The sequence below is a fragment of the Nicotiana tabacum genome, chromosome 1 (genome assembly GCF_000715075.1).
Source record: "Nicotiana tabacum cultivar K326 chromosome 1, ASM71507v2, whole genome shotgun sequence".
Taxonomy (NCBI): domain Eukaryota; kingdom Viridiplantae; phylum Streptophyta; class Magnoliopsida; order Solanales; family Solanaceae; genus Nicotiana; species Nicotiana tabacum.
This window is the reverse complement of record NC_134080.1, coordinates 101,093,963-101,238,141: the sequence shown is the minus strand read 5'-3', so window position 1 is coordinate 101,238,141 and position 144,179 is coordinate 101,093,963. Positions and strand designations below refer to the sequence as shown.

At 41.2% G+C, this 144,179-nt stretch overlaps 1 non-coding gene across 1 annotated transcript; it reads left to right on the top strand.

The window, feature by feature from the left end:
* The first annotated feature begins 51,254 nt into the window (after nucleotides 1-51,254).
* On the top strand, nucleotides 51,255-51,359 carry LOC142165217 (small nucleolar RNA R71). Its single transcript, XR_012696119.1, has one exon. It is a non-coding gene; the product is annotated as a small nucleolar RNA R71 (small nucleolar RNA).
* Nucleotides 51,360-144,179: the final 92,820 nt, after the last annotated feature.

Genomic DNA, 144,179 nt, shown 5'->3' with positions numbered 1-144,179 from the left:
TCCTTCTATGCGATCGCGACATAGGACTCGCGAATGCGATGCTTCAACTCTGCAACCTACGCGAACGCGGGACTCTGCATGCGAACACGAAGCACAAGGCCAGAGCCCTCCGCGAACGCGATTCCCCAAACGCGAACGCGAAGGCCAAACTTAGGCCAGCCTAAAATCCTTCTATGTGAACGCGACAGTACCCCTCGCGAACGCGATGCGCCAAGCTCACTCCCCTTCGCGAACGCATGGCCTTCCTCGCTAACGCGAAGGCCAATTTCACACCTTCCTCCTCTTACTCTTCACAAATGCGAGGACCCTTATGCGAACGCGAAGAGATAAATTGCTGCAACTACTGAGATCAATTTTCTGCAGCTTTCCAAACTCAAAAGTGGTCCGATTGAGCACCCAAAACTCACCCGAGGCCTCCGGGACCTCAACCAAAAGCACCAACACATCCTAAAACCTCATTCAAACTTGCTCCATTCATCAAAACACCTCAAACAACATCAAATTACCCAAAACGCATCGAATTCAAGCCTAAATTTTCTAAAAACTTCCAAAATACGTTTTCGATCAAAAACCCAACCAAAACACGTCCGAATGACCTGAAATTTTGTACACACATCCCAAATGACATAACGAAGCTACTGAAACTCTCGAAATTTCATTCCGACCCTCGAATCAAAATCTCACCTACCCACCGGAAATCGCCAAAATACTAACTTCGCCAATTCAAGCCTAATTCTACACCGGACATCCAAAATCAATTCCGATCAAACTCCTAAGTCATAAATCACCTCCCGAAGCTAACCGAACCACCGGACCTCACATCCGAGCCCTCTAACACATAAGTCAATATCCGGTTGACTTTTCCAACTTAAACCTTCTTAAAAGAAACTAAGTGTCTCATTTCTTAACAAATCCACCCCGAACGCAAACTAACCAACTCGATCACATAAAACGCAGATAACGAGGCATAAAGAAGCAGAAATGGGGGAAATGGAGAGGTAACTTATGAGACGACTGGCCGGGTCGTCACAGTATAAATCCCATGTAATGCATAGGTCTGTACGTACATAACATCACAAGGCCTCTGAGGGCATCCCATCATATCATCTCAGCCACTGTGGGCAAAATCATCATCGTATACCAGCTGATCATGTGGTAATGCATATATAACGCTGTAACCTTTTCCCATATCCCATATATACACACACACACACACACACATACATACGCGTATATAACGCCGTCTGAGTCATAGGTAAATGCATATATAGAATGCAATGCATGAGAAGTACGTTAATAAAATATTTCGGAATGTCATGAGACAATTATGCCTTTGATTAATATCAAGAAATAAACATTATCTACTTACGTATTTTCTGAGACCCATGAATATATGATAAAATAATAGGACACAGGGGAATTCAAGAACATAGGCACTTCTAATACTTCTATGAATAGCGTCATTTATGGAAGTTGTGCATTTTCTCATTTTATTTGTATTGTATGGATCATGCCAAAAGAAAGGAGGAATATCCTTAACATACCTGAACCGATTCTCTTGACAATGCCTTTAATATACATCAATTGCGACATTAAAGATATCAATTAGCAAATTCTCATATATGGACAGATTCATTCTGGAAGTAGAGTAACGATAACGAGACAACCCTTTCTTTATGGATAGCTATCAATATGATGTATAATTCACGTACCACTAGAGAAGAGAAAATAGACCACAGTAGAAGCTGCCGTTCATGATACCAATTTTTAGATAAAAATGAGAGCTTATCTTTTGACAAAGGCAAACATTTTACTTAAAACAATTGGGAAGAAAAGGACCAACGCATATACTAGTTGTATATGAAGTTAATGTGAGCCTACGGAGTAACATGTATCTCCACAGACAACAACCAATTGAAACTTACTGGAAAGTCAAGTGTACTCCAAAAGTGTAAACAAAAAATTGATCTACTAACATTGGAATGTGACACCTATTTGTCAAGAGCAATGAGTCATAGATAACTTAACTCCTAGCAGCCACGTTCTTTGGCTTAGTAATCTTATCCAAAAATATTAATTAATTAGGTATTAGGTAGTGTTCCGTTATCCGGTAATTAATTAGTTACCCGCACAATTAAAAATTATCTCAATTTACTTAAATTTTTACTTATTTTTAATTTACTTTATACATTGTACTATCATAGTCATGTGGTACCATATAAAATAAATACATACACTATTATTTCATTGAAACATCCATATAAAAATACATATATTTTCTCAATATTATAATTTTCCTAATCTCATATAAAGAGTACAATTTTTCGTACGCTTTATTTTTAAAATAATAAAAATATAACCTTCTTTTCTTATGAGAAATAATTTCTATCTTTACCATAAAGAAAATCTCATAAACTTTCTCATATTATATATGTGTAAAATTTAAAGCATATTCAAAAGTAATAATATTAATATTTATATAAAATCATATTTTTCAAACTTTTTTTTTTACAAAAATATTTCACTCAAATATCATATCAAATACCTCAAAATATCATATCTAAATATATATATACTTAGACATGCTTGACTATCACTTTACGCGAATAAATAACATAAATATCCTTAACTACTACGAGTAGAACCACTTATGGAATATAATTAAGTTTACGTATCGTTATTTGGATCATACTTTTGTATTTTCATTAGAAATCTGAAGAAAAAACAATATGTATCTAATGATTCTTTATTTTTTTAAACCAACTATGCAAGCATACCCTCACATAAAGCGTCAATAAAAGTTAACCAATCCACACCAAATACCAAGTAAAAGAATAAAAAGTTACCTAGGTGAACTTTGTGCAAATTGCCATTTCTTTTATTTCATTTTCTTTTCTTTTCCTTAACTAGATTAAGAAATAATTCAAAACCGAATTAGATCTTAATGGAAAATAACAATTCTTTATCCAACTTTTCTTAATCAAATACTCTATAGGTTTCAGTGGACTACACTGTATTCACAATTCTTCACTGCCAACCCTAGAACAAAGGAGAAAAAAAGCTGAGAAAGGATGGAATAACATGTTGTTAAACTTACGGGGTGTAAGATCCTTCCTCCTTTAGAATATTCGTCCTCGAATGTTAACTCTTAGAGATTTGTAAAATTTTTACTAGGGTTTCCTCCGTAAATTAAACTTAAACCCAACCTCTATCTGAAGTCTCGACTATTCACAATCTTTTGAACTAGAGTATCTCGTATCTTCTTTACCTTTAACTTACTTACCTTTCAACCTCGCATCATATCTTCTGTTTCTTTCATAACCTCTTTCGACATATGTGGAAATTACTCCTTAAAACTATAACGACCCGATTGGTCGTTTTGAGCAATTTCACCCATTCGGTAATTTGAGGTCTCGAGCAGCTTCACATTATTTATATCGACTTGTGTGCATGGTTGGATTCAGTTTCTGGATGAATCAGAGTTGAACTGGAAGAAGGAACCTAAGTTTGGAAGTTTAAATAGTGAAAATTTGACCGGAATTGGACTTTTGAGTAAACGGCCCCGGAATGGGTCGTGGGTGATCTCGACAGGTTTGTATGGTGGTTTTGGACTTAGGCGCGCGTCCGGATTCAGATTTGGAGGTCCGTAGTGTAAATTGAGGCATTTCGGCGAAAGTTAGAAAAGTTGAAGTTTGGAAAATGGAGAAGTTTGACCCATAGTTGACTTTTGTGATATCGGGGTCGAAATGCAATTTCAAGAGTTGGAGAAGATCCGTCATGACATTTTGGACTTGTCTGCAAAATTTGGCATCATTCCGGGTTATTTGATCAGTTTCGGTACAAGTTTTCGAATTTGGATGATTTGGAAGTTCATAGTTTGATTCATGGTGTGATTCATCTTTTCGGTATTGTTTGATGTGATTTGAGACCTCGAGCGAGTCCGTGTTAGATTATGAGACTTGTTTGTGAGTTTAGATGGGGTCACGTAGGCCTCATATGTGTTCCGGGTGGGCTACGGGTATTTTTTCCCATTTTTTGAACTGTTGTTTTGCTGCTTCTGGTATCTTTCTTCGCGATCGTGAACAGTCTCTCGCATTCGCGATGCCTTGTTGTTGACCATCTCGAAATCCTTCTTCACGTTCACTTCCCTCCCTTCGCGTTTGCGAAGCCCTGCATTTTCCTTCTTCGCGTTCGCGACATTCCCTACGCGTTCGCGTAGGTCCTTGTTCTTTTTCTCCGCGTTCGTTATCTCATCATCGCGTTCGCGATGAGAAACCTGCTGAGTATGAACCTTTCGGGGCTTGTTATTGATATTTCCTTACTGTTTTGACTTTATACTGGAACTCAGTCATGTTATTTTCTACTGATTTCATACTCAGCCACGTTTACTCAGTTTTAAGACTTAAATGATATTTTAAATAATGTTTGGTCTGAGAAAAACTGTTTTACTTTTGCCAGAGGGGCTTGTGAGGATTTTTGATTGAGTAAGGCCGACGGCCTAGTTTGTGAGGAAACATTTGATATTGATTATGAGGCTGAGGGCCTGAGATATGTATGCCACGAGGTGGCTTGATTGATATGAGGCTGATGGCCTAGTGATGATGCCACGAGGTGGATTGATATTGCTCTTGCGCCGTAAGGGGCCCTTCTAGAAGTCTGTACACCCCCAGTGAGCGCGGGTACCCATTGTGATGTGAGATTGAGCCCGAAGGGTTGGTATTGTTCTGATATGTTTCCTGAGGGGCGGATTTGTTGATACTGTACCCGGGGGAGAACCTCTATTTGTTTGCTTTACCTTAACTGCCTGTCAATTACCTGTTTACTTGTTGAAAAAGGATTTTTACTTAACTTTTCCCTGATTTACTGCTTCATTATATAATGCCTTGTGCCTTACATGTTTTCTTACTTTCATTTGTTAATTACATTTGTTACTCACTGAGTTGGAGTACTCACTTTACTCCCTGCACCCTGTGTGCAGATTCAGGCGTAGCTGGTTCCGCTCCCGAGTGCTGATCCCTCTAGCTTCAGGCGAACATTCGGAGTTCACGAGGTAGCTATTGATATCCGCAACCTTGTGTCTCTACTCCTTTATCACTTCTATCTCTTTTCAGACAGTTGTACTAGTTTATAGACTTCTCGAATTTGTATTATGACTTATAGATGCTCATGACTAGTGACACCCCAATTAGGGCCGTGTATGGGTGTTCTTTCGCGCATTTATGTTATTATTATTATTTCGGATTTATTTTATCATGTTTAGACCGTTTCTTAAATGCTTAACTGTTAATAATTGGAAAATGGCAAGTGTTGGCTGGCTTTATCTTCACGAGAGGCGCCATCACGACCGGGTCCGGGTTAGGGTCGTGACAAGTTGGTATTAGAGCCTAGGTTACACAGGTCTCACGAGTCATGAGCAGGTTTAGTAGAGTCTCGCGGATCGGTATAGAGACGTCTGTATTTATCCTCGAGAGGCTGCAGAACCTTTAGGAAAACTTCATATTCTTGGAATTCTTATCGTGCGAATTTGTTGATCCGAGTACTAAACTTCTATCATTTTATTATATCACAGATGGTGAGGACATGCGCTACTGGTCAGGATGGATGACCACCAGTACCACCGGCTGTGGCCACCATAGGTCGAGGACGCGGCCATGGTCATGGTAGGGGCAGAGCAGCTAGGGTAGCACCTGTAGATCCACCATCTGCCCTAGTTCAGGATCAGGTCCCAGTTATGGACGTTCCAGCAACACCAGCTTAGGCACCAGCTGTGCCCATTGTGATTCCGGGTCTTCAGGAGGCCTTGGCTCAAATTTTATAAGTTTGCACTGGCCTAGCTCAAGCGGTTTCAGCCACTAAAGCCGCAGCTACTTCTCAGGACGGCGGAGGCAATCAAACTCCCGCCGCTCACACACTTGAGCAGGTCATGCAATGACTTCAGAAGTCGGGGGCACACCCCGCACAACCGGTTGTAGCTGCTCAGGACTATGTAGTTCCTGCTATGCCAGAGGATGAGCAGCGTAGGTTGGAGAGGTTTGGTAGACTGTAGCCTCTGACCTTCAGTGGTGCAGAGGGCGAGGATGCCTAGGGTTTCTTCGATAAGTGTCAGAGGATGCTTCGTACAGCGGGTATTCTGGAGACCAGTGGGGTCGCTTTCACTACTTACCAGTTTTCTGGAGCTGCCTTCACTTGGTGGGAGGCTTTTGAGAGGCATAGGCCTGTTGGTGCAGCAACCCTTACTTGGCAGCAGTTCTCCGTTCTCTTTCTGGAGAAGTATGTGCTGCAGTCTCGCAGAGAGGAGCTGCATAGAGAGTTTGAGTGGTTGCATCAGGGAGAGATGATTGTGACGCAGTACGAGATGAGGTTCTCCGAGTTAGCTCGTCATGCTATTTGGATGGTTCCGACAGATAGAGAGAGGAGTAGGAGGTTTGTTGATGGCCTCACTTCTCAGCTTTGTATTCTTATGACCAGGGAGAGGGTGATTGAGGCTACGTTTGAGGAGGTTGTGGATATTGCCCGTGATATTGAGTCTGCTCGTCGCTAGGAGCACGAGGAGAAGGAGGCCAAGAGGCCTCGAGGATCTGGCAGTTACAGTGGTACTCCTTCGAGAGGTCAGTTTCAGCATGGCAGAGGCTGTCCACTCAGGCATGCTCAGCCAGCTCGCCCAGGTTATCGTGGGGCATTATTGGGTCATGGTTCTCACAGTTATCATCAGGGCCAGTCATCACTTAGTGCCCTTCTAGCTCAGAGTTCATCCCGTGCTCCATCAGTTCAGGGCTCTTCTATGCCGAGTGCATCTGCTAGTCACTTCGGTGCGAGGGGTTCCCTTTAGTCCCCTTCTCCAGCACCTGGGAGTTGTTATGAGTATGGTGAGATGGGTCATATGTGGAGGCAGTACCCTCGTCGTCTTGCGAGTTCATCTCAACAGAGGGGTCAGTTATCGGCTTCAGCGCCAGTTACTTCACCACCACCCGCCCAGCCAGTTAGGGGTGGAGGTCAGTCAACTAGGGGTCGCCCCAGAGGGGGAGGTCGATCAAGTGGTGGTCACTTTCAGGCAAACCCGACTATTGCTTCAGATGCTGTTATTACAAGTATTGTTTTAGTCTGCCACAGAGATGCCTCTATATTATTTGATCCCGGTTCCACCTTTTCTTATGTGTCATCATACTTTTCTCGTTATTTGGGTACGCCCCGTGAGTTTCTTGCTTCACCTGTTCATGTATCTACCAAGGTGGGTGATACTATTATTGTAGACTGTGTGTACCGGTCGTGTGTAGTGACTATTGGGGGTCTGAAGACCTGTGTGGATCTTTTATTATTGTGTATGGTGGATTTCGATGTCATTTTGGGCATGGATTGGCTATCTCTATGTCGTGCTATTCTAGACTGTCATGCTAAGACAATCACGTTGGCTATACCGGGTGTGCCACAGATTGAGTGGCGAGGTGTGACTGATTATGTTCCCAGTAGAGTGATCATTCTTGAAAGCCCATCGTATGGTTGGGAATGATTGTCTTTTGTATCTAGACTTTTTGAGGGATGTCGGAGCTGAGACTCCCAGTATTGATTCTGGTCCAGTTGTGAGGGATTTTCCCGATGTGTTTCCTGTAGACCTATCGGGCATGCCGCCGGACAGGGATATTGATTTTGGTATTGACCTGGTGCCGGGTAATCAACCCATTTCTATTCCGCCGTATCGTATGACACTAGTGGAGTTGAAGGAATTAAAAGAAAATCTTCAGGAACTCCTTGATAGAGGGTTCATTCAGCCTATTGTGTCACCTTGGGGTACGCCAGTTTCGTTAGTGAAGAAGAAGGATGGTACTATTAGGATGTGCATCGATTATAGGCAATTGAACAAAGTAATAATTAAGAACAAGTATCCTTTGCCTCGCATTGATGACTTATTCGACCAGCTTCAGGGAGCAAGAGTGTTCTCCAAGATTGATCTTCATTCATGTTATGACCAGTTGAAGATCAGGGACTCGGATATTGTTAAGACGGCTTTCAGGACCCGATATGGTCATTATGAGTTCTTGGTGATGTCTTTTGGGCTGACCAATGCCCCAACAACATTCATGCATTTGATGAACAATGTGTTTCGGCCTTATCTCGACTCGTTTGTCATAGTCTTCATTGATGATATTCTAGTGTATTCACGTAGTCAGGAGGAGCACGCAGAGCATTTGAGAGTTGTGTTGCAAAGATTGAGGGAGGAGAAACTTTATACAAAATTGTCCATGTGTGAGTTTTAGCTCAATTCAGTGGCTTTCTTGGGGCACGTGGTGTCCATTGAGGGTATTCAAGTTGACCCGAAGAAGATAGAGGCGGTTCAGAGTTGGCCCAGACCGTCCTCAACCACGGAGATTCGCAGCTTTCTTGGCTTGGAATGCTATTATCGTTGGTTTGTTCAGGGATTCTCATCTATCGCATCACCCTTGACCAAGTTGACTCAGAAGGGTGCTTCATTTGTATGGTCGGACGAGTGTGAGGAGAGCTTTAAGAAGCTCAAGACAGCTTTGACCACAGCTCCAGTGTTAGTTTTGCCCTCAGCTTAAGGTTCATATACCATGTATTGTGAGGCTTCGAGAGTTGGCATTGATTGTTTATTGATGTAGGAGAGTAGAGTTGCTTATGCTTCTCGTTAGTTGAAGCCACATGAGAAGAACTACCCCGTTCATGATTTGGAGTTGGCTGCCATAGTTCACGCATTGAATATTTGGAGGCATTACTTGTATGGTGTGTCTTGTGAGGTGTTTACTGATCATCGTAGCCTCCAACACTTGTTCAAACAGAAGGATCTTAATTTGAGGCAGCGGAGATGGTTGGAGTTGCTTACGGATTATGATATCACTATATTGTACCATCTGGGAAAGGCCAATGTGGTGGCCTATGCTTTGAGCCAAAAGGCAGTGAGTATGGGGAATTTGGCATATATTCCAGTTGGGGAGAGACCTCTTGCAGTTGACATTTAGGCTTTGGCCAATCGGTTCTTGAGGTTAGATATTTCAGAGCCTAGTCAGATATTGGCTTGTGTGGTTTCTCGGTCTTCCTTATATGATCACATCAGAGAGAGCCAGTATGATGATCTGTATTTGCTTGTCCTTAAGGATAGAATTCAACACGATAATTCCAGAGATGTGACCATTGGTGATGATGGGGTGTTGAGGATGCAGGGCCGGATTTGTATGCCCAATGTGGATGGGCTTTGGGAGTTGATTCTAGAGGAGGCCCATAGCTCGCGGTATTCTATTCATCCGGGTGCTGCGAAGATGTATCAGGATTTGAGGCAACACTATTGGTGGAGAAGAATAAAGAAAGATATTGTGGGATTTGTAGCTCGGTGTCTCAATTATCAGCAGGTGAAATATGAGCATCAAAGACCGGGTGGCTTGCTTCAGCAGATGGATATTCCAGAGTGGAAGTGAGAGCGGATCACCATGGACTTTGTAGTTGGGCTCCCACGGACTTTGAAGAAGTTCGATGCTATTTGGGTGATTGTGGATCGGCTGACCAAGTCCGCGCACTTCATTCCTGTGTGTACTACCTATTCTTCAGAGCGGTTGGCAGAGATCTATATCCGGGAGATTGTTCGTTTGCATGGTGTCCCAGTTTCCATCATTTCAGATAGGGGCACTCAGTTTACTTCGTAGTTTTGGAGGTCTATGCAGCGAGAGTTAGGTACTCAGGTTGAGTTGAGCACAACTTTTCACCCTCAGACGGACGGACAGTCCAAGCGCACTATTCGGATATTGGGGGACATGTTGCGTGCTTGTGTCATTGATTTTGGAGGGTCATGGGATCAGTTTCTACCGCTTGTAGAATTTTCTTATAACAACAGCTACCAGTCGAGTATTTAGATGGCTCTATATGAGGCTTTGTATGGTAGACGGTGTAGATCTCCAGTTGGTTGGTTCGAGCCCGGTGAGGCTAGGTTATTGGGGACAGACTTGGTGCAGGATGCTTTGGAGAAGGTGAAGGTGATTCAGGAGAGGCTTCGTACAGCACGGTCGAGACAAAAGAGTTATGCTGACAGGAAGGTTCGAGATGTGTCATACATGGTTGGTGAGAAGGTTCTGTTGAAGGTTTCACCCATGAAGGGAGTTTGAGATTCAGGAAGAAAGGGAAATTTATTCCGCGGTTCATTGGGACTTTTGAGGTGCTTTTGAGGATTGGGGAGGTGGCTTATGAGCTTGCTATGCCACCCCGCTTGATGAGTGTGCATCCGGTATTTTTATGTTTCTATGCTCCGGAAGTATATTGGGGATCTGTCTCATGTTCTAGATTTCAGCACGGTTTAGTTGGATGATGATTTGACCTATAATGTGGAGCCAGTAGCTATTTTGGGTCGTCAGGTTCGAAAGTTGAGGTCAAAGGATATAGCTTCAGTGAAAGTACAGTAGAGAGGTCGGCCCGTAGAGGAGGCTACCTGGGAGACCGAGCGGGAGATGCGGAGCAGACATCCTCACCTGTTTGAGGTTTCAGGTATGTTTCTTGACTCGTTCGAGGACGAACGTTTATTTAAGTTGGGGAGGATGTGACGACCCGGCCAGTCGTCTCTTGAGTTGCCGCTCTGTTCTCCCCATTTCTGCTTCTTTATGCTTTGTTATCCGTGTTATGTGGTATCGGGTTAGTCAGATCAAATCCAGAATGATTTTGGGTAAGGTTTGAGACACTTAGTCTCTTTTGAAGAAGCTTAAGTTGGAAAAGTCAACCGAATGTTTACTTATGTGTTAGACGGCTTGGATGTGAGTTCCGATAGTTCAGTTAGCTTCGGGAGGTGATTTGTGACTTAGGAGCGTGATCTGAATGAGTTTCGGATGTTCGGAGTAGATTTAGGCTTGAATTGGCGAGGTTGATATTTTGGCGATATCCGGTTGGTAAGTGAGATTTTGATATAGGGGTCGGAATGGAATTTCGAGAGTTACAGCAGTTTCGTTGTGTCATTTGGGATGTGTGTGCAAAATTTCAGGTCATTCAGACGTGGTTTGGTTAGGTTTTCGATCAAAAGCGGAATTCGGATGATTTTAGAAAGTTAGGCTTGAATCCGATGTATTTTGGTTGATTTGATGTTGTTTGAGGTGTTTTGAAGATTTGGAACAAGTTTGGATAAGGTATTGGGATATGTTTGTGCCTTTGGTTGAGGTCCCGGAGGCCTTGGGTGAGTTTCGGGTAGTCAACCGGATCACTTTGAAGTTAAGAAAGTTGCAGAAAATTGCAGGTTCAGCAGTTACAGGTATTTACTCTTCACGTTCGCGAGTGGACCCTCGCGTTCGCGAAGAGTCAGTTGAGGGAGGTGGAAATTTTGCCTTCGCGTTCGCGAGGCAAGTTACGCGTTCGCGAAGGGCTACGAGATTGTGCATCGCATTCGCAGGCATGTAGTCGCATTTGGATAGAAGGAATTAAGAAGCTGAGCTTCAATGGAATTAACCCATCTCGTTCGCGATGGATGGAACGCGTTCGCGAAGGTTCGTCTGGGTAAAGCATCGCATTCGCGAGGGTCTTGTCGCGTTCGCGTAAGAGGATTTTGGTCAAAGTTACTTTTGTGCTTCGCGAACGCGAGGCTTTGACCGCGTTCGCGAAGAAGGATTTTCAGGCCTGGGCATAAGTTTAAAAGGTCGTCTTGTCCGCGAATGTGGGGTTTATTTCCTCCATAGTTGGTCGTTTTTGGAGCTTTTTGAAGGAGATTGAAGAGGGATTCAAGGGGAATCACTTGGAGGTAAGATTCTTGGACTTAAAACTCGATTATTATGTGAATTCCACCTAGAAAATCATGGAAATTAAGCCAAAAATTGAAGAACTAGGGCTTGGAAATTTAGACCTTTAATTGAGGATTTGAATGACCATTTGGGGTCGGATTTGAGAACTTTTGATATGTATGAACTTGTGGGGAGAGAAGGAATCTATTGATGCAAAAACTATTGAATTCCGAGACGTGGGTCCGGGGGTCGGGTTTTGGTAATTTCGGGATTTGTGTAGTATTTTGATTATTTTTGCTTGGGCTTCGTTCCCTTAGACTATTTTAACATCATCGTTCTAATTTTGGATAGATTCGATGCGAGTGGAGGGCGATTCAAGGGGCAAAGGCGTCGCGAGCTAGAGATTTGACCGGTTCGAGGTGAGTACTGATAGTAAATGATATTATGAGGATTTGAAACCCCGAATTGCACATCATAGTGCTTTATTGAGGTGAGACACAGGCTCGATGACGAGTGTGGGGTCATACACTATTAGGGATTGTGACTTGGTCCATCCCGATTGATGATTTTACTGCGTATTTGATTGAAAACTATTTGCTATCATTATTATTTGGGCTGAATGCCATATTTGGGCTTACTGCCAACTATTTGAACTCTTTGGGGCTTTTTATTGATATTTCCTCATTGTTTTGATTTTATACTTGAACTCAGTCATGTTATTTTCCATTGTTTTCATACTTAGCCACGTTTACTCAGTTTTAAGACTTAAATGATATTTTAAATAATGTTTCGGCTGAGAAACACTGTTTTACTATTGTCCGAAGGGCTTGTGAGGATTTTTGACTGAGTAAGGTCGAGGGCCTAGGTTGTGAGGAAACATTTGATACTGATTATGAGGCCGAGGGCCTGAGATATGTACGCCATGAGGTGTCTTGATTGATATGAGGCCGAGGGCCTAGTGATGATGCCACGAGGTGGCTTGATATTGCGCTTGGGCCGTAAGGGGCCCCTCCAGGAGTCTGTACACCCCCAGTGAGCGCGGGTATCCATTGTGATGTGAGATTGAGCCCGGGGGGCTAGTATTGTTCTGAGATGTTGCCCGAGGGGCGGATCTTTTGATACTGTGCCCGAGGGGCGAAGATCTATTTGTTTACTTTACCTTAACTGCCTGTCAATTACCTATTTACTTGTTGAAAAAGGATTTTTACTTGACTTTTCATTGGTTTACTACTTTTAAATGGTTTTACTGCTTTATTATATAATGCCTTGTGCCTTACCTGTTTCCTTACTTTCAGTCATTAATTACATTTGTTACTCACTGAGTTGGAGTACTCAATTTACTCCCTTCAACCTGTGTGCAGATTCAGGCGTAGCTGGTTTCGCTCCCGAGTGCTGATACCTCTAGCTTCAGGCGGACATTCAGAGTTCACGAGGTAGCTGTTGGCATCCGCAGCCCCCTATCTCTACTCCTTTATCACTTCTATCTCTTTTCAGACATTTGTACTAGTTTATAGACTTCTCGGATTTGTATTATCACTTATAAATGCTTATGACTAGTGACACCCAGGTTAGGGCTATGTATGGGTGTTCTTCCGCGTATTTATGTTATCATTTTTATTTAGGATTTATTTTATCATGTTTAGACTATTTCTTAAATGCTTAACTTTTAATAATTGTATGGGAAGTGTCGGCTGGCCTTGTCTTCATGAGAGGTGCCATCACGGCGGGGTCCGGGTTAGGGTCGTGACAAAAGCACAAGCGGTATTGCTATTATTTACAAATCACATTCTCCAATTAAGCACCATACTTATGGATTTGGTTGGTACTAATAATTAGGCTCAAGTATGTGTATCTTTCCCGAATGACTTCCTCATTTAAAAACACCTTAAAGAATGTGCAAGGGAATTTCAAAATAATCAAGTGACAAGAATAAGCCTCAAGAAGTGACTCAAAAGCACTAGTCCACTACATATGCTCAACTTACTCAATTTCACCAATCCTTCCTAATTCATGTGCCCTCACAAGAAAGAAAGTCCCAAAAATCACTATATTTACAATACAACATAAGGGACAAATTTACAAAGACACCCGCTCTCACAAAGAATTTCAAGTGTTACAACATCTCATACCATAAGCTTGCCCTTATTTTAGTTCATCGCCTAATCAAGAATATTCGGTTGGAGGTCCCATAAGTACTTTTTAAGCTTGTAATATAGGTTAAGGGAAGGGTCGGATAAGCATTTGGATACAAAGTGACTTCATCCTCCTTGAACAATACTCACATTTGTCATTCTTTTTGCACTTTCTTTCTTTTTAAACCATATAGCCTCATTGGCATCTAGTTCCCAATATAGAACCACCTTAAATACCTCTCTAATTTTCTTCAAGGCTCCATTATTTATATACATACAAATATTTCTCGTTTTTTATACAAATTTGTCTTTTGGAGCTTGAATAATTTAATAAGAACACTTTGAGGTATATGTTCCTACACTCAATGTACAACCTTACCAATTTCCACTTTGACACCAGACCCCCAACTTAGGCTTTTAGCCTCATTCTTAAAGTTCAAGGAGGGACAGGTTCGTAAAAGAAAATTATTTTACAAAAGAGGAAAGAATTGTAATGAGGTGGCCAAAGAAAAGGTTAAAGGCTCAAATAGGGTACTAGTGATATCATTTATGCAATGGTAGGCTTGAAAGGCTAAAGAGGTTTTGCAAATAAAACAAAGAATGCCTAAGGTCATCCCTCCAACCAAACATACTATCATTAGCATTGAAAGACCAACCAGGCAAGTTCTAGATGATATAAGTAAATACAAGATTTATTTGTACAAACACTAACACACATGGCACATGTTTAATCAAGACGGATCAATCATTTTCTAATAAGAAAGTCTAGAGCAATATTATTCAAACTAGTGGGCAAAGAGTCACTAAAAGATCCAAATATTTATCACAAAATTATTCTTCACCCTGCAACTTACTTGTTCTAGTTCAAAATAAAATTCGGAGGGGTATTCTTAATTCACATTTCACATACAAGAGACTAATTTTATTAGTACCAAATAATCCAAAAGCCTACTCCTAGCAAAACAAGACTAATTCCCTTAAGAAAGTTGTCACGCCATCTATCATAGGGAAAAGTCACTCGGTTTACTTCAAAAATGTTCCTTAGGAAAGAACCGTAGCATGAAGAAAACCCAAGGAAATACTACTGAGGAAATAAAAATAAACGAACAAAACTACTAAAGAGGATACTAAAATAAAAGTGACTATTAAAGAAAATAAATAACAAAAGAAAGATAAAAATAGGCTAATCACACCAAGCTCAGCAAGAGCACCTGCTACACAAAATAGCCCGGCAAGGGCACATACTATCCATAACAATACAATAAGCACAACAAGGGCACACAGTATCCATAGTAACAAAATAAGCCCGACAACGACACACAATATCATAACATGAATACAATATACACTTACAGCCACCCCCAACTAAAAACATTGTAGTGTCCTCACTGCACAATATCAAAAATAAAGCATAAATAGTTTGTGGGTCTCCCTAAGGTCTGCATCAGACTAGCAGACTGTGGGAGGACGGCTGATCAATGCTGTGCTCAACTCGTGGCCTCATCACCATCAGTCTAATCATCACCACCATCACCAGCAACTTCTGACATGAAGGAATACTCCTCGCTATCATCTTTGTCCGCCACTGGTATCTTCTTCACACAATTTGGGTACTCAGATTTCCCACAAATTTGTTTCAACAATAGCAGCACACACACATGAATCTCTCAACCAATTTTCCTCACCCTATTTTCACACAAATCAGAGGGAATGGGGAAATAGGGGACACAGCCATGGAAGGCCTAACAATAGAAGAAGGAGAGAAGAGAAAACAAAGGGAGAGAGGAGTAGATTAGAACTAAGAGAAAATACCTGAGTCTCGTGTGAATGCAGTAGAATTCTCAAGAAATGGAGGTTTTGGAATATACTATAGATGGGGGAGTTTAGGGCTGGGGGAGCAAGTGCAGAAAATATCTATGAAAGTATGAGACTTCTATTTTCTTTAATTTAAGACCTGCTCGATTTCCGCATCTGTGGTTATTTTACCGCATCTGCATCACCGCTTATGCGGCTAACTGGATGATTCTGCGATATAGAGCACATCTGCGGTTGGAAACACGCTTCTGCGGGATCGCATCTGCGGTCACAAGTCCGCAGATGCGGTTACACCAAAAGATTGATGCACATATTTTGCAGCTACTAGTTTTGGCCCTCCGGATCATCCCAAACTCCTTAATTCAACTTCAAAAAATCTGAAACTTGGCAAATTAGTCAAAAATAATATACTAAGCTATTCTAAAAAATAAAAATTCAAAAATGACTAAATAATTTATGAAAAACGATGGGTTGACTCCCACCAAGCGCCGTATTTAACATCGTGGCATGACGCAAGTCAACTTTACCACTTTTCTCTCCACTTAGATGATATGAACCGGGCACCTAGCTTGGAATCAAGCTTGTGACCACGAGCGATTGGGGGTGGTAAGTCGATGATCAATCCAAGCTTTAAATTCTTCATTTTGCACTTCTTGGCTCTCATGTGGGGAATGTCATTTTGCTTTCTTGTTCCCTCAAATTGTAGGATGTATGGTATGAGTTTTTCCTCCTCGCAGTCCTTCATTGATTCGTGCAGTTCAACTTCCATATCACCATACAATTCCAATGTTGAAATTTTTTTGGAATGTGAGTTCAAACCTCCAACTTGCAATTTTTCTCGGATTTTCACATCCTCTTTTTCCTCCGGACTAGGGTCAATCTTAACCAAATTTTCATTTACACCGGTTGACTTTAATTCCATATTTTTCTTGGCATCATTAACACTCATGGAGTCGGTTGGCAGATGTTCAATTCTTGATTCCTTAAAGTAAAGCTCACTTTCTTCCTCGAAATTCGACTCTTCTTGTCTTCCTTCCGCACTCTCAAGTTGGTCGGCATAGTGAGCCTCAACCAATATTTTTATTTGCTCTTCCAAAGTGTGGATATGTTCATCATTGTGAGCCAACCCTTGTTTCAAGTCCTCGAGTACAAAGTTGTGCTTCTCCTCATTTTCAAGAATGGTCTCCAACATGAGCATCATCTTCTCATCTTGAGCATTTGAGAGTTCTTCTTGGTTTTGATCAAGTGCCTAGGGAGGATTTCCGGCTTCCACATCTAAGGAAAATTCTTGGATCTCATTAACTTCCGAGGCTTTTTGGACCTCTAAAGCTTTAAGCATATCTCCCATTTGTGAGTGCAACCTTGCAAGTGCATAGTCATTTTGGAGACTATTTTCCAAAAGCTCCTCCAAAGCACTTTGCTCTTTGTTTCTTCCTTCAAGTAGGCATTCTAACATGAGCTTGAACTCTCCATTTTGACCATGCTCAACTTTTTCCACTTCCATATCCCTATAATTTTCATCACAAAAAGTAGAATCATCATAGCAGGAGCTTGGGGAAGGGAAGGACAAATAAGCACAATCATCCCAATGACCATTTTGAAAACCACACTTATCACAAATACTCCACTCATGGGTTTGAGATTGTGCCCACAATCCACCCTCGAGAGAATTTAAAGAATTTTGCCACGAGTGTGGTCCTCCACAATAAGGACAAGGGTCATCAAAGTATGAACAACTACCATCCGACCAATTTTTATTATATGATGCCATTTTTCAAAAATAATAAGAAAATAAACAAGAAAAATAGACCAAGGTAAGAAAAATAATTACACAAATATTCACAAGTTCGGACCAAAGCACTTATGCTTATTTCTCAAACAACCTAAATTACACCAAATTGTTCCCCGGCAATGACGCCAATTTTTGATGACGTCCAAATCCACTACTAAAAAGTAAATGGACACGGTTGCATGCAATATAATTTACCCAACTATGAGTCGGGGTTGAATTCCATAGAAAACAATATGTAGGCGATTAAGAATGTAAGAGAATTATCACTTATCGCGCAATGCCAAACACTAAGAATTTGGTTTGGAAAATATTTATACCTAAATGCGGAAATGTAAACTAACCTAGAAAGTAAGTAAAATGATCAATGGCTACAAGTATGGATGCATCGGGAATTACACTCAAGTAACAATCCAATGTTTTTCATGATTTTACAAATATGAGCGAGTTTATGTTAATTAGCCACGGATAATAATTCTCAATTAGCTTCTTCCGAAGACTAACAAGGCTTCCTAAGTGAATTATTCATAACCCAATCAAGAGATTAAGCACACCCGAAATGGCTACAAGTAGTTCAATCCTATCCCTAGGTAGAATCTATAAAATGAGGGTTAAAACCTCAGGTTCTTGTTAATTAATCTTTCCCAACCCCAAATTATCTTTTCCAAAATAAATTCAGAGTTAATGGGCGAGTCCTAGGGTTAGCTAATCCCTATGAAAATATTAAAGAACAAGAATAATTAAAGAAACAATAACTCACTTCATAAAAGGATAAAAATAATTCAATACATAAGCACAACAAGGTATTTAATCCACACTTTAAGAAAGAATATTTCCATAAACAAGATTCAAGTGTTGGAAATAAATACTACACACTTAAATATTCAATACAAAGCAAAGAAATGAATAAATAAACATAAATGGGTAAGAAATTCTTTACCACAAGCTTGAAATCTTTAAAATCCAAGTGTGTGTGCAAACCCTATATTCAAGACTTGTTCTTTTCTAGTCTATGGAACTGAAAATAAGCCAAAGATATCCTAAAGATCTAGTTTGGGTATTAAAGGGTTTGGGATCAAAAATGTGAAATGCCTGAATTACCTAGGTCTGATGCCCGTTGACTGCACTTGCGGAAGAATCCTCGCAGGTGCGGCTCCGTGGATGCGGATATTACATCGCAGAAGTGAAATGGCACTAAAACTATGTAACTGCAGATGCGGTCAGACGCAAATGTGCCACCACATATGCGGTTTCTTATAGCTCAGCCAATTCCGCAGAAGTGAGCCTTTTCTCGCCGAAGCATGGTTGCTTCTGCGACCAACCTTCCGCAGATGCAGAATCACTGGGGGGGGGGGGGGGGTTTTGCATGTTTTCACCCTTTTTTGCTCAATTCCACTCTAATTGAATTTAAATCACTTCATGGCATCATTTACCTGAAAATCTAACAATACACACCATAAACGACCTCATATTATTGTTAAAGGACAAAAAAGCTAAAGAAAAGAGACTAGAATGAGTGGTAAAATCACCACTCATCATCTTCTTCTAGTCTTCCTCTTCTATGAAGATTTGATTATAGCCCGAGTACGCGTCTAGGAAGCTAAGCAGCTCATGCCCGACCATCGTGTCGATGAGTTGGTCGATATGAGGAAGCGGGAACGAATCTTTCGGGCAGGCTTTGTTTAGGTCTGTGAAGTGTGCGCATATCCACCACTTCCCATTCTTCTTTTTCACTATGACCACGTTGGTGACCCATTGTGGTTATTTTGACTCCCTGATGGAGCCGTTTTCGAACAACTTCTCTACCTCTTTGCGAACTACATCATTTATGGCAGCATTAAATTTTTGCCTGATTTGTCTCACCGGGAGGGGGGGTGGAATGGGTCAACACTTAACTTATGTCTTACTATCTCCTTTGAGATACCCGTTATGTCTGAATGGGATAAAGCAAACAGGTCTACGTTATTTTTTAAGAATTGATAGAATTTACCTAGTTCTTGGAGCTTGTGGCCGATGAAAGCTTTCTTGCTGTGGTCGTTATCATCGAGTTGGACGTGGTCAAGATCCTCTACGGTCAACCCTGTGTCTTCTATGATTTAGAGATCCCTAATAACGTCTTTCCCTTCACCACCACCTAACCCCGACCTCATTAATTCCTATGCTTCCTCGGCTTCGCCCATTAGTTGTTGGGTGTATGTGCTGTCTTGGGCGATGTGGTAGAATTCTCAGGTAGTGTGTTGCTCTCCTCGGATGCTGAATACCCCCCAAGGGGGTGGGAAATTTAATGACCTTATATAGTCTAGAGGGGACGACTTTGATGACGTGTATCCAGGGTTGACCTATGATGGCATTCTACGCCATATCCTGGTCCATGATATGGAACGTTATTTCCAAAGTGATGCTGTCGGCTAGGACAGGCAACATGATTTCTCTAGATGTCCGCTCTACTACATTGTTAAAACCCATTAGTGTGATGCAGTATGGCACTATCCTTTCCTCGAGCTTCATTTGTGCGAGAACTCGTGGGTGGATGATGCACGTGTCACTCCCACCATCAACCATAATACATTTTGCATCAGTAACTAAGATGCGTAAAGTAATGAAAAGGGCATCATAGTGAGGAAAAACCAAATCGTGGGTATACAACTTATCAAAGATGACACTTTTTTCGAGTTCGTCATACCGTTCATAAGTGATTGACCATTTGAGTTTTGTTGGTAGTGGTGAACGTCATGCTGTTGATCGATGCGTCATCGCCCCTTCCAATGACCAGTGAATGGTTTGAGCTGGGGAATGTGGTTTGGGCAGTCCTTGGTGCTGTTGACATCCTCAGGCAAAGTTGGCTCTCTCTCGTTCGCTCATCAACTCTTTCCAGTGCCCTTTGTGAAGCATGTTCATGACCTATTGTATTAGGGCGATACAGTCCTCAATTTTGTGACCCTACTCCCGGTGGAATTCACAGAGGGCATTTGGCTTTCTGGTGCTCGAGTCAGACCATATTTTCTGTGGCCTCTTTACTTTTGGGCCGAGCTTCTCTAATGTGTAGACTATTTCTGAGGGGGAAACACAGAAATTGTGAGCAGACAATAAAGGGGGCATACCTCTCTCACTTCAGTGAGTTTCCGTTCATGGCATGGATAGGTCTTCATCGTGGCATGGAGGCGGCATGAGGGTGCCTCTGACGTAAGGCTGATGTCTTTCCCGATTAGGTCGGGGTCCCGCTAGATCTCTCCTGTTGTCATTTCTTCGGTCCTTCCTAGACTCGGCTTGTACCGAAGTTAGACTTTGGGTCGGCCCATGTAGATCATCTTCGTTGGCTCGATCCTCGGCACAATAAGCATTGTGTATCTTGTCCCAAATGGTTGAGGGATATTTCATGAGGCGGCTTAGTAGTTTTGTGGTCGCCCTCGAACCACTTCTGTTCAACCCGTTTTGGAAGGAAGCCACGGCTATCCCTTCCAATACGTTTGGTAAGGTCATCCTTACTCAGTTAAATCGAGCGAGGAAGTCCTTTAGTCCCTCTCCAGGTGATTATTTGATGGCTAATATGTCGTTTATTCTCGCCTCCACCTTTTTTGCTCCAGCATGGGTTGTTAGGAACTTGTCGGCCATCTCTTCAAATATTTCAATCGAGCATGCGGGCAGCTATAAATACCTAGTCAACGCGCCCCCGGTGAGGGTTTCTCCAAACTTCTTCGACAAGATCGATGATACTTGCTCTTTGGCGAGGTCATTGCCCTTTACTGTAGTGATTTAATGAGTCACATGATCTTCCATGTCTATTGTGTCGTCGTATATCTTCAGGTACAATGGTATTTTGAAGGTTTTGGGTATTGCGTGTGGTGCAGCTTCATCACTATATGGTTGCTCGACAAATTGACCGTTGTCCCTTTTTGGTAGGAGTTTTGGGGCACCCGATATTTTCTCTACCCTTTCTTGATACTCTTTTATTTGGTCGCGGAGCGTTTTGTTCTCACTCTCCATCTCCTCTATTTTCTTCAGAATGGCTGTGAGGGTGTCATTACCTGCATCACTAAAATTGTGAGTAATACCTGTTACGGGAGGGTCGTGCTGCTCATCTGCTGCTGATGCAACGCAAACCCTTGCATCTTCTCTGTTCGGCCTTTGAGTGGGCTTGTCGAGAAAGCTGGTTAGCGTGTTTGTCAACCACGCCTCAAGCAACTTTTTCACTGCTGGTGGTGCCTCTTTCGTTTTAGATGTAGAAGCCCCTTTACCATGCGAGGTCGTGATGTTTTCGTGAAGAGGGGGCGAGCTGTTTCGCCTGGGAGAGGTATTTGGTGTTACGTCTTCACCCTCCGTTTCATCGATTTCGTTGCTGGTGTGAAGAAGATTGGTGGTAAGGTCGGCTATTACTTTTCTCTTTTTCTCTCCGTTGCCTGCCATGTTAGATTTATGCACACAAAGAGGTATAGGATTTTTTTGCATTTTTTTTATCTAGAAGAGACTAAATTTTTTACTAGAAAATCCCCACAGACGGTGCCAAATTGTTTGACCAAAAAGTATAAAATATTTTGTTAAACTAATTAGATAAAACGGTAATGGGTAAATCCTAGTTAAAGATAATAACTTCTAGATCTGAAATATGTTTATGCAGATAACGTGGGATTGCATTGCGATGTATATTAAATAATATTGTTATGAATGAGAGGGGAATAATGTTAAGCAATAAATACATTAAATGGCACTAAATATAAATAGAGAGAATAATTCACCAAATTGAGGTGGATGATTTCTCTCTCTGACAATGATGTAAGACAAAGGAATATGAGAATATAAAAAGCTTTCTCGGATTGATGCGAGAAATGTGGAATAAATAGAAAATCTAATCTCTTTGGAAAGGAAATGTTTGTATTTTACTAGAGAGTCAAATTTTCAAGAGAGTTCTTATCATATAGAATATTACATGCCCCCTTTCATCTCTCTACCTTTTTATTTATATGGGACATGAGCCTAACCTAACCTAAAGTACAAGTACAGACAATATCCAATAGAATATTCTCCTAAATATCTTATTACAAAACTAGCCATTATTGTTGGCCTGAACATTCGACCTCGACCTTGTTTAATAGCTCGCCAATAAGTTCTTTTAATCTTGTGTACGACCTCGGCCTATTCACCTATTAGTAATTTATCCTTGTACCGGGTTCTCTTAAGTCATATTCTGACCCATATAGTACGTGGGGTTGTTTCACTTATTATGGGATGGAATTGTTGGTTTCCCAAGTGCACGCAAGTATACGTGGCTGTTAAGTAATAGAGTGACTCGAAAATCGGATGCCAAACCCATAGATACTTAGAATAATTGTTAACTAGGTTAAGTCAATTCAATTAAATGTCTAAGATATCAGAATTTGGTTTCTCTATTAATCTACTATTTCAAAAATTAAACAAGTATTCAACTAAAGTAACAAGAACGCCAAAGTTTGTTGTTTGGATTTTAATCAGAGGAGGTGACGATTCCAGGGTTGTGGTCAGATTTTTCCTTCCTCAGGTGTTGTGTCAGTATATTTCCAAAAAACAATATGTCCACCTTCTTACTTTTCCTCACCTGAGCCATCTGGTGGCGTATCAAATGACTGTTTACCTTTTGGCCTGTCATCAAGAATTTGTTGAACAAACCTACTCTCTTATGTCCAATATGGGTGTCATGATTGCATGGCAACATTTGAGCATTGATCAACTACAAACACACTTTAGTTGCCGGTTTCAGCTTTTTCTTTGCGAACTATATATGACGGTGAGTCCTCTTATCACAAACCTAACTAGCAACACAACTGACACTGCACAAGGTGTGGCGAAGCTCTCGATAAGTTGGTCAGGAAATAAAGTTTTCTAATGGATCATGTGGAACATCAGGTACCCCCAAGTGAGCACAAAGGTAGAAGCAGAGATATCTATCAACCTCCCCCAAATTGGCATTAACTGCTCCTCATCTTCTGGATCCCATCCAGCATAGAACTAATTCATTCTTCACATTGATGTCACCCAGATTCCTGAAGACATAACTTAAACCCAAATCACGAATAGCTTTCCAAATCGTTAGATGCTTAGATCTCAACTGGTGCTTCTCCACCCCTACGTCTAGATGCATAAGCCTTGGTCGACAAATCTTTAACCACTGTTTGGCTGATGGGGGTATGCGCTTGAGCCCATATTCATGCATACCCCTAGGCCTAGGTTATGACTCTTCCATAGCCGCAACCATTGCAATACTTCAGCTAGACTACTGGATGTAGCCTCTCCTCGATTCCACTTCTTAGGTGGCAGTGTGAAAGATGACTTTCCCTTAGTGGGGGTTGTGCCCTTGCCCTTACCTTTTTCTGTAGGTTGTGCACTTTGCTTTGGACGAACAATTTTTTACTCAGAAATAACACCATTCATCAACTTGTAGAGACATGAACCAAGTAGAAAATGGTCCAAACGACCCCATACTTAAGAATTTAGCACATGGTGTTCAAGTAAATCGAGGCTAGTCAGACTTCACCTTGTGGATTTAAGCATGATTGTAGCTTCAATTCAACTAGTTTCATATGGAAATACAATGCAATCGCCATAATCTAATGATATCTCCCAGCTTTGGTGAGCCATCCCACACTTATAGTTTCATGATATGTAAGCTTACATAGCACTAGTGTATCAATCCCGGAGGCTCGGTCTCCAATTGGGACAAAGATTTCCTTTGAGTCATTTTGGCAATATTTGGTGCACACTAGTGCTATGAATGAGCTTGTGTGGTGACGAATTGCCTCACTCTCCAAAATCGGCTTGGAGATTGAGTGTGAACACTCATTCAAGCAACAAAAATACTAATCTTTAGGGGTTCAAGGGGTTGGGACAAGCTTTGCACATTCTACCATTAACAACATTCATCAAGTTTGCATGTATTCTTCTACTTCCAATAATCCAAAATAGAAGAGAGAGAGAGAAGATATCATACCTTAGATGTTGAAGAGATGATGAATGATGCTGAATTAGTGTGTAGTGGGAGGAGGTTTTGTGATTTGTGTATGTTGTGAAGAGAGGTTAGGGTTCTTGAGAGAGATAGAGGGAGGGATATTTTTGGGGTCTGATAGTGTTTTGTAAGCGTAGGGCAGAGGGATGGGTGTGGGGGGTTTAAATGTGTGTGCATATGTTTTAAAGTAAAAGAAGAGAAAGAGAAAGAAGACTTACCTGGCTCAGCGAGGCTAGACTTGAGTAAGAGCATGCGCTAGGCTAAGCGGCACACAACCTAACGCGAGGAAATAGGGGCGCAACGCCTGGTGTAATGCGAGAAGAAGCACGATCCTGGAAGTACATTGCCAGGACTGGGGCACAAAGTAGGGCTGGCATAGCGAGGTTTACAACGAGCAACTGATCGTGCTTGGCCTTGCCAAGCCAGCTTTGTGGCAAGGTTTAGATCTCACTAGGCACTCTCCGAGGCGTGATTTTATGACTTCTCACTTTGTTTTTGACTCCATTAATTGTTTTCAACTCCCGCTTTTGCTCCTGATCACATTATTTCAATTGTATCGTGCCCGTATCTATGCAACCCCCCTGAATTTTTGTAGACCAATTTATTAGTGCCCCAAAATCAAAAACAAAAATAAAACGAAGCTAAACTATTCTATGAATTGGGTTTTCTCCCAAATAAGTTCCTAAGTTAACGTCACGGCGTGACGATTAAAAAATCAACATGTGTATCCTGCTACAAAGTGCCTGAACTTGAAAGGGGAGGTAGACTCCGATTGGGGTTTTGTAAGCAGACTGGTATGCTCATAGAGCATTATCAAGCTTTGTAGCCCAATCTTTTCTACTTGCACTAGTTGTTTTCTCAAGAATTTGATTTATCTCTCTATTTGAACGTCAGCTTGATTGCTACTCTGAGGATGATAGGTGGTCGCAACCTTGTGTTTGACCCAGTATTTTGCTAAGAGATTATCCAACAACTTGTTACAGAAATGAGTGCCCCCATCACATATTAACACCCTTGGGGTGCCGAACCTTGTAAAGATGTTTTTTACGAAGTTCACCACAACCTTTGCATCATTGGTAGCAATGGCCTCCACCCACTTCGACACATAGTCAATGGCCAGCGAAATGTACTTGTACCCATTGGAAGAGGGAAACATACCCATGAAGTCAATTCTCCACATATCAAAAATTGCAACCACCATAATACCACGCAATGGTATCTCATGGCTTCTTGCAATTGTTCCTGTTCACTAACACCTATCACACTTCTTCACAAACTCATGGGCATCCTTGAACAACCTAGGCCAATAGAAACCGGATTTTAATACCTTTGCTGCCATTTTGTCACCCGCATGGTGACCACCATAGGGCGACGCATGATAGTCATGTAGAATATCGTTTAGCTTAGAATGGGCATACATTTTCTCATCAACTAATCAACACATGACTTGAATAGAAATGACTCATCCCATACATGTGATCTCACATCTCGCAAGAACTTATTTTTAGCATGAGGTTTAAGGTCAGGTGACAATCTCCACTTGCCAAATAATTCACATAATCTGTATACCAAGCCATCTCCCCACCAGTAATGGCCAACAATGTCTCATCCGGAAAGGTTTCCTTGATGACATCTCCCTTAGTTACATGATTCCGAGTTTCTAACCTAGAAAAATGAACGGCCACTTGATTCTCTGTTTCTTTACGGTCTTGGATCTCTGAGTCAAATTACCGCAAGAGTAAAACCCAACTCTGTAGCCTTGGTTTAGCATCTTTCTTTTGGAGCAAATACCTGATGGCTGAATGGTCTCTGTAGACAATGACTTTGGTGCCAACCAAGTAAGCCCAAAATTTATCGAAAGCCCAAACTATAGCAAGAAACTCATTTTCTATCAGAGTATAATTTATTTGAGTAGCAATAAGAGTCTTGCTTGCATAGTAAATGGAGTGAAACACTTTGTTACTCCTTTGGCCCAATACGACCCCAATTGTACCATCGCTAGCATCACACATCAGCTCGGATGGCTTGTTCCAGTTAGGAGCCACTATAATTGGCTCACTCACTAACTTCAGTTTTAGCTCCTTGAATTCTTTCATACAAGCATCATCGAACTTGAATGAAACATCCTTTTCTAACAACCAATAGAATGTTGAGGAAATTTTTGAGAAATCCATAATGAATCAGCAATAAAAACCTGCATGTCCCAAAAAACTTCGAACTCCTTTCACTGAAATTGGTGTTGGAAATTTTTCAATTGCTTCGACCTTAGCTTTTTCAACTTCCACTACATCTTTGGACACCTTGTGGCCCAACAATATACTTTCACGGACCAAAAAATGGCACTTATGCCAATTTGACACAAGATTAGTCTCCTAGCACCTAGAAAGCACTTTATCAAGATTGGTTAGGCATTCATCAAAAGAGGGACCAAAAATAGAAAAATAATCCATAAAGACCTCCATAAACCATTCCACCATATCAGCGAAGATAGCCATTATACACCTTCTAATGCATAACTTCCAAAAGGCATGTAAAAATGATCATCTCTTGTTCTTCCAGGACAATAACAATTTGATTATACCCCAAATAGCCATCAAAGAAACAATAGTATTCATGTTCGTATAACCTATCAAGCATTTGGTCAATGAAGGGCAGGGGGAAGTGATCTTTTCATAATTATTCAACTTCCTGTAATCTATGCATATTCGCCAACCAATCACAATCCTAGTTGAGATTAGTTTATTTTGTTCATTCACTACAACTGTCATACTCCCCTTTTTAGGTACACATTGGATAGGGCTTATTCACTTACTATAAAGATAGGAAATACTACACCTGTGTCAAGCCACTTAATCACTTCTTTTCTTACTACCTCTTTCATGGCCTGATTTAGGCAGCGTTGATTTTGCATGCTACGCTTATGTCCCTCCTCCATGAGTAATTTGCGCATGCAAAATAATGGGCTAATACCCTTTATGTTAGACATTGTCCAACCAATAGTACGCTTGTGCTTCCTCAGCACCCTCAATAACGTTTCTTCCTGCAAGTTAGACAAATGAGAAGAAACAATCATAGGTAATGAGTTAGAGCTTCCCAAATATTCATAATGAAGATGGGAGGATAAGGGTTTAAGTTCGAGTTTTTGGGGTGTCCTCAATAGAATGTTTAGAGGGCGGGCCAATTGGCATATTCAAAGTCTCAAACTAGGGTCTTTCTCATATGTATTCGCATGATGCATCCAGAATTTGCATCATCTCCTCAATCTCATCTTCAAAATCCATGTGATTGAACAACATCAATGCCTTTTCTTGTGCATCTTCTTTAACTTCACTCATCTTTAAGGCTGGTTCATTTACCTCAACTATAGAAATCATTGCAAGGTCCACATAATGACGAGGGTCAATGTGCATATATAAATGCATGAAATACATATGAAATACGTTCATAAAATCTCTTGGTACATCATAAGACCATCATTCCTCTGATTAATATCATGAAGTAAACTTTTTCAACTTACATATTTTTCTGAGACCCATGAACATATGATAACTTAATGGGACACATGAAAATTCAAGAACATATGCACCTCTAATACTTCTATGAATGGAGTCATTTACGGAAGTTGTGCATTTTTTAGTTTTGTTTGTGTCGTATAGATCATGCCAAAAGAAAGAAGGGATAACCTTAACATACCTAAGCCGATTCTCTTTTGCGAAAATACGTAACGGCAGATCGAAGTAGGGAAAATTCGTATGATATTTTTGAGACAGAGTGTACCATACTCCCTTAAAATTGCAAAATCCCGTTGTGATTACATAGTATAACTTCGTTGAAAATCTCTTAGAATTGTGATTCCGTATTGAAGCTTCTTCCGTACTTGTAGTCATAAGCCTTCATTTTATGAATTTTGTCATAATCTCATATGAATCTTTTGAATTTGAGAAGTATTTCATGATTTTGTTGAAGATTTTCATTCTTCATTTTGATGAAGTCTTCCTCCATTCCCCTTAATAAACTTGGGGTATTCCTTATTATAAGTGTGAGGCCCCTTCTGTAAGATGATTGGCCAAACATCTTCTCTAAACATGCCACTTACTCTCATAAAATATGAGTCATAATAGTCTAAAGACCTTGCTTCCACGTTGGGGCACTTGGTCTTATCCATTCTATGCCCAATTATTCAATTAGCTTAATCATTTAATTAACCTCTCATTAAAAATATTTAATTACCCAATTATCCACATAATTAAGAATTATCTCAAATTACTTAAAATATTACTCACTTTTAACATACTTTGTACACCTCACTATTATAGTCATGTGGTACCTTGTATGACACTAGTCAATATATACGGGGTATTATAGCTCAGTCTATATTTTATCCAAAATGTCAAACTTCGACGAAATTCATTTCCTTCGATTCGCTTACCCTATCCCCTTCATGAATTTACTTATCACTTGTTTGAAATAGCGTAAGACTTGTTATCCCAAAATAATCTCATTCCCGAACTTACGTCGATTAACTTATGACGAAACTTTAACGTACGAAAAATGCATGATGTAACATCTTATTTCCGAGCTTTCATCAATTTACTTATGACATACATTTACGTAAAAAAAACATGGGGTGTAATAATTTCAAACTCAGTTAACCTCCTTCACTATATCTTTGATGTATTTTTCATATTTTAGAACATCACAGAGCATGTCCACCAAAGGGATATTTAAATGTATTTGCTTCAGCATATCTAGAAATTTGTGAAACATGTGGTCATCATTCATCTTTGTTAGTCTTTGAGGAAAAGGGGGTGGGACCCTTTTTGCTACGTGATCAGATTCAGATATGATTTTCTCATTTACCTTTATCGAGCAAGTGCTTTTTCATCATATTAGTCAAACTTTCCTCTGCTTGCTATAAGGGTTTAGGTGGCTGATTGTAATTACCTTGAGTCATGTTGTTTTGATTTCTACCTCAAGAGAAGTTAGAATGGTTCCTCCAATTTAGATTTTAGGTGTTACCATATTGGGTATTTTGATTTATTGGACCTCTGGCTTGTTGTCCCACATAGTAGATTGACTCGGGGTTTGTGGGACACTGGTCACCCTTATGGCTTTCCCCATGAAATTCACAATAAACTTGCATTTGTTGCACATGCTGCACCAGTTGCACTTGTGCTTGAGAGAGATTTACAATTGGCTACGTCGGCTCTCAATGCTGTGAAGGCATTTACTTCTATCATACCACTTGTTGAAGTCCTAATTTCTCTACTTGGTGTCATGCTCCGAAACTAGTCCTGGACGTAACACGATACCCAGTGCCTGATTACATGTGACTGAGCGAACCAATTGGCTAGCTGAATCGACATGAGATATCATAGCATACTGAATGGGGAAGATAAATTAACACATGCTGATATACTAAAAGTCTAAATGATATAAATCAAATTAAAGTGCAGAAACACTAATATAAGTCTGGAGCATATCTGTAGTAAATATTGCTTAACATGAAAAGCCTGCGAAAGCATATCTGTACTCAACATTGCTTAACATGAAAAGCCTGCAACTCTGTCTAATTGTTACTATAGTCTATGAAGCCTCTAATAAAGTACTGGAAACACTGGTTGTCTGTAAATACTAAAAGACTGTAAAGTAATGATAATGTCCCGAAAGAACTTGGGCTCACCAAATAGCTAGTAAGAGAATTCTAGTGCTGAATCGTTAACATGAAAATCGTTACATGAATCGTGAGATGCAGGCCCCGAGCGAAAGGGACATTAATACATTTGAATTGAATTGGTATGCAAAACAACTGAACAAAAGAACTGTAAATGTTGAAAATAAAGTTGAGCTGATAACTATATACTGATAACTGATAATTGAAATGCTAACTGATAACTGATAACTGATAACTGATAACTGAACTGAACAAAGGAAGTAAAAATATGAAATACTTACCTTTCTGAATGATGAACCACCTGTTTATCTCAAATATACCCCTCAAGGATTCGTCCAAAGTTTTTATTTTTTGTTTGTTTCTCTTTTTTTTAATGAAGAAGAACGAAACTAGTAAAAGTGGGTGACTTTGGGTCATGCGTAGAGGTTAAATGAAGCAGGTAAAACAAGGGGATGGGTCATTTTAATTTTGTGATGACACGTGGCAGTCCGTCCCATTGAGGGGTAAGTTTAAGTGATAGTGTAATGGTAGGGGATGAGATTACCAAATAGTATAATAGAGGATATTTTAGAATATTTTTTGATAGTACAGGGATATATTTAACTCTTTTCCATTAAATAAATATACATCATAAAATTAATTAGTATCTTTCATATAAATAATATTGTAGCTTATTAATATCTTTCATATAAATAATATTGTAACTTAAAAGTGAACATTGAAAATTTCAATAACAAGTTAAAATTCTTTACCATGCACATGCGCCCTAAGCAGTACATCATTGTTTTGATCTTTTTGCAATATCTGTACATCTTCTTATGCACCTAATCACTTTCTTGATCTTCTTTTTTAATGCTTTACATATATTCTACTTTCATATATATATATATATATATATATATATATATATATATATATATATATATATATATATATATATATATATATGTATGTATGTATGTATGTATGTATATATATTCCATAGGTCAAAGCATTTCTAAACAGAAAAAATATACATTAAGAAAGGGAAAGCAAAAATATCTTACCTATAGTTGCAAGAGACATCCGGAAAAAGTGGAATGCTATTCCTTTTTTGCTTCCCAGATGAAAAATATATTGAAAGGGAAAAAAGGAATTGGATAGGTTGCCTTTTTATTACATCATGTAATTACACCTAATGCTGCTCTTGAGAATTGGAGAGTGTAATTACTCCCTCCCAGTTATACCCAATTCCTCACTAACCAATTAATTACTTAGTCTAATTAACAAACATGTCAACGTGTGTAATTACACCCAATCCAATTCCCTTGTGGCTTTCCAAACATGCTCTTAGGGAAATTTTATCTGTCTTAAACAAAATTGGAATATCACCCCAAACTTTCTATACACTTCAAAATCATATCAGGCTATAAACATTCGGGGGAAACACTTAGTCACATAACCTAAGGGGAACTGTCATATCTTTTATCTCACAATAATAGCAATTTCTTAAAATAACTTACTAACGTGGTACTTTCTAGTTCTAATATGAATAATTCTGAACAACTTAAAATCATTCCTTGAAATTCAATATCGGTTGCTTTTTATTTTCATTGCATACATCATATCTTCTTAGTCATATGCATGAATCGTACGAAAGACACATCTTTGGTAATAACAAACGTTTCTGACTCCTATTTATTTTGCACTTATGCTCTTTTGTCGTGGGTCTGGCATATGAACTATCATCATCCAACTTGTGGCTCCATTTCCAAGAATTAAAATGAAATTGTTCTGTGAAGTAAAACACATACGATACACTATCATACATAAACTTGTCCTTCATAGTATACCATCATCTATCAAATGACTTCCTGCACCATCCAGCAAGTCTTGGGTCTTAGTTTAGACCTAAAACATGTGAAGATTTCACTATAATCATTGTTACTTATATTTTCTTTTATAACCCATAGGCATCACTATATACTCATAAGTCACTATAGTTTGGATACAATGAAAATTAGAGATCTGGTAACTGAATAATTGAATACTAACATATGTGATGAACCAAAAAGTCATATTTTATTTTAGAATCTGTTTTGAGTTCTGAGGCCTTGAAAACCACCTTTTATCTCTTCTCGATTTGTGTGCATAGTCCGGGAGCGATACCGGAAAGCTTTTGTGTGAAAGATTTCAAAAATAATGAGTTTTGGCTTAAAAATGATAATTTTAGCTGACGTCGGTCAATATTTTGGGTAAACGGACCCGGACCTGTATTCTGACAGTCCCAGAGGGTCCATAGTAAAATATGGGACTTGGGAACATGCCTGGAATCGAATTCCGAGGTCCCTAGCCCGAGAAATGAATTTTTGAAGAAAATTATTTAACTGAAAATGTAATGGTTTTTGAAAAATTAATAAAAATTAATCTTGTTTGTATCGGGCCCATATTTTGGTTTCGGAGCCCAGTATAGGTCCGTTTTAATATTTAGACCTTATCTATGAAATTTGGTGAAAAACGGAGTGATTTGACGTGATTTAGACCTTTGGTTGAAAAGTTAGAAATTTTGAACTATCTTAAAAATTTCATGAGTTTTGGTATTGAATTCATAGTTCTAGAAGTTATTTGTCACGGCCCTAAAACTAACCCGGTCGTGATGACACCTATCGTGAAACTTGGCCAGCTGACACAAACCCAAAACCAACCAAAAAATCATAAGAACTCATTTTTAAGCCATTAATTAACTAAAATCCCACAATATGAGTTTAAATAAGCAGTGCGGAAATATAACACAAGCCCGACATCGGGGTGTCTGTCACAACCCCGGTTCGCCCTTCGTGAACCATCGTGATGGCACCTAGTCCCTATGACTAGGTAAGCCTAATAATGTGAAAAATAAACCAATTTGCGGAAGAAAACACATAAAAACCAAAATAGTGGATAAATTAGTATTTAATAGTGCTGCTCGGCATACACAACATCAACTCTCAAAAACTAATACTTTGCCCAAAACTCGGAATCTCATGAAATTACAAGCTAAGGATACTACATAGTTCTCTAACTCCAGAATGTCTAAAACAAAGTAAATATAGAAGGGATGTAACTACAAGAGAGAATGGAGAGAGACTCCTCGGTCTGCGAACGTGGCAGATATACCTCGAAGTCTCCGAAAGATCGCCTTGCCTCAAGGATGGTAAGTCTGAGTAGAGGTACCTGGATATACACATGAAAATATGTACAGAAAAGGGCATAAGTACACCACAACGATACTCAGTAAGTGCCAAACCTAACCTCGGTCGGGTAGTGACGAGGAAGGTCAGGGCCCTACTGAGATTAAATAAATATAGAGATGACAGAATAAGATAAGCAGTACAATCAAAAAATGACAGTATGAATTTCATACAGGATAATAAGTAATACAATAACTTGAACAGAGATAAGGACAATCACAAGGAAATACCACTCTTCACAAGGATAATAACCCGGGATCTCTCAGTATCCCCTCAATATATACCAAGGATCTCTTGGTATCCCGAGGATCTCTTGGTATCCTCAATATATGCTAGAGATCTCTTGGTATCCTCAATATACGTGCCAGGGATCTCTCGGTATTCCGCACCTCAGCTCAAATCATAAATACGTACAGGGGATCTCCCGGGATGCCATCTCGTAGTCCCAAAGTAAAACACACAGCATCAACACAAAGAATACACATCAAAGCTCAATTTCGTACCAAGTAAAATAGGTAATTCTACCCTAACATGCTTCACATAATACAATTAAGGAAGGTTAAGCAAATAAGCAATTAAGTCAATTAAATATGCTTTTTCTAAGCTAATAGCAGGCTTAAATTTGCAAGTAGTATAAAACAGGAAAAAGGAACACAATTGAAATTACTTACAGAAAACCAGCTTTTCAATAAAAACTCAAGTACGCACTCCTCACCTCATGCACAAGGCATTTCAATTACCAAATATATCAAATCCTAAGGGGAAGGTCCCCCACACAAGGTTAGGCAAGGCACTACCTCGAACCAGCTCAAAATCAACCCGAAATCACGTCTTTGCCACGAGTAGTCATCTCCAAATGGCCCAAATCTATTCAATTCAATTGCATAATGTAAATAACACTTTAAGTAACTAATTCTACAATTAGATTCTAAGCTAGTACGTGAAATTAGGTAAAATGACCAAAATGCCCCTCAGGCCCATGTCTCGGAATCGGGTGAAATTTACATTTTTAGAATCCTTATACTCTCACGAGTCTATACATAATAAGAACACTAAAATCGGAGTTCAATTGACCCCTAAAATACCCATTTTACAGTCTCTTAATCTCAAGCCCTAATTACCCATTTTTCTCAAATTTTTCACCACTAATTAGGTCTTTAATCATATATAAATGAGTTATGAAGTCAAAAATGTTACCTTCAATTGATTCCCCTTTGGTTTCCTCAATAATCACCCTCAAAAGCTTCAATCCCGTTCAAAAATGGTGGAAAAATGAAGAAGGGTCGCGAATGGCTATTTAAATACTACCCAGGTATTCCTTCTTCACGAACGCGGAAGGCCCCTCACGTTTTCGAAGCACAATTTCACTTGGGCCCAGATTTCTTCATCGTGAACGCGATGCCCGGGACGTGATTCAAAACTTCCTCCTCCTACGCGAACGCAGGAGACACTTCGCGAACACGAAGCACAATTTCCTCACCAGCCCCATCTTCTCTTCGAGAACGCGAGACCCCACTCGCTAACGCGAAGAAGGAAACTAGAACTGACTGCTACAACATTTTCTGCAATTTTCTAAGTTCCAAAAATGACCCGTTGAGCATCCGAAACACACCCGAAGCCTTCAGTACCTCAACCAAACCTACCAGCATATCCCATAACATCATTCAAACTTGTTCCAATCTTCGGAAAGCTCAAAACAACATCAAAACACCAATTTAGCATCAGATTCAAGCCTAAGAACTTCAAAAACTCTCAAAATACGCTTTCGATCAAAAAGTCTATCAAACCTCGTCCGAATGACCTGAAATTATGGACACACGTCACATTCAGCACTATGGAGCTACTCCAACTTCCGGAATTCCATTCCAACCCTCAGATCAAAATCTCATTATCGAACCGAAAACTTCAAAAATTCAACTTTCGGTATTTCAAGCCTAAATTAGCTACGGACCTACAAAACACCATCCAATCACGTCCTAAACACCAAATCACCCAACGGAGCTAACGGAACCATCGAAATTCCATTCCGAGGCCGTATTCACACTGTTCCGTCTACGGTCAAATTTATAATATTTAAGCTCTCATTTAGGGACTAAGTGTCCCAAAACTTTCCGAAACTCCAAACCGAACATCCCGACAAATCAAAATAGCAGAAATAAAAATGGGGAAAGTTAATAGGGGATCGGGGCATAAATTCTTAAGATGACTGGCCGGATCGTCACAATGTCACCAGTCATGAGCAACTACAAACTCTTCTAGGAACAAAAAAGGCTAACATAGTCCGAAAATAAATACTAAGACAAGCTGAGAAGATAAGAAGGGGAAGTGCAGGGCTGCGAATGCCAAGCAGCTACCTAGCCAACTCTGGAGACCTGCTGGAAGACTGATCAACACTCACTATCGCGTCCCGAGACTCCTGGATCTGCACACAAGGTGCAGGGAGTAATGTGAGTACGCCAACTTAGTAAGTAATAAAAGTAAAAGAAGTTGAGCAATAAGTAAACATCAAATTCCACGTCATAACACTAGAGCAAAACAATATATGTTCAGAACAATACATAAAATCAATTAACTCATAAAAACAACTCAGTTCAATAAAACCTTTTTAAAACATCTTTCAATATTTTTGACAAGTGGTAAAACAGTGAGTAAAATGATAGAAACATAAACAACCCCTCGAGAATAACATGTACCATAAACCGCCCCTCGGGCAAAATATCAACAGAACCAGCCTCTCAGGCTACCTCACAATCACTCGTAATCAGCCCCTCGGGCAACAAAATGAAACAACAACAACCTCTCGGGCAATATCACATCTCTCACACTGGGTACCTGCGCTCACTGGGGGTGTTCAAACTCTGGAGGGGCTCTTACAGCCCAAGCGCTATCACAAGCTATCTCGTGGCATAACAAATCAGGCCCTCGACCTCTCATATATCACAAATCAGTACATATACTGCGGCGCACAACCCAATCCCATGATATCCTCACAACACAGGCCATCAGCTTCACTCAGTCAAAAACCTCTCAAGCCACTCGGGCAACAGTAAAACATGATGCTCAACCTAAAATATCATTTGAAATATGAAAACAGAGTAAATACGGCTGAGTTATGAAAATAGTAGAATACAGCATGACTGAGCACAAATATTAAGTCAAAACAGTGAGAAATGGTAGTAAAAAGCCCCTAAGGGTCCAAAACACCTGGCATTTAGCCCAAGCATGGTACTACTTTCCAAAACACAATGATATCAAACAGTTTTCAATCAAATAGGCGACTTAACAGTCGTACGGGATAGACCAAGTCACAATCCCCAACGGTGCACAACCCCACGCTCGTCATCTAGTATGTGCGTCACCTCAAAGTAGCACCACGAAGTGAAATCCGGGGTTTCATACCCTCAGGATAACATTTACAATCATTACTTACCTCAACCCGGTCCAAACTCTAGCCCGCGATGCCTTTGACTCTCGAATCGGCCTCCAAATGCTCTAAATCTATCCAAAACAATATTCATACCATTAATACATGCTAAAGGACCAAAGCCCAAGCAAAAATAATTAAATTACATCAAAATTCCCGAAATTGGCCAAACATGACCGCCGGGGCCACGTCTCGAATTTTGATAAAAATTACATCACTAGAATCCTTATCCTCTCACGAGTCTATACATACCAAGAACATCAAAATTGGACCCCAAATGGCCCCTCAAATCCCCAATGGAAACTCTCAAATACCAAGCCCTAATTCTCCAATTTTAACCCTTAATTTCCAATAATTTCAAGCCTAATCAGTAAGATAATTCCATAGAATTGAGTATTGGGTTCAAAAATCTTACCTCCAAGCGTTATCAATTGAATCCCTCTTCAAATCCTCTCAAAAAGCTCTCAAGCCGTCTCAAAAATGGTGGAACAAGGTTGAAATTCGCGAAGGCGGGTTTATATAGCTTCTGGCCCAGGGATTCCACACCTGCAGCCTCAAACACGCACCTACACAACCGCACCTGTGGTTCACCAGGTCACACCGTCGAAAGTCACTTATTTGCCCAAAACCGCATCTGCGGTCAACTACACGCACCTGCGCCATCGCATGTGCGCACCCTTCACCGCATTCGCGGCTCCAGTCCTTCACAACCTTGGTCGCATTTGCGGCCTATCTTCGCTTATGCGGGCCCGCACCTGCAGTCCCGAATTTGCAGGTGCAGTTATGACATGAACAACAGTTGAAGCTGCCCAAACTCAATTCAAATCTTTCCGACAACCTTCCGAAACCATCCCGAGGCCCCCGGGACCTCAACCAAAAATACGAACAAGTCACATACCATTATTCAAACTTGTACCAAACTTCGGAACACTCAAAACAACACCGAAACACCAAATCACCCTTGGATTCAAGCCTAAGGATTCCAAAACTTCCGAATTCCGCAAAAGATCAAAAAGTATATCAAAACTCATCCGAATGACCTGAAATTTTGCACACACATCTCGAATGACACAACAGATCTACTCCAATTTCCGTAATTCCAATCGTACCCCGATATCAAAATTTCCACTACCAACCGAAAAATGCCAAAATTCCAATTTTGCCAATTCAAGCCTAAATCTACAACAGACCTCTAAAATACATTCCGATCAAGCTCCTAAGTCCCAAATCACCTAACGAAGCTATTCAACCCATAAAAACTCCGTTCTGAGATCATTTACTCTCAAGTCAACTTCCTATTTACTTTTCAAACTAAAATGCCAACTTAAGATACTAAATGTCTTATTCCTCCACGAAACCACTCCGAACCCAAACTAACCTACACGATGCGATGAAATACAGTTGAACAACACATAAAGAAGCAGAAATTGGAAAAATGGAGCGGTAAATCATGAAACGACCGGCCGGGTCGTTACATCCTCCCCCTCTTAAAAAAATGTTCCTCCTCGAACGAGTCAAGAAATATACCTGAAGCCTCAAATAGGTGAGGATATCTACTCCGCATCTCCCGCTCGGTCTCCCATGTAGCCTCTTTCACGGGCCGACCTCTCCACTGCACTTTCACTAAAGCTATATCCTTTGACCTCAACTTCGGACCTAACGCCCCAGAATAGCCACTAGCTCCACATCATAAGTCAAATCACCATCTAACTGAACCGTGATGAAATCCAAAACATGAGAAGGATCGCCAATATACTTTCGGAGGATAGAAACATGAAATACCGGATGCACACTCGACAAGCTGGGTGGCAAAGCAAGCTCATAAGCCACCTCCCCAATCCTCCAAAGCACCTCAAAAGGACCAATGAACCGGGGACTCAATTTAGCCCTCTTCCCAAATCTCATAACACTCTTCATGGGTGAAACCTTCAGTAGAACCTTCTCCCGAACCATGTAGGACACATCACGAACCTTCTTGTCAGCATAACTCTTTTGTATCGACTGCGCTGTACGAAGCCACTCCTGAATCACTTTCACCTTGTCTAAAGCATCTTGCACCAAGTCTGTACCCAAAAGCCTAGCCTCGTCAGGCTCAAACCAACCAACTGGAGATCTGCACCGTCTCCCATATAAAGCCTCATATAGAGCCATCTGAATACTCGACTGATAGATGTTGTTATATGCAAACTCCACGAGCAGTAGAAAATGATCCCATGAACCACCAAAATCAATCACACAAGCATGCAACATGTCCTCCAATATCTGAATAGTGCGCTCGGACTGCCCATCTGTCTTAGGGTGAAAAGCTATGCTCAACTCAACCTGAGTACCCACCTCTCTCTGCACGACCCTTCAAAACTGCGAAGTAAATTGAGTACCTCTATCGGAAATGATGAAAACTGGAATACCATGCAAGCAAACAATCTCTCAGATATAGATCTCTGCCAACCGCTGTGAAGAATAGGTAGTACACATAGGAATGAAGTGCGGGGACCTGGTCAGCTGATCTACAATCACCCAAATACCATCGAACTTCTTCAAAGTCCGTGGGAGTCCAACTATAAAATACATGGTGATACGCTCCCACTTCCACTCAGGAATATCCATCTGTTGAAGCAAGCCACCTAGTCTCTGATGATCATATTTCACCTACTGACAATTGAGACACCAAGCTACAAATCCCACAATAGCCTTCTTCATTCTCCTCCACCAATAATGTTGTCTCAGATCCTGATACATCTTCGCAGCACCCGGATGAATGGAGTATCGCGAGTTGTAGGCCTCCTCCAGAATCAACTCCTAAAGCCCATCTACATTGGGCACGCATATCTGGCCCTGCATCCTCAATACCCCATCATCACCAATAGTCACATCTCTGGCATCGTCGTGCTGAACGACAAACAAATGAGGATCATCATACTAGCGCTCTCTGATGCGATCGAACATGGAAGACCGAGAAACCATACAAGCTAAGACCCGACTAGGCTCCGAAATATCCAGCCTCACAAACCGATTGGCCAAGGCCTGAACATCAATTGCAAGAGGTCTCTCCCCAATAGGAATATAAGACAAACTGCCCATACTCACCACCTTCCTACTCAAGGCATCAGCCACTACATTGGCCTGTCGCGGATGGTACAAGATTGTGATATCATAGTCCTTTAGCAGCTTCAACCATCTCCGCTGCCTTAAATTGAGATCCTTCTGCTTGAACAAGTGCTGAAGGCTACGATGATCAATGAACACCTCACAAGACACACCATAAAGTTAACGCCTCCAAATCTTCAACGCGTGAACAATGGCAGCCAACTCTAGATCGTGAACAGGATAGTTCTTTTCATGGGGCTTCAACTAACGAGAAGCATAAACAATCACTCTACCCTCCTGCATCAACACACACCCAATACCAACTCACGAAGCGTCACAATACATTATATAAGAACCTGAAGTTGATAGCAAAACTAACACTGGAGCTATGGTCAAGGCAGTTTTGAGCTTCTGAAAGCTCGCCTCACACTTATCCGACCACCTGAATGGAGCACCCTTTTGAGTCAATTTGGTCAAGGGTGGTGCTATAGATGAAAATCCCTGAACGAACCGACGGTAATAATCCACCAATCCAAGAAAGTGTTGCGAATCTTTGTGGCTGAGGAAGGTCTGGGCCAACTCTGAACTGCCTCTATCTTCTGCGGATCAACCTGAATACCCTCACTGGACACCACGTGCCCCAAGAAAGCCATTGAACTGAGCAAAAACTAACATTTGGAGAACTTTGCATAAAGCTTCTCCCCCCTCGATCTCTGCAACATACCTCTCAAATGTTCTGTGTGCTCCTCCTGACTACACAAGTATACCAGAATATCATCAACGAATACAATCACGAACGAGTTGAGATAAGGCCGAAACACGCTGTTCATCAAATGCATGAACGCTGCTGGAGCATTGATCAGCCCAAAAGACATTAGAAGGAACTCATAATGACCACATAGGGTCCTGAAAGCTGTGTTAAGAATATCCGAGTCCTTGATCTTCAACTGGTGATACCGTGAACAGAGATCAATCTTGGAGAACACTCTCGTTTCCTGGAGCTGGTCAAATAAATAATTGATATGAGGAAAATGATACTTGTTCTTGATTGTAACTTTGTTCAAATGCCTGTAATCAATGCACATCCTTATCGGGCCATCCTTCTTCTTCACAAATAGAACAGGCGCACCTCATGGCGACACACTAGGCCGAATAAACCCCTTATCAAGGAGTTCCTGAAGCTGATCCTTCATCTCTTTCATCTCCGCTGGTGCCATACGATACAGTGGAATAGAAATGGGCTGAGTGCCCGACACCAAATCAATACCAAAATAAATATCCCTATCTGGTGGCATGCCCAGTAGGTCTGCAGGAAACACATTCGTAAAGTCCCTTACTATCGGGACCGAATCAATGGTAGAAGTCTCTGCACTGACATCCATCACAACAGCTAAGTATGAAAGACAACCTTTCCCAACCATCCGTTGGGTCTTCAGATATGAAATCACCATACTAGGAAGAAAATCGGTCAAACCATGCCATCAATCCGTGGCACACCCGGCATAGCCAACGTCACTGTCTTAGCATGATAGTCGAAAATAGCATGACACGAAGATAGCCAATCCATGCCTAATATCACATCAAAGTCAACCATACAAAGCAATAGAAGGTCCACTCGGCTCTCCAAACCCCCAATAGTCACCACACACGACTGATACACGTGGTCCACAATAATTGTATCGCCCACCAAAGTAGATACATGAATAGATGAAACAAGAGACTCACAGGACAAATCCAAATAACGAGCAAAATATGATGACACATATATAAAAGTGGAACCAAAATCAAAAAACATAGAGGCATCTTTGTGGCAAATTGAGACAATACCTGTAATCACAACATCTGAAGTAATAGCATTGGGTCTAGCTAGGAGTGCATAGAAATGAGCCTGACCGCCCCCTGATCGACCTCCCCCTCTGGTGCGACCCCTAGCTGATTGTCCTCTACCCCTAGCTGTCTAGGTGGGTGGTGAAGTAACTAGTGCTGAACTTGATAGCTAAGTCCTCTGCTGAGATGAACCCCCAAGACGATGAGGACAATGTCTCCACATATGCCCCAACTCTCCACACTCATAACAACCCCCTAGCGTTGGAAACGGGGACTGAAGGGAACCCCTAGCACTGGGATGATTAGCAGAAGAACCTGTCATAAAAGAGCCTTAAACTGATGGAGCACGGGACGAACTCTGTGCTTAAAAGGCACTGAGTGAGGAATGACCATGATGAGAACTGTGAGAACTATAGCCCGATGATGCCCCCACGATAACCTGATGGAGCTGACTGAGCATGCCCGAATAGACGACCTCTTTCGTGCTGAAACTGACCTCCGTGATGAGTACTGCTGAATCCACCCTGACCACGAGTCCTCTTATCCTTCGTCTCAACCCTCTCCTGGCCACGAACTATCTCAATCTGTCGATCTATGTCAACAACCTCATCAAAAGTAGCACCCGATACTCTCTCTCTGGTCATAAGCAATTGAAGCTGAAAATCGAGGCCATCTATAAACCTCCTGATCCTCTCTCGATCTGTGGGAACCAACTAGACCGCATGACAAGCCAACTCAGAGAACTGCATCTCATACTATATAACAGATCCATCACCCTGACGAAGCTACTCAAACTGCCTGTGCAGCTCCTCTCGGCGAGACTCAGGTACAAACTTCTCCAAAAAAAGAACGGAGAACTGCTGCCAAGAAAAGGGCGCTGTGCCAACCAGCCTACGCCTCTTGTAAGCCTCCCACCAACTAAGTGCAGCCCTTGAGAACTTGAAAGTAGTGAACGAGACCCCACTAGTTTATAAAATACCTGCGGTCCGAAGCATCCTCTGACACTTATCCAAGAAACCTTGGGCATCCTCGCCCTCTACACAACTGAAAGTCGGAGGTTGAAGTCTCCCAAACCTCTCCAATCTACGCTGCTTGTCCTCTGGCATAGCAGGAGCTACATAGTCCTGAGCAGCTTCAACCGGCTGGGTTGGAGGTGCCCCCAGGGTCTTAAGTCCATACACAACCTGCTCAGGTATGCGAGCGGCGAGGGTCTGAGTGCCTCCCCCAGCCTGAGAAGTAGCTGCGGCTGTAGTAACTTAGACCGCCTAAGCTAGGATAGTGCATATTGATAGAATCTGGGCCAGGGCCTCCTGGAGGCCTGGGATAACAATAGGCACAGCTGGTGCCTGAGCTGGTACTACTGGAGCATCCGCAACTAGGACTTAATCCTGAACTGGGAGGCTGGTGGATCTGCAGGTGCTGCCCTAGCTATTGTGCGGGCTACATCCCTTCCCCTACCACGGCCTCAACCGCATCCTCGGCCTCTAGTGGCCCCAACTGGTTGTACTGGTGATCGTCCGTCTTGACCGGTAGCACGTGTCCTCACCATCTGTGAAGTTTTTCCTAAAGGTTCTACAGCCTCCCCAGGATAAGTATAGACATCTCCGTACCTACCCGCGAGATTGTACTAAACTTGCTCATGACTCGTGAGACCTATATAACCTAGGCTCTGATACCAACTTGTTACGATCCTAAAACTATTCTGGTCGTGATGGCGCCTATCGTGAAACTAGGCAAGCCGACACAAACCCAAAACTAACTAGAAAGTCATAAGAAGTAATTTTTAAGCAATTAATCAACTAAAAATCCCACAATATGAGTTTAAATAAGCAATGCAAAAATATAACACAAGCCCTACATCGGTGTGTCACCAGTCATGAGCAAGTACAAACTCTTCTAGGAACAAGAAAGGCTAACATAGTAAAAAAATAAAATTCTAAGACAAGCTGAGAAGATAAGAAGGAGAAGTGCAGGGCTGCGAATGCCAAACAGCTACCTAGCCAACTCCGGAGACCTGCTGGAAGACTGATCAACACTCATTATCGCATCCCGATACTCCTAGATCTACACACAAGGTGCAGGGAGTAATGTGAGTATGCCAACTCAGTGAGTAATAAAAGTAAAAACAGCTGAGCAATAAGAAAACAAGAAATTCCACGACAATAAAACCTTTTTAAAACATCTTTCAATAGTTTCGACAAGTGGTAAAACAGTGAGTAAAATGATAGAAACATAAACAGCCCCTCGGGCAAAACATGTATCATAAACCGCCTCTCAGGAAAAATATCAACAGAACCAGCCTCTCGAGCTACCTCACAATCATTCGTAATCAGCCCCTGGGCAATAACATGAAACAAAAACAACCCCTCGGGCAATATCACATCTCTCACACTGGGTACCCGCGCTCACTAGGGGTGTTCATACACTTGAGGGGTTCTTACAACCAAAGCACTATCACAAGCCATCTCGTGGCATAACAAATCAGGCCCTCGACCTCTCATATATCACAAATCAGTACACATGCTGCGGTGCGCAGCTTGATCCCATAATATCCTCACAACACAGGCCCTCAACTTCACTCAGTCAGAAACCTCTCAAGCCACTTGGGAAACAGTAAAACATGATGCTCAACCAAAAATATCATTTGAAATATTAAAACGGAATAAATACGGTTGAGTTATGAAAACAGTAGAGTAAAAGCCCATAAGGGTCCAAAATAGTTGGCACGAGGCCCAACATGGCATTCAGCCCAAAACATAGTAATACTTTCCAAAACACAATGATATCAAATAATTTTCAATCAAATACGCAACTTAACAGTCATACGGGACAGACCAAGTCACAATTCTCAATTGTTCACGACCCCACGCTCGTCATCTAGTGTGTGCATCACCTCAAAGTAGCACCACGAAGTGAAATCCGGGGCTTCATACCCTCAGGACAACATTTATAATCATTACTTACCTCAACCCGGTCTAAACTCTAGCCTACGATGCCTTTGCCACTCGAATCGGCCTCCAAATGCTCCTAATCTTACCAAAACCAGATTCATACCATTAATACGCGCAAAAGGAACAAAGCCAGAGCGAAAATAATCAAATTACATCAAAAATCCCGAAATTGGCCAAACCCGACCCCGGGCCCACATCTCGAATTTCGTTAAAAATCACATCATTAGAATCCTTATCCTCCCATGAGTCTATAAATACCAGGAACATCCAAATCGGATCACAAATGGCATCTCAAATCCCCAATGGAAACTCTCCAATACCGAGCCCTAATTCTCCAATTTTAACCCGTAATTTCCAATAATTTCAAGCCTAATTGGTAAGATAATGCCATAGAATCGAGTATTGAGTTCAAAAATCTTACCTCTAAGCGTTATCCCTTGAATCCCTCTTCAAATCCTCTCAAAAAGCTCTCAGGTCGTCTAAAAATGGTGGAACAAGGCTGAAATTCGCGAAGGCAAGTTTATATAGCTTCTAGCCTAGGTATTCCGCACTTGCGGCCTCAAACACTCACCTACGCGACCGCACCTGCGGTCCACCAGGTCGCACCTGCGGAAGTCACTTATCCACCCAAAACCGCATCTGCGGTCAATTACCCGCACCTGCGCCATCGCATGTGCGCTCCCTTTACTGCATCTGTGGCTCCTGCCCTTCATAGCCTTGGTCGCATCTGCTCCCCTATCTTCGTTTCTGCGGGCCTGCACATGTAGTCCCCAATCTGCAGGTGCGGTTATGACAGGAACAACTGCCGATGCTGCCAAACTCAATTCAAATCTTATGGACAACCTTCCAAAATTATCCCGAGGCCCCTAGGACCTCAACCAAAAATATGAACAAGTCACATACCACTATTCAAACTTGTACCAAACCTCAAAATACTCAAAACAGTACTTAAAAACCAAATCACCCTCGGATTCAAGCCTAAGGATTCCAAAACATCTGAATTCCGCAAATGATCAAAAAGTCTATCAAAACTCATCCGAATGACCTGAAATTTTGTACACATGTCCCGAATGACAAAACGTACCTACTCCAATTTCTGGAATTCCAATCCTACCCCGATATCAAAATTTCCACTACCAACCGGAAAATGCCAAAATTCCAATTTCGCTAATTCAAGCCTAAATCTACCACGGACCTCCAAAATACGTTCTTATCACGCTCCTAAGTTCCAAATCACCTAATGAAGCTATCCGAACCATAAAAACTCCAATTCATGCCCATTTACTCTCAAGTCAACTTCCGGTTGACTTTTCCAACTAAAGGGCCAACTTAAAAGACTAAGTGTCTCATTCCTCCACGAAACTAGTACGAACCCAAAGTAACCAACACGATGCAATGAAATACAACTGAACGACACATAAAGAAGCAGAAATGGGGAAAAAGGAGCGGTAACTCATGAAACGACTGGCTGGGTCGTTACATTATTTTTGCGATTTGATCGCACGAGCAAGTTCGTGGGATGTTTTAAGACTTGTGTGCATGTTTGGTTTGGAGCCTCGAGTGCTCGGGTGAATTTTGGATAGGCTACGTAGTGTTTTGAGACTTAAGGAATTTGTTGTGGTGTTGCAGATCTGCACACTTCACATTTGCGAAGTCTGGTTCGCAAATACGAGCATGTTCATCGCCGCAATTGCGAATCTAACAGTGGCCGCATTTGTGAACAATTGTTTGCATTTGCGAAGGCATCAGGTCAGGCCAAGCTTCGCAATTGCAATGCATTGGTCGCATTTGCGAACCTGTGATCACAAATGCGATATTTGCGACTGTGTAAATCATAACTTAGACAAGATTTCACCATTTTTCAACTCTCTCAAACCCTAAACCATCCTAGGCGATTTTCCAAAGACCCAAACTTTTCCAAATAATAGGTAAGTGATTTCTAACTCAACTCTTTCAATCTATCTCATATTTTTGCAAGATTTTATCATAAAATCTATGGATTTTCATGGGAAATTGGGTATTTTTGTGTGAAATTTGGGAATTTCGAAATTTGGGGAATTAGACCTCAAATTGAGGTCGTATTCCCAAACCAATTGCATATCCGGACTCGGGAGTGAATGGGTAATCAGGTTTTGGTCCGAACTTCGAGTTTTGACCAAGCAGACCTGGGGTTGGTTTTTGACTTTTTGGGAAAAATGTTAGAAAATCTTTGATTATGCATTAGAATTGTTTCCTTTAGCATTTATTGATGTAATTAAATCAATTATGACTATATACGAGCAAATTAATGGCAGAATCGAGAGGTAAAGTGGTGATTGAGTGTTGAATTACCCGTTGGCTTAAGGTAAGTATTTGGTCTAACTTTGACTTGATAGAATAGGAATCCTCAACTTATTTTCTATGTGAAATTCCATATGTGTGGCGTATAGGTGTGGTGACTAGTACCTATGCAACACCAACTTTCTATTTTTAGCTTGTTCCCTTCCGCGTCTCCTATTATATTATTTCTTGCCTTAATTTCTACTTGCTCATAATTTCTTCCATGTCTCAATTGCCACTTGCTCATATATGTTTCCATGTCTAATCGCTTCATATTAATTGTTGTTATCTTTATTGAAGTATTTAATTGTTTCATGGTTTTGTTTAATTACACTGTTGGCTTATATTGGCTTGTTGGTGCCTTATGGTATACCTTGGTTGGTCTCGTTGAGTAGTTTGCACTGGTGAAGTTTTCTAATTGTAGTGATATTCCATTGTGTGGATTGCGGTATAAGTATATTGGAGGATTTGATTTAACCTGTGAAACACTTGTCTTTATTGATTTGTGATTGGTGTTGATATATATAAATATATTGGGATTGGGTTGCACGCCGCAATAGGAGGAATAAGGGTGAAATGTGATTGTCTGGTGGGATTGGGTTGCACGCCGTAATAAGGAGTAATAAGGGTGGACAAGTAGGATGGGGTTGCATGCCGCAATAGGAGGAATAAGGGTGATATGTGTTGAGGAGTAATAACGGTGACAAATGGGATCGGATTGCACACTGCAACAAGGAGGAATAAGAGTGTTTATATGATGTGATCGGGATGTGCACCACATCAGTTGTTGTTATGTTTTCATATCTGTTGGAGTCCATTGCTGTGATGGTGAAACACCCCTAAGGATTGATTATAGCTGAATACTAGTAGAACAACTGGGTTTCGTATTTATTTAGTGCCAGTTATAGCTTTGTTACATTCTGTATTTCCTTTCTGTTTAGTATAAACTGTTGCAGGTTGTATATGTTGTATGCCTCGCTGTAGCCTTTACGCCTCGCAGTATTACATCGATATTATGCTCTGTAGTAATATATTACCGACATCCAAGTTGTCTACATTGTCTGCTACAGTTGAGGCCCATTCAGCACCTTTCACTGCTCAGATTCCTCAGTCCATTGAGGATACACTAAAGAAGCTCCTGGACAATCATTACATTACGGTGACGTTATGCTTTGCAATATTAAGTTACGACGATGTTGCAACCTATAGTATTGTACGTTGGATTTGTCGTGAGGTAATTGACATCAGTCCAAATAAAAGATTATTTGGAGATTATAAGGATTATGCTATTTCACAAGTGATGAATAAATCCGTAAGGGTGAAAGGGGAAGCAAGTCAAAGAAAATGAATTTTTCGTCCAAGTTTGGTATATTGGGATAAAATACGGCCCGAGCTAAAATATCCGGTATTTATGGACTAGTGACATGCAAGGTACTACATGCCCATGCTAGAAAGGTGTATAAGGTATGTGAAAAGTGAGTAATAATTTAAATAAGAGGGAATAATTCACAATTTTTTTTGGGAAATTGGTTTATTATCGGGTAACGAGACATTACCTAATTACCTAATAAATGATAAAGATTAAATAAAAGCCCCACCCCACCCCAAGTGGCAGCAAGCTACTAATAATGTAGGTGACTCATCGTTACATTACATTAGATATCATCTTCATAAACTAGTAGCAAGACACCTCCACCTTGAAACATTTAAGAGCAAAACCTTGCAAATTCATTCCAAAGATTCTATACAAGACCAAAACTTGATTCATTCTAAAATCTCTTAGGAAGGCATTAACTTAGGAGGAAATATTAGACACTCCAAAAATCAAATTTTTATCATGAAGTAACGAACAATTTTAGAATTTTAGCAACGTAAAATCTTGCGGTTCTAAGGGAGTACGGTGTAACTTTTTCCAAGGATATCATACGGACTTTTTTATACTCCAGGTATGATAAGGCTAAGATTTTCCTTCATTTTAGCATGATATCGTAATTACACAAGTTCGATAATGAGGCATAAAGAAAAATTCGTATCTCGGAATTTACGTATATTTTGCTAGTCTCGCAAGTTACATATATTTTCCCAGTTTTGTAAGTTAGGATATTCTTCTTATCAGGACTTCATATTCCATTGAGTATTTCCTTCTTCAAGTCAAGAGAGCAGCGAATTTACATATATACAGTATTAAAAGTATTTTCATTACCATCGAGCTATAATCGATGGGCAGGCCCCTATTGGGCAACCTTTGATCAGATGATAAGTTATATACCGATCCTACTGTGGTCGAGCGCCTGTGAGCAAGCCCAGTTAGTTGAGATACCGAGCCTAGTATGACCGAGCGCCTATGAGCGAGCCTACTACGATGGAGCAGTTATATGTACACCGAGCCTTATAGGGCCGGACAACTATTTTACTTACTATATTGAGAGAGTTAAATCAGTATCAGCAGGTAAGCATATCTTCAAATTATCTTTGACTTCTATCTACTTGCAGTTATTATATTATCAGTTTAGTTTCAGCTTTCAGTATATTGCCTTGCATACTCAGTACATTATTTCGCACTAATGTCCATTTTCTGGGCGCGCTGCATTTCATGCATGTAGGTCAGACAGACAGACGGGTAGGCCTCCTCAATAAGTGTTGCCCAAGTTTAGCTTAATCGGTAAGCTCCATACCTTTCGGAGTTTCCGGGACTAGAGCCTTATGTACATCTTGTATGTATATGTATACATGTTATGAGTAGGTCGGGGAGCTATTCCGATCACAATATATCCATCAGTAGAGGCTTGTAGACATATCCTGTCAGTTAGTGCAATATGTTGGGCTTGCAAGCCTTGTATGTATATTTGGTTGGTTTGTCAGCTGTAATAGTTATGACGGCCTTGTAGGCCCAGTTATATATTGACATTTAGTAAGCATTCGCATTATCTTGCAATGTGTCCCATGGCCAAAGTATGACATCATATGTTCAAAGTCCCTTAGTTGCAAGTTGGTATACAAGGATAGGTGAGGCACTAGGTTCCAGTCTCGCCCCCTAGGTTCGGGGTATGATAAAAGTGGTAAAAGAGCAGTTCTGTCCTATGGAGTCTACAAGCCGTGTCTAGTAGAGTCTTGTTTATAGGTGTGTCGTGCACCACACTTATAAGTAGGAGGTTGCAGGGCATTTAAGACTATCACTCTTTCTTCTTACTCTAGATCGTGTGGTAGAGCTCACTTATTAGAGTTCAAGTCCCGAACTTATATTTTTATTTGTAATAAGACGATGCCTACGTTCAGAAAGATGATCGACTTTGTATCATTCTTATGATAAGTAAATGTGAGGTCTTCAGCAGATCATGTGCATACTGAAATGTGTAAGCCTCTTGATAAGAAGCCTTAAGGCAAGAATGCCTATCCACATTTATGGTGAAAGATAATGAGAGATTAAGAAGATAAACACAAGTTTCAACAAGCAAAAGAAGTAAGATAAAGAAGGGTACAAGGTGCCCAGTTAACAAAGGTTAACAGTGTTTATAATAAAGGCAGAGGAACATAAGTTTTTTGAGTTATATTCAATAGTAATAGAGGTATATACAATTGGTCGCACCCATTCCAGATATGCCCTATGGGGGTTAATATAAATAGTATAAGAAGATATGATGGATGAATTGTTTGTGTCAGTTGACATTTTCAAAGGATATTGCAAATGTACTAATAGATCTCCTTGTGAGACACCCAGATGGTACATTTTAAAATAGTACAGCCAGATATGAGTACTACAAAGACTTGCAATATAAGCCTTGAAGGGATACATATTACCTTAGTGTGGCTCGCGTCCCTAGTAAAGAGAGAACGTTAAGCAACTTGAAGAGCCACAGGATGGAGCAAAAGAAAGCTAAAAGCAAAGGAATATCTTGTTTGAGTTTTCAGAATAAAGTGATCGGCATAAATGTTAGTGGGAAATAAGAAAGGATTTAACGAAGCATTATGAGTAAGATGTGGTACATGGATGACAACGGTAGATCAAAAGATGACAATATTACAAAATCTATAGTCAAGTGAAGGAAGAGACAAGGGGTGACAGGCCTTACGATAACAAAAAAGTATAGGCCATACAGTCATGTCCTCAATTCGAGAAATAAGTTCGCAACTCTAGCGCTTTACCAAGAGGAAAAGTAAACTAAATACGAATTAGGTGTTACACTAGGTTCTCCTTCTCCTTAGCATTTCTGATCATTTGCAATAAAGTTGTTCAACATGGCTTGGATTTTCCCGTATGTTTTTTCTATGTACATACCTCCACAGGCAGAGTCTATGTACAACTTGGAGGCTTCATCTAAACCTTCCACAATACGTTGCCCCCAAAACTTCATTTGTCTGACCATGGGGTGGCAATCTCTAAGTAGTTTCTTGAATCGCTCCCAAGCTTGGCGAAGGTTTTTGCCTTCCTTTTGTTAGAATCCACAAATCTGGCTACTTAGTGCTTTACTCTTTCGAGAAGGGAAGAATTATATCAAGAATTTCTACGCCGTATCATTCTAGGTTCTGATTGAATTTGCAGGCTTCTTTTGTAACAACTCTTTTACTTCCCCAATAGTGAAAAGGGAAATAATGCCAGTCTCACATAATCCGAAGAGATATTTGGAAAGCCATAAGTATCTATGATCTCCAGAAAATTCCGAATGTGCTTCTGTAGATCCTCATATGGAAACCCATCGACCCTGGGAGTGTATTTGTTGCACCATGTATTATTTAGCTCTAAGTGTCTGGTGATGGCCAGTTTGACGATGACCTCCGTCCTATTTGCAAGGCTAGGCCTGGCAGGTGTGATCACCGGTAGTTCATTGTTATCTCCCATTCTTACAGGTTACGGAAGTTCAATAATTGCTTGTTGATTTTTGATTTCCTTAACATGTGCTGCCGATTTCGCTGCTACTTCAGCTGTTTTGGCTTCTTTTGCTGCTTTCTTGTTTCTGCGGAAGAGTCTATTAGGTTCGTCCTCAAAGGGTTGAAGTTTAGCTTTACCCTCGTCTTTCTTCCCTGGCATCACATCCGAGTACCTGAGATAGATCAGGTAAATCAAACAAGTCACGACTTGAGCAAAAAACATGTAAAAAATTACCTCTATTAAAGAATCAATTGCTAAGTTGCCGACAACAGCGCCAATAACTTGTTGGTTCCCCAAGTATGCACAAGTATACATGGCTATCAAGTAATAAAGTGACTCGAAAGTCGGATGTCAAATCCGTAGAGAATTAAAATAATTGTTAACTAGGCTAATTCAAATCAATTAACTGTCCAAGATAATCAAGAATGTTATTTTTCTATTAATCTACTATTGCAAAAATTAGACAACTAATCAACTAAAGTAACAAGAACGCTAGAGTTTGTTGTTTGGATTTTAATCAGAGGAGGTGACGATTTCAGGGTTGTTGTTGGTTTATCATATACTAGAGTTTGGCGCCCACCGTGGGGCTAAAAATAATAGTGATTATTTTCTTGCTGGTTTCACTACATAACGCAAGTTATCTTTCACATTTTTTCTTGTCCAAGATCTTTTTATTTCAGGTCAAAATGTCTAACTTAGTAAATACGCGTGAAAACAACAACCTTGAAGACCATGGAGAAAATGGTGTGTATGTTCCAGGTATTGGTATACCACCACAAAACCCTGAGAATGCACCGGAACCAATTCCCGTGGACGTGGTCTCACGCAACGCTCAACACGTCGAAATAAGCTCCCATACCAACAAGAGCATACACCAGGAAGATCAACAAGAAGCACAAAAAACCCCGGCTCAGGAAGAACAAGGGGTTAGCCTTCACGTCATCTTCAAAATGTTACAAGCACAACAATTGGAGATTGCTCAGTTGCAAGGCCACCAAAAGACTCCTAGCACGGTATCTCGAGAAAAACAACAAAAGGGGAAATCATCCTCCCAGTCAACGTGGCCGGCATAACCCAAAATGCCAAATTCCATGTCATCGAAGGAGACATGAGATACAATGCCTTGTTCGGGAGGCCGTGGATACACTGCATGAGAGCAGTACCATCCACCCTCCATCAAATGATGAAATTCCCGACAAAAATTTGATAAAAACCATCAACGGGGAACAACATGCGACAAAAGAGATGTTCGTGGTGCGCGATATGACACCGACACCAATACCTCCACCATCGAAGGAGCCAAAGGATAAGCAAACAGTAAGATAGCTGTAATAAGCTACATTATTGGCTACGCCTAACTAAACAAAATGAAGGACCATACCGAGTCCTCATAACAAACGATTGAATCACATCTAGGTCTGAAGCGCCGCTAGCACTAAGGTATGGTTATCTCCCTTTTTCAATTACACTTTATTCTAACTTGAATGCAAGTATCTGATCGAAACGGCCGAAGCACTTTCCAACTCGAAGACCTTAGGTTCTAAAAGTGTATGTTGCACTCTTTTCCTTCGACCGGGTTTTTTTCCCAAGAAAGGTTTTACCGGCAAGGTTTTTAACGAGGAAACATCTATATGCTGCCTAAGTAAGACTGAACAAGTAGTCAAGGCTTCTTTTGCAATCCACCTTGAATACTAGTGGGCATCCCCCCGGAAGGTCACCTACTCGGAGAAGCCAAGATGCGCTAAATGGGGCCTCGATAGGAAAATAATGTATTGGCCAAACGATCGAACGAACCGTGTCTGTATAGAATAACCGAGCCCTGAATAGCGAAAACGTGTATACTTGTGCCAAGTAATCAAAGAATACTTTCCAATGAATTTCACGTTTCAAAGAAGCTCGGTATTATTTCAAAAATGGCTCAAGAGACTAAAACTTCCCGAACACTTGCGGACTGGTGTCAACAACTAGAAGTCGTATGACCCCTGGGTCGAAGCTTCAAACTTGTAAGCCCTGAATGAGGCAACTTCAAGATCACAAAACGGCCCCAGAGCCAAAAATGTCTTGAATACGCGAGGACTAGCATTAAAAACTTAAGGCCACATGACCTCCAGGTCGAAAACTCCGAAATCATAAGCCCTCAATGAGGCAATACCAAGTTTACAAGTAATGGCTCCAGAGCCAAGAAACTTTCAATGACTCAGGGACTGTCGCCAATCGCCGCCCCCATCGACTTATCAAAACCCGAGGGCATAAGACCACATGCGAGCAGCCTCGGTCTCGTAAGACCTATATAAGGCAACACCAATATCTGTAAGACCTCAAGAACCACACTTGTACCCAGTGACAAAAATTGTAAGACCTCAAGCAAGGCATGAACCATACTTGTACCAAGTAATCAAAACTATAAGACCTCAAAGGCATGTAAAATTTGTAAGACCTTACAAAAGGCATAATCCCGATGTTAAAGTTAAGGCTATATATCGAACTTGTAAGAGCCTAAAAAGGCATACCCTCGATATAGACACCAAAACTACTTCACCTGGGAACTGAAAGGCTCTGACCAAACACAATGACTATGATCACAAGACTGTGCCAGCCAAATTAACGTGACTCGGGGAGACCCGGCCATCGCTATAAAATCACATGCCTCCAATTACTTCGAAAATAATCGAAAAGAACCGGTTAAACAGGCTACCCTATACATAGGAAAAAGAGCATCGACCATGTCAACTCCAAACTATAGGCTTCGAGATACTCAACCATCGAGCCAAACCTCCCAAGGTGCTCGATCATCGCCATATAACGACTCACAATCAAGTTTTTATAAAACCGTAGAAGAGTCAGGCAAACATTATTTCAAAAAATCCTTATCCACGAAAAAACAAAGCCTATATTAGAGGTTGCAATGACCCAAAGCGTAAGAGCCAGTAACGCCAGCTCATATAAAAGGTCGCATTGACCAAATGCGTAAGAGCCACTATCACCAGCCCATACTAGAGGTCGCACCGACCCAATGCTTAAGAGGCACTACCGCCAGCCCATATAAAAGGCCGTATCGACCAAACATGTAAGACCCTAAGGCCTGCTTTAAATTCAAAAACTTAAGGGTCAAATGAGCTCTAGTCGAAATCTGACTAGGAGACTGAACCCGAAACATTTAATTGAATACGCTTAGGAGAAAAGGTGTAAGAGCTTAAATATTGGATTATACTAAAAGGTCATGCCGACCAAATGCGTAGGAGCCCACGGGCCAGCTCAACGAGACCCAGGTCCGTATTATAAATCTAAGGGTTCTTTTAACTCGAAAACCAGTTTGTCCAGCTGATGGCTAACAAACATCGAAGCATAAGGAATTACATGAAAAATGAAGCCGCAAGACTTCCTTTTATATGTAAATATTAAAAAAACAAAGCTCTATTTACGATTTTGGCATTATGTATAAAATCAAAAAAGGAAAATCCAATCTACATACCCCATGGGGACTATGGCCCGTCGGCCTCTTCCTCGCTATCCTCGGTGTCACATAAAAGGAACTTAACATCGTACTCATCCTCCTTTGCCTGCTCTATCTTATCCGATAGATCGAAACCTCTGGTGTGAATCTCCTCGAGGGTTTCCCTCCGAGATCTATATCTAACATAATCTTTGCTCCTACTCTCCCGGTCGAGCGCCCTTCTTAATTCAGCTCGAGCATCGGCGGCATCTTGCAAAAAAATGATCACTTTCTTTTCGACTTTGGTTCGGACCACTTCGGCTTCAGTCCAAACATCTACAACCTCTGCCTTTGTCTTCAAAATTTTAGACTCGAGTCTCGCAATCATGCTCATTAGAACCGGGCTACTTGCACGAGCATTTTGGAACTGCGCTTCAAGGGCTAAAACATCCTTCTAGGCTGCAACTTAGGCTTCTATCTCGTTACGCTCACGCTTAACCTGGCCAACTTTGCCCCAAAGAAATAGGAGTATATTAGCCTACATAGGCAGAAGGAGGAACATACATCAGCTCAAAATAAAGGTTACCTGTTTTTTGAGACAGCCCTCATATTTCTCACTTCGATCCGCCTCAAAACGCAGGTATACCAGCTCATCTCCCCTTTTCTCACAAAGAAGCCTGAGGGATTGCTCCCCATCCAAAGCTTTCCGCAGCCTAGCCTCACGGAGAAGTATCTCGAACTTAAGCTTGTCAAAGTCCTGCGAAAAAGGAGCTCAATAAGGAAGGGAAGATGCAAAACTAAAAAAGCCTATACTAGTTGCCAAAACTCACCATGAAACTGAGCCGTTAAGCTACATCAAAAGTTGAACACACATCTACTAGCTTGGCCTCATCAGCCCCAATAAACATATCCCCGAAGGGAGTACGACCACCTGATGCTTCATGCGATTCGCTCCGCCCCTGGCCTCGAATGTCCCTCGAAGTACCTTCGACGAGAATAGAAGACGACGACAAGAAGAAACTATCTTTCCAAAAATGGAGGACTTGGAGGCCGTAGGATCAACCCACACGTCTCTTTTGACCTTCCGAGCAGGGCGCGCTTCACTGCAAGCGTCCTCACCCTTCGAGGTTTCCTTCTGTTTGATATCAATCCTCGGTCTCGAGGTTGGAAATCTTTCCTGTTCCTCGAGGGGACACGGCCTTATCTCGGAAAACCCTCCAACACCTGCGGCGGTAGAATTAGTATGCCAAAAAGAAAGTACCTTTCTAAGAAAACAAGCCACTTGCACCTACCATGATGTCCCCTTGGATAGATCTCACCATTTGCACTTATCATAAGTCGATCAAGCTGCCAGCTTACGAGACCATTCCGCCAAATCGGGAATCTCGTTTGGCAGCCAAGGGATCGCTACAGAAAGAAAAAAGGAGAACATCTTCACGGATCTCGCCTCCACTATGGACAAAAACAGTAAAAGAACAAGTGTACAACTTACGTGTGAAATTCCATTTCTCAGGAAATTGTAGAAACTCTCCAGGGATAATATCGAACGTCCGTGCTCGAATGAATTGACTCATCCACCCTTGGTCCTCGTCCTCTTTGTCAATAACGGCGAGGGGCTGGGTGGATCGATGTCGCAGAGTAATCAAACCCCGGTAATGAAAATGTCCATATAACCTAATGAGATGACTAAGGGTGAATTCGAGTCCGGCCTTATCCGCAAAGTACCTTATCATCAGCACTATCTTCCAAAGGGATGGGTGAGCCTGCGCCAAGGTAACCTGATACCTTCTACAAAATTTAATCACGCCCCTATCGAGAGGGCCCAATGTAATAGGGTACGTATGCGCGTTCAAGAACCCCTCGACATGAGCCATGATGTTCTCCTCTGGGGAAGGTGCTTGCAATGCCACCTCTCTACCCCATCCACAGTCTTTCCTGACTGCCTTGAGATGCTCTTCCCCTATCGAGGAGATAAACCTCGAAGAATGTTCCCGATGGCCCAGGACATTGGGAGGTCTCTCTAACGAAAAGTCACTTTTTGAGACAAAGCACCTCGATGCTAGCTCACCAGACACCGGCGGTGTACCATCGATCGAGCACGAAACAAAGGAAGAACCCTCCTCTTCTTGACAAGCGGACGCGGGGATAGCAGCCATGGCTATGGTAAAGCGAGGAAAGGGGAAATGAGAAGACTTACACAAAAGCTTTGAGGTATAAAGAAATTGGCACAAGAAAAGGGAGCCATATAAAGGAGATAGTCGCTCAATATAGCAATATATTCAAAGAAGGGAAGGCAAGTACATATATAGAGAAGGTGGCGACCATTCGTCTGCCCTAAGTACCAATGAAACCTGACCATGTCAGTATCATTTTCTTGGGAAATGCACTGGCGAGGCCACCTCGGTCATTTCACAGTCATATCACTTAAGTGATATCGTCGCACCAGTACTCGGGAGTCATTCGACCCCGAGGGCTTTCGACATTTGTAGGGCATCAACCTTGTAAAAACTCTCGGCCCTATCTTGAGATGGTACCCGATCTCAATGGCCTTAACTGCTCCGAGCATATGTTCCGAAGAATCAACAATCAAAATTTGAAGACAAAAGCAGTAAAACATAGTGCTCAAAAACTGGAAGCGGAAAGAAAAAACATTGTATTCCCAAAAAATATATATACAGTAGGGGGAGCATTTACAAAGTCTTTCCGTAAGAAACCCTGGCACAAGAAGGGAAAAGGATGATCTAAATTCACTCTTCACCCTGGAATCATCATCGGAACCCTCGTCCGCTACATCCAAATAGGCAGTTTCTTCGTCCATGATTCGGGCCTGCTCGATCTCAACTGAGAAATTGACGCCCTTGCCACTCGCTTCCTCAAAGGCCCGCTTCCGTGCTTGCGCACGAGCGGGAGTAACAACTCGAGTCAATATTTGCTCGACCCTCGCTAGTATGTCTCGAGCCTCTTCATTTGCAGTAGTGGCATATTTCTTATAAGAGGACGCCTTTTCCTCTTCCACATACCTAGCCAACGATAGCACAACCATCTCCTCCTGGACGCCCTTCAAGAGGTCTCGGGACGACGACAACTCCGTCTGTAAAAAGTCCCTCTCCGAGGCCACGACCCTATTTTGCCTCCTCAGGTCAAGGACATTCGCATCCTTGACAACTATCTCCTCCTGAAGACGCCCCACGAGAGCGTTCTTTTGCCCAACCTGCAAAAGGCGAAACAAGTTAATAAGTGTCAAGTCAAAATAAAAGGCAGGTTCGTAAAATACAGTACTACCTACTCAACAAGGTTGTCTTTGTCTCAGCTTATTTCTTCGAACCTTGCCCGGAGAACACTCAGCTCCTCCTCTTTTCGGGCGGAAAGATTCTCCGACTCCTTTAAACTAGAGGCAAAACCCTCGACTTCCTTCTTACGGCCTAAAAGCTCATCTCACAGCTTGGAGACGGCATGATCATACAACTTTTTAGCCTACAACAAAACAAAGAAATTAGAGAAGCAAAGAAACATACTTGAAAGCACCAAAATATGTCAAGGTATTACCTGCCTCCGGCAGCCCTCCGCTTCCTCGATGGCACTAGGAACGTCAAGGCTAATATTCTCGCTAACTCCATCGAGGAAGTTCCCGAGCTCGCCTTCCCCCTTGAGAGAGCCTCCCACTTTGGTGATGTCCTACACATCCCTAAGCTCTCCGGGTGAGAATCGGGGACCTAAATTAAGGCCCCCCAGAACGTCAAAGAACCCGAAGGACAAGTCCTGTCCCCAAAAAGCTTCAGGATCGGGCCCTTTGGAGCCGATAGCAGCGAGCTCCCCGGCAGGGACCGTGTCGTGTCTGGTCGAGGACTCAAGGACCACATTCGTGCCCTACTCGAGTTCCTCCGAAGCATGGGCTTGAGCCGAATCAGCCGTTCCCGACTCAGTGGCCCTCGGCACAAACACTTGGGCGGCATCCATACCCGACCTCTTCCTTTGTACCAAAGGGTTATCATCGTCGTCATCATCCCCAGCCTTGTCATCGGAACTTTCCCCGGAAGCTAAAGACGAGACCTTGGCCTCAGCTCGAGGCCTGCGAGACTTGGGATTCTTTGATACAGGGGATTTGGCAGTTGTCCCCTTATTCCTCTTCTTACCCTTATCGGGCTTAGAGGACCCTCCCTCGCCGGCAGGAGGCGGTCTCATCAGCACTCATTTGCCAAGGCCTGCGCAAGCATAGTAATCAAAATTTATCAGCACGGGGGATATTGGGGAAGAAATATAATAACATTCTAGAGGTGGCAAGAAGGAGCTTACCATGATTCTTGGCCACCCACCTCATTTTAGCTAACTCAGGCCAAGAATGCTCGAGATAGGGGAATGAGGTATCTAATCCCCTCATCCACCCCAACAGGTCCAGAACAGATTCGGGATACTAAAGGGTAGTTGCGTGAGCAAAGGGAAAGTTAGTTTTTTGGGAAGAAAGTAAGAAGACAATAAAGCATACTCAAAGAAAAGGAACTTACGCTTCATGTTCCACTTCTCCGGGAACGACATCCATTCAGCCGGAATAATGTCCGAGGTCCTCACTCGGATAAATCGGCTTATCCACCCCCAATTTTTGTGCTCATCGATACTTGAGAAAAAGAGTTTCGAATATCGAGGGTGAAACTTCATCAAGCCTCAAAAAAGATGGGGGCTGTACAGCCTGATCCGATGATCAAGGGTAAAAGTTGTATCCTTGACTTTGCTAGAAAAGTAGCGAAACATGTAAAATATCCTCCAGGAGCAGAGATAAATTTAGCCTAGTGTCACCAGTTATTTACAACAGAAGTCGAGAATGATCGGGTTTATAGCCGGAGAAGAAGGGTTAAAGGACTCGACAGGGACCAAAGTGAACGGGTATGTGTATACATAAAGAAAATCGTCCTTATGGTCTGTTATGCTCTCGTTAGGGTAGGGATCTCAACCAGCACCTTCTTCTCCCATTAGCAGTCCGCCCGCACTTTGTCTATATCCTTTACAATGCTAATGAACCGAGACACGTGTTCATATTGACCTGGCGTAGATGAAGGTTTATCGATGGAAAAATCCTTCATACTATCGAACTCAGTGGGTGTACACTATTCGACGGTAGGAGCCACTCTTATTCTTGGATGTTCGAGATGAAGAAGCAACTTCATTTTTCCGAGGCACTATCTTGGAGGTTCTGGCCATGGCAACTAAAAGTTTTATTTTTCTCGAGAAGGAAGGTAGGAAACCAAGAACAAAAGAAAGAGGGGCGTAGAGGAAGATGGATTTGGATCTGAAAGCTTGAAGGAATCACAAACATGCGAGTTACTAAGCAATTGGTGTATTTATAGAAGCCGTATGGGCAGCGGAAAAGCCGAACCAATAACGGTTCGTGGGCTTCTCGATAGTTGTGTTGATGGCGACCCTTGCACAGCTTTTGAGTTATGGCATTTAATGCTCTGATAGGCTGACGTCATGGTAACGGTGCCTAAGGAGAAGATGTTCGAAACTGTTTCCTATCACTTCGTTCTAGGAAACACGGGGACTATCTGTATACGGTAAAATCGGAGGATTCAATTTTTGATCATTATGACACCCAGTAAGCACGTTGTCGAAGGCTCGAGGCTACGATCAAGATTCACACCCGAAGGGCTATCGACACCCGACCTCGGGGCAATACAGATTGATGGTTATGGCAAAAAAGTGGGTAGTTCCCAAGGCATATAGCTAGAGCTGGCAAAGCCTAGTGGGCTAGTTTAGACTTGGATCCAGGTATTAAATGGTTGTACCAGCCCCATATCTTTGTAATAAATATATTTGTACTATATTTGGATTCCCTTCGTATAAAAATGGGATCCTTGTCATTTTATAAGGGACCCGAAGCTCAATATTGAATACACAAGAACATTCTCTCTGCTCTTTAACATATTTTCTTGATCTCATTACTTGCATTTATTGCTCATTATTGATCATAAAAGGCTTCCTTCAAAGCTATCATAACAGTTAATCCCCCCTCGATTGCTTCTAGTCGAGCATCTGACTCAATCTCGAGGCCCGTACACGCCAGGCCGAGGCCCCGATTTCCAGCCCTCTGGTTTGGTCATCATACTATCCATAAGATCTTATCTAGTTTCATAATATCTTACTTAGCTTCTATTGCCTAAACAACTAGCATAAAAATAGATCATATATTTTTAGAACCACAAAATCAAATCTAATTGTAATTACCATTTTCAAGGTAAACTAGTGTATATTTTGGCATTTTTCTTGAATAGTAGAGAATATATAGACCGATAGCTAGAATTAAATTGTAATTCATGCAGGCACATGAAGACAATATCAAATTATAAGTACTGTTTTTGCAACTAAAATTTTAATTAATACATGTAGAAATATTAATTAGATGCCTGCCTTGTAGGGACACATGATGAGGGAAGAAATCCAGACATGAGTTAGTCCAATGTTAAAAGCTACTTTGGATTTATACTTGGTGAGAAGAGATTAGGTCATGGGTGGAGATTAATTAATGGAAAAAAATCGAACTCCAACAGTATGATGATCAAACAGTAACAATTAGAATCGCAATTACTATATGATAACTTTATATCTTTGCTGAACAAAAACTAATGAACAAAATTGGTAGTGCCTTATTGTTGGAGTTGTATTTGTAATATACGTAATTATTTCTTGTTAATTGGTGTTATACATAAATATGTACAGGTCAACAAGTCGTGATGACCCGATAGATCGTTTTGAGTAATAGTCTTTATTTCTGTGTTCCGAGACCTTTCATAGCTTCATTGGATGCTATATGACTTGTGCGCGTGGTCCATGTTGTTTTTCAAAAAAGCTTGACATGAAATTTTGAAAAAAGTGAATTTTGGCTTTTAAAAAACTAGAGTTTACCACTGTCAACGCTATTGATAAATGATCTCGGATCGGTATTTAACGATTCCAGTAGGTTCATATTATATTTTTGGATTTGCATGCATTTTTGGTTGGGGTCTCTGGGGACCCAAGGTCATTTCGGCGTGTTATGTGAAAAGTCGAAAAATGAGTTTTAAAACTTTGAAAAATCTTGAGTTTTAATGATCGATTCTTGATATTTGAAGTTATTTTGACGAGTTGAGCGAGCGACCGAGTTTTAATGATATTATTACATTTGTGTGAATGTTCGAGTTGAAGCACAGAGGCTTCGGGTGAGTTTCGAGTCGATTTCAGACCTTTTTTGGCCTTGTAGAGTTGGCTGGTTTCTGGTGTATCACAGTGCTTAGCGATAGCGGAGCCACTACCGTGATCACGAAGGGGAACCTTAAGACTGGGGCAGGTTGCTCTACGCGAATGAGAGACGAAGCTCGCGAACGTGAAAGTTTGGGGGGGGGGGGATTGTCCATCGCGAACGCAACTGATCTCACGCGAACGTGTAGGTTTGGAATGTTGGGGAGGGTATATGAGGTCTGCATCACGAACGCGACCTATTGGACGCAAACACAAAGGCTTGGCTGGGGTGATGCCTACACGTTGCTGACCTTACAAACGTGAAGGCCAACTGGTATGTGTACTTTGCGAACGCGAAGAGCACCTGACACGCAGTTAAGTTAAAAGCTGAAATCGGGAATTCATTATGTTTCACAATTTTTGAGACCTAGAGCATGAATTGGAGAGATTTTTTGAAGAGATCTTCATTCCAATTTCATTGGATAGCGCATTTCAACTAGTTTTGATTTATTTCCATAAATACCTATTGATTTTTATCTTTAACTTTAGCTAGTGTTTCGATATAGATCTTATAAAAACTTGAAAAAAGAGTTTTTGAAGTTGTGTTGAAAAATAATATTTTAAAGTTGAAGTTATGTTTGGACATACATTTTATTTGAAGAAAGTTGAAGTAGCGTGAGTGAAAGAAAAAATTTCCCCCAAAAACTGACCTAAACCAGTTATTGGGAACTTTAAATTTTTTAATTTTTTTTTCCAAAATATGATTATATTTCACAAAACAAATAATGTTTCCGATTTTTGTTTGAAAAAATGAAGCCAAAATCTATGGCCAAACAGGAACTTAGTAGTTTAAAGGTAGAAAGTAGGAGTTTTGGGCAGAACTTAGATATTTGGTAAAATTGAGATTTAGATCTCGAAGTAAGGTTGGATTTCGAAACAAATCACGTATCTGGGCTAGGGGGTGAATGGATAATCAGAATTTTGTTCGAATCTCGGATGACCGAAGCGAGCTCGGGGTTGACTTTTGTTGACTTCTGTCATTTCATTAAGGATACAACCTTTTTCACTCGTGGGTAATTTCTAAAGCTTGTTTCGAACTTGTTCTAAAGAAAATGCCATGGTTGATTATTGATTTGACTCCAAAAAGAATTAAGCATCGTGGTTAACTTTAACTTGAGGGAATTAGGACTTGTTTGGTCTATTTGCTATGTGGATTATGTGTGGGAATTGCGTATATGTAAGGTGACGAGTCTGTATATGTTGTCATAGGTTAAAGCATGAAGGTGAAATTTGCCTTATTCGTACCATATTGTTTCATTTACTATGCCTTCCATACCTTCGATATATCGTTTATTCTTTGGCTTTTCTCTTTCATGTTTATTGCTTATGTTGAAATTGTTGTGATATTGGAAGTTGAGTTTGTTTATTCTAACACTATTATTGAGGTTAAAATTTGCTTCCCACCTTGCTTGATATTTGTGTTGTTGTTTTTTCTTGGTGCGGAAGCCTGAAGAGCACGAAGGGTATTTTCATGCCTCATTTGCATATTGATATCATTGATTGAGTGAATATGAGGATAAAAGCATGAAGGGTGATGTTGTGCACATGTTTATTTATCATGAGAGGTTAAAGCACGAAGGGTGATGTTGTGCACATGTTTATTTATCATGAGAGGTTAAAGCACGAAGGGTGATGCTGTGCATATGCATTTTTATTATGATCACGTAAGGATGAGAGTAAAAACAACAAGGATGATGTCGTGCACTTGCATTTATCTGATATGGTGAGGACAAGAGTAAAAGCATGAAGGGTGATGCTGTGCGAGTTTTTTGAATTTGCTGTTTTACTTGATATTTGGTAATGTGAATTTGGGTTGGTGGTTTCGTTGCCCATCCTGGAAAGATGTTTACTTCATGATCCTTTACTTGTTCCGTCTATTGTCGCCTATACTTGCCCCAATTCCGTTGTTTCATTTGACTCGTCACTTGTTATTCTTTTACACATATATGTAATTGTACAGGTTTATTGTAGGTGTCTTGTCTTAGGCTCGTCACTACCTCGTCAAGGTTAGGCTCGATACTTATGGAGTACATTAGGTCGGTTGTACTCATACTACACTTCTGCACTTTTTGTGCAGCTCCTGACATCGGTACTAGAGGAGCCCCGAGATGTTCTTAGCAGATACTGCATTGGTTACTCGAGGTAGAGATGCATCTTGTCCGTCAGCTTGAGTCATTGTCTTACCTATATTGTTGTTTACCGTGAAAATGGTAATAATAATTAAATTTGATTATGGGTCTCTAAAAATACGTGATTTTTTTTATGCTAGTTGTTAAGCAGTTGATGCTAAGTGTGAGATTTACAAACGAGATAAGAGTAAGGAGTAAGGTGATAATCAAACTGATAGGTTAACAATCGAGGCCTCAAGCTTATCGATTTGGGGGCCTCGAGGTCGATTCCGGAGCTCGGCTTTGAGCTATCGAAGGTGATCAAAGTATGGCTAACAATTATAATAAAATCAACAAAGGCTCTTTATGGCCAATAATATACAATAAATAAAGAACAATAATGAAAACAATAAATGGAAGCAATAATATCAAAAAATGTGTTAGAGAGCAAAGAGAATGTTCTTGTATATTTCGTGTGGAGCAACCAAGGCATCATGTCTCTCTAAAATGAATAGGATCCCCTTTATATATGAGGGGAATCCCATCATAATACAAAATGCATTAGTTACAAAGATAAGGGGATGGGACAGTTAAATGACACCCTCATTCAGGGTTAGGGTAGTCCACTAAGCTCTGTCAGTCCTACTCATGTACCTTGGGAACTCCCAATTTCTACCACAGATGTGGTCGACATTATCCCTAGGTCGGGCATCGACGAACCTCGAGGTAGGAAACTTGACCATAGCCTTGTATCCTCGAGGTCTTTGAGATGATCTTCTAATTTGCATCGATGGCGAGGAATTAGACCCTCCTATTTCACCGTATACAGATAGTCCTTGCATTTCTTAAATAGGAGCAACAAGAAATGATTTTGACATCCAACTCTTCGGACTTCCCACAATGATGTCATGTTGATGATATCATACTTATGACGTATGAGTATAAAAAGGTGTGGAATTTCATCTAACTACCTTGGCTTGGTGTGGAATTTCATCCCCTTGGTTTTCCAAGGGATAAAATGGCACCACCAGCCATTAGACTTGCATGGCATAATGTCCCAGAAGGCGGACCTGGAGCAGTCGTGCAAGTAGGGTTGATGCCCACCGAATCTTCAACCTCTGGCTTTGGCGGGCTATGTCTCTTTTTTCTGCTTCTTCTGGTTCACTTTCCTCTTCTTCATCTTTGCCTTTTCCTCTTCTTCATCTTTTCCCTCGGAGATACTATTCTGGAGGACCGAGATGAAACCCTAGAGGAGGTGGCGGTCGAAGATATTGTCGCCGGGGATGCATGCCCGAAGAGATGGTGCTCGAAGATGCTGCTGCCGAGGATGCACCTTTGGGAGTAGATTAGGCTCTTGTCTTTCGTTACATGTTTATTTTTTCTCTTCTTTGTTTCTATGTAAGGACCCTTTGTGGGCGTTTATAATCATATGTTAGGACCCCTCGAGGGCTTCTATAATCAAGTGTTTTCTGAACACAAAGAAGTTTCTTCAATTTTGTCTTCGATGCTTGTTGTATCCCTTTTATTTATGTTTATAGAGATTCTGAATGTATGGCCCTACCGGTTGGTGCCAATATCGAGCCCAGATGTGATTTTTTTTCCTAATTTTTGATTGATTAGTATGGCTTTTCACGGAGCCCTTCACCGTTCCCTGGATCAAGTCTAGATTGGATCGATAAACTCAGGTCATCGGGACCCTTACTTCAAGTCAAATGAAAGTAACGCTTCAACCCTTGAAACCGTGATTTATCTCTCAAGCTCCGCAATACCTTTGAGTGGAAATTTTCTCGGAGGCCCGTGGATAGGGATTGCCTTTAAGCTTTCGAGGGCTGTCTCCGAGTGGAGGTTCATTCGAATCCGGACCACCTGGAAACTTGCTTTGAACTTAGTGTAGATAGCTTTAAGGTGCTATAGATAGATCCTGGAAGAGGGTTTGTACGAACTAAGACGGTACCCGGGGCCAAGCCCATAGTTTAAGTGCTTATTTCATTGTAGCCTAACTCCTTGTTGACGAAAGTCCCCGAGGTTGGGTACCACCTCGAGCCTTGTAATGATGTCATTAGCTTCCTAGAACGTAACCTTTTTCTTATAGAGGTCCTTGAGGTCGGGTACCACCTCGGGACTGGCGATGATGTTATTGGCTTCTTGGAGCCTAACCTTTTTCTGATAGAGGTCCTCGAGGTTGGGTACCACCTCGGGACTGGCGATGATACCGCTAGCCTTTTAGAGCCTAACCTTTTTCTGATGGAGGTTCTCGAGGTTGGGTACCACCTTAGGACTAGCGATGATGCCGTTGGCCTTTTAGAGCCTAACCTCTTTCTGATGGAGGTTCTCGAGGTTGGGTACCACCTTAGGACTAGAGATGATGTTGTTGGCCTTTTATAGCCTAACCTTTTTCTGATGGAGGTCCTCGAGGTCGGGTACCGCCTCGGGGTTGGTGATGATACAGAGAGTTTCATTCTCAAAACATTACATGGCGTCGCCTAATGTACGATATGGTTACCAAGTTGTTGGGGCGATTTGATGATATCGGCCAGTGTTTTTAATCGGCTATGAGCGGATCGTCGTCCTTTTTTTCCATATATATATATAGGGATGTTTCTGCTCTTTTGGAGATCCTACTATTTTAAGTAGTTACCCTTCTTTTTATGCATTAAGTCTTTCATTACTTCAGTACTAACATATTCGCACAGATTCCTACTTTAGTTCTCAAATTTTGCCTTAGCCATGATGACTACATCGAGGTATGTTCGGCAGAGAGGGGAGAGTTCTACCTCCGACATTCAGGACCAACGAGAGTATAACTTGAGGATCACTTCTTTGATAGGAGAAGAGAATATTGAGTTAGTGAGAAAAGACTGCGGATGGGGGGATAAAGTAGTGTTATAGACATTTTCCCCGGACGAGGGCATCACGGATCGCACCGATGGATTTTTGAATGTGTACACGTATCCTTTCACATTGGACCCCCTTGATAGGGTTGTGCTCGACTTCTGTTTAAAGTATCGGGTTACCTTGGAGCAAATCCACCCGTCATTTTGGCGAACAGTATTGATGATGAGATTTTTTGCGAAGAAGGCGGGACTTGAACTTACGCTCAATCATCTTATTAGGATGTACTGGCCATTTCACCATCGAGGTCTGCTAACCTTGCGATGCCGATCGACCACGCCTTTTATTGTTGTTGATTAGGAAGATGGAGATCGGGAGTGGGTGAATCGCTTCGTCCGAGTTTGGACTGTTGACATTACCCTATGGAGCTTATGCTATTCCCCGAGGAATGGAACTATACATGTAAATGATGTATTCCGTGCCTTCTCAGTTTTGTCTATGGTGAAAGTTGGTTTCATAACTGTGCCTTCTTTTCTTTTTCTGCAGCGGTTTCATGGGCGTCGTGCGATGTTCCTGATCTATCGGATTGGGTGCGGAAGTTGGCGACCCACTCGACCTGCGATGAGCGCAAGTGGAGAGCTTTGTCCCGAGGCAGATGGGAAGAAAACATCATGGTGTGTGTTGTGCTATTTTTTGCTTTCCCTTCCTTCATTTGGAGAGGCATTTTCCCTTTATGCGTATTAATCTTGCTGTTGTAGGCATCGGGAAGCCTTTCGAGGCGAGACCATACACATTTGGAGATTGGGAAGGGTTGCCAACTTTCGGGCTAAAGAACAACAACAATAATCGAGAGATGGGCGATGGCGCTCAAAGCAAGGCAAAACAGGACCGGGGCTTTGGAGCAGAAGCATCGTCCGAGCCTGCTGCGTCCGTGGTTCCTGGTTCTGGAAAGAGGGTTTCTCCGTTGGTGTTGCCTTCTTTTTCCGTCGATAGTACTTCGAGAGACACCAGAAACCTAGGGTCGCATACACCGAGCGATCATGCCTCGACCAGAGTCGACCCTTTCAGAACTGAGAGAACTAAGTTGGAAAATGTGCGTTCGGCCTTCGAGGAAGCCCAACAACTTTACTTAGTGGTGAGTTTCGGCACAAGCCTTTTGAACTTCGCGCCTTCCCTTCCTTATTGGGTTTTCTTTTGCAGGCCTTCAACAAGCTTAAGTCCAGGTTGCTCCATCATAAAGCCAGGCTGCGGAAATCTCTGGATGAGGAGAGATCCTTTAGGCTCATTTGCGATGAAAAGGAAGTCGAGTTGGTACACTTGCGGTATGAGGTGAGCCGGAGCTTGAATTATGAGAGCTACATGAAGGAGCAGGTAATTTTCTATCCCGGGTGAGCGTGCATTCCGGTTTCTAGCTTTTGAGGCTAATGCTACGTTTATTTTAGTTGCAGAAAAATATGGAGGCCTTGGAGTGCCTTCGGGATGAAGCTATCCGGGCCAGGCATGAGAATGATGAGCTAAAAGCTCGGGCGGAGACTCAGGCTTTAGACGAGAAGGGTGCTCTAGCTAAAGTTCCCGCTTTTGATGCTTAACTTCACTTAGCTTATGATAATGCTTTGGTTTAAACATATATGATTACAAAGCTCGTGTCCGAGATTTCGAAGGTTAGGGATGAGATCGTTGATGCCCGGGCTAAAGCCGTAATGAGCCGAGCTACAGCTGACTAGGAAATGGTGATTTATTTAAAGGATGATGTCGATGCTCAAGCTGAGCTGAGAAGGTTCCTCAACTGCGAAGAGAGGATTGAAGGATATGTTCGATGTAAGTCTCGAAGATATTCGTGCTAGGGGTTTTGCCATCTCGGAAGAGTTGGCGCGCGAGAGGGGGGACGAGAGTGATGCTCGGTTACTTCTGTCTGATGCCGAAGGAAGCGAAGATAAGTCCGGCAGGCCGTATCTCCCCGGGGGCATAGATTTTGACATCTGTATATAGAATTTTCAAAGCATGTTTGTTGATGGAGATTGCGTTTTTTCGGATATGTGTGTAAAAGAAAGCCTTACGGCTTTATTTCTTCTGTATATCTTTCTATCTCGAATTTGGCGAGGTGAACTGGTCTTTGAGTTGGTAGGAATCCTTAGATTCATGGTATGGCCCTGGGGCTCACTAGGGTGGCCCGTGTTCTCTTACGTGCTTGGTCGATGCGACCTTTTAGATGGGCTGGGGACAATGGATCTTATGCCTTGGGTCGGAGCGACCATTTAGTGTAAGCTGGAATTTGAGCTCTTACGCTTTTGCTCTTGGGCAGTTTAGCTAATTGTTTTGGGTTCAGTCTCCGAATCGGGTTTTGACTCGAGCTCATTCGAGCCTTAAGTTTTGTATTTGTGCGGGCTGGCGACAATGGCTCTTACACCTTGGGCCAATGCGACCTTTTAGTGTGGGCTAGCGACAATGACTCTTATGCCTTGGGTCGTAGCGACATTTTATTGGCTTTTATTTCCCTCGTTAAGGACTTTTTGAAATAATTTTTGCCTGACTCTTCACTGGTTCAATAAAAACCTCGATTATTAGTCGTTATGTGGCGATAATGGGGCACCTCGGGAGGTTTGGCTCGGAAGTTGAGTATCTTGAAACCTGTGATTTGGAGCTGACATGGTCGAAGCTCTTTTGTCTATGTCAAGGGTAGCCTATTTAACCGGTTCTTTCCAAAGTATATTCGAAGTAATTGAAGGCCTGTGATTTATAGTGACGGTCGGGCATTCCCGAGTCGCGTTAGTTCAGCTGGTACAGCCTTGTGACCAAAGTCATTATTGTTCAGCCAGAGCCTTTAAGTATCGAGTGAAGTAGTTTCAGCATCTATATCGAGGGTATGCCTTTTTAGGGGTCTTACAAGTTCGATATACACCCGAAACATTGAGATCGGGTTTATGCGTTTAGTAAGGTCTAACAAGTTTTACATGCCATTGAGGTCTTACTGTTTCGGGTACTTGGTACCAGTATTGTTCATGTCTTGCTTGAGGTCTTACAGATATTGTTGTTGCCTTATGAAGGTCTTACGAGATCGAGGCTACCCACATGTGGCTTTACGACTTTGGGTCTTGAAATGTTGATGGAGATGGCGCTTGACGGCAATCCCCAAGTCGCCGAGGGTTTCTTGACTCGGGAGCCATTACTTGTGAACTTTGTATTGCCTCGTTGAGAGCTTACGATTTCGGAGATTTCGACCCTAGGGTCATGTAATTTTTGAGATCTTGATGCCAGTCCCCGAGTTTTTGGGACATTTTTGGCCTTAGAAATGTTTTGCAATTTTCATGTTGCCTCACTGAGGGCTTATGAGTTTGGAGTCCCAACTCGAAGGTCGTTCAGGTGTTGAATTATTGATGCCAGTCCCCGAGTGCTCGGGACGTATGCGTCAGAGGAGTCATTTTTGCAAAGGTGCCGAGTTTCTTTTAGAGTGTATGGTGCTTCGACAAAAGGTATTCTTTGATTACTTGGTACAAGTATACATATTTCCACCGTCGGGGCCCGGCTATATGGACACGATTTGTTCGACCGTTTTGCCTGGTACGTCACTTTCCTTTTGGGGCCCCATTTTGAGTTTCTTGGCTTTTCCGAGTGGGTGGCCCTTCGGGGGGATGCCCCTCAGTGTTCGAGGTATATTGAAAATGAAGCCTTGGATATCTATCATGTCGCCTTAGGTAGCATGTGAATGTTGCCTCATTAAAAACCTCGGTCGATGGAAAAGAGTGCAACAGATGCTTTAAAACGTTAAGGTTTTCGGGCTGGTTTAGCACTTTGACAGCTTCGGTCAGGCGCCTGCATAAGGGTTAGTCTGAAATATAAAATTAAAATGTAGAGGGTTATACCTTAGTGTGGGATGTGTGACATTTCGGGGTTTGATATGTTCTACTCGCTTGTGATGAGGATACGGTACGGTCCTTTGCTTTATTTAATGGGGCTTAAACGAAGATGTTATTTGATTACCCATTGGCTCCTTTATGGGCAGAGGTATTGGTGTCAGTGCCACATCGTGCACCGCGAACATTTCTCTTGCCGCATGTTGTTCCCCATAGACGGTCTTAACTCCATCCTTTGTCGGGATTTACAGCATTTGGTGGAGGGTGGATGGTACTGCTCTCTTGCAGTGTATCCACGGCCTCCCGAACAAGGCATTGTACCTCATGTCTCCTTTGACGGCATGGAATTTGATGTTTTGGGTTGTGCCGGCCACGTTGACTGGGAGGGTGATTTCTCCTTTCGTTGTTTCACTGGCCATGTTGGCCGAGCTACCTGGATCCACGAGTACACGTTTTATTTGAAATGTATTTACAAGGAAAGAAATTACCAGTGCGTCATTGTGGGGTTGAGACAAGGTCTTGGTGTCCTCTTCGCTGAATGTGAGGGCATCCTCGGGTATATACCTCCGGGTTTGCTTTTCTCTGGTGATGGATATTTTCGTCCTTCTCATCATGGGTTCATGTGGGGCATCGATACCTCCCAAGATCATGTGGATGACATTTTGCGGCTCATTCATTTCATTATTCTTGGCCTCCTCTCTTTCCCAAAACTTATTTTTGGCTCGGTCGCTAAGGAATTCCCGCAGGTGACCTTTGTTAAGTAGCCAGGCTACCTTTTCTTGGAGTTGGTGGCAACCCTCGGTCATGTGGCCGTGCGTGTTGTGAAATTCACACACTAAGTTATGATTCCTTTGTGCAGGATCTGATTGTACAGGCCTGGGCCACCTGACATCTGTGATTTTACTGATGGCTAACACGATGTCCGATACATCAACGTTGAAGTTGTATTCTGATAAGCGAGGTGCCTCTGTTGGCCCTGCGTTCCTATCACATCCGGCTGTGTCGATGAGTCCCCGAGGATTCTATCCTCGGTCTATCCTTCGATCGTTGCGAGGTGGGTTGCGCCTCGGGGCGTTCCTTCTGTCTTTGGTGTATGGCTAATATCTTTCTTTATTTGGCTTCGGCTCTTTCACCTAAAGCCTGCTTGGGTTTACTGAGCCCGAGGGGGTTCCTAACTGGTTGTCTTCGACCCTAATCTTCGACTACTATCGGTTGTGGACGTCCGACCAGGTCACAGCGGGGTACTCGACCAAATTCTATTTCAACTGCTTTGAAGCCACCGAGATTTGTTCATTCAGACCTTGAATGAAGGCCTGCACTGCCCAGTCATCGGAGACTGGAGGTAGTTCCATCCGTTCCATTTGAAAACATTGTACGAACTCTCGCAGCATTTCGTTCTCCCTCTTCTTGATCTTGAATATGTTAGTTTTCCTTGTTTCCACTTTGATGGCACCGGCTTGTGCCTTTATGAAGGAGTCTTCCAACATGGCGAATGAGTATATGGAGTTAGGAGCTAGGTTGTGATACCACATCATGACCCCCTTTGAGAGTTTTCCCCGAACTTCTTTAGTAAGACGACTCGATCTCGTTGTCCTTCATGTCGTTGCCCTTCACTCCGCAAGTGTAAGCAGTAACATGCTCATTGGGGTATGAGCTCCCGTTGTATTTTGGGAGGTCTGGCATTTTGAACTTCTTTGGAATTGGTTTCAGAGCCGCTTCCTCTGGGAATGGCCTTGTACGAACTTCTTCGAATCCACACCTTTTAGGACCAGGGGTGCGCCCGAAATTTGGTCGACCATGGAGTTGTAGATCTTGACCTTCTTTTCATTGGCCTCTATCATTTTGTCGCCCAATTTGATCCTTCTGGTGAGGTCCTCAAGCATTTATACGATGACGGGATCGGTCATCGACCCGTTGTTGCTCGATCTCTCCGGTACCTATTCAGTTGTGGGAGCTGTCCCCGGTGCTACCATGCTAGGAGTTTTCTAGTGACTTTGCAGCTGAGCAATAGCCAGCTGTTGTGCCTGCAACATTTCAAAATTAACATGAAGTCTAACCTCCAGTTCTCCCCTAGTTGGGATTTTCTGGGCTTCTTGTTGATCCCCTTGGTGCACGCTTCTGTCAGTGTGGGAGCTTATATCGATGTGTTGGGCGTCGCATGAGACCGCATCCACAGGAATTTGTTCTGGTGCATTCCCAGGGTTTCTTGGTGGCACACAAACACCTGGAACAAACACATCGTTTTCTCCGTGGTCCTCAAGATTGTTGTTTTCACCTTCATTCACTGAATTAGACATTTCGACCTGAAATCGAAGATTTTGGACAAGAGAAAGCGTGAAAGAGAACTTGTGTTATGTAGTAAAACCATCAAGAAAATAATCACTATTATTTTTATCCCCACGGTGGGCGCCAAACTGTTTACCATGAAAATGGTAATAATAATTAAATTTGATTATGGGACTCTAAAAATATGTGATCTATTTTTATGCTAGTTATTGTGCAGTTGATACTAAGTGTGAGGTTTAGAAACGAGATAAGAGTAAGGAGTGAGGTGATAATCAAACCGATAGGTTAACAATCATGGCCTCGAGCTTGTCGATTCGGGGGCCTCAAGGTCGATTATGGAGCTTGGCTGTGAACTATCGAAGGTGATCGAAGTATGGCTAACAATTATAATAAAATCAACAAATGCTCTTTAGGACCAATGATAAGCAATAAATGAAGAACAGTAATGAAAACAATGATGAAGACAATAAATGGAAGCAATAATATCAAAGAATGTGTTAAAGAGCAAGGAGAATATTCTTGTATATTTCGTGTGGAGCAACTGAGGCAACATGCCTCTCTGAAATAATAAGGATCCCCTTTATATATGAGGAGAATCCCAATATAATACAAAATGCATTAATTACAAAGATAAGGGGATGAGACAACTAAATGACACCCTAATTCAGGGTTAGGGTAGTCCATTGGGCTCTGTCAGTCCTAGCCGTGTACCTTGGGAACTCCCCATTTTTACCATAGTCGTGGTCGACATTATCCCAAGATTGGGCATCGACGAACCTAGAGGGAGAAAACTCGATCATATCCTTGTAGCCTCGAGGCTTCGAGATGATTTTCTGAGGTGCCTCGATGGCGAGGAATTGGACCCTCCGATTTCATCGTATACAAGTGTACCATTCCCACTTTATTTGGATAGTGTTGCATTTCGTTTGGGATCTTGTATTTGGTTGGATGTGGAAGCTCATGTACTTGTGACACCAAATCTTGGGGTGGTTAACACTAGTTATTGGTTTTAGAACTTTATTTTGTTAATACAAAGCTATTTTTACGTTATGTTATCGGTCAGTTGTCAAATATTTGATGCTTTGTTTTCGTATTATCTATCATGTTGGCTTGCCTACTGAGCGGTGTTAGGTTTCATCATGACCCTGATTGGTTGGGATTTTAGGTCGTGACACAAGTCTACGAGCTAAAGCAAAACTTAGAAAATTTTTGTACGACAACAAGTTAACTTTCTTAGAGTATTCCTACTCTATTTTCACACAAGAATCGGCCTTTCCATCCATTCGAAATAAAGAACAAGAGAGAAATTTTGAAGGAATGCATATGCAATATATTACAAAGATTTACAATGGTTGGAAGTTGATCCTACAACTATTACATTGCCTCTTTTATATAGGGCTAGGAGGTTATTACAAGACAAACTTATATTACAAAATAAGCCTATCTTACATGGCAAACCTATCTACAAGTGGGTCCCTTTCGACATGTGAAGGACCTTAGGCAAAGTGGCTAATATACACTAAAAAGCTTTTTAAAACATGTGAAAGAGGTGAAATATACATGGTAGAGTATGTGGAAGTATGCGGGAAATGTGAAAGCATGTTAAAGTAGGGTGATTCATGTGACAAAGCATGTGGAAGCATGTGAAAGTAGGGCCCGGATAGTATGAAAATATGTGAAATTTTGTGTTGGTATGGGTAGATAATTTTTAGGTTTTTTTGGTAGGTAAGTGGGATTAGAGATTAACAGGGGTTTAGATTCAAATCCTCATGATTGTCTGGCTTTGTCTTCTAGGCATTTTTTCAAAGATCTTGTGTAGTAACTGTCATGCCCCAAACCTGGGGAGGCGTGGCTGACACCCGATGCCGTAGTGGCCCGAGCAAACCACTCTGTAACTCATTCATTCCTTTTTATAACTATCATTGGCCAATATGACCACAACTCATAATATAAAATTGTAAGTGAAAAACACTGTATCACTGCACCATTTTTCTTAAAATATGAAAACATATGGGCCGTTAAGGCCTCTGACATACTATACAAACTGAACCTCTTTCTACAAAGCCTCTAGGATTATCTAACATAAAATGGGACAGGGTACCGGCCTACCCATTAGTCTGTAGCAAAACTCTGACAAGATGACTCATAGGCTCGGCTGCACTCCGAATGAGGTGAAGACTTACCGATCCTTCGCTGAATGCCAATATCGCCTACTATGAGGGCTCATTAAACTGATTATCTATACGTGCAAGCATGAATGCAGCGTCCCCAACAAAAGAACGTCAGTACGAACAATGTACTTAGTATGTAAGGTAGAACTGAAATATAACATTAAGTCAACATTAATTAATGACATATGAGAATCAACCTGAATCTCTAAATTGCCACCGTATATGCATACTTATTATAATTACACATATAACGCTTCTCTTTGAGACTATTTCTATTATCCATATCGTATAATGCATGACTGCTCAACTAATCAGTGGTAACTGCCCGACCGGCCGTCGCACGGTGGTAAATAAAAATGCATGACTGCCCAATCGGCCATAGCACGGTGGTAAATATATGACTGCCCAACCGGTGGTAAATATTGATACATAACTGCCTAACTGGTGGTAACTGCCCAACAGACCATAGCCCGGTGGTAAATCCATGTCTGCCCAACCGGCCATAGCACGGTGATAAATGTATAACTGCCCAACTGGCCGTAGCTCGGTGGTAAATGCATATGCATGAAGATGCATGTATTACTATATTATGAACATCAACATCTTTATAATATACTTTAATATGGAACTAGATACGTACTTAGACATGCTTGAATATCACTTTACGAGAATGAATAACATAGACATCTTTAACTGCTAAGAGTAGAGCCACTTATGGTATAGCATTACGTTTACGTATCGTTACTTGAATCATGCCAAAAGAAGGAAGTTTCAGCTCTATTTGCTTTTCCCTTTTTTTGCACAATTTTCTTGTCATCCGAATTGCACCGCACCTCTCTCAAATCCAAGTCATAAACATCAAACTTAAGGTAATTAGCCATAGCGGCAACTAAGCTTAATTTCCCTGTACTAGGTGGTCTATATAATAAATACTCACGTTTCCAAGCTTTGCCAACTCTCTTATAGTAATCTTTCCTACTCACGAACATGTCAAGATCTTCAATCAGCTCCTTCTTAATACCATTGACTGCTATAAAATTGACACATTTGTGACTGCAGATTTTTTTTTTACATAGCCCTTCCGTATTCTAATTGAGTATTTCGTAATACCATTTATTTCTAAGAAATATATACAAAATAGTTAAAGAGTACAATCATATACATTGTATCAGTTAACAAAAGAGCCAAACACAAAGAAAATGTTATAATAGCCCCTGGCCCTGTAGGTAAAAAATGAATTTGTTGAAGACTATCCAAAGCAAGAAGGAAATCTTACTTGTTACCCAAGATGGGTATATGCTCAAAACCATTGCTATCTCTGCTAACCACTCTCTTTGTCCTGTATTTATTCCCCACACGCTCGACAGCACATGCATGAGCAGAATCACTTAACAAAAGACCTAAAGCCGTAGGAATTTAGCTGCTCAATCATAATAGATCCTCTCTGAAGCCTATGAAATGGAAACTTAACTTTCATTCTTGACCGTCTTCGTCAAATGCAGGTACAAAATCAATTAACCCCCAAGAACCAAAGCCACATGACCGAGTGACTCTTCTTTAACAAAAGGAATGAGTCACGTCCTTCAGATTTTGCCAAATCTCATATCTCAATTCTTGCCACATATTCTATGAATGTATGAGTCACTACATATTAATCCCTACCTCTATATTTGCATGAGGCTAATCCCTGCCTCCATAATTGAATGAGGCTAATCTCTGCCTTCTTTTTACATGGGACTAAACCCCGTCTCGCGTCTTGCATATGACTAAGCCATGCCTCCATATTTGCATAAGGCTAAGCATTGCCTTCCATCTGCATGGGACTAAGCCTTGTCTCGCATCTTGCATGAGGCTAAGTCCTGCCTCCATATCTGCATGAGGCTAATACATGCCTCTATATTTGCATGAGGCTAATCCCTGCCTCCATATTTGCATGAGGCTAAGTACGCCCTTCCATTTGTATGGGATTAAGCATCGTCCCTCCTTGCATGAATGTTGCTCTATTCTGGCACTATCTATTCGCTCTTCTGTCGTTCTAAGCTCTACCTTCCCTTTTGCAAGACTAAGCCTTGTCTTGTCAATATCGTGCTATTGCATCTCATGGGCTAAAATATCGCCAATTTGTCCAAAGGTATCATAGTCTAAAGGCACCATCCTCATAGCTGGAAGACACCATACCATAGTCTGAGGATCCCTCAAATTTGCATATCATTATTCAAAGGTGTCATGGTTCGGAGGCACCATCTTCATGGACCGAGAACATCATTTCATAGCCTGCAAATCCCTCACTGAACAATTCATAGCGCAGGATATCATGGTCTGAGGACGTCATCCTTAACCGTTCGAAGACAACTTTCATGGTCCAAAAGGGAATCTGCATCATGTTTAAGTTTTCACACAAATACACATTCGTAGCATATCTTTATCTGTAGGTGACCATTAAGCAATCGCTATCGAAGTAGGAGCAACCTCGCTCCAGTTCCTTCAACCATCTCAAACTTGACCATTCACCATAACCACTCTTTCATCCATCTCGAAATATCGTGTCCGTTCTTGTAATGACATCATAGGTATATTCCGCCGATGAATCTGGAACTACACATGGCTTGGTTGATAACAACTAGGTCGGGAATCCAAATTAGAGTAAGAATTTGAGAAGTAAATGTGGAAGCAATAACAACAAGGAATTGAACAACTAGAATTAAAGAGATGAAAATAAAGGATATGGGAAGAATTCAAGGAAAGAATTCCAAGAACATCCAAGAACGCAAGTTCTATAGCCTTGACAAGATCAAAGTAACAACGTCTTGATTTATGGAAGAAATCAAACGCCTTTACTTAAAAATCAAATCAAAACAATAGATTCGGATCTTGACCACTTTACGAGTAACTTGAGACAACAATTAATAACTAATATTAATTGCCTTCTAAGAATACCACAAAGGAATCAAAGATATCATAAAAGAGAAGTAATCTTACTACCTTGAACTAAGAACTAGTAAAGGTTGAAAGATAAATCTCAAAGCACAAGTAACAAAGGTTCAAAAGAACACTCAAAGTATGATATACTTAATCAATAAATGTTGTCCCTGATGAATGAGAAGAACTCCTTATTTATAGGAGTTAAAAGCACTTAAAATAATGTAGGGGGTTGCTAAAAAGTCATCTAAATTAGGTAGGGGGCTGCTAGGGGTCACAATAGCCATCAAACTTAGGTAGGTGGCTCCTAAGGGGTAACAAAAGCCATCAAAATTAAGTGGGGGCGGCCAAATCCTTTTGGGGCAGATTTGGGCCTTAAAACTATTAGTTTGGGCCATTGGTTTGGACTCCAATTGGGCTCCTTTTGAAACATCCCCTTTTGGACCTCTTTTAAGGTCATTTGGAGCCCTATTGGTGGACTTCAAGGGCTGATTTGGTAACCCAATCTTCTTCCTCTTGGACTACCAAATAATTGTAAAACTTGGACAATTCATCTCATTTGGGCTTGAGCTCTTCCTCTACAATTAAAAGCTTCTTTATTTGCCATTTAAGTCTAGCAACCTTAACTTGCAACTCTTTAGCTTGAGATCTTGTAAATGGCCTTGGAGCTTCCAAAACTCTATCATCTCTATCATTGTCCTTAACTATATCCTTGTTCTTGATGCTATCATTCCCCCCTTCTTGAAAAGAATTCGTCCTCGAATTCGATCATACATCAAACAAAGATAAGTCAGCAACATTATATGTGGCACTTACTTGGAACTCACCAGGAAGGTCCAACTTCTAAGCATTGTCTCCAATCCTTTCAAGGACTTGAAATGGGACATCTCCTCTAGGATGCAACTTTGACTTCCTTTTGGAAGGAAATCTCTCCTTTCTAAAGTGAACCCAAACTAAATCTCCAGGTTTAAAAATAACTTTCTTTCGTCCCTTATTCTTTCTCAAGGCAGTTTGCTCATTTTTCTTCTCAATTGCAAGCCTTGTTTGTTCATGAATTTTTTTCATCATCTCAGCCTTTGTCCTACCATCAAGATTAGCAATATCATTAGTTTGTAATGGTAATAAATCAAGGGGAGTGAAGGGATTAAAACCATAAACAACCTCAAAAGGAGACATACCTGTAGAAGAATGGATTGTTCTATTGTAAGCAAATTCAATCATAGGTAAGTGATCTTCCCATGAAGTTAATTTACCTTTCAAAACAGCCCTCAACATGTTTTCTAAGGTTCTATTAACTACTTCAGTTTGTCCATCAGTTTGTGAGTGACAAGAAGTAGAAAACAACAATTTAGTACCTAACTTCCCCCAAAACACACGCCAAAAGTGGCTCAAAAACTTAGCATCCCTATCACTAGCAATAGTTCTAGGTATACCATGAAATTTGACAACCTCTTTTACAAAAAGATCAGCAACATGTGAGGCATCATTAGTCTTTAAACAAGGAATAAAATGAGCCATTTTGGAGAACCTATCTACCACAACAAATATACTATCCTTACCATATCTTGTTCTAGGCAAACCTAACATAAAATCCATGGAAATATCAATCCAAGGTGAAGTAGGAACAGGTAATGGCATGTAAAGACCATGTGGTAACACTTTAGATTTAGCTTGTTTACATTCCAAACACTGTGCGCACATTCTTTCAACATCTTTTCTCATTCCAGGCCAAAAGAAATTTTCAGCCAGTATGTCTAGTGTCTTTGGGACTCCAAAGTGTCCCATAAGCCCTCCACAATATGCTTCTCTTACAAATACTTCACGTAAAGAGCAATTAGGAATACACAACTTATTTTCCTTAAAGAGAAAGCCATCTTAGAGGTTAAACCTCTCAAAAGGACTCAACTTACAATCTGCAAAAAATTTGCCAAAATCAACATCATTAGCATAAAGTCCCTTGATTTTATCAAAACCCATTAATTTAGAAGTAAGGGTAGAAACTAAGACATATCTCCTTGAAAGTGCATCAGCAACAACATTTTCTTTCCCTTGTTTGTAAGAAATTACATAAGGAAACGTTTCAATGAATTCAACCCACTTAGCATACCTTCTACTAAGCTTACCTTGACTCTTAAATTATTTCAAGGATTCATGATCAGTTTTAATGACAAACTCTCTTGGCCATAAGTAATGTTTCCATGTGGCTAAAGCCCTTACCAAAGCATATAGCTCTTTGTCATAAGTGGAATAGTTCAATGTGGATCCACTCAACTTTTCACTAAAGTAGGCAATAGGTTTAGAATCTTGCATCAAAACAGCACCTATTCCTTTGACCGAAGCATCACATTCAATTTCAAAAGATTTAGAAAAATCAGGCAATTGTAACAATGGAGCAGAACATAACTTTTCTTTCAACAAGTTAAAAGCATCATCTTGTTCTTTTCCTCATTTAAAAATCTTATCCTTTTTAATAACTTCAGTTAAAGGAGAAACAATGGTACTAAAGTCTCTCACAAACCTCCTATAAAAACTAGCAAGTCCATGAAAACTCCTAACTTCAATTACACTCTTAGGTTTAGGCCATTCTTTTATTGCTTTGATTTTAGCTTCATCAACCTCAAATCCTTTAGAACTAACTACAAAACCCAAGAAAATCACACGATCCACATAAAAAGTACACTTTTTAAGATTAGCAAATAAAAATTGCTTTCTAAGAACTTCAAAAACTTGTTTTAGGTGTTCTACATGCTCTTCTAAAGTGTTAGAAAAGACTAAGATATCATCGAAGTACACCACAATAAATTTTCCATGAAAATCCTTAAAAATATGATTCATTAATCTCATGAAAGTGCTAGGTGCATTAGTCAAGCCGAAAGGCATAACTAACCACTCATAAAGCCCATATTTGGTCTTAAAAGCAGTTTTCCATTCATCTCCAGGATTCATTCGAATCTGATGGTAACCACTTTTTAGATTAATTTTAGAAAAGATTTTGGATCCATGTAATTGATCCAACATGTCATCAAGACGAGGAATAGGGTGGCGATACTTTACCGTAATCTTGTTGATTGCTCTACAATCAACGCACATCCTCCAAGTTCCATCCTTTTTTGGTACTAATAGGACGGGAACCGAGCAAGGGCTCATGCTCTCTCTCACAAAGCCTTTCTCAAGCAACTCCTCAACTTGCCTTTGAATTTCTTTTGTCTCTTCTGGATTACTCCTATAGGCTGGCATATTTGGGATTTGTGATCCAGGTACAAAATTAATTTGATGCTCAATGCCACGTAAAAGTGGCAATCCATTAGGAATATCTTCTAGAAAGACATCTTCTAAATCCTGCAAAAGAGAAGAAATACTACTTGGCAAAGAAGAAGTTAGCAACTCAGAATTAATCAAAGTCTCTTTGTAAGTAAGTAGTATTATGGGCAGCCCCTCTTTTCTTGTATTTAAACACTCTTTGGTTTTTATAGAAAAACTCTTTTTTTTTCTTTCCTTAACCTCTTTCCTCTCACCAAGACTGTCTATTTTTTCATTCAAACCCTTTTTTATCTCTTCTCTCAAATTTCTTCCCTCTCTCTCTTTCTCTCGGCCATCTCTTTTTTTTTCTAATTCTTGGCCTTCTTTCTTTTCTTTTTCCTCAAGCTCACTTTTTATCTCTCCCCTTGGTTTTCCCATTGTTTCTCTTAATCTCTTTTGATCTTCAAAGACATGAGAAGGAGATAAAGGTGCAAGAGTAAATTTCCTGCCATTTAGTTCAAGAGAATATCTATTCTTTCTTCCATCATGAAAAATATTCCTGTCATACTGCCAAGGACGACCCAGTAAGATATGACAAGCTTGCATAGGTATTATGTCACAAAGAATATCATCCTCATATCTACCAACATTAAATGAAATCATGCACTATTTGTTTACCTTTAGTTCACCACTATCATTTAACCATTGGAGTCTATATGGAGTAGGGTGTTTCATGCATGCAAGTCCCAATTTTTCCACAAAGTATGAACTCACCACATTAGCACAACTACCACTATCAATGATCATAGAGCAAGTTTTTCCCTTTATCCCACACCTAGTATGGAATATATTCTCCCTTTGTTCTTCACTATTGCTTGCCAAATTGATAGTCATAATCCTTCTAACTACCCCAATCATGCCCTCATTAGGTAGTTCTACATCATCTTCATCACTCACATCTCCCTCTTCTTCTCCCTCACCTTTTTCACTCTCATATCCTCCATCTTCTCTAAGAATGATGTTTCTTCTACTTGGACATTCATGCATCATATGTCCCCTTCCTTTACATTTATGACATTGAATAGAACTAGAAGGTGTAAAAGGTTTAGGGTTAAAGGTTTTACCTCCCTCTTTGTTCTCAAATTTACCTTTACCCTTGTCTTCTTGAGGTCTAGAAGAACTCTTCATCTCATGATATGGCCATGGCTTCTTGGAGATGGTGCTTGTCCGACCTTTCCACGAGCTAGTCTGCTTTCTTTTATTTTGATTTTCTATCTTTACACACAAATCAACTAACTCATCTATTGTTACATATTGTTGTAATTCTACTACATCAGCTATTTCCTTATTTAAACCATTTTAAAACCTAGCCATTGTAGCCTCTTCTTCCTCTATACAATTAGCTTGGATCATAGCCATATCCATAGCCTTAAAGTACTCATCCACAGACATGGACCCTTGCTTCAATGTTTGAAGACGTTGTTGTAGCTCTCTTTGAAAGTGTGATGGCACGAATCTCTTCCTCATCACCCTCTTCATCTCAGCCCAAGTAGCAACTGGTGCTTGTCCTTCTTGCAATCTGTCCCTAGCAAGCTTTTTCCACCAAATAGCAGCATAGTCAGAAAACTCAACAACAACAAGTTTAACTTTCTTACCCTCAGAGTAGTTGTGAAAATCAAAGATGGCTTCAACCTTTCTCTCCCAATCAAGGTACATGTCTGGATCCCTTGTTCCCTTGAATGATGGCATCTTCGTCTTTATACTACTTATATTGTCATCTTCTACTCTACCTATTTGTCCCCTCCTATCTCTTCCCACCCTATCAAAATCAATATCATTAAAATCATCTATAGGGTTTTCTTGATTTACAATGGGAGCATGGGGTACATTTCTCCTAGCTTGGGGTCTAACATTATTTTCCCTCCTAAGTTCAGCTATTGTATCATTTTGATCAGCAATGGTATCCCTCATCTCTTGGAGTTGCAAATTCAACCTTTCAAATTGTTGATGCATAGCTTGCAAGGTAAAATCATTTCTTGCTTTGATTTCAGCTTCTTGGAGAACCATTCGTTCATCATCACTACCTGTACGCGACATCTTTAAAAAAAAGTGTAAACTGTATCACAAAAATTTGCTCTTTTTTTTTTCTCGGAATAACCTTTGAACAAAATACTTTGTAGATTTATAATTAAACCCAACTCGTATGAAATTCTTAGTAGTAAAATTCAGATTTTTGGGGAACTAATGAAAGAAAAACCAAATCCTAGAACTATTAGGCTCGGTTGAAACAAGACGCGAACAAAAAGGAAAGGATTATATGTTTAGATTAGAAAGAGTAAGAAAATCTAGGATCCCCTCTTCTTGTTTCCTTCGTTAATTTTTGGTAACAAATTAGATACAAAAGATATATCCCTGAGAGCACGCAATTCTATTTTTTGTTCTAAAAACTGATTTTCATTTTTTTTTATTTTTTATTCTTTTCTTTTCTTTGCTCTTAGTATTCAAGAAATCCCAAGACTTACCAAGAACGAAATCTTGATAAAACCGCTCTGATACCACTTGATAACAACTAGGTCGGGAATCCAAATTAGAGTAAGAATTTGAGAAGTAAATACGGAAGCAATAACAACAAGGAATTGAACAACTAGAATTAAAAAGAAGAAAATAAAGGATATGGGAAGAATTACAAAAACTTCCAAGAACGCAAGTTCTATAGCCTTGACAAGATCAAAGTAACAACGTCTTGATTAATGGAAGAAATCAAACGCCTTTACTTAAAAAGCAAATCAAAACAATAGATTCGGATTTTGACCACTTTACGAGTAACTTGAGACAACAATTAATAACTAGTATTAATTGTCTTCTAAGAATACCACAAAGGAATCAAAGATATCATAAAAGAGAAGTAATCTTACTACCTTGAACTAAGAACTAATAAAGGTTGAAAGATAAATCTCAAAGCACAAGTAACAAAGGTTCAAAGAACTCTCAAAGTATGATATACTTAATCAATAATGTAGTGTCTTATGAATGAGAAGAACTCCTTATTTATAGGAGTTAAAAGCACTTAAAATAATGTAGGGGGTTGCTAAAAAGTCATCTAAATTAGGTAGGGGCTGCTAGGGGTCACAATAGCCATCAAACTTAGGTAGGTGGCTCCTAAGGGGTAACAAAAGCCATCAAAATTAAGTGGGGGGCGGCCAAATCCTTTTGGGGCAGATTTGGGCCTTAAAACTATTAGTTTGGGCCATTGGTTTGGACTCCAATTGGGATCCTTTTGAAACACCCCCTTTTGGTCCTCTTTTAAGGTCACTTTGAGCCCTATTGGTGGACTTCAAGGGCTGATTTGGTAACCCAATATTCTTCCTCTTGGACTTCAATTTGGAGTACCAAATAATTGTAAAACTTGGACAATTCATCTCCTTTGGGCTTGAGATCTTCCTCTACAATTAAAAGCTTCTTTATTTGCCATTGAAGTCTAGCAACCTTAGCTTGCAACTCTTTAGCTTGAGATCTTGTAAATGGCCTTGGAGCTTCCAAAACTCTATCATCTCTATCATTGTCCTTAATTATATCCTTGTTCTTGATGCTATCACTGGTTCCTGTAAAACTAGGGATATGTAGACAGCTCAAAAACAAGATTCCGACCTCTATTTTTCAAAACATCACATCCGGTGAAAATTGGTCATTATATTTTTACCCGAAAACTCTTCTCATCCTTCCTGGGTAAAGAGAAGCAGTTGTTAATACCCAATTTTCCCCTATAATATTTTTGAAATGCATATATACCTTTAAAACTGTGCATTAGCATCATGGGTATTTTCCCATAATTTTTACACCCTTAAATTAATTTATTTCAATATTTTCTTCATATAAATAATTGTAAAATTGCATCACAAATGAATTTACAACTGTCTTGATTTAATATTACTATTATAGGTCCTATTGAGTCCAAATTATTTCATAATAGCCAAATTGATACCTTTTGAGTATAATTGAAATAACTTTGCAGTTATAGCTCATGCGTACATTTCTGGTATTATTTTACGAGAAACTAGTCCTCCGTATTTTTGAATACACTAAATAACTATTTTTAAAACATTTATATGCATGAGATTTATTTTTTATAATTAGTACTTATTTTACAAATTATCTTTAAGGCAATTGTTTGGGGTATTTTATACATAGCCTCTTTTTATTTCAATTTTGTCCTAAAATTAACCAGCCCAATACCCCTTATAAACCAGCCCAAAAGATCCCAGGCGCAATATCCACCTGCCCGACCCAAACCCCGTGGCCAATCCTGGCTGTTGATCACTTTTGATCAACGACCAGGATATTTCCTACCATAATTAAACCCACCTACACCCCCCAAACACTAATCATTTTCCACTCATTCCCAGCCATCACTTGTTCCCTCGTCTCTTAATTGCTCTCTAACTCTAACCCTAATTCACCCTTGTCGTCACTCACATACTGCCCTCCTATGGTTGTTTTTCGCCACCTCAGGCCTCTAATGGCCTCATCTATGCTATGGTATCTCCATTTCTTGGATCCTTGAGGAGATTCTCAAGGGACCTAGGCGGTCTGTTTACACCTTGGGATTTTATTGCCTATTTCAGGCCATTTGACTCGACCTTGAGTAAGATCTTTCTCATTTTTATCCGTGGACTCCTAAGTCTATGTTTTCATCTCTATTTCACTTCTAAAAAAAACCTTATTTTATCTTTTGATTTTCTCATATCTGTACAGACCTGAGACGGATTGAACATACTTCAAGTGATTTTTCGTTCTTCCTAAACTACGGTTTACTGAAACTCATCTTCTCAAAGTTTTCCTAATTTTTGAATGTTAATCATTTGTTCTTTAAGTATTATTGATTGATTTCTGCTAAAATTGTCTGGACCCTAATTGATTTATGCTGAAACCCTAATTTTCTTATATTTTGCTTCGATTATGTGTCTTTCCATGTTACTTGTTACATCTTTTTGTCAATGCTTTGACTTTCATGATTTCCCCTTAGTATAATTCAATGTCTTGTGATTTTTGCCCTAGTCCATCCCTATTAGGGTTTTTGATTCGATTTCTCGGCTAATTTCTGAAATTCTATTTAGCCTTGCTATCTATTTGTGGAAACTGATATTTTTCCCCGTAAATCAGTACTACTTTAAATTTTGATCTACTGATTTGCTCTATCAAAACTTAAGTGTTGATTCTTGATTATTTCCCTTGTTTACAACCTTAATTAGTTTTCTTACCTTATGTGTAATTATTAATTGGTGCTGCTAGCCTGATTTAATGCTCTGATTTTCAGAACCAACTTCTAATTGATTTTGGAGTTAGTTCTTGCCTTATTTAACCTAGCCCTTAATTACTGATTGATTCCATATACAATTTTTCTTAATTTAAGTAATACTAGTATGATTTTGTGGCTAATTTGTTCATGATTGACTTCACTTGATTGATTGTCTAATTATTTCTTACCTTTTTATCCTTGCTCTGATTTACTAAAGGAGTCAGTATGAGACTTCCTTAAATTAAGTATCATTAACGAGATTTTGGCCCCTTAATTGAGTCATGACTGATTGTTAATTGATTTTCATACATTATGTGCATATGATTTGCTCATTACCTTATGTGTCCTACTCTATTGCATATTATAACCCCCCCCCATTGTTCTTATTCTCGGACAAACATAAGTTCACAGTATACACACACACTCAAACTATTCTCCTTCATTGCTACTTGTGTTACTTGTGCTATTGTGGGTCTAGCTAAGGCTAGACAGTGAGGCTACTTGCTCTATATTCTACGCTCTTTTCCCTTAACTGGTATGTCTCTGGTTATATTTGACATCCAAACTCTATGTGTTTCATCCCTGCATTACTTCATTGGTTGTGAATTTGACCTACTATTCACTTCTTTGGTCAAGCATGCCTAAAATTCTGCCTTGCTCTACGTGCAGCTAATATGTTTACACTTCACATGTTTATCTAATATTTACACAGCCTGTCTGAAGTTATGCCTAGTTGTGTGATCATGCTTATGGTTAGTCCTGCTTTATGTGTCTATCCTCTACATCTTCGCTCCATGTTTAGTTTCCTGCTATCCTGGTTAATTTGTTAAGGTTATAAGTGTTCTATGTTTATTATTTCCTATCTGTCTTCCTGTATCCTATTCATGCACCCTCAATAAGATCTTCATGTGTTCCCAATCCCCTTTTCACCCCTGTGTGCAATCATGTTTGCTAAAGTGTTTGTGGCACAACCTTTTATGATCTATTGACTGTCTACTGAATTTTCTCTCCCCTAAACTGTTTTCAAATGTATTCTTCTAAAACTGGTTTCATTACTAGCATTTTTCTTTAAACTGGTCTATTACAGAAGATCTTTTACTCCTAAGAATTTATCTCCGCAGTGTTTTACTAAGTCTTTTCAAGCACTCTCACTTACTCTTAGATTATTAAGTTCTGCCCCTCTGGTATGTATACTGCCTAGATATCCTTGAGATCTCTCAGAACTCTGGCATATCAGGGCTGACTCTTTCCACTGCACATAATCAGTCTTTATTTAAGAAAAGTCTAGGTGTGAGCACTGCCGGGGATCCTTGAGGTCCTTAGGGAACTCTGACACACCTAGACATGAATTGGGCTATGAAATCATTGGCATTTGAGACTACTGAAAGCTTGGTACACCGGGATTTGCTTTGGGCCTGCTTCAGGTTCCCTATAACTTAATTTATATTTTTATTTATGTAATTTTTATTCAATCATTAGTCTGTAATAATTAATTGTAAACAGATATTGGGGTGACTAGTAAAAATAAGATTTGACAATTCCGTACACATAAGAGGATTAACACTGTGAGCATGTGATTTTTTCCCTATATGAATTACTCCTACAAAATCCAAGAAAATATAAATATTTTTCAATTATTTGCCATTTTATAGGATTTTTGTGGGATTTTATTATTTTTTTGCATTTTTGTGGTCAACACAACTTTAGGTTTTCTTTTCTTTTGACTGTTTTTGTTCGTTCTTTTGATTAATCAAAGCATGTTGAGATTTATTCATCTAAAAGTTAAATTTGCATAGGTTTAGATCTAATTAGGGTTTTGGTGAATCAATTATTCTGTCTTTGCTTTGTTTAAATGTTCCTCTCCCGTGTTTGTAATTAGATTTCTCATGGTAATTGAGTTAATTAATCTGTTTTGATTCATATATTGATTAGTCTTAGTTTGAATTGCATCATTTTTGGTTCTATTGCCCTTTTAATTTGCATTATGATCTTTTGATAGACTTTTGTTTTGTTTGCCTTAGTCTGTAAATCTTAGAAACTTGTATGGTCTTAATTGGATTAAAAAAGACTTAGGACAATTTTCAGAAAAATATCTAGGAATAGAAGTTTCTAGAAAAGGCACAGCTGGCCTAGCTATTATAAAAAATGTTGAAATATAGGATAGAAAAGGACAGTTGTACCAGGGCTGTAGAAAAAAAGGACAGTACTATTTTTTAGAATTAGGATAAGGAATATTCCTAAAAATACTCATCCTAGGCAGCCTATATATATAGGTACTCTCATTCTGAAAAAGACATTCATAAGCAATTTTCTGCACAAAAAGTTTTGAAAAGCACACAGATACTGCTTTGAAAATCCATACTGATTCTGAAATACCAAGATGAACACAAAAATATTCTAGAAAACTGGTTTCTTTAGCTGGGATTTCTGGTTTGAAAGCTGTGTGTTTTGGGTTGATTTCCTGGTTGATTTTTTCTGGTTTTGCTGCTCTAGTAATACGGGTGTTCTGTTTGCTGCTGCTTTTCTTCCAAGTTTCCTTTAAGAGATTTATTTTCTCTCTTCTTTTCTAGTGTTGTGGTACACATCTTTTTCTATATTTAAGTGTTTGTAAATGGACGATAAAGATAAATGCAAGTTGTTCTTTCCTATCAATAATGTATATCCGTGTTTCTTGTTATGATTTATCTACTGAAATTGCAACAATATTGAAGCTCTTCTTTGAAATGCGTGATTCTTTGTCCATTTAGTTTTATATTATGAGAATTTGTTTCCTTGTATGAGTTTAGCATTGGTCATTTGTTTACTTCAACTGGTATACACTTATCTTTTTGTTGCATTGGTCAGGTAGCATGTTAGATCCCCATATTTGAAACTTTGTTTATTTATTGAGTCTAACCTCTACATAATCAAATTCATCGATTAAACTACATCCCCCCTCCCTTTTTGGTTCATTCTTGTATTGGTCTGAGGCAGCATATTATGCCTTTGGGTTTGAAGCCCTTGTTGGTTTGTGAGTCTAACCTTTAATATGGTCAACCCCATGAGTCAATTTTTTTTTCTTCTCATCCTTGCATTGTTTATTTGATCTTGGTTTGATAATATAGTAGGTCTATGTATCTGAAGACATTTTCGTGAATCAAACCTTTAAAGATGGTCAGATTTTTTTTTTTGCAAGTTGAAGCTGGTTCAAAGAATTTTTTTTTGTAATAGTTGGAAGATTTAGAGTTAGGAAGAATGTTATCCTTACCTTAATTATTCCTCCTTTTCCTTCAGACACATAGCTGTATTTAGAAGTACTTTGTAAATTTATGAACTTTTGTTACTAAATGGACTGTTGGAGTATTCTAAATTCGAGATTTGACTATTTTTTATTTTTAGTTTAGGTTAATAGCATATGATTTCTTTGTAATGAGTACAGTCCAGCATCACAAAATCACTTGAGTATAATATGAATTGGGCAAGACTTGCAATAAGGCCCAAATCTGAGAACCACCTGAGCAAGTATGGGTTTAGACGAATGGGCCTGGGCAATAAACCCAGCAATTTGACCCTTAGTTATAAAATTCCTATTGTAAATTCCAGTATAAATGCATGTTTTACAAATCATAGTAGTGTACTTAATTTTAGACTTGAATTCTATTTGGATTGTTCCGATTGTGATTGTCTTCTTTAAAAAGTGATGCGAGTTATAACTTTGCAAAGCATGCATTGTGTAAGATTGGGCTGAAAATGTAGAGGTAGATAGGCCCAGCAAGTAGATATTCACAACTCAGCCCGCCTGAAGCCCAATGTCGGCGAAACTTGATTAAAATTCCAATAGGGGTAGAGGGCCTTAAGCTCTTCTCTGCTGGGCCAATTCTCGAGCCCAAATACAGCTTTCAAAGTTGGACCATTTACTAATCTAAATAAGCAATGGGGCTGCCGCTGGTCCAAACCTCTGAAAAGCCCAGCGTGTATGGTTATACATATTAAGTCTAAATTAAGTAAATAAGAATATCCTTAGGCCTAATTAAGTGTAATTCTTTTAAATGGTTTGAGGCGTGCCATCTTTCATTAAATCATCTATGCCCTCATATTGGTATTACAATTTAGATGTTAAAATAACCTTAAACACTCGTAGTTTGCTTTAGGCTCGACTTAGACTATTATTATGATTATGTATATATTTGCGTAATATAATTGCGAATTTAATTCTAAGAAAGGTAACTCGAGGGATGCGTTCATGCAACTTCAACCAAACTTTTCTTAATAAAATAAACAAAGCGTTATTAATTGTGCACACATTTGCGTGACATGATTTTTGACGCGCCAAAAGAAAAGAGTATACGTACGCGTAACTAAATTCTTTAATTACGAATGAATCAAGTGATTAAAAGTGGTTGAAAGATAAATGTATATAGGTCCTAAAAATGAGTATTTAAACAATTTAAGCCAAGTAATAATCACTAAGCGATCGTGCTATAACCATAGAGTCCGGGAATGCCTAACACCTTCTCCCGGGTTAACATAATTCCTATCTAGAATTTCTGGTTAGCAGACTTTTAAAAATAAAGTCAAAACTTCTTCGATTTGGGATTTAAAATAAATTGGTGACTTGGGACACCAAATAAACTATTCCAAGTGGCGACTCTGATAAATTAATTAATCCCATTTTGATTAATATCACTTTAATTGGAAAAAACTCTCATATACCCTCGGGGTGTAAAAAAAGGAGGTGTGACAGCTCTGGCGACTCTGCTGGGGAATAAGAACCCAGAACTTCCGGTTCAGGGTTAAAGAATTCGAGCTTTTTAATGTGATTTTATTTGGCTTTATTGTTGATATTACTGTATTTTGTGGGCTTAATGTGCTAATTTCCATTTATTTACCCCTTTTGATATTACTTGAACTTTATTTAAATGTCTTCTTACGCCTCCCTTCTGAGTCTTTTGAAAAATGATGCTCACGTTCGCGTGGCCCGCTTTTCTATTAGAGTTATACCCAAATAGAACGGGGTTGGGCAAGCAACAAGGCCGAGCAGACTTTCGTGCTCCTGGTACATTTCCCCCTCCTCGACTCGAGTTTGTCCATTAGGTAAGCCAGGTCTAGAACACAACCCCAGGTTTAAACTTAGAATAACGTAACCTCATGTCGGGTCCCTAGTAGGAACATTTATTTGCATCATGTGCATTTTACCTTGGGGACTCAACATAGGGGTTGGGTCCGTCTGGGACAAGTGTACTCAAAATAAAAGGCCATCATGATGCATCCTATGTGCTATATGAATATTTATTTGTTTCAGCTTGCATGTTGACTAGCTAGGAAAAAAAAATCAAAGAGAAAACCCAAGAGTGAGGTACGATAGAGAATTCACCCCGCTTTGAAAATCCCGGTATTTAAAAATGTCTCGAAACTTTGCCAAAAAATTTTTGCAAAAAAAAAGGGAAAAAGAAAAAGAAAAAGAATTTAAAAAAGGTGAAGTGAGTCAAATATCATGTTTTTCTTTTCCAATTATGTCAAAATTGACCGAACTACGCAGGTATGATTCTCACCAGATGTGGGATACGTAGGCCACCCACATAAGGTTCGACCTCATTTTTTTAATAAAAATAATCAAGTAAAGTGTAGTTTAGGGCTTTGGTCAAAAGAATAAGACGACCCAGCTTCAGTTGTGTTTTAAGTCGTTCTTGTCGGGATAGCCTTAGATTATCTTTCAATTGTCGAAAGGCTATTTTTGTGAAGAACGGGCAAGTCTGTCAGTAAGGTGTCTTTTTCCATAAAATACCTTTCCCGGGCCTCAAAATTTGGTTGGAATTATGAAGGGACCACGTTTACAAAAACGACCATTTTTGCTAAAATAGCATAGGGGGTCATTGTCCATTGATTTTCTTTTAGAAATTGAAAACTTGTTTTGCAAAAAGAGTCCACCAGAGTCAACCCTAACCTTGACCCTCCATAGGTACAAATAAATACTGTACAGAACATGTCAGAATTGGTCATAGATCAAGCTCAGCTGTAGCTTCGCATGTGGTAGAATGATTTAGATAAAGATGGTCAAGATTGGGTAAAAAAGCAGTTGGGTGCCCTTATAGACATCATAAACATCGAACCCCAAGAGGATCTAATCAAAGCTTTGGTAACCTTTTGGGATCATGTCCATAACGTGTTCCATTTCTCAGATTTCGAGCTCACCCTTACTCTGGAGGAAATGGCCGGATACATTGAGTTTGGCCAGGACTTGAGGAAACAACAACTCATATTCCCAAGGGCTCCCTCTATGCTCAAGTTCTTCGATCTTTTGAATATTAGTAAACAAATGAAGAAGGCCCCTGTAAGCAAAGGATGTTTCTCTTTCTACTTCTTGTACCTTAGGTTTGGGCACTCAGCTGGGTTTGAAATGCCTGAAAAGGGATTAAACAACAAACAAGATAAAAGCACCTGGCAGATTCATCATCAATTCCCTTTCATCGTGGCATTTTTGGGAATCATGGTCTTTCCGAATGCAGAAGGGACAATAGATACGCGCATGGCCAGAATTGCACAAATCCTCACCACCAAGAAAGATCACACACTTGTTCCATTAGTGTTGGTCGACATTTATCGAGCATTAACCTTGTGTAAATCTTGGGCTCAATTCATTGAGGGTTGAAATGTTCTTCTTCAAATGTGGTTGATCGAACATCTCCACCGTCACCCCAAGTTCATGAGTTATGGTTTGGACAGGAACAACTTCATCAAGAATTATGAGGAAAGGGTAGAAGACTACAAATCTCCAAAAGGGTTTGAGGCCTGGGTCTCCCATTTAAGAACTCTGAAAGCAAGTCAAATTAAATGGACCATAGGATGGCTCCGGTAACGAAAGTCATATACATGATAGCTTCAAAAGGCTACAAGATGATGATGGGCCTGAGGAGTATCCAACCATATGCACCGCAAAGAGTTCTAAGTCAACTGGGAATATATCAAGTGGTACCCAAAGATGTAGATTTGAGTACCCAAGTCATTGAGCTACACCTAGAAGCAACACTACCTGATGCTTTAGTCCAACGGGATTGGAATGGTTGCCGATATCTAAAAAGTGACACCCAAGAACCAGATCTTGTGAGAGGAGAAGTGGATCCAAATTATGCTGCATGGATTGAAAGAAGGATTTGTGCGAATGATGAGCCAGCGCCCGAGCCCGAGCCTGAAAGGCCCGCTAAAAGACCTCATGTTCAGGTTTTTGATGATAAAGTGCAAGAAAGGTTGGCCTGGGAGAGAAAGAGAAAAAATATCAAGCCACCATTCACGCTTTGCAAGAAGAGTTGACAAACGTCGTATTCAATAATGATCTACAGGCACAAGAAGCTGAAGGTGAAAGAAGAATGTTGGCCCAAGAAAAGGAAGCTCTCCGAGCCCAAGTTAGAAAGATGAGAATAGCATCTGAAAACCCAAGCAGAAGGATAAAAAATGAAAAGCTCATTTACAGCCTTACGTAGAAAGTACGTGACTATGAGGATGATTTGCAAAAGACTGAGGCTGAGCTAGCGAAAGCCCGAACAAGGTTGGCTAAAAATGCAGAAGAACGGGCAACCTTCGTTTGACAGCTGAAGGAAAGATATGACAGAGGGGTCATGGGTTGGAAAAAAGAGCATAATAGCCTTGAGGTTGAAATGACTAAACAAGACAAAAGCTTCAAAGCCGAGAGAGAACATTGCTACGCTTTGATGGCACAGCTAGAGGAAGACCTACAAAATTTGCAAGAGCAGAATCATATGGCCACCCAAGTTTTGGAGGCCAGATCTCAGCAGATTGGGCGGTTGTTGCAAGAAAAAGGCATCATCATGGAAAGGGTTAGGAGAATCGCCGACTACATTGTGATGAAGTGCAACGAGTGTGAGGACATGACCAGTTCCATGTTTTTTACCACATTAATGATCTTTGTTCGCCAGATAATGGATGACCTCTATCGCCTCCAGGAAGACATGGAACGTAGGCCCGCGGCAAGACCAGTTGGTGTCCCTAGGGCAAGATTGGAGGCACTTATGTACTCCTGATTGTTTTCCTTTCTCTTTTTGAGTATGTATTTTCATTCCTAGATTCTATTTTGAGTCTATTTTACTTTTTCGAGTCTTAAGTATGTATGATCGAGCCTTTATAATAGAATTTTTTGTTTTAATTAAAATTTGAAAAAACCCAAAAATTGTTTATTTCGCATTTATCCTTTCAACTATGTGATGATTTGATTCAAGCGACGTCGTGATATGTAGGCAATCCCCATCGTATCTGGTAATGGTTTTTAAATAACTCAAGTAAAAGAGAAAATGACGAAAAGAGAAAACCAAAAGGAAAAGGCGAAGAAGAAAAGAGAGAAAACAAGAAAACGAGAATGAGAACAAGAGAGTGCAAAAAGAGCAAGAAAAAAGATTGTGGAGATAAACAAAAGCCGGGATGAGACACACTATCATTGCAAAACATGTAAAATACATTTAATTGTATAGGTGCATCACACCCCAATGTGCGATTCCTTATGTGTTAATTACCTCAAACTAACCGGTTTGATGTGTCTGCTTTTGAGATATAGGTTCTGTTTTAAGGTGATTGGTTTTGTGGTAACCCGGCTTCGCACACTTACTTTACAAGATATAAGGGAAGTGTCGAAATGTCATCAGAAAGTCATCTACCAACAATTCCCATCTTAAAGGATAGGCCGATATCGGTTATCCCAACCTTAGAGTCAGCAACTGCTGAAGAAAATAGGGTACTATGCCTCCGCATGTTGGAAATATGGGATGCTTGGTCCAATGGTGGAGAACCTCCAAGTGCAATACCTGGTTTCCCCGAGCTACTTCCCAGAGCAAGCGGATTTTCCAACATCCCAATAAGTTACCCAAACACCCCACTTGGATACCCCACCATGACGGCCCACTTCACAGGAACGCCTTCTGAGGTTCGCCGCCAGGCATCGATTTTGGGAGTGGCTTCTAACATATTCACTGCACCACCAACTTCGACTACAGCACAGCCAACCTTGCCCATGCCAAGTTTCGATCCACCTTCCTTTACTTTCCAAGTACCATCTTTTCCACCAAACGCTACCTATTTCACCACCAATTCTTGAGTGGCACTTTTAAACGTTGTTATATCACTCTATTTTTGTTTTAAATTGTTTGTGTTCCACAAAATGATTTATCTTCTGCAATTTAGGCTTACCTGGTTGTAGAGACTAGGTACCATCACGATGGTTCATGGAGGGCGAACCGGGGTCATGACAAGTTAGTATTAGAGCTCTAGGTTCGTAGGAGTTGAGGGTATGAATGCTAGGGAGAGAGTGGAGAGAAAGGCCAATAGATCTCTAGAGTTGGGCCATTTCTTTGGTATCCGTTCCCCAGCAACAGGTTGTCATGGTAGGGGTTATATGAGTCTCCTTGTTCATTTAGATTTTCCAGCAGCTAGTGGTATTCTAGCTCCTCCTAGACCTCAGGAGCCTTATTATACACCTCTAGTATCTAGCGCGCCTCCTCTGTAGGGTACTTTCAAAGGTCAGTCCAACAGACCTGGCCCGAGCCAGTCACAGCCACCACGTCCTCCTAGAGCTTGTTTTGAGTGTGGTGACACACGCCATATGGTGAGGGATTGCCTTAGACTTGGGAGGGCTGCACCTCCACAGATTTCTTAGCCACAGCGTGCCAAGGGGAGTTCTCAGGCCATGGTTATAGCTCCAGTTGCTACCCTACCTGCTCAGCCAACTAGAGGTGGAGGTCGGGGAGGTAGAGGTCGCCCTAGAGGGGGAGGCCAGGCCAGATACTATGCCCTTCCTGCCCGTACCGAGGTTGTTGCCTCCGATTCTGTCATCACAGGTATTATACTGGTTTGTCACAGAGATGCATCGGTTCTATTCGATCCAGGCTCCACTTACTCTTATGTGTCTTCTTATTTTGCTCAGTATTTGGGTGTACCTCGGGATTCTTTGAGTTTCCCTATTTTTATTTCTATTCCTGTGGGAGATTCTCTTGTTGTGGATCGCGTTTATCGGTCATGTTTGGTTACTCTTGGTGGTTTTGAGACCAGAGCCAATTTATTGTTGCTCAGCATGGTAGATTTTGATATTATCTTGGGCATGGACTGGTTGTCACCCCATTATGCTATTCTTGATTGTCACGCCAAAACCGTGACGCTATCTATGCTAGGTGTACCGCGTGTTAAGTGGAGGGGTACTTTAGATCATACTCCCAGTAGAGTTATTTCATTCCTTATGGCTCAGCGTATGGTTGAGAAGGGGTGTGATGCGTATTTAGCTTATGTGGGAGATGTCAGTGTTGATACCCCTTCAATTGATTCAGTCCTAGTGGTACAGGATTTTCCTGATGTGTTTCTAGATGATCTTCCGGGCATGCCTCCTGATAGAGATATTGATTTGGAATTGATCTGTTGTCGGGCACTCAGCCCATTTCTATTTCTCCGTAACATATGGCCCCTCCTGAGTTGAAGAAGTTGAAGGATCAGTTACAGGAATTGCTTGATAAGGGTTTTGTTCAGCCCAACGTATCATCTTGGGGTGCTCCTGTCTTATTTGTAAAGAAAAAGGATGGTTTTATGCATATGTCTATTGATTATTGCCAGTTGAACAAAGTTATTGTTAAGAACCGTTATCCTTTGCCTCGTATTGATGATCTGTTTGACCAGTTTCAGGGTGCACGGGTGTTTTCTAAGATTGACTTGCGCTCAGTTTACCATCAGTTGAATATTCAGGAGCCAGATATCCCGAAGACTGCTTTCAGGACTCGATATGGTCATTACGAGTTCCTTGTTATGTCATTTGGGTTGAACAATGCCCCAGCAACCTTTACGCATTTGATGCAAAGTGTGTTCCGGTCGTATTTTGACTCGTTCGTCATTGTCTTTATTGATGATATTCTTGTGTATTCCCATAGTCGGGAAGATCATGAGCATCACCCGAGGACTGTGCTTCAGACTCGGAAAGAGAAGAAGTTATATGCTAAGTTCTCGAAATGTGAGTTTGGTTGGACTCCGTGGAATTCCTAGGCCATGTGGTATCGAGTGAGGATATTCAGGTGGATCCGAAGAAAATAGAGGTCGTGTAGAGTTGGCCCAGGCCACCCTCAACTACAAAAATCTATAGTTTCCTTGGCTTGGCGGGTTACTACTGCCGTTTTGTTGAGGGGTTTTCATCGATTGCGGCCCCTATGACCAGACTGACCCTGAAGGGTGCTCCATTCCATTGGGCAGAAGAGTGTGAGGCAAGCTTTCACAAGCTTAAGACAGCTTTGACTATATCCCCAATTTTGATACTGCTTACAGGTTTGGGGTCTTATACGGTCTATTGTGATGCCTCGAGGATTAGCCTCAGAGCGGTGTTGATGCAGAACGGTAGGGTGATTGCCTACACATCAAGACAATTGAATATACATGAGCAGAATTATCTGGTTCACGACCTTGAGTTAACTGCCATTGTTCACGACTTGAAGATTTTGCGCCATTATTTATACAGTGTGCCTTGTGAGATCTTTATTGATCATTGGAGCTTGCAGCACCCGTTCAAGCAAAAGGATCTAAATTTGCACCAAAGGATGTGGTTAGAGTTGTTGAAGGACTATGATATCACTATTTTTTATCACCCGAGCAAGGCCAATGTGGTGGCCGATGCTTTGAGTCGTCGGGCAGAGATTTTGGGGATTTTAGTTTATTTATCAGCATCGGAGAGGCTTATGGCGATAAATGTTCAGGCCTTAGCCAGCCAGTTTGTGAGATTGGATCTTTCGGAGTCCAGTCGGGTTCTAGCTTACATGATTTCTTGGTCTTCCTTATTTGATCGGATCAGGGAGAGTCAGTATGATGACCCTAATTTGCTTGTCCTCAAGGACAAGGTTCAGCACGGTGATGCCAGAGATGTGACTATTGGTGATGACGGTGTATTGAGGATGCATGGTCGGATTTGTGTACTCAATGTTGATGGGCTTCGGGAGTTGATTCTGGAGAAGGCCCATAGCTCGCGGTATTCCATTCTTCCGGGTGCCGTGAAGATGTATCAGGATTTGAGGCAGCACTACTGGTGGAGGCGGATGAAGAAGGACATAGTTGGATTTGTAGCTCGGTGCCTCAACTGTCAGCAGGTGAAGTATGAGCACCAGAGACCGGGTGGATTGCTTCAGCAGATAGAGATTTCGGAGTGGAAGTGGGAGCGGATCACCATGGACTTTGTAGTTGGGCTCCCACAGACTTTGAGAAAGTTATATGCTATTTGGGTGATTGTGGATCGACTGACCAAGTCCGCTCACTTCATCCATATGTGTTCTACTTATTCTTTGGAGTGGTTGGCGGAGATCTATATTCGAGAGATTGTTCGTCTGCATGGTATTCCAGTTTCCATCATTTCAGATAGAGGTACTCAGTTCATATCACGATTCTGGAGAGTCGTTCAGCATGCGTTGGGTACTCGGGTGGACTTGAGTACAACATTTCACCCTCAGACGAACGGACAATCCGAGCGCACTATTCAGATTCTTGAGGATGTGCTTCGTGTGTGTGTGATTGAGTGTGGAAGTTCTTAGGATCTTCTTGCCATTGGCAGAGTTTGCTTACAAAAAAGCTATCATTCAAGCATTCAGATGGCACCGTCTAAGGCTTTATATGGGAGACAATGTAGATCCTCGGTGGGTTGGTTTGAGCCGTGTGAGGCTAGATTGTTACGCACATACTTGGTTTAGGATGCTTTGGAGAAGGTTAAGGTGATTCAGGATAGACTCCGTACAGCCCAGTCCAGACAGAAGAGTTACGTGGATCGGAAGGTTCGTGATGTTTCCTATATGTTGGAGAGCGGGTTCTTCTTCGGGTTTCGCCTATGAAGGGCGTTATGAGATTTGGGAAGAAAGAAAAGTTGAGTCCGAGGTTTATTGGACCTTTTGAGATATTAAAAAGTGTTGGGTAGGTTGCTTATGAGCTTACCTTACCTCCCAGCTTGGCAGGAGTTCATCCGGTATTTCATGTTTTGATGCTCCGGAGGTATCTCGGTGATCCGTCGCACGTGATGGATTTTAGTTCAGTCCAGTTGGACAAGGATCTATCCTATGTTGAAGAGCCAGTGGCAATACCGGACAGGCAGGTTAGAAAGTTGAGGTCAAAGAACATTGCACCAATAAAGGTTTAGTGGCGGGGTCAGCAAGTCGAGGAGTCAACCTGGGAGATCGAGCAGGATATGCGCAGCCGTTACCCTCATCTTTTCACTACTTCAGGTATGTCTCTATGCTCTTTCGAAGTGTAGGAGGATGTGACGACCCGACTGGTCGTCTTAAGAATTTATGCCCCGATCCCCTATTAACTACTTTCCCCATGTTTATTTCTGTTATTTTGATTTGCCGGGATGTTCGGTTTTAAGTTTCGGAGAGTTTTGGGACACTTAGTCCCTAAATGAGAGCTTAAGTGTTGGAAATTTGACCGTAGTCGGAGCAGTGTGAAGAAGGCCTCGGGATGGAAATTTGATGGTTCCGTTAGCTCCGTTGGGTGATTTCGAGCTTAGGGACGTGTTCGAATTGTGTTTTGGATTTTCGTAACTAATTTAGGTTTGAAATGCCGAAAGGTCGAATTTTAAAGTTTTTGGTCCGATAGTGAGATTTTGATCCGAGTGTCATAAAGGAATTCTGAAAGTTGGAGTAGTTTCATAGAGTTGAATGTGACATGTCTGCAAAATTTCAGGTCATTCGGCCTAGGTTTTATAGACTTTTTGATCGGAAGCTTATTTCTAGAGTTTTGGAGTTCTTCGGCTTGAATCCGTGGTTGATTCGTCGTTTCGATGTTGTTTTAGGTGTTTTAAGGATTGGTGTAAGTTTGGACAATGGTATTAGACTTGTTAGTGCTTTTGGTTGAGGTCCCGGGGGCCGCGGGATTATTTTGGATGGTTGACAGAAGGATTTTGGAGTTTGGAGTTGCAGCTTCAGCTGCTGGTTTTCTGGCATAACCACACTTGCGAGTGTGTGACTGCAGGTACAGTGCCGCAGAAGCGGAAATGGGAAGGTTCAGCAGGAGCCGCAGAAGCGGTAGAATTTCCGCAGAAGCGGTACCGCATCTACGGATGGGGAGTCGCAGATGCGAAAGCTGGTCTTAAGTAAAAGTTCGCAGGTGCGACCATTGGTCCGCAGATGCGGTAATAGCTGAGTAGAAATATGAAATTTCGAGGGTTTAGTTTCAAAGGTTGGAAATTCGATTTGGAGCTCGGGAGAGGGTGATTTTGAGAGGAAATTGAAAATGTGATCAGTGGATAACAATTATTTAACCCTTTCTAGTTATATTCCATCAATCTATAGTTAGTTTCATCATTTACTTTCGGATTGGAGATGAAAATTGGGGAAAAGTTGGAAGAAAGTTCTTAGACCTAAAATTCTACTTTTGACTGGGAATTTGACCTTAGATTTGAATAATTTTGGTATGCATGAACTCGTGAGAGTGTGAGGGTTCTGAAAAATATAATTTTACCCAATTCTGAGACGTGGGTGTGTTTTGGTCATTTTACCTAGTTTCGCGTATTTGCTTGGAATTTCTTTGTAGAATCAGTTACTTGAAGTGTTATTTACATTATGCAAATGAATATAATAAATTTGGGCCATTTGGAGTCGAGTACTCGTGGCAAGAGCGTGGTTTCAGGTTGATTATTGAGCCGGTTCGAGGTAAGTGGCTTGTCTAACCTTGTGTGGGGGACCTTCCCACTAGGATTTGGTATATTTGATTATTGAAATGCCTTGTACGTGAGGTGACGAGTGCGTACTTGAGCTAATTGTTGAAAATCCGATTTTTTGTAAGTAACTTTAATTGTGTTCATTTTTCCTGTCTTATACTACTTGCAATTTAAGCTTGTTGTTAGCCTAGAAAAGCATGTTAATTGACTTAATTGCTTACTTGCTTAACCTGCATTAATTGTTTTACGTGAAACATGTCAGGTCAGAATTATCTGTTTACTTGGTATGAAATTGAGCTTAAATGAGTATTCCTTGTGTTGTTGTTGCACGTTTTACTTTGGGACTACGGGACGGCATCCCGGGAGATCCCCCGCACGTATTTATGATTTGAGCTGAGGTGCGGGATACCGAGAGATCCCTAGCACAGATATTGAGGATACCAAGATATCCTCGGGATACCGAGAAATCCCTAGCACGGATATTGAGGATACTAAGACATCCTCAGGATACCAAGAGATCCCTAGCATATATTGAGGATACCGAGAGATCCTCTGGATACCAAGAGATCCGTAACATATAATGAGGGTACTAAGAGATTTTCGGGATACTAAGAGATCCCTGGTTATTTCCTGGTGATTGTTTTTGCCTCTGTTTCAGCTATTGAATTCCTTGTTTTCCTATATTAAATTCTTAATACCGTACTACTTATATTATACTGTCATATCTTATATTTTTATTTTATCTCAGTAGTGCCCTAACCTTCCTCGTCACTACGCGACCGAGGTTAGGCATGGCACTTACTGAGTACCGTTGTGGTGTACTCAGGCCCTTTCTGCGCATGTTTTTCATGTGCAGATCTCGGTAATGCAACTCAGTCCTATCAGGCTTGAGGCAAGGCGACTGCTCCAGAGACTTCGAGGTACATCTACTACGTCTGCAGACTGAGGAGTCCCTTTCCATTTTATCTTGTAGTGACAACCCTTCTATCTTTTCTTTTGATGTAGACATTCCGGAGTTAGAGCATTTTATTATATTCGTAGCTTGTGAGTCATGGTTTCCAGGTTTTGGGAAAATGTATTAGTTTCGAGAATTTATATTGTGTATGCCGAGCGGCACTTTTAAATGCTGTTACATCACTCTATTTCTGTTTTAAATTGTTTGTGTTTTGCAAATTGGTTTATCTTCCACAATTTAGGCTTAACTAGTCGTAAAGACTAGGTGCCGTCACAAATGGTTCATGGAGGGCGAACCGAGGTCCTGACAGCATTGTCTCCTCTTCTTGCATGAGGATAAGTCGTACCCCCTCAGTTGCATAAGGCAAAGCACTGCCTTCCATTACATGAGACTAAGCCCTGTCTCCTTGTCACGCCCCAACCTTGGGAGGCATGGTTGGCACCCGATGCCGCCCTGGCCCGAGCGAACCACTCTGTAACTCATTCATTCCTTTTGTAACTATCATGGGCCAACATGGCCAAAACTCGTAATGTATAACTATAAGTGGGCAACACTGTATCAATAAACTATTGTTCTTAAAATATGAATACATATGGGCCGTCAAGGCCTCTGACATACTGTACCAAACGAACCTCTGTCTACAAAGCCTCTAATATTATTTGATATTAAATAGGATAAGGTAACGACCTACCCATAAATTTGTGGCAAACACTGACACAATGACATATAGACTCGGCTGCACTCCAAATAAGGTGAAGTCTTACCGATCCTTCGCTGAATGAAAATGTCGTTTACTATAAGGGCTTGTCAAATAGATTATCTACACCTGCATGCATGAATGCATCATCTCCAACAAAAGGACGTCAATACAAATAATGTACTGAGTATGTAAGGCATAACTGAAACATAACAATAAGTTAATGTTAATTAAGGACATGGAAGAAACATGGAGTAAAGGACTCAACCTATAAGTCTGGATAGCGTTGTAAATCATGAAATATTTATAGTATCATGCATATGCATATAAATGTCATGTAATGCATAGGTTTGTACATACATAACATCATAAAACCTCTGAGGGCATCCCATCTGTCATGACCCAAATCGATGGGCCGCGACGAGTGACTGAGTCCCACCTGTCAAATACCCCTAAGCATGCGTCTAAGATATGAGCCTGAATAATATCTGATGAGTTACGAAAATAACATACAAGAAGGAAACCTGCCTTCAAGAAATATGTACGTATACAGGCAGAATACAGTGGGAGAGCCAGCAAGGCTGCTATAGATTTATACATCAAAACCTAAAAGCCGTCAAGGCCACATACAACCCAACTAGACATACTATTGTGACGACCCGGCTAATCGTCTCATGCGTTACCGCTATGTTTCCCCCATTTCTACTTCTTTATACTTTGTTATCCGTATTTTGTGATATCAGGTTGGTCGGATCAAATCCAGAATAATTTTGGTAAGGTTTGAGACACTTAGTCTCTTTTAAGGAAGTTTAAGTTGGAATAGTCAACCAAATGTTGACTTTTGTGTTAGAGTGTTCAGATGTAAGTTCTGATGGTTTGGTTAGCTTCAGGAAGTGATTTTTGACTTAAGAGTGTGATCGTAATGGGTTTCGGAGGTTCGGAATAGAATTAAGCTTGAATTGGCGAAGTTGATATTTTGGCAATTTCTGGTTGGTAGGCGAGATTTGATATAGGGGTCGGAATGGAATTTCGAGAGTTGCAGTAGCTTCGTTGGGTCATTTGGGATGTGTGTGCAAATTTTTAGGTCATTCGGACGTGGTTTGGTTTGGTTTTTAATCAAAAGCGGAATTCGGAAGATTTTATAAAGTTTGGCTTGAATCTGATCTGTTTTTGGTAATTTGATGTTGTTTGAGGTGTTTTTATAATTGGAACAAGTTTGAATAAGGTTTTAGAATATGTTGGTGCCTTTGGTTGAGGTCTCGGGGGCCTCAGGTGAGTTTCGGGTGGCCAATCGAATCATTTTGGAGTTTAGAAAATTGCAGAAAATGCAGGTCAGCTATTGCAGGTTTTTACTCTTCGCGGTCGCGTGTGGACCCTTGCGTTCGCGAAGAGTCAGTGGAATTTTGGCCTTCGCGTTCGTGAGAAGGGCTTCGAATTCGCGGAGCGCTTGGAAGTGATGCATCACATTCGCGAGAAGGGCTTCGCGATCGCGTAGAGGGATTGGGTCAGCTAGGTTTAAGGTTAAGTTGCTCATTGTGTTCACGATGGACGGAGCGCGTTCACAAAGGTTCGTCTGGGTAAAGCATCGCGTTCGCGAGGGCTTGGTCGTGATCGCGTAGGAGAAAAATTGGTCAAAGTAAATTTGTGCTTCGCGAACGCGAGGGTTTGACCGCGTTCGCAAAAAAGGAATAAATGTCTGGGCAGAATGTTTTTAAGCTCGTCTTGCCCGTGATTTTGGGGCTTATTTCCTCCATAGTTGGTCATTTTTGGAGATTTTGTGAAGGATATTGAAGCGGGATTCAAGCGGAATCGTTGTGAGGTAAGATTCTCGGACTTAAAACTCGATTATTATGTGAATTCCATCTAGAAAATCATGGAACTTAAGCTAAAAATTGAAGAACTAGGGCTTATAAAATTGGACTTTTGATTGGGGATTTGAAGGACCATTTGGGGTCGGATTTAAGAAATTTTGATATTTATGAACTCGTGGGAAGATAAGGAATCTATTGGTGTAAAAATTTCTGAATTTTGATACGTGGGCCCGGGGGTTGGGTTTTGGTAATTTCGGGATTTGTGCCCTTTATTGATTGTTTTCACTTGGGCTTCGTTCCCTTAGAATATTTTGACGTCCTCGTTCTGATTTTGGATAGATTCGATGCAAGTGGAGGCCGATACGAGGGGCAAGGGCGTCGCGAACTATAGATTTAGCCGGTTCGAGGTGAGTTATATTTGTAAATGATGTTCTGAGGATTTGAAACCCCGGATTGCACATTGTAGGGGAGGCACACGCTTGATGACGAGCGTGGGGTCGTGCACTTTTGGGGATTGTGACTTGGTCCATCCCGATTGATGATTTTACCGCGTATTTGACTGATATCTATTTGTTATCATTATTATTTGGGCTGAATGCCATATTTGGGCCTTGTGCCAACTATTTGAACCCTTCAGGGTTTTTTACTGGTATTTCCTCACTGTTTTGACTTTATACTTGAACTCAGTCATGTTATATTTCACTGTTTTCGTACTCAGCCATGTTTACTCTATTTTAACATTTAAATTATTTTTTAAATGATATTTTTGGGCTGAGAAACACGTTGTACTACTGCCCGAGTGGTTTGTGAGGATTTTTGACTAAGTAAGGCCGAGGGCCTATGTTGTGAAGAGACATTTGTTACTGATTATGAGGCCGAGGGCCTGAGATATGTACGTCACGAAGTGGCTTGATTGATATGAGGCCGAGGGCCTAGTGATGATGCCACGAGGTGGCTTGACATTGCGCTTGGGTCGTAAGGGGCCCCTCCAGGAGTCTGCACACCCCTATTGAGCGCAGGTACCCATTGTGATGTGAGATTGAGCCTGAAGGGATTGTATTGTTCTGAGATATTGCTCGAGGGGCGGTTTGTTGATACAGTGCCCGAGAGGCGAACCATTACGTGTTTACTCTTCCTTAATTGCTTGTCAATTATCTGCTTACTTGTTGAAAATGGGTTTTAATTATCTTTTAACTGGTTTACCTTTTTAAATGGTTTTATTGCTTCATTATTGAATGCCTTCTGATGTACGTGTTTTCTCGCTTTCAGTATTTATTTACATTTGTTATTCACTGAGTTGGAGTACTCACTTTACATCCTGCACCTAGTATGCAGATTGAGGCATAGCTGGTTCCGCTCCCGAGTGCTGATCCCTCCAGCTTCAAGCGGACATTCGGAGTTCACGAGGTAGCTGCTTGGCATCCGTAGCCATGTGTCTCTACTCCTTTCTCACTTCTATATCTTTTTAGACATTTGTACTAGCTTATGGATTTATCAACCTTGTATTATGGCTTATAGATGCTCATGACTAGTGACACCCCGGTTACGGCTGTGTATGGGTGTTCTTCCGCATTCTTAATGATATTATTTGCTACTTAGTATTATTAACTCATGTTTTAGACTATTTTCGTTTTGTTTAACAATTTAACATCGAATTGGGGATAGTTGGCTGGCCTTGTCTTCACGAGAGGCGCTATACGACCGGGTTCGGGTTTAAGGTTGTGAGAAGTTGAGTCTTTAGCATTTGTTCAAGTAAAAGGATCTTAATTTGAGATAGCAGAGATGGTTGAAGTTGCTTAAAGATTATGATATCACTATATTGTACCATCTAGGAAAGGCCAATATGGTGGTCAATGCTTTAAGTCGAAAGGCAGTGAGTATGGGGAGTTTGGCATATGTTCCAGTTGGGGAGAGACCTCTTGTAGTTGATGTTCAGGCCTTGGCCATTCGGTTTGTGAGGCTAGATATTTTGGAGCTCAGTCGAGTATTCGCTTGTGTGTTTTCTCGGTCGTCCTTATATGATCGCATTAGAGAGCGACAGTATGATGATCTGCAGTTGCTTGTCCTTAAGGATAGAGTTTAGCACGATGATGCTAGATGTGTGACCATTGGCGATGATGGGTTGTTGAGGATGCAAAGCCAGATTTGTGTGCCCAATGTGGATGGGTTCGGGAGTTGATTCTGGAGGAGGCCCATAGCTCGTGGTATTCTATTCATCCGAGTGTCGTGAAGAAGTATCAGGATTTGAGGCAGCACTATTGGTTGAGAAGAATGAAGAAAAGTATTGTGGGATTTGTAGCTTGGTGTCTCAATTGTCAGCAGGTGAAATATGAGCATCAGAGACCAGGTGGCTTGATTCTGCAAATAGATATTCCAGATTGGTAGTGGGAGTGGATCACTATGGACTTTGTAGTTGGACTTCCACGGACTTTGAGGAAGTTTGATGCTGTTTGGGTGATTGTGGATCGGCTGACCAAATCCGCGCACTTCATTCCTGTGTGTACTACCTATTCCTCATAGTGGTTGGCAGAGATCTATATCCGGGAGATTGTTCGTTTGCATGGTGTCCCAGTTTCCTTCATCTTAGATAGGGGCACTTAGTTTACATCGCAGTTTTGGAGGTCTGTACAACGAGAGTTGGGTATTCAGGTTGAGTTGAACATAGCTTTTCACCCTCAGACGGACGGGCAGTCCGAGCACACTATTCAGATACTGGAGGGCATGTTGCGTGCTTGTGTCATTGATTTTGGAGGGTCTTAGGATCAGTTTCTACCACTTGTAGAGTTTTCTTATAACAACAGCTACCAGTCAAGTATTCAGATGGCTCCATATGAGGCTTTGTATGGGAGGTGGTGTGGATCTCCAGTTGGTTGGTTCGAGCCCAGTGAGGCTAGGATATTGGGGACAGACTTAGTGCAGGATGTTTTAGAAAAGGTGAAGGTGATTCAGGGGAGGCTTCGTACAGCGCAGTCGAGACAAAAGAGTTATGCTAACCGGTAGGTTCCAGATGTGTCCTACATGGTTGGCGAGAAGGTTCTATTGAAGGTTTCACCCATGAAGTTAGAGGTGCTTCGGAGGATTGGGGAGGTGTCTTATGAACTTGCCTTGCCATCCAGCTTGTCGAGTGTGCATCCGGTATTTCATGTTTCTATGATTCAGAAGTAAATTGGGGATCCGTCTCATGTTCTGGATTTCAACACGGTTCTGTTGGATGATGATTTGACCAATGATGTGGAGCGAGTAGCTATTTTGTATCATCAGGTTCGGAAGTTGAGGTCAAAGGATATAGCTTCAGTGAAAGTGTAGTGGAAAGGTCGGCCTGCAGAGGAGGCTACATGGGAGACCGAGCGAGAGATGCGGAGTAGATATCCTCACCTATTTGAGGTTTCAGGTATGTTTCTTGAATCGTTCGAGGACGAATGTTTGTTTAAGTTGGGGAGGATGTGACGACCCGGCCAGCCGTCTCATGAGTTACTTTTCCGTTTCCCCCATTTCTATTTCTTTATCCTTCCTTATCCGTGTTTTGTGGTATCGGGTAGGTCGGATCGAATCCGAAATGATTTTGGTAAGGTTTGAGACACTTAGTCTCTTTTAAGGAAGTTTAAGTTGGAAAAGTCAACTGGATATTGACTTATGTGTTAGAGGGCTCGGATGTGAGTTCCGATGGTTTGGTTAGCTTTGTGAGGTGATTTGTGACTTAGGAGTGTGATCGGAATGGGTTTCGGAGGTCCGGAGTAGAATTAGGCTTGAATTGGCGAAGTTGATATTTTGGCGATTTCCGGTTGGTAGGTGAGATTTTGATATAGGAGTTGTAATGGAATGTCGAGAGTTGCAAAACGTTGTGTCATTTGGGATGTATGTGCAAATTTTCAGGTCATTCGGACGTGGTTTGGTTGGGTTTTTGATCAAAAGCGGAATTCAGAAGATTTTTTTAGAATGTTTGGCTTGAATCAGATGTGTTTTAGGTGATTTGATGTTGTTTGAGGTGTTTTAATGATTGGAAAAAGTTTGAATAAGCTTTTAGGATATGTTTGTGCCTTTGGTTGAGGTCTCGGGGGACTCGGGTGAGTTTCGGGTGGTCAATCAGATCATTTTGGAGTTTAGAAAATTGCAGAAGTTGCAGGTCAGTTGTTGCAGGTTTTAACTCTTCGCGTTCGCGAGTGGACCCTCGCGTTCGCGAAGAGTCAGTGGAATTTTGGCCTTCGCATTTGCGGAGGGCTGGGAAGTGATGCATCGCATTCGCGAGAAGGTCTTCGCGATCGCGTAAAGGAATTGGGTCAGCTGGGTTTGAGGACAAGTTGCTCATCGTGTTCGCGAAGGTTCGTCTGGGTAAAGCATCGCGTTCACGAGGGTTTGGTCGCGATCGCGTAGGAGAAAAATTGGTCAAAGTAAATTTGTGTTTCGCGAACGCGAGGGTTTGACCGCGTTCGCGAAGAAGGAATAAATGCCTGGGTAGAATGTTTTTAAGCTCGTCTTGTCAGCGATTTTGGGGCATATATCCTCCATAGCTGGTCATATTTGGAGATTTTTTGAAGGAGATTGAAGAGGGATTCAAGGGGAATCGTTGGAAGGTAATATTCTCGGACTTTAAACTAGATTATTATGTGAATTCCACCTAGAAAATCATGGAATTTAAGCTAAAACTTGAAGAACTAGGGCTTGGAAAATTGGACTTTTGATTGGGGATTTGAAAGACCATTTGGGGTTGGATTTGAGAACTTTTGATATGTATGAACTCGTAGGAAGATAAGGAATCTATTGGTGTAAAAATTTCTGAATTTCGAGATGTGGGCCTGGAGGTCGGGTTTTTGTAATTTCGGGATTTGTGCTCTTTATTGATTATTTTTGCTTGGGCTTCGGTCCCTTAGCATATTTTGACGTCCTCGTTCAGATTTTGGATAGATTCGATGCGAGTGGAGGCCGATTCGAGGGGCAAGGGCATCGCGAGATAGAGATTTAGCCGATTCGAGGTGAGTAATGATTGTAAATGATGTTTTGAGGGTTTGAAACCCCGGATTGTACATCGTAGTGCTATATTGAGGTCAGGCACATGCTTGATGGCGAGCGTGGGGTCGTGTACTTTTGGGGATTGTGACTTGGTCCGTCCCGATTGATGATTTTACCGCGTATTTGACTGAGATCTATTTGTTATCATTATTATTTGGGCTGAATGCCATATTTAGGCCTTGTGCCAACTATTTGAACCCTTCGGGGGGTTTTTACTAGTATTTCCACACTGTTTTGACTTTATACTTGAACTCAGTCATGTTATATTTCACTGTTTTTGCACTCAGCCATGTTTACTCTGTTTTAACACTTAAATGATTTTTTAAATGATATTTTTGGGCTGAGAAACATGTTTTACTACTTCCCGAGTGGCTTTTAAGGATTTTTGACTGAGTAAGGCCAAGGGCCTATGTTGTGAGGAGACATTTGTTACTGATTATGAGGACGAGGGCCTGAGATATGTAATCCATAAGGTGGCTTGATTGATATGAGGCTGAGGGCCTAGTGATGATGCCACGAGGTGGCTTGATACTGCGCTTGGGCCGTAAGGGGACCCTCCAGGAGTCTGCATACCCCTAGTTAGTGCGGGTACCCATGGTGATGTGAGATTGAGCCCGAGGGGCAGGTATTGTTTTGAGATGTTTCCCGAGGGGCGGTTTGTTGATATAGTGCCCGAGGGGCAAACCATTACGTGTTTACTCTTCCTTAATTGCCTGTCAATTATCTGCTTACTTGTTGAAAATAGGTTTTAATTATCTTTTAACTGGTTTACCTATTTAATTGGTTTTACTGCTTCATTATAGAATGCCTCGTGCTCTACATGTTTTCTCGCTTTCAGTCTTTATTTACATTTGGTACTCACTGTGTTGGAGTACTCACTATTCTCCCTGCACCCTGTGTGCAGCTTCAGGCGTAGTTGGTTTCCGCTCCCGATTGCTGATCCCTCCAGCTTCAGGCGGACATTCGGAGTTCACGAGGTAGCTGTTGGCGTCCACAGCCCCGTGTCTCTACTCCTTTATCACTTCTATCTCTTTTCAGACAGTTGTACTATTTTATTGACTCAGCGGATTTGTATTATGACTTATAAACGCTCATGACTAGTGACACCCCAGTTAGGGTTGTGTATGGGTGTTCTTCTGCATTCTTATGATATTATCTGCTACTTAGTATTATTAACTAGTGTTTTAGACTATTTTCTTTCTGTCTAACTATTTAACATTGAATTAGGGATAGTTGGTTGGACTTGTCTTCACGAGAGGCGCCATCACGACCGGGTTCGGATTTAGGGTCGTGACAAGTTGAGTCTTCAGCATTTGTTCAAGTAAAAGGATCTTAATTTGAGACAGCGGAGATGGTTGGAGTTGTTTAAAGATTATGATATCACTATATTGTACCATCCGGGAAAGGCCAATGTGGTGGCCGATTCTTTGAGCTGAATGGCAGTGAATATAGGGAGTTTGGCATATGTTCCAGTTGGGGAGAGACCTCTTACAGTTGATGTTCAGGCTTTGGCCAATCGGTTTGTGAGGCTAGATTTTTCAGAGCACTCAATCGGGTATTGGCTTGTGTGGTTTCTCAGTCGTCCTTATATGATCGCATCAGAGAGCGCCAGTATGATTATCTGCACTTTCTTGTCCTTAAGGACAGAGTTCAACATGATGATGATAGAGGTGTGACCATTGGTGATGATGGGGTGTTAAGGATGCAGGGCCGGATTTGTGTGCCCAATGTGGATAGGTTCGGGAGTTGATTCTGGAGGAGGCCCATAGCTCGCGGTATTCCATTCAGACGAGTGTCACAAAGAAGTATCAGGATTTGAGGCAGCGTTATAGGTTGAGAAGAATAAAGAAAGATATTGTGGGATTTGCAGCTCGGTGTCTCAATTGTCACCAGGTGAAATATGAGCATCAGAGACCGGGTGGCTTGCTTCAGCGGATAGATATTCTAAAGTGGTAGTGGGAGAGGATCACTATGGACTTTGTAGTTGGACTTCCATGGACTTTGAGGAAGTTTGATGTTGTTTAGGTGATTGTGGATCGGCTGACCAAATCCGCACACTTCATTCCTATGTGTACTAGCTATTCCTCAGAGCAGTTGGTAGAGATTTTTATCCGGGAGATTGTTCATTTGCATGGTGTCCCAATTTCTATCATCTCAGATAGGGGAATTCAATTTACATCGCAGTTTTGGAGGTCTGTGCAACGAGAGTTGGGTACTCAGGTTGAGTTGTGCACAACTTTTCACCCTCAGACGGACGGGCAGTCCTAGCGCACTATTCAGATATTGGAGGACATGTTGCGTGCTTGTGTCATTGATTTCTGAGGGTCATGGGATCAGTTGCTACCACTTGTAGAGTTTGCTTATAACAACATCTACCAGTCGAGTAATCAGATGGCTCCATATGAGGCTTTGTATGGGAGGCGGTGTAGATCTCTAGTTGGTTGGTTCGAGCCTAGTAAGGCTAGGCTATTGGGGACAGACTTGGTGCAGGATGCTTTAGAAAAGGTGAAGGTGATTCAGGAGAGGCTTCGTACAGCACAGTCGAGACAGAAGAGTTATGCTGACCGGAAGGTTCGAGATGTGTCCTACATGATTGGCGAGAAGGTTCTGTTGAAGGTTTCACCCATGAAGGGTGTTATGAGATTTGGGTAGAAAGGGAAGTTCAGTCCTTGGTTCATTAGGCCTTTTGAGGTGCTTCGGAGGATTTGGGAGGTGGCTTATGAACCTGCCTTGCCACCCAGCTTGTCGAGTGTGCATTCGGTATTTCATGTTTCTATTCTTCGAAAGTACATTGGGGATCCATCTCATGTTCTGGATTTTAGCACGTTTCAGTTGGATGATGATTTGACCAATTATGTGGAGCCAGTAGCTATTTTGGGTCATTAGGTTTGGAAGTTGAGGTCAAAGGATATAGCTTTAGTGAAAGTGCAGTGGAGAGGTCGGCCTGTGGAGGAGGCTAACTTGGAGACTGAGCAGGAGATGCGGAGCAGATATCCTCACCTATTTGAGGCTTCAGGTATGTTTATTACTCGTTCGAGGATGAAAGTTTGTTTAAGTTGGGGAGGATATGACGACCGGGCCAGTCGTCTCATGAGTTACCACTCCATTTCCCCCATTTTTGCTTCTTTATCCTTCGTTATCCGTGTTTTGTGGTATCGGTTTGGTAGGATCGAATCCAAAATGATTTTGGTAAGGTTTGAGACACTTAGTCGCTTTTAAGGAAGTTTAAGTTGGAAAAGTCAAGCGGATGTTGACTTATGTGTTAGAAGTCTCGGATGTGAGTTCCTATGGTTCGGTTAGCTTCGGCAGGTGATTTGTGACTTAGGAGTGTGATCGGAATGGGTTTCGGAGGTCCGAAGTAGAATAAGGCTTGAATTGGCGAAGTTGATATATTGGCGATTTCCGGTTGGTAGGCGAGATTTTGATATAGGGTTGGAATGGAATTTCGAGAATTGCAGTAGCTTCGTTGGGTCATTTGGGATGTGTGTACAAATTTTCAGGTCATTCGGACGTGGTTTGGTTGTAGGTCAGCTGCTGCACGTTTTTATTCTTCGCGTTCGCAAGTGGACCCTCGCGTTCGTGAAGAGACAGTGGAATTTTGGCCTTCGCGTTCGCGGAGGGCTGGGAAGTGATGCATCGCGTTCGCGAGAAGGTCTTCGTGATCGTGTATAAGAATTGGGTTAGCTAGGTTTGAGGTCAAGTTGCTCATCGCGTTCGCGAAGGTTTGTCTGGGTAAAGCATCGCGTTCGCGAGGGCTTGGTCGCGACCGCGTAGGAGAAAAATTGGTCAAAGTAAATTTGTGCATCGCGACCGCAAGGGTTTGACCGCGTTCACAAAGAAGGAATAAATGCCTGGGCAGAATGTTTTTAAGCTCGTCTTGTCCGCAATTTTGGGGCTTATTTCCTCCATAGTTGGTCATTTTTTGAGATTTTTTCAAGGAGATTGAATAGGGATTCAAGGGGAATCGTTGGGAGATAAGATTCTCGGACTTAAAACTCGATTATTATGTGAATTCCGCCTAGAAAATCATGGAACTTAAGCTAAAAATTGAAGAACTAGGGCTTGGAAAATTGGACTTTTGATTGGGGATTTGAAGGACCATTTGTGGTCGGATTTGAGAACTTTTGATATGTATAAACTCGTGGGAAGATAAGGAATCTATTAGTGTAAAAATTTCTGAATTTCGAGTCGTGGGCCTAGGGGTCGGGTTTTGGTAACTTCGGGATTTGTGCCCTTTTTTGATTGTTTTCGCTTGGGCTTCGTTCCCTTAGCATATTTTGATGTCCTCGTTCTGATTTTGGATAGATTCGACGCGAGTGGAGGCCGATTCGAGGGGCAAGGGCGTCACGAGCTAGAGATTAAGCCAGTTCGAGGTGAGTAATGATTGTAAATAATGTTCTGAGGGTTTGCAACCCCGGATTGCACATCGTAGTGCTATATTGAGGTGAGGCACACGCTTGATGACGAGTGTGGGGTCGTGCACTTTTGGGGATTGTGACTTGGTCCGTCCCGAATTACTATTTTACCGCGTATTTGACTGAGATCTATTTGTTATCATTATTTTTTGGGTTGAATGCCATATTTGGGCCTTGTGCCAACTATTTGAACCCTCCGAGGGTTTTCACTAGTATTTCCTCATTGTTTTGACTTTATATTGAACTCAGTCGTGTTATATTTCACTGTTTTTGTACTCAGCCATGTTTACTCTGTTTCAACACCTAAATAATTTTTTAAATGATATTTTTGGGCTGAGAAACATGTTTTACTACTTCTCGAGTGGCTTTTGAGGATTTTTGACTGAGTAAGGTCGAGGGCCTATGTTGTGTGGAGACATTTGTTACTGATTGTGAGGCCGAGGTCCTAAGATATGTGCGCCATGAGGTGACTTGATTGATATGAGGCCAAGGGCCTAGTGATGATGCCACGAGGTGGCTTGATATTGCGCTTGGGCCGTAAGGGGCCCCTCAATGAGTCTGCACACCCCCAGTGAGTGCGGGTACCCATTGTGATGTGAGATTGACCCAGAAGGGCTGGTATTGTTCTGAGATGTTGCCCGAGGGGCGGTTTGTTGATATAGTGCCTGAGGAGCAAACCATTACGTGTTTACTCTTCCTTAATTGCCTGTCAATTATCTCCTTATTTGTTGAAAATGGGTTTTAATTATCTTTTAACTTGTTTACCTATTTAATTGGTTTTACTGCTTCATTATAGAATGCCTTGTGCTCTACGTGTTTTCTCGCTTTCAGTCTTTATTTACATTTGTTACTCACTGAGTTGGAGTACTCACTTTACTCCCTACACCCTGTGTGCAGATTCAGGCGTAGCTGGTTCTGCTCCCGAGTGTTGATCCCTCCAGCTTCAGGCGGAAATTCGAAAATCACGAGGTAGCTGCTTGGCGTCCGCAACCCCCTGTCTCTACTCCTTTATCACTTCTATATCTTTTCAGACATTTGTACTAGCTTATGGATTTAGTAGACTTGTATTATGGCTTATAGACGCTCATGACTAGTGACACCCCGGTTAGGGCTATGTATGGGTGTTATTCCGCATTCTTATGATATTATCTACTACTTAGTATTATTAACTCGTGTTTTAGACTATTTTATTTCTATTTAACTCTTTAACATCGAATTGGGGATAGTTGGCTGGCCTTGTCTTCACGAGAGGCGCCATCACGACTGGGTCTGGGTTTAGGGTCGTGACAACTGTCTACAGACCTCTAATAGAAACATAGCTGTACAAAGACAGGATTGAGCCATGTCATACCTATATATATATATACAAACGTATCGTACCAAAATCAAAGCAGCTCCGGATCAAGTGGAGCACACCAACTTTCGCTGATCAGGGATCCTAAGGAGGGGGACCGTCAACTTGCCTACCTGCACATGCGGGCATGAAACGCAGGCACCGTGAAATAGGGCGTCAGTACGAAAAATGTACTGAGTATGTATGGCATGAAAATTAATATGGAAAAGACATAGATGAAACATGGAATACAGAAACACATCTTTAAATCTGAATAACTTTGTAAATTCTGAAACGTTTATAATATCATGCACATGCGTATAAATGTCGTGTCATGCATAAGTATGGGTGTACATAATATCATCAAGCCATTGAGGGAATCCCATCATATCATCTCGGCCACTGTGGGCAACATCATCAACATATAACAGCTGATCAGGTGGTGGTGCGTATATAACGCCATAACCTTTTTCCATATCCCATATACATATATTTACATATATACGCGTATATAATACCATCTGGTCATGGGTCAATGCACGTGAGTGAAATGCATGAAAAATACGTAATAATCTCAATATTCCTTCCGAATAAACTTTTCCATCTGCGTATTATTGTGAGACCATGAACAGAAAATAATAATAATTTTCAAGGAGAATCAAGAATATAGACACCCCTAATAATTCTATAAATATAGTAATTTATGGAAATTGTGTATTTGCTCGTTTCATCAATATAATTTAGACCATGCCAAACAAAAAAAGGGAGGGCCGTAACATACATGTTTCTTAAATGATTTGAACGAATCTGCTTCCGCAAAATTTACACTGAATTTCCATGAAATTGGAACGAACTTGGCTTGGTTTTGAAATTTTGGACGAATTTTGATTCTAATTCTGTTCTTTAACATTTTTTTCTTAAAGATAAAATGTCTTTGAAATTTTACCAAGAATCAGAAAGGTCTACTATTCTTTTGTCCAAAAGGAATCCAACCTTTAAGATAATCAAGTCTTTCTTTTAAAATGACTCATTCTAATGATTCATTTAGTGTTTTTACACGTTACATTGTTATCAAACATATATTACTATGAGTCATATGTTGAATGGTGGCATACTAACACGTGGGGAGTAGGGGTGGGATATTAAATTTTTTATCTACTTATTAGTTAATTGGGTAATGTCCTGTTACCCGGTAATTAATCAATTACTCGCATAATTTATAATTTACCACAAATTACTTAAAGTTCTATTTATTTATCAAATACTTCATATATACTTTATCTATTATACTACCGTGGTCATATGGTACCTTGCATGGTAATAGTTCATAATTATCGAGTATTATCGCTCGACCCGTATTTTATTCCAAATTGGCCACTTTCAACGAAACTTGTTTTCTTTAATCTGTGTACTCCCTTATCCTTCATTACACTTATTTATCGCTTGTTATAAATAGCGTAAGTACATTAACGTCAAGATGATCTCATCCCCAAGTCTACGTCGGTTAACTGAAAATGAAATTTAAACGTACGAAAACGCGAGATGTAACACCATCATATCATCTTAGCCACTGTGGGCAAAATCATCATCGTATGCCATATGATCAGGTGGTGGTGCGTATATAATGCCATAACCTTTTTTCCATATCCCATATACATATATTTACATATATATGCGTATATAATGCCATCTGGTGCCACTATGGGCAAAATCATCAATATATACCGGCTGATCAGGTGGTGACGCGTATATAATGTCGTAACCTTTTTCCATATACCATATACAGATATATACATATATATGCATATATTACACCGTTTGAGTCATAGATAAATGCACATATAAATGAATGCAATGCATGAGAAATACGTTAATAAAATCTCTCGGAATGTCATTGATTATACCTTCAACTACAACTGAAGTATGTTGACATTGTGTTAGTATCTTTGATGGATTATTCATTCAAATTTCCTTTTATTGCTTTCCTTTGATCTGCATGTTTTCATATGGCTCAACCCAACCCCTAATTTCTTTACATGTCTATAATCTTTTGGGGTATAAAGTATTTTTGGAGCAATGTATTGTCAAATTATTAGACTTTCACAACTAAAGTATCTTGATATTGTGTAAGTATCTTTGAGAGAGTATGTATAATATTTTCTTGCCGTGTACATTGCTGAAGACTTAAAACTTCAAACACAATTTTCATTTTTTCAAGATAGGCATTATCCAAATGTAAAGAACGCGATTATTAGATACATACTCATACAAAATCATACATATTTCAAATACATGTACAATTGCTATGCATAATTATTCAAGAAACTTTCTTTATATATAACAATGTACACATTAATACATATTTGAAAAAGGATACATATAGTACATGTAAAAGTTAATAGTAATATTTTATCATAATATTCATAGTACCTCGTGGGCGTCGTGGCGCTTCACTTTCTATTCTTAAATTGTTAAGAGTAGAATCACTTATGGAATAGCATTACATCTACATATCGTTACGTGAATTATGCCAAAATAAAGAAGGGATAACCTTAACATACCTGAGACAATTAAAATGAGAATGATTACATCAAGTCCTTGAACATTATGAGAAGAACATGTTGGGATAACCTTCAATGCTACTCGTCTATTAGCTTTTCTAGGCTGTGAATGGTGGGATGTGACTTATCCGAATTAATCTATGACGACAATTGAAGGCTCTGCGAAATTCTAGCCTCAATTTAAAGTTTCTACTCCACCAAACACCACAAGAAAAATGTGTCCTTCTCAAATCAGAAAGAGCTGAAAACAACACAATATCTTCACCAAGCTTCTGTTACCATATATGTATTGGTAGGTGAGGGGTGTGTGTGCATATTTTTGTTGTCTTCTCTAATAATGTGACATCTTTTTAAATGACTAATGAGTCATTAATAGAAGGTGAGGGGGCTGCCATGTGGGAATGAAGTGGAAAAGTTTAATTTTTATCCGCTTATTAGATAATTAGGTAATATCCCGTTACCCGGTAATTAACAAATTACCCGCATAATTAAGAAATATTTTAAATTACTTAAAATTCTACTTATTTTTAATACACTTTATACATCGTACTATTACGGTCATGTGATACCATGTAAAATAGATTCATACTATTATTTCATTAAAACAACTATGTAAAAATGAATGTATTTTCTCAACTTATAATTTTCTTAGTCTCATATAAAGAGTATAAATTTTAGTATACTTAATTTTTTTAAAATGGTAAAAAAAAAAAGATAATATTCTTTTCTTGTGAGAAAATAATTTCTACCTTTATATGACGACCCGACCAGTCGTCTCATGAGTTACCGCACTGTTTTCCCCCATTTATGCTTCATTATACTTTTTTATCCGTGTTTTATGTGATTGAGTTAAGTAGTTTGCGTTCGGAGTGGATTTGGTAAGAAATGAGACACTTAGTCTCTTTTAAGAAGGTTTAAGTTGGAAAAGTCAATCGGATGTTGACTTCTGAGTTAGAGGGCTCGGATGTGAGTTCCGATGATTTGTTTAGCTTCAGGAGGTGGTTTATGACTTGGGAGTGTGATCAGAATTAGTTTTGGAGGTCCGATGTAGAATTAGGCTTGAATTGACGAAGTTAGTATTTTGGCGATTTTCGGTTGGTAGGTGATATTTTGATCCGAGGGATGGAATGGAATTATGAGAGTTGCAGTAGCTTCGTGGTGTCATTTTGGATGTGTGTGCAATATTTCAGGTCATTCGGATGTGGTTTGGTTGGGTTTTTGATCAAAAACGTATTTCAGAAGATTTCTCAAAAACAAGTCTTGAATCCGATGTGTTTCGGGTAATTTGATGTTGTTTGAGGTGCTTTGATGATTGGAACAAGTTTGAATAAGGTATTGGGTCATGTTGGTGCCTTTGGTTGAGGTTCCGTGGGCCTCGGGGTGAATTCGGATGGTTAACGGGAAGATATTGGACTTAAGAGATCTCAGAAGTTGCTACTTCTGGTAGTTCTGCACCTGCGGATTAGGGACCGCAGGTGCGGTGCCGCTCATACGGAAGAAGAGTCTCATAAGCAGTTTGGGAAGAATAGTCAGGGACCACAGATGCGGCATATGTACCGCACCTGCGGAGTCGCAGATGCGGCTCGTGGACTGCATATGCGGAACCTGGCCCCCTAAGTGATTTCCGCAGATGCAGAGGAATTACCGTAGAAGCGGTACCGCAGGAGCGGTGGTGGGATCACAGATTAGAAAACCCCTGGGCAGAAAGTTTATAAGTCATTTTATCCGCAATTTTGAGCCATTTTTCCTCCATAGCTGAGTATTTTGAGAGCTTTTTGAAGGTGATTAAAGAGAGATTCAAGGAGAATTGATTGGAGGTAAGATTTTCGAACCTAAAACTCGAATCTATTGTGAAATTAACCTAGAAATTCTTGGAGCTTAAGCTAAAAATGGAAGAAATAGGGCTTGGGATTTTGAATTTTTGAATTGGGATTTGAAAGACCATTTTAGGTCGGAATTGAGAACTTTTGGTATGTATGAACTCGTGGGGTGATAAGGAATCTACTGATGTGAAAATTTCTAAGTTTCAAGAAGTGGGCCCAGGGCTCGGGTTTTGCTAATTTCGGGATTTTCGATATTTTTTGATTGTTTCTGCTTGGGTTTTGTTCCCTTAGCATATTGTAATATATTCGTTCTGATTTTGGATAGATTTGACGCGCGTGGAGGCCGATTCGAGGGGCAAAGGCATCGCAAGCTAGAGTTGTAGCCGGTTCGAGGTTAGTAATGATTGTAAATGATGTCTTGAGGGTTTGAAACCCCGGATTGCACATCATAGTGCTATATTGAGGTGAGACACACATTGGATGATGAGCGTGGGGTCTTTTACTACTGGGGATTGCGACTTGGTCCGTCCCGATTGATGATTTTACCGCGTATTTGACTGAAACTTATTTGTTATCATCGTAATTTGGGCTGATTTCCATATTTGGGCTTCGTGCCAACTATTTGAATCCTTCGTGCTAACTCAACCACTTTTACTTAGATTTGAAACTTAAATGATATTTCTAAATGATGTTTTGGGCTGAGAACTACTATATTATGAATGCCCGAGGGGTTTGTGATGATTTCCGGACTGCGTGAGGCCGATGGCTATATGTGACGGTATGTTGAGTGATATGAGGCCGAGGGCCTGAGATACTTTATATGCCATGAGTGGCTTGAGTGATGTGAGGACGAGTGCCGAGTGATGTGAGGCTGAGTGCCGAGAGATGATGCCACGAGGTGGCTTGATATAGCGCTTGGGCTGTAAGTGGCCCCTCCCGAGTCTGCACCCCCACAGTGAGTGCGGATACCCATCATGATTTGAGAGTGAGCCCGAGGGCCTGATATTGTACTGAGAGTGAGTCTAAGGGACTGATATTGTACTGTGATTGAGCCCGAGGGGCTGATATTGTACTAAGAGTGAGCCCGAGGGGCTGATATTGTTTTGAGTGATTGTTACTGTGCCCGAGGGGCAAATTTCTACTTGTTATTTACCTGCTAAATTACCTATTTTACTTGGTTTAAAGGAATTTCATTTGACTTCTTCATGGATTTACTGCTTTAAGTGATCTTACTCCTTGATATAGAATTGCTTTGTGCCTTTATGTGTTTTCTTGCTTTCAGCCATTATTTATGATTATTGCTCACTGAATCGGAGTACTCACATTACTCCTTGCACCGTGTGTGCAGATTCAAGCATCGCAGAGTCCGCTCCTGAGTGTTGATCCTCCAAGTCCAGGCAGTGTTTTTCGGAGACTACGAGGTAGCTGTTAGCGTCCGCATCCCCCGTGCCTCCCTTATCTTACTATTTTTATGTTCTTGACCTATTGTATCGAATTTCGTATCTAGTAGACTGGTATCCGGATTTAGTAGTTGCTCATAACTTGTGACACCCCAATTTGGGCTGTGTCGGGATGGTTTCTACTGTTGTTATCATTATTTTCACAAATTATTGCTATTATATCATGTTTTAGAACTATTTATGGTATTTAATTGTTTAAATGAGGTGTTCTCTTTTGGTCTGGCTAGCCTTGTCTTCACGAGAGGTGCCATCACGACCGGGTTCGGGGTCAGGGTCGTGACAAGTTGGTATCAGAGCCTAGGTTACATAGGTCTTACGAGTCATGAGCAGGTTTAGTAGAGTTTAGGGGATCGGTACGGAGACGTCTGTATTTATCCTCGAGAGGCTACAGAACCCTTAGGAAAAACTTCATATTCTTGAAATTCTTGTCGTGCGAACTTCTTGGTCCGAGTACTAAACTTCTGATATTCCATTCTCTCACAGATAGTGAGGACGCGAGCTACCGAGATAAGGTGGACGACCACCAGTGTCCCCAGCTGAGCCCACTAAAGGCCATGGACGCAGTCATGGTCGCGGCAGAGGCAGAGCAGAGAGGGAAGCACCTGTAGATCCACCAGCTTCCCTAGCTTCGGATCAGGCTCCAGCTGTGGATGCTCCAGCAACACCAAATCAGGCACTAGTTGTGCCCATTGTGATTCCGGGTCATCAGGAGGCCTTGGTACAGATCTTATCAGTTTGCACTGGCCTGGCTCAGGAAGTTTCAGCCACTACAGCAGCAGCTACTTCACAGGTCGGGGGAGGCAATCAAACCCCCGCTGCTCGCACGCCTAAGCAGGTAGTGCAGGGACTTCAGACACCGGGGGCACCTCCAGCCCAGCCGGTTGCACCAGCTCAGGAGTTTGTTGTGCCAGTTATGCCGGATGATGAGCAGCGTCGTCTTGAGAGGTTTGGTAGACTCCAGCCTCTGACATTTAGCGGAGCAGAGGGCGAGGATGCCCAGGGTTTTCTAGATAAGTACCAGAGGATGCTCCATACAGCTGGGATTCTTGAGTCCAGTGGTGTGGCATTTACCACCTTTCAGTTTTCTGGGGCTGCCTTCACTTGGTGGGAGGCGTATGAGAGGTGTAGGCGTATGGGGGCAGCGCCCCTCACTTGGTAGGAGTTCTCCACTTTCTTTTTGGAGAAGTATGTACCATAGTCTCGCAAAGAGGAGCTGTGTAAACAGTTTAAGTTGTTGCAACACGGGGATATGACTGTGTCATAGTATGAGTCGAGGATTTCTTAGTTAGCTCGTCATGTCGTTTGGATGGTTTCGACAGATCGTGAGAGGATCAGGAGATTTGTTGATGACCTTAACTATCATCTTCGTATTTTTACGACCAGAGAGAGAGTGTTGGGTGCTACGTTCGAGGAGGTGGTTAATATCACTCGCAAGATTGAGATGGTTCGCCATCAGGATCGAGAGGAGAGGGAGGCCAAGAGGCCTTGAGGATCGGGTTGTTACAATGGTGCTCCTTCGAGGGGCCAGTTCCAGCATAGTAGAGGTCGTTCTTTCAGGCCTGCTCAGTCAGCCCACCCAGGTTATCGTGGGGCTTCTTCAGGTCGTGGTTATCATAGGTCTCAGCAGGGCCAGCCTTCACTCAGCGCCCTCGCAGCTCAGAGTTCATCTTGTGCCCCTTCGACTCAAGGTTCTTCTATGCTGTATGCATCAGCTAGTCACTATGGTGTGAGGGGTTCCCTTAAGTCCCCTTCTCTAGCACCTAGGAGTTTTTTTGAGTGTGGAGAGTTTGGGCATGTGTGGAGGTAGTGTCATTGTCGTGTTGCCAGTTCGTCCCAGCAGAGGGGTCAGCCCTCGACTTCTGCTCCAGTTACTTTACCACCCACCCAGCCAACTAGGGGTGGAGGTCAGGCAGCCAGGGATCGCCCTAGAGGGAGAGGTCGATCAGGACCGTTTCTATGGACTTCTAGGCAGGCCAGATGCCATTGCTTCAGATGCTATCATTACAGGTATTGTTTCAGTCTGCCACAGATATGACTTTGTGTTATTTGATCCCGGTTCCACCTTATTTTATGTGTCATCATACTTTGCTCGTTATTTGGGTATGCCCTATGAGTTTCTTACTTTACCTGTTTATGTATCTTCCCCGGTGGGCGATACTATTGTTGTAGACCATGTGTACCGGTCATGTGTGGTGACTATTGGGGGTTTGGAGACCCACATAGATCTATTGCTATTGAGCATGGTGGATTTTGACATCATTTTGGGCATGTATTGGTTATCTCCGTGCCGTGCTATTCTGGACTGCCATGCTAAGACAATCATTTTGGCTATGCCAGGTGTACCACGGATCGAGTGGCATGGTATAACTGATTATGTTCCTAGTAGAGTGATATCTTTCTTGAAGGCCCAACGTATGGTTGGGAAGAGTTGCCTGTCATATCTAGCGTTTGTGAGAGATGTTGGAGTTGAGACTCCCAGTATTGATTCTGTCCCAATTGTGAGGGATTTTCCTGATGTGTTTCCTACAAGCCTGTCGAGCATGCCACCGGACGGGGATATTGATTTTGGTATTGACCTAGTGTGGGGCACTCACCCATTTCTATTCTGTCGTATCGTATGGAACCAGCAGAGTTGAAAGAATTAAAGGAGCAACTACAGGAACTCCTAGATAAGGGGTTCATTTGGCCTAGTGTGTCACCTTGGGGTGCGCCCATTCTGTTTGTGAAGAAGAAAGATGGCACCATGAGAATGGGCATTGATTATAAGCAATTGAACAAAGTAACAATTAAGAACAAGTATCATTTGCCTCGCATTGATGATTTATTTGATCAACTTCAGGGAGTGAGAGTGTTCTCTAAGATTGATATCTGTTCGGGTTATCACCAATTAAAGATCAGGGATTCAGATATTCTTAAGACTACTTTCAGGACCAGATATGGTCATTATGAGTTCCTTGTGATGTCTTTCGGGCTAACCAATACCCCAACAACATTCATGCATTTGATGACAGCGTGTTCCGGCCTTATCTTGATTTATTCATTATAGTATTCATTGATGATATTCTGGTATACTCGTGTAGTCAGGAGGAGCACGCGGAGCATTTGAGAGTTTGTGTTGCAGAGATTGAGGGAGGAGAAGCTTTATGCAAAGTTCTCCAAGTGTGTGTTTTGGCTCAGTTCAGTGGCTTTCTTGGGGCACGTGGTGTCTAGTGAGGGTATTTAAGTTGATTCGAAGAAGATAGAGGCGGTTCAGAGTTGGCCCAGACCCTCCTCAGCCACAGAGATTCGTAGCTTTCTTGGGCTGGCAGGCTATTATCGCCGGTTTGTTCATGGATTCTCATCTATCGCATCGCCCTTGACCAAGTTGACTCAAAAGGGCATTTCATTTGTATGGTCGGATGAGTGTTAAGAGAGCTTTCAGAAGCTCAAGACAGCTTTGACCACAGCTCCAATATTGGTTTGCCATCTTCTTCGGGTTCATATATCGTATATTGTGATGCTTTGAGAGTTGGGATTGGTTGTGTTTGATGCAGGAGGGTCGAGTTATTACTTATGTTTCTCGACAGTTGAAGCCCCATGAGAAGAACTACCCCGTTCATGATTTGGAGTCTGATGCCATAACTCATGCATTGAAGATTTGGATGCATCATTTGTATGGTGTATCTTGTGAGGTATTCACCGATCATCACAGTCTTCAGCATTTGTTCAAGCAAAAGGATCTTAATTTGAGGTAGCAGAGGTGGTTGGAGTTGCTTAAGGATTATGATATCACTATAGTGTACCATCCTGTAAAGGCCAATGTGGTGGCCGATGCTTTGAGCCGAAAGGCAGAGAGTATGGTGAGTTTGGCATGTATTCCAATTGGGGAGAGACCTCTTGCAGTTGATGTTCAGGCCTAGGCCAATCGGTTCGTGAGGTTGGATATTTTGGAGCCCAGTTAGGTGTTGGCGTGTGTGGTTTCTCGGTCTTCCTTATATGATCACATCAGAGAGCGCCAGTATGATGATCCGCATTTGCTTGTCCTTAAGGACAGAGTGCAGCATGATGATGCTAGAGATGTGACCATTGGTGATGATGGTGTGTTGAGGATGCAGGGCGGGATTGTGTGCCCAATGTGGATGGGCTTTGGGAGTTGATTCTGGAGGGGGCACATAGCTCGCGGTATTCCATTCATCCGGGTGCCGCAAAGATGTATCAGGATTTGAGGCAACACTATTGGTGGAGAAGAATAAAGGAAGATATTGTGGGATTTGTAGCTCGGTGTCTCAATTGTCAACAGGTGAAATATGAGCATCAGTGACCGGGTGGCTTGCTTTAGCAGATGATTATTCCTGAGTGGAAGTGGGAGAGGATCACTATGGACTTTGTTGTTGGACTTTCACGGACTTTGAAGAAGTTCGATGCTATTTGGGTGATTGTGGATCGGCTGACCAAGTCCGCGCACTTTATTACTGTGTGTACTACCTATTCTTCAAAGCGGTTAGCAGTGTTATACATTCAGGAGATTATTCGGCTGCATGGTGTTCCGGTTTCTATTATTTCAGATCGGGGTACTTAGTTTACTTCCCCGTTTTGGAAGTCTGTTCAGCGAGAGTTGGGTACTCAGGTGGAGTTGAGCACAACTTTTCATCCTCAGACGGACGGGCAGTCCAAGCGTACTATTCAGATATTGGAGGACATGTTTTGTGCTTGTGTTATTGATTTCGGAGGATCATGGGATGGGTTTCTACCGCTTGCAGAGTTTGCTTACAGCAATAGATACCAGTCGAGTATTCAAATGGCTCTGTATGAGGCTTTGTACGAGAGGCGGTATAGATCTCTAGTTGGATGGTTCGAGCCCGGCGAGGCTAGGTTATTGGGGACAAATTTGATTCAGGATGCTTTAGAGAAGGTGAAGGTAATTCAGGAGAGGCTTCGTACAGCGCATTCGCGACAGAAGAGTTATACGGACTAGAAGGTTCGAGATGTGTCCTGATTGGTTGGTGAGAAGGTCTTGCTGAAGGTCTCACCCATGAATGGTGTTATGAGATTTAGGAAGAAAGGAAAGTTGATTCCGCAGTTCATTGGGCCTTTTGAGGTGCTTTGGAGGATTGAAGAGGTGGCTTATGAGCTTGCCTTGCCACGCAGCTTGTCTAGCGTGCATTCTGTATTTCATGTTTCTATGTTTCGGAAGTACATTGGGGACCCGTCTCATGTTTTGGACTTCAGCACGGTTCAGTTGGATGATGATTTGACCTATGATGTGGAGCTAGTAGCTATTTTAGGTCGTCAGGTTCGGAAGTTGATGTCAAAGGATATAGTTTCAGTAAAAGTGCAGTGGAAAGGTCGGCTCGTGGAGGAGGCTACCTGGGAGACCGAGTGGGATATGCGGAGCAGATATCCTCACCTATTCGAGGCTTCAGGTATGTTTCTTGACTCGTTCGAGGACGAACATTTTTTTAAGTTTGGGAGGATGTGACAACCCGACCAGTCGTCTCATGAGTTACCACTCTGTTTTCCCCCATTTCTGCTTCATTATGCTTCGTTATCTGTGTTTTATGTGATCGAGTTGAATAGTTTGCGTTCGGGTGGATTTGGTAAGAAATGAGACACTTAGTCTCTTTTAAGAAGGTTTAAGTTGGAAAAATCAACTGGATGTTGACATATGAGTTAGAGGGCTCGGATGTGAGTTCTGCTGGTTCGTTTAGCTTTGGGAGGTGATTTATGACTTAGGAGTGTGATCGGAATTGGTTTTGGAGGTCCGGTGTAGAATTAGGCTTGAATTGGCGAAGTTAGTATTTTGGTAATTTTCGGTTGGTAGGTGAGATTTTGATCTGAGGGTTGGAATGGAATTATGAGGGTTACAATAGCTTCGTGGTGTCATTTGGGATGTGTGTGCAAAATTTCAGGTCATTCGGACGTGGTTTGGTTGGTTTTTTTATCAAAAACGTATTTCGGAAGATTTCTCAAAAACTAAGCTTGAATCCGATGTGTTTCGGGTAATTTGATATTGTTTAAGGTGCTTTGTTGATTGGAACAAGTTTGAATAATGTATTGGGTCATGTTGAAGCTTTTGGTTGAGTTCCCGGGGGCCTCGGGGTGAATTCGGATGGTTAACGGGAAGATTTTGGAGTTAAGAGATCTTAGAAGTTGTTGCTTCTGGTATTTCCACACCTGCGGATTGGGGACCATAGATGCGGTGCCGCACATGAGGAAAAAGAGCCGCATAAGCGGTTTGGAAGAATAGTCAGGGACCGTAGATGCGGCATGTGGACCGGACCTGCGGAGTCGCAGATGCGGCTTGTTGACCGCAGATGCGGAACCTGGCCCCCTAAGTGATTTCCGCAGATGCGGAGGAATTACCGCATAAGAGGTACCGCAGGAGCGGTGGTGGGATCGCAGATGCGAAAAACCCTGGGCAGAAAGTTTATAAGTCATTTTATCCGGGATTTTGAGCCATTTTTCCTCCATAACTGAGTATTTTGAGAGCCTTTTGAAGGTGATTAAAGAAGGATTCAAGGAGAATTGATTGGAGGTAAGATTTTCGAACCTAAAACTCGAATCTATTGTGAAATTAACCTAAAATTCTTGGAACTTAAGCTAAAAATGGAAGAACTAGCTTGGGATTTTGAACTTTTGAATAAGGACCATTTGAGGTCGGAATTGAGAACTTTTGGTATGTATGAACTCGTGTGGTGATAAGGAATCTAATGATGTGAAAATTTCTGAGTTTCAAGAAGTGGGCCTGAGGCTCGGGTTTTGCTAATTTCTAGATTTTCGATATTTTTCGATTGCTTTCACTTGTGTTTTGTTCCCTTAGCATATTGTGATGTATTCGTTCTGATTTTGGATAGATTTGACGCACGTGGAGGCCGATTCAAGGGTCGAAGGCATCACGAGCTAGATTTGTAGCCAGTTCTAGGTGAGTAATGATTGTAAATGATGTCCTTAGGGTTTGAAACCCTGGATTGCACATCGTAGTGCTATATTAAGGTGAGAGACATGCTGGATGATGAGCGTGGGCTCTTTTACTACTGGGGATTGCGACATGGTCCGTCTCGATCGATGATTTTACCGCGTATTTAACTGAAACTTATTTGTTATCATCATGATTTGGGCTGATTGCCATATTTGGGCTTCGTGCCAACTATTTGAATCCTTTGGGGATTTTTATCACTGTTTCCTCACTGTTTTGACTTATTATTTGAACTCAGTCCTGTTGGTATCTACTATTTTATGAACTCAACCACTTTTACTCAGATTTGAAACTTAAATGATATTTCTAAATGATGTTTTGGGCTGAGAACTACTATTTTACGAATGCCCGAGGGGCTTGTGATGATTTTCGGACTGAGTGAGGCCGAGGGCCATATGCGAGGATATGCTGAGTGATATGAGGTCGAGGTCCTGAGAAACTTTATATGCCACGAGGTGGCTTGAGTGATGTGAGGCTGAGTGCCGGGTGATGTGAGGCTGAGTGCCGAGAGATTATGCCACGAGGTGGCTTGATATAGCGCTTGGGCCGTAAGGGGCCCCTCCGGTCACCCCCACAGTGAGCGCGAGTACCCATCACGATTTGAGAGTGAGCCCGAGGGGCTGATATTTTACTGAAAGTGAGCCCGAGGGGCTGATATTGTACTAAGAGTGAGCCCGAGAGGCTAATACTGTTCTTAGTGATTGTTACTGTGCCCGAGGGGCGGATTTCTACCTATTATTTACCTGCTAAATTACCTGTTTTACTTGGTTTAAAGGAATTTCATTTGACTTCTTCATGGATTTACTACTTTAAGTGATCTTACTGCTTGATATAGAATTGCTTTGTGCCTTTACGTGTTTTCTTGCTTTTAGCCATTATTTATGATTATTATTCACTGAGTTGGAGTACTCACATTACTCCCCGCACCGTGTGTGCAGATTCAGGCATCGCAGAGTCCGCTCCTGAGTGTTGATCCTCCTAGTCAAGGCAGTGTTTTTTGGAGACTACGAGGTAGTTGTTGGCGTCCGCAGCCCCCGTGCCTCCATTATCTTACTATTTTTATGTTCTTGAACTTCTGTACCGGATTTCATATCTAGTAGACTGGTATCCAGATTTATTAGTTGCTCATGACTTGTGACACCCCCATTTTGGGTTGTGTCGGGATGGTTTCTACTGTTGTTATCGTTATTTCCACAAATTATGTCTATTATATCATGTTTTAGAACTATTTATGGTATTTAATTGTTTAAATAAGGTGTTCTCTTTTGGTCTGGCTGGCCTTGTCTTTACGAAAGGTGCCATCACGATCTTGTGAAAATAATAATTTCTATCCTTACAATAAAGAAAATCTCATAAACTTTCTCATATTATGTGTATAATTTAAAGCATATTCAAAAGTAGTAATATTAATAACTATTTAAAATAATATTTTTCAAACTATTTTACAAAAATGTTCCACTCAAAATACCATATGAAAATGTATCTAACGGTATCAAGGTTTTCAAACTTTCCCGGTGTAATATCCTTCCCCCCTTTAGAACATTCATCCTCGAATGTTAACTCTTAGAGATTTATAAAATTTTCCCTAGGGTCTCCTCTATAACTAAACTAAAACCCAATGTATATTTGTAGTCTCGACTATTCACAACCTTTTGTACTTAAGTATCTCATATCTTCTTTACCTTTACCTTACGTACCTTTCAATCCCACGTCATATCTTCTATCTCTTTCATAACATCCCTTCCACATTAAACATTAAAGCTTTACTATGATACATGCACCTCTAGTGCATACAAAACCTGGAGAAAGCTTCATATTGACTTCTTACGACTCAGCTCTATGGCACGATCTGGAAACTGAAGAAGGGTAACATTTCATAAATGCCCTATAGCCTCTTAATTATAAATGTGGTGTGCAACACGCCCATAAGTGAGACTCTACTAGGCACGACTTTGTAGTCTCCCTAAGACACGAACTGCTCTGATACCACTTTGTCACACCCCAACCTTAGGTGTGGCTAGCACCTGGTGCCGCCCTGGAACGAGCGAACCACTCTGTAACTCATTCATTCCTTTTATAACTATCATGGGCTAACATGACCACAACTCGTAATGTATAACTATAAGTGGAAACACTGTATCAATAAACTATTGTTCTTAAAATATGAATACATATAAGGCCTCTGACATACTGTACCAAATGAACCTCTGTCTACAAAGCCTCTAATATTATTTGATATTAAATATGACAGGGTACTGGCCTACCCATACGTTTGTGGCAAACTTTGACGTGATGACTTATAGACTCGACTGCACTCCAAATGAGGTTGAGTCTTACCGATCCTTCGCTAAATGACAATCTCGTCTACAATGAGGGATCGTCGAACAGATTATCTATACCTGCAGGCATGAATGCAGCATCCTCAACAAAAGGACGTCAGTACGAATAATGTACTGAGTATGTAAGGAAGAACTGAAACATAATAGTAAGTTAATATTAATTAAGGACATATAAGAAACATGGACTAAAGGACTCAACCTATAAGTCTGGATAGCTCTGTAAATCATGAAATATTTATATTATCATGCATATGCATATAAATGTCATGTAATGCATAGGTCTGTTCGTACAAAATATCATAAAGCCTCTGAGGGCATCCCATCATATCATCTTAGCCACTGTGGGCAAAATCAACATCGTATACTAGCTGATCAGGTGGTGGTACATATATAACGCCGTAACATTTTTCCCATATCCCATATACATATATTTACATATATATATGTATATAACGTCATCTGGTGCCACTGTGGGCTAAATCATCAACGTATACCAGCTGATCAGGTGGTGGTGCGTATATAACGTTGTAACCTTTTTTCATATCCCATATACATATATATACATATATACGCATATATAACGCCGTCTAAGTCATAGGTAAATGCACATGTAAATGAATGCAATGCATGAGAAATAGGTTAATAAAATCTCTCGGAATGTCATTGATTATACCTTCAACTACAACTGAAGTATGTTGACATTGTGTTAGTATCTTTTATGGATTATTCATTCAAATTTCTTTTTATTGCTTTCCTTTGATCTGTATGTTTTCATATGGCTCAACCCAACCCCTAATTTCTTTACATGTCTACAATCTTTTGGGGTGTAAAGTATTTTTGGAGCAATGTATTGTCAACTGATTATACTTTCACAACTAAAGTATCTTGACATTGTGTAAGTATCTTTGAGTGAGTATGTATAAATTTTTTTTGATGTGTACATTGCTGAAGACTTAAAACTTCAAACACAATTTTCATTTTTGCATGATAGGCATTATCCAATTATAAAGAACGCAATTATTAGATACATACTCATACAAAATCATACATATTTAAAATACAAGTACAATTGCTATGCATAATTATTCAAGCAACTTTCTGTCACGACCCCGGTTTGCCCTCTATGAACCATCGTGACGGCACCTAGTCCTCTACGACTAGGTAAACCTAAATTGCCGAAGATAAACCAAGTGCAGAATAAAAACAAGTTAAAACAGAATGAAGAATGCTAAAAGAGTGTTTAAAAGTGCCGCTCGGTATACACAATATTAACTCTCAAACCAATACATACTTCCAAGACCCGGAAACCCAAATCACAAGCTAAGAGATACATAAGAATCTCTAACTCCAGAAATGTCTAACAAAAGGGAAGTACTGAAGGGCTATGCTATTACAGAAAGATAAAAGGGACTCCTGGGTCTGCTGACGCGGAAGATATACCTCGAAGTCTCTACATAAGCACCTTGCCTCAAGGATGATAAGACAGAGTGAAAGCACCTGGATCTGCACTTGAAAAACATGCGCAAAAGGGGCATAAGTACACCACAACTGTACTCAGTAAGTGCCAAGCCTAACCTCAGTTGGGTAGTGACGAGGAAGGTCAAGGCCCTACTGAGGTCAAATAAAATACAAAGTATAACAATGTAGAACAAGATAGTATAATTAAGTGCAAGAGTAACAAATAATATAGAATAGAAAGAGCAACAACAACTAGAACAGAGGCAAAAATACTCACCGAGGGAACATAACTCAACATAGAGATAGCAATCGGGGATCTACCAGGATACCGTCCTATAGCCCCCAAATGTAAATGTCCAGTGGATCTCCCGGGTGTCGTCCCGTAGTCCAATCATAATGCGCCAGGGATCTATCGGAATCCCGTTCCATAGACCCAAAGGTAAATACCCAGTACTGGGGGAATCTACCGGGTACAGTCCCGTAGTCCCACATCCGTAGTCCCTAATAAACAGACAAGAGGGAGCTACCAAAATCCCACATCCGTAGTCCCAAAAAAACAGACAAGGGGGAGCTACCGGAATCCCACATCCATCGTCCGAAATAAACAGACAAGGGGAGCTACCGGAATCCCACATCTGTAGTCCCAAATAAATAGACAAGAGGGAGCTACCGGAATCCCACATCCGTAGTCCCAGATAAACAGACAAGGGGGATCTACCGGAATCCCACATCTGTAGCCCCAAATAAACAAACAAGGGGGAGCTACCGGAATCCCACATCCGTAGTCCCAAACAAATAGACAAGAGGCAGCTACCGGAATCCCACATCCGTAGTCCCAAATAAACAGACAAGGGGGACCTACTGGAATCTCACATCCGTAGTCCCAATGTAAATACATAGCAGCAACAGGAAAATATTCAAAAATGGAAAATTTCATATTAAGGCAACAAGTAATTCTAGACTAGCATGCTGCACAGAATTCAGGTAAGGCAGTTTGAGCAAATAAAGTAATTAAATCACTTAGACATACTTTCTTAAGCTAACAACAGGCTTAAAGTGCAAGTAATAAAAACATGAAAGGAAACATACTAGTGATTACTTTATGAAAACTGGATTTCCAACAACTAGCACAAGTACGCACTTGTGACCTCTCGCACAAGGCATTTCAATTTTCAAATATACCAATCCTAAGGCTCGTCTCCCACATAATGTTAGACAAACCACTTACCTCGAATTGACTCAATAATCAATTCGAAACCAAGCTCTTGCCACGAGTACTCCACTCCAAATGGCCCAAATATATTCAATTCAATTTCATAATGTAAATAACACTTCAAGCAATTGATTCTACAAAGAAATTCTAAGCTAATACGGGAAAATTAGGTAAAATGACCATAATGCCCCTCAGGCCCACGTCTCGGAATCGGGTAAAATTTGTATTTTCAGAATTCTCATGCTCTCACGAGTTCATGCATACCAAAATTATCCTAGTCTAATGTCAAATTCCCAATCAAAAGTCGAATTCTAAGTCTAAGAACCTTTTTCCAACTTTTTCCCAGTTTTCATCTCCAATCTGAAATTAAATGATGAAACTAACTATAGATTGATGGAATATAACTAAAAAGTGTTAAAGAATCATTACCCAATGATCTCCTCTTCAATCTCCTCTCAAAATCACCCTCTCCCAAGCTCCAAATCATATTTCCAACTTGAAACTAAACCCTCGAAATTTCATATTTCTGCCCAGCTTTTTCCGCATCTACGGTCAAGATACCGCATCTGCGGTTTTGCGTACCAAAGGTCGAACCTGCCACTTTTCACGTAATGGCCAGGTTCCGCATCTTCGACTTCCAATCCGCAGATGTGGTACCGCTTCTACGGAATTACAACCGCTTCTATGGTTCCTGAAGAAATTCCCAAATTTTGCTTCTGCGGCAACTAAGCAGCTTCTGCGGCGCCTCACTTGCATAACCCAAACCGCAGGTGCGGTTATGACAGAACGAGCAGCTTCAGCTGCAACTCTAACTCCAAAAATCCTTCTATCAACCACCCAAATTCATCCCGAGGCCCCCGTGACCTCAACCAAAGGCATCAATAAGTCACAAACCACTACCCAAACTTGTACCAATCCTTAAAACACTTAAAACAACGTCGAAACCTCGAATTAACCATAGATTTAAGCCTAAGAATTCCAAAATCTCAAAAATACGCTTTCGATCAAAAGGTTTATCAAACCTCGTCGTAATGACCTGAGAGTTTGCACACATATCACATTCAACACTACAGAGCTACTCTAACTTCCAGAATTCCATTCCGACCCTCGGATAAAAATCTCACTATCGAACCAGAAACATCAAAAATCGACCTTTCGACATTTCAAACTTAAATTATCTATGGACCTCCAAAACACAATCCAAACACGCCCCTATGCCCTAAATCACCAAACGGAACGAAACCATCGAATTTCCTTTTCGAGCCCGTCTTTACACTATTCTGACTACGGCCAACTTTCCAACACTTAAGCTCTCATTTAGGGACGAAGTGTCCCAAAACATTCTGAAACTCAGAACCGAACATCCCAACAAATCAAAATAGCAGAAATAAACTTAGGGAAAATAGTTCATAGGAGATCGGGGCATTAATTCTTAAGAAGACTGGCTGGGTCGCCAATCTTCCTACACTTAAACATTCGTTCATCCTCGAATGAGCATAAAGACATACATGAAGTAGTGAAAAGTTGAGGGTAACGGCTGTGCATATCCTGCTCGGTCTCCTAGGTCGCCTCCTCGACTGGCTGGCCCCGCTATTTAACCTTTACTGATGCAATATTCTTTGACCTTAGCTTTCTAATCTTCCTGTCCAATATTGCCACTGGACCCTCAACATAGGATAGATCCTTATCCAACTGGACTGAATTGAAATCCAACACGTGCGATGGATAACCGTGATACCTCTGGAGCATCGAAATATGAAATACCGGATGAACTCCTGTCAGGCTGGGAGGTAAGGCAAGCTCATAAGCAACCTCCCCAACACACCTCAATATCTCAAAAGGGCCAATAAACCTCAGACTCAACTTTACCTTCTTCTCAAATATCTTAACGCCCTTCATAGGCGAAACCCAAAGCAGAACCCGCTCTCCGACCATTTAGGAAACATCACGAACCTTCCGGTCCATGTAACTCTTCTGTCTGGACTGGGCTATATAGAGCCTATCCTGAATCACCTTAACCTTCTCGAAAGCATCCTGAACTAAGTCTGCGCCCAATAATCTAGCCTCACCCGACTCGAACCAGCCCATCGAAGATCTACACCGTCTACCATATAAAGCCTCATACGGTCCCATCTGAATGATGGACTGATAGCTGTTGTTGTAGGAAAACTCCGCCAATGGCAAGAACTGATCCCAAGACCCTTCAAACTCAATCACACACGCATGGAGCATATCCTCAAGAATCTGAATAGTGCGCTCGGACTGTCCGTCCGTCTGCGGGTGAAATGTTGTACTCAACTCGACCCGAGTACCCAACTCATGCTGAGTGGCTCTCCAGAACAGTGATGTGAACTGAGTACCTCTATCTGAAATGAGGGAAATCAAAATACATGCAGACGAACAATTTCCCGGATATAGATCTCTACCAACCGCTCCAAGGAATAAGTAGTACACACAGGAATAAAGTGAGCGGACTTGGTCAGCCGATCCACAATCATCCAAATAACATCGAACTTTCTCATGGTCCATGGGAGCCCAACTACAAAGTCCATGGTGATCCGCTTCCACTTCCACTCCGGGATCTCTATCTGCTGAAACAACCCACCCGGTCTCTGGTGCTCATACTTCACCTGGTAATAGTTGAGACACCAAGCTACGAATCAAACTATATCTTTCTTCATCCGCCTCCACCAATAGTGTTGTCTCAAATCCTGATACATTTTCGTAGCACCAGGATGGATGGAATACCGCGAACTATGGGCCTCCTCTAGAATCAACTCTCGAAGCCCATCAACATTGGGTACACAAATCCGAACTTGCATCCTCAATACCCCACCATCACCAATAGTCACATCTCTGGCATCACCGTGTTGAACCATGTCCTTGAGGACAAGCAAATGACGATCATCATACTGCCGCTCACTGATACAATCAAATAAGAAAGACCGAGAAACCACGCAAGCTAGAATTCGACTGGGGTCTGAAAGATCCAATCTTGCAAACTAGCTGGCTAAGGCCTGAACATCCATCGCCATAGGCCTCTTTGATGCTGGTAAATAAGCCAAACTCCCCAAACTCTCTACCCGGTGACTCAAAGCATCGACCACCACATTGGCCTTGCCTGGGTGATACAAAATAGTGATGTCATAGTCGTTCAATAACTCTAACCACCTCCTCTAGCGCAAATTTAGATCCTTTTGCTTGAACAAGTGCTGCAAGCTCCGATGGTTAGTATAAATCGCACAGGGAATCCCGTATAAATAATGGCACCAAATCTTCAGGGCGTGAACAATGGCAGCTAGCTCAAGGTCGTGAACAGGGTAGTTCTTCTCATGTATCTTCAATTGTCTAGAAGCGTAGGCAATCACCTTACCGTCCTGCATCAACACTGCTCTGAGGCCAATCCTCGAGGCATCATATTAGACCGTATAAGATCCCAAACCTGTAGGCAATACCAAAATTGGGGCTGTAGTCAAAGCTGTCTTGAGCTTCTAAAACCTCGCTCACACTCCTCCGTCCACTAAAACAGAGCACCCTTCTCGGTTAACCTAGTCATAGGGGCTGCAATCGATGAAAATCCCTCCACAAAACGACGGTAGTAACCCGCTAGGCCAAGGAAACTGCAGATCTTGGTAGCTGAGGATGGTCTGGGCCAACCCTGCTCGACCTTTATCTTCTTTGGATCCACTTGAATACCCTCACTCGATACCACATGGCCTAAGAATGCCACTGAATCCAACCAAAACTCACATTTTGAGAACTTAGCATATAACTTCTTCTCTCTGAGAGTCTGAAGCATAGTCCTCAAGTGTTGCTCATGATCTTCCTGACTCTAGGAATACACTAGAATATCATCGAGTCAAGATACGGCCGGAACACAATGTGCATCAAATGCATAAAGGCTGCTGGGGCATTGGTCAGCCCAAATGACATAACAAGGAACTCGTAATGACCATACCGAGTCCTAAAAGCAGTCTTCGGGATATCTGGCTCCCGAATCTTCAACTGATGGTAACCTGAGCGCAAATCAATCTTAGAAAACACTCGTGTGCCCTGAAGCTGGTCAAATATATCACCAATACGAGGCAAAGGATAACGGTTCTTCACTGTAACCTTGTTTAACTGGCAATAATCAACGCACATAAGCATACAACCATCCTTTTTTCTTCACAAACAAGAAAGGAGCACCCCAATGTGATACACTGGGCCGAATAAAACCCACCCTTATCAAGCAATTCCTATAACTGATCCTTCAACTCCTTCAACTCAGGAGGAGCCATATGATACGGAGGAATAGAAATGGGTTGAGTGTCCGGCAATAGATCAATGCCAAAATCGATATCTCTACCAGGCGGCATGCCTGGAAGATCAGCTGGACATACATCGGAAAAAAACTCATACTACTAGGACTGAATCAACTGAAAGGGTATCAGTACTGACATCTCTCACATAAGCTAAATACGCATCACACCCCTTCTCAACCATGCGCTGAACTTTAAGAAAAGAAATAACTCTACTGGGAGTGTGATCTAAAGTACCCCTCCACTCAACACGCATTATACCTGGCATAGCCAGTGTCACAGTTTAGGTGTGACAATCAAGAATAGCATAATGGGGCGACAACCACTCCATGCCCAAGATAATATCATAATCAACCATGATGAGCAACAATAAATCGGCTCTGGTCTCAAAACCACTAAGAGCAACCAAACATGACCGATAGACGCGGTCCACAACAAGAGAATCTCCCACAAGAGTAGAAACATAACCATGGGAACTCAAAGAATCCCGAGATACACCCAAATACGGGGCAAAATAAGAAGACACATAAGAATAAGTGGATACTGGATCGAATAGAACCGATGCATCTCTGTGACAACCCAGTATAATACCTGTAATGATAGAATTAGAGGCAACACCCTTGGTACGGGCAGGAAGGGCATAGATCGGGCCTGGCCTCCCCCTCTAGGGCGACCTCTACCTTCAACTGGCTGAGTAGGTAGGGTAGCAACTGGATCTGTAACCATAGCTTGAGAACTCTGCAGGGCGCATTGTGGCTGAGAAGTCTGTGGAGGTGCACTCCTCCCAAGTCTGGGGCAATACCTCACCACATGGCGTATGTCACCACACTCAAAGAAACCTTACGGTTGACGTGGCAGTGGAAAAACTATGAGGTACGGGTACTCGAAGACACCTGAACACCTGAAACACTGTGTGAAATCTGAGATGTAAACTGAGTTGGCTGACCCACAAAACCTCTACCATGTCGTACTCTTCCTCCAAAATAAGGACCAGTGGATTTCTCCAGTTTACGAGGTCTCCCTACTTCCCTATACTCTTTCTCCTGACCTCATCTGTCCTCTCTCTCTTGGACCCAACTGTCCTCTACTCAGCAAGAGGTCCTTACCACCCGCTAAACTGGGACCACCAACTGTGTCGGTGTGACATTTGGAACTCGACTAATGAGAACTCGCTGCTTTGGAGTGGGGTTGGCAGAAGTTTGGGTCCCTTCCTTGATCTCTGAAGTAGTTGGTACAACCTGAATCAACCTTGCCTGAACTAATATACCAAACATGCTCAGGAACTGTGCTAATGTCTCCTGAAGTGCTGGAGTAGTAGTAGCAGTAGGCGCATCCAGTGCATGGGCTCTGGCTAGAACTATTTGTGGCTCCTTGATGGAAGCTCACGCAGGTGCTCTGGCTGCACCACGTGTGCGTCCTTGGCCTCTACCCAGGCCCCGACCTGCGATGGCTCTCGTAGGGGGCGCGGGTGTCTGATCATCTCTAGTAACACGTGTCCTCACCATCTATGAGAGAATGGAAGACAGAGGTTGAGAATTGTAATGTTAAAATATCACACGACAAGGAAATCAAATGAAGTGGAATTTTCCTAACAGTTACATAGCCTCTCGTAGATAAGTACAGACGTCTCTGAATGGATCAGCGAGACTCTAATAAACTGGCTTGTGATCCATGACTCCTATGCACCTAGAGCTCTAATACCAACTTGTCACGACCCCGGTTCTCCCTCCATGAACCATCGTGATGGAACCTAGTCCTCTACTACTAGGTATTTTACACCCCATATTTTCGTATGTAAAAGTATGCCATAAGAAAATTGATGAAAGCTCATAAATGAGATAATACTTCCTATATTTTTGTACGTTAAACTGTAAGTTAATCGACGTAAGTTCGGAAATGAGATTACTTTGGGATTATAAGTTTTATGCTATTTCCGACAAGTGATAAGTAAATTTGTGAAGGTGAGAGGGTAAGAAAATCGAAGAAAATGAATTTCGTCGAAGTTTGACATTGTGCGATAAAATACGGTTTGAGCTACAATAACCGGTATTTATGGGCTAGTGCCATCGAGGTACTACATGACTATGATACTAAAGTGTATAAGATATGTTAAAACTGAGTAGTATTTTAAGTAAGTTGAGGTAATTCTTAATTATATGGGTAATTGGTTGATTATTGGTTAATAGGGCATTAATTAGTTAAATAAAAATAATAGTAAATAATCAAGTCTTTAAGATAAGCCTAAAAAGGCCAAGAACGTGGCAGCCATACCTCTTAATTGAAGATAACTCTTAAAGTCTTGCCTAAATGTCACACTTTGGAGTAGCTTAGTCATCCTAAGTAGGGCCCACCTAAAGACAAAGATAACATTCTTTAGTTCAAACGGAATTGCTCAAAATGAATAGCAAAAAAAACATTACCTCTCTTAGCTTAAAAATGAATTGCTAAAGAGTTTCCAGCAAGAATTTCATGGAAATAACGTTATCTCTCTTAAGAAAAAGTTTCATCTAGTTGATTTTGTAGTAAGCAACATTATTACTTCAAGCAATTCATACGAATTGTTCCTTATTCCAATTTCGCTGTTACGTGTTTATTCACGAGAGACGTGAGTTAGAGGAATTATCAACGAAATCGATCCAGGTATGTTAAGGCTATCCCTTCTTTCTTTTGACAACATCCATACGACACAAACGAAACGAGTAAATGCACAACTTCCACAAATGACTCTATTCATTGAAGTATTAGAAATTCATATGTTCTTGACTTCCCATTTGTCCTATTATTTTATCCTCTGTTCATGGGACTCAGAAAAATACGTAAGTTGAAAAAGTTTATTTCATGATATTACTCAAAGACATAATGGTCTTATGACATTTCGAAAGATTTTATTAACGTACTTTACATGTATTGCATTCATGTGCATTGACCCATGACCATATGGTATTATATATGCGTATATATTTAAATAATGCATATGGGATATGGGAAAAGGTTACGGCATTATATACGTACCAAACCTGATCAGCTGGTATATGATGATGATGTTGCCCACAGTGGCCGAAATATGATTCAAACGGCGTTATATACACGCATATATGTATGTATATATATGTACATGGGATATGGAAAAGCTTATAGTGTTATATATGCACCACCACCTGATCAGCTGGTATACGGTGATGATTTTGCCCACAGTGGCCAATATGATATGATGGGATGCCCTTAGAGGCTGATGATATTATGAAACATATACCTATGCACGACATGACATTCATACGCATATGCATGATGCTAAAAGTAACTTATGATTTACAAAGTTATTCAGACTTACAGGTTGAATCATGTACTCTATATTTCTTCTATGTCTCTTATGTATTTATTCATGTGTCTTACATACTCGGTACATTATTCGTACTAACGTCCTTTTTTCCTAGGGACGTTGTGTTTCATGCCCGCAGGTCCCGATACACAGGTCGAGAGTTCTGCAAGTAGGCTATCAACTCAGCGAAAGATGTTGGTGCGCTCCATTTGCTTCGGAGTTGCTCGTTTGGTTAGTATGATTTAGATGTGTATTGTTTGGTAAGGTGGGACTCTGTACCGACCTTTATGACGTTTATGTACTCTTAGAGGCTTGTAGACATATGTTGTGTATATAAAAGATTGTACGGCTGGTCGGCCTATGTTTTGAGCTTATAAAGGATCATGTTGGCCTATTAGGCCCGTATTTTATGTGTATATAATGATGTAATAAGAAAGATACGTTACGTTGGTACTCGGTTGAGTAAGGTACCAGGTGCCCATCGCAGTCCATCGGTTTGGGTCGTGATAAAAGTGGTATCAGAGCAGTTCTTTCCTAGGGATGTTTACAAGCCGTGTCTAGTAAAGTCTTGTTTATGGGTGTGTCGTGCACCACACTTTTAAGCAAGAGGCTACATGGCATTTAAGACTGTCACTCTTTCTTCTTACTCTAGATCGTGTGGTAGAGCTCACTTATAAGAATTCAAATTCCTAGCTTCTATTTTATTTGTAATATGGTGATACATCCAATTGGTTAGAGATTAAATGCGGCTATGGAAGAATTGAGTAAGAGGAACTCAATTTTGTATGATTCCTACGATAAGTAAATGTGAGGTCTTTAGCAGGTCATGTGTGTACTGAAAGGTGTAAGCTTCCTGATAAGAAGCCTTAAGGAAAGAATGCATATCCATTTTAATGGTGAAAGATAATGAGAGATTAAGAAGATAAATAAAAGTTTCAACAAGCAAAAGAAGCACGATGAAGAAGGGTACGAGGCACCCAGTTAATGAAGGTTAACAGTGTTTATAATTCAGGCAGGGGAACATAAGCTTTTTGAGTTATATTCAGCAGTAACAGAGGTATGTACAATTGGTCACACTCATTCCAGTTATGCCCTATGGGGCTTAACATGTATAATTTAGAGAAGGACGGGATATCAAGATCCGGCTGGGGTTAGGATAACCCAAATTGGTAAATGGATGGTTTGCATTAGTTGATAATTTCAAAGGACATTGCAAAAAGTGCTAATAGATCTCCTTGTGAAACACCTAGATGGTGCATTTTAAAATAGTACCACTAGATATGAGTGCTACAAAGATAGGCATTGGAATCCTTGAAAGGATAAATATTATCTTAGCAAGACTCCTATCCCTAGTAGAGAGATAATGCTAGGCAACCCGAAGAGCCAGTAAATGGGGCAAAGGGGAGATAAAGCGGAAAAAAATTGTCGTGTTGAAGTTTTCAAAAAAAGAAGAAGGGATATGTCGAAATATTAGCAGAGTAACGAGAAAATAGATAAGGAAACATTATGAATAAGGTGTGATACATGGATGACAATGGTAGAATGTTACAGAACCTATAGTCAAATGATGAAAGAGACAAAAGGTGATGGACCTTAAGACAACAAGAAAGTATAGGCCATACAGTCACATCCTCATCTCAAGGAATAAGTTTGTGACTCTAACGTGATTACCAGAAGGGAGAATTAAACCCCAGAATAACAAAAATCAGTATGGGCTAGTGAACAAGACAAACTAAAAATGAATGAAGGACTGAGTAATTTGATAACGGTCAGCATCATGAGAATTTCATATTGCTTTTCGGAGATAATAAAGTGGACAACACAAGAAGATTCATGAGAAATTCGGAGAATGGTCATTTAGGAAGATGCTTCCCAAATCAAGCAATGCAAAGTTAAGCTTAAGAGACTGTATGTGCCAGTTACACTAAGGGTCACCATCGCGAGCGGGGATTTTGTTATACTTGGTACAGAAGGATTATCGCCAGGCGAGTAAGGGTCATTGATAATGTGAAAGGATGCCAAAGATGAAGAGAAGAAACATTTGTAGGCGGGTCATCATAGTTCCAAGTCATAGTACTCCCCTAAAGGGGGGAATATGGAATAAGAAAGGAAGAATGCGATAAAAATGAGAAAGGGATGAGATTGCACTTATCTGAATCCTACAGATGCATGATTCCGGAACATTATGTAAGCACGATGTCAGAAAAAGGAAGGATCCAGTATGTAAGGTAAGTTAAGACAAAGGAAATAACCCAAGAAAGATTACGAGGAATATTAATATGAGAATGGGCCAACAAGTAGTTAGTAATTGGTTAGGAAGATCCCAGTTATGGCTAAGTAGGAGGTTATAGATGAGTCATTGGATCGTGTAAGATAAACATAGTAGAACCCAACATGGAGAGTTCAACCTCGAAGAATATCATTATAATACTTGAGATATATTCAAACAGGACTCGGGGTAGTTAAAGATACCGTATGAGTGTTACAGGGATAAAAGAAAGTTCCATGGGGAAGGCAATCAAAATATCAGTTCAGAAGCAACCCTACAAGTACAAGGGCATGGAGGTAAGCAAATACGGATAGTTAAAGGCAAGGAAGGACATCAAGAGGTCCGTAATAAGCTCACAGCCTTACGAGGGTAAAGTGTTCTCCCTAAGTACTACAACGAAAGACTAGCTGAGGAAATAAGGAAGAAGGCTTCAACTTAAGCACAACGACTT